Source organism: Monodelphis domestica, chromosome 6, assembly GCF_027887165.1.
Source record: "Monodelphis domestica isolate mMonDom1 chromosome 6, mMonDom1.pri, whole genome shotgun sequence".
Lineage (NCBI taxonomy): Eukaryota > Metazoa > Chordata > Mammalia > Didelphimorphia > Didelphidae > Monodelphis > Monodelphis domestica.
Window position 1 is genome coordinate 78,160,153 of NC_077232.1, and position 133,326 is coordinate 78,293,478.

Genomic DNA, 133,326 nt, shown 5'->3' on the forward strand with positions numbered 1-133,326 from the left:
TATTGGTGCTTAGACCAATATTAAAAGATAATTTCATTAGTTAGCTTTTAACATTTTATTGTATATCTATCAAAATCCATTTGTGGCAAGCAGGCATATATAAGGTATACTTGCTATGAAGATATAGATTCTCTAACAATAACATAGTAGTAGTAGTAGTAGTCTCTTGGTAACCGAGGATGACGATTGTCTTTGTGCTCTTTCATCTGTGATGTAGATGAGTGTGCACAAAAACACTTGTGTGTGAAGGAGATTTAAGTGGAAAAGTCGATGCACAGAGACAGTCCCACTCTCTCGGTGATGGAAGCCTGGGTCCAGTGGCATGAAAAGTCATTACACCTGGAGACTTCCTCAGCTGCATTGGATGGCCATGTTGTCTTTTGTGCTCCAACACGCCCTGAGCACTCCACAGTGCTTTGCTGCCTCGCCCTCTCAGCCGTTGAACCTTCTTATTGGTTTCTTCCGTCTGTTTGGTTGAAGCAGTCTTCACATGCTGGGTGAGCAAAGCCTTAGTTCACCAGGGATCTACTACCGGATGGCTACCCTCACAAGGTTTAGCCGGCCTGTGGAAGCCGTTGCCCGAGGTGTTGCCCAAGGTGTGGCCGCTGCTGCATGCTAGCAGCTACTGGGAGCCACAAGTGAGAGCTGGGTGTCAGGTGAGGGTCAGAGGCTGGAGAGCTGCCCTAACAAGGCACAACAAGCCCTCCATACCAGAGATAGTACTTGCATAGTTAAAGCAACATAAAAAGTAGATATACTAAATGATGCAAAAAAAATACAATACAGGTTTATTAAGGTTTGTAAACCTGGAAATGACCTCAATTGTCATTTATGGAAAAAATAAAAAGAAATACAAGTTAATACTAAGTAAAAATTCTATTTGAGTATACAAAAACAAGACAATTATTTAAAAAATTCCTGCTCAGACACATATCAGATCACCATTGGCCAGATTCAAATGCTAAAAGTACTCACATAACAATTTGAGTTTCATAACAATTTTTAAAATTAAATTCAAAATTAAACTAAAAAATTAAAAACCAAGTTCAAACTTCTCACTTCTCTTTTTAGAGAATGAGATACTAATTCAACATTCTCATTTTCTCCTGACAAATGAGATGCTGAAGATCTAAAAATAATATAATTCACCATACTGGTAAATCAAATGGATTGGACATTTCATTCACAATAACCATTATTTTTAAAACTTATTTCAGATCCCTTGAACTCGTGCACTTTTAGGCTACGTGCTCTCTCTCTCTATGTGAATTAATCCCAAATTAAAACACTACATCCAAGTGATTGGATATTTGTTTGAGGTAATAAGATCATGGGTCATTTCTTATTGATAATTAATTTAACTTAACCAAAATTTACCTCACTAGTCTCATTAAATAGATTTATTTATGCCTTGGTCTCACAAACTACTGCAATATTTCCCAATTATTCTAACTGCATTTTATGTTAGATCTTTATTACCATAAATACATCTTTCTCTGTCTTTGGACAATTAAAAAAATTAAAATAACAGTAAAACCTTAATTTTCAAAGGAACACTAACGGCATTCTCATACTCTATAACCCCAAAGAAACTAGGCTTAAAGGAATTATTTTAACTATGATTATCAAACAGTTTTGCTCACTGTTGTAAAAATAGTAATGGTGAGTTATAAAATTAGATGTGAAAAACTATGCCAATACAGGTTCAAAACTATTCGGATACTTTTGATAGATGTAATCAAAAGTATCTTCAGTGATAAAGTGAAATGAAGCTCAAATGTGAACTTCCCTTTAGGGCCAGGTGCAAGGACACTAAAGAGATTCTTATTATAAAAAATAAAATATTTATTGAAATATATAAGGATAAGCCCTCCAATTGGGGAATGGCTGAATAAATTGTGGAATCTATTGGGCTAAAAGGAGTAATGAACTGGAGGAATTCCATGTGAACTAGAATGACCTCCAGGAATTGATACAGAATGAAAGGAGCAGAACCAAGAGAACAATATACACAGAGACTGATATACTGTGGTACAATTGAATGTAATGGACTTCTCTACTAGCAGCAATGCAATGATCCAGGACATTTCTGAAGGACTTATGAGAAAGAACACTATCCACATTCAGAGGAAAATCTGCAGGAGTAGAAACACAGAATAAAAATAACTGCTTGATCACAAATGTCAATGGGGATATGATTGGGCTTATAAACCCTAAATGAACACCCTAGTGCAAATATCAATAATATGGAAATAGGTCTTGACCAAAGACACATGTAAAACCCAGTGGAATTGTGCATCAGATATGGGAGGGTTGGGAGGAGGAGAGGGAAAGAACATGATTTTTGTAATCCTGGAAAAATGCTCTAAATTAATCAATTAAATAAAAATAAATAAATATATAAGGATAACAAGGATTTCTAATGTGGCTTTCTTGGCCAGCAAGAAGCCGCAAGGTAGAAAGATAGAAAAAGGATAAAAGTTTCGGATACCCTGAGAGGCGTGGTGGAGCCAAGTTATAGATATGAGGTGGCATAAATGAGTCAGAAACCAGGCCTTATTGATTATAATGGGGCCACAGCAGAACCCTGATCTTAGGATGTCGCAGAGGCATGATCCATCCTGAGATCCACAATTAATACCACACAGGTCGGAGACATGATAGAGAAAAGAGAGTGCCTGGCCAAAAGCCAGGTCCCAGGTGGGAGAGGTAGATAAGGAAAGGAATTAAAAAGGAAAGACATCAGTGAGAGCTAAGATCCAAGAGAGGGCGGAGCTTGCTATGGCCCTGTATTTAATCTCTTTGATATGCAAATATACACAATACATAGGGATGATTATCATTGGTTAATGACAAGGTATAGGTGTGGTTTCTCTTAGCCAGGTGAACACAAAGAAACCTGTTTTCCTGCCTAACCTGGGGGAAGCTGGGGTCAAGGGTCAGAGGCTTTCCCAGCCATGTGCAAGACTGAGCATGCTCTCTTCTAAGACAATCTTTACATTCTGTTTCCCTTGTCCCTAGATAGGTGTGTACTGCTACATCTAATTCTAAGGGATTCTAAATCCACCCAAATAACCTCCCTGGTTCTGCAAGGAACCACTTCTCTTGTGTTTCACAGGCTACACTAATCCTCCCTGATCTGACTAACCCAAATTTATACTATTCTAAATAAAACTACCAATATTATCCTTATAATTCTTAACTTTACAGTTATAAAATAACAAATTCTAGCTGGTTGAGTCTCAACAAGAATCACCTTAGGACTCTGAGTCTTAACAGTCTCAGAGTCTAAACCAAAGACCAGATCTTTCTTTGGTCTTCTCAGATATAAACCAATTTACAAAGACAGAAATAGATAGTCAATAGTGTTTCCCAAGTTGGAAAAAGAAAACACTAAGCTCCTTCAGGTCTTTCTCTCAGAGAGAGAGACAAAGATGTTACCTCCTCCAGCCCTAAGAAAGTCTCTGAGTGTGTGTCTCTGCCAACTGCCAGAGACCAACTGCCAACTGCCAGAGAGAGAGAGTAACTGACATAGAAAAATGGTTATAACTATCAATATTTGAAATTGACATGCTCTCTCAGCTCTGCTTCAAACTCCAATTCTTTTTCAAGTCAGCCACTCTTCCTCTTATCTCTAAACTAATAAAATAATACTTATTTTCTAATATCATCCTTACATGGGAGAAATGAAAGGCTTTAAGACCATTTATTTTAGGGCTATCCCATAACTTTCAGTCATTCAGCGTTATTCTTTACAAAATCTAAATATCTCAAGCACTTTATAAGGACCTATAATTGTCAGTTCTTTTGAAGGGGCCTTCCCTGGCTTTTAGGCTCCAGTTTATCTTAATATTTATTATTGGTGGGACTTCTTTGAAATCATATTCTGCCATAAATTTAAGTCATTTTATCTGATTTAAAACGGTTTTGTTTTTACTTATTAATGTCACTGTCCAAAATCTCTTAAGTGTTCACTTAGCTGTTTGAAAACCTGAGTTTCCCAGAGTTTTTCTGTTTACCTTTGTAACTTTTAATCCTTCCCTTGTTTCCTCAAAGGGGACTCCCAACCCTTTTTCACAGCTGTCTATCTTTATTTTTTACCTTTTTACTCTACTCTTACCTGTACCTACAAGAAAAGATTGCATTTGCATCAGTCATGCCCCAAGCATCTCTTATTTGGTTTTAGGCCATATTTTCCATATTCTCCATGCCAAAAACTATAAGGAAAACTCTAAAATCTTGGGCCTTTCTTTTGGCTCCTGCTGGAGATCTGATACCCAGATCACAAGTTCTATATTCTCAGCTGTTAGGAAAGCAACAGTTAGTACAATCTCAAACATTATTGGCTAACATTTAGACTGCAAGCATTTAAGGTTTTTATCAGAGAAACCTCAGTTTGAGAAATACATTAGAATTTACAATATTGATAAAATCTTGAACTTCAGTTCTTAAACTTCTATAAGAAACTTAAAAAATAAACCACATGCTGACAAAAAAAAATCTTGTTACAGCATTTTATAGCACAAAGTTCCCTCCATTTTAATTGGTCCAAAGCAGTTACCCAAACTTAAACTGAACACTGGAGTTTAATAAAATTAGACACTCCAGCTCAATTTCCATTCAGCCAACCATCCAAATTGATTCTTTTGTACTGCTGTTTGCATCTCTCATCTGTTCCACATCATCCCCTCTCCTACTTCCAGTAGGGTTAAGGGTAGGGAGAGATACACAGGCTGAACTGAATCCCAATTTGGCTGGATATGCTTAAGATCAGATTCAGTTAACTTTTGCAAATTATCTAAACACCTATAGGCACCTGGTCTATAATTTGAGGACATATTTCCCACAGCCATTCCCTCTGTCCTGGGGACTTTCTGGGGCAGACATATATGTGAGATCGCCTGTAGTTTAATAAACTCCTCATTAAAAAGTAGTACAACAGTACAGTTTCCCCAAATACACCAGAGTTCATTGTTGAGAGTTCACTCACCCAGCCAACCTACCAGACTGGAATTCAAATAGTTCCTGTGCATTCCACACATCTGGGGCCACTTTAGCAGGGGGTTCAGGCAGCAAAAAGTGAGAAACTCTCTGGGGCCTTCAATATGTCAAACTGAAAAACAATAAAGGAATCATAATTACCAAAATAGTTATAATAGAATAAGTCTTTAATCAGGACAAAGGAGACAAATGCTCAGAGGTCAACACACAGAGCCACCACCCTGGGTATACTATCAGAGAAAAGATACCAATAATGGGAATTTCCTGTGAACTGTAGAATTCAGGGTCTTGTATATACTTTAGAGAGTATATGAAAAGAAGGACAACTGATTGGTTACATAGAGGTTAGGAAAAGAGTATATAGTCAGAGGCTACAATACCTGGGAGTGGCTTACATGCAATAAGAGAAACTAAGACAAAAAGGTAACTTAATATTTAATTATATTTACTAATTCTATCTTCAGTGATCAATGGGTGCTTAAGGGTTTCATAAAATCAAGTTCTCAGAATAGAAATGATTTATCCTGAGGTCTATGAATTTTGAAACTATACAATATTCCCTTTATGTGCTGTTAAGTTGTCAAAAAATCTGGCCTGAACTGTTTGTATTTGACCGGAAAAGAAAAAGGCAGCATGACATAGATGAGACCGGGACTAGAATTCAGGAGACCCATGAACAATCACAACCTGAACTCTAAATTGCTATGACCCTGGATCCCTCACTTTCCTTTTCTGGGTCCATCTTCCTCTTGGTTAAATGAGGATTCTGGGAAGTGTCTTAGAAAGAACTTAATGGATGAGTGCAGCTAGGGGGATCAGGGGATAGGGCTAAGCTTAAAGATGAGAAATCCTAGTTTTAGATTTGGCCTTGGGCTCTTTCTAACTATATAACCCTGGGCAAGTCACTTAACCCTGATGTTTAGTATTAATTCTAAGACTGAAGATAAGGGAAGTGCCAAGGCTCCAGATGGGGGCAATGAAATGTGAGTTTAGGTTTTAGGGGAAACGTATGTAAGTGCCTTAATTGGTTATACCCTTCTACTAGCAGATTGGCACCTGTTCTGTTAATTTTAGAGCACTAGAATGAGAATCAGTCTTCTTTTTTTCTTAAAACCCTTACTATCCTTCTTAGAATTGATACTGTATGTTGATTCCTAGGTAGTAGATTGTTAAGAGGTAGTTAATAGGGGTTAAATGACTTGCCCAGGTTTATTCAGCTAGGAAGGGTCTGAAGCCACATTTGACCTGCAGTCCCTAGGCTTAGCTTTCAATCCACTGAGTCACTTAGCTGCTCCATCAACTCTTCTTTTAAGCCAGGTATTTTAGAAAGTAGCAAAAGTAGGTAAAACAATGCATTCTTCCCACTATTTGGGGGAAGAAAGTTATTTTTCATTAAAAATGTTATTTTTGGTTACACAAATGGGTTTATTATTATCCTAAATGCATACATATTTTAAACGCTTTCTAGTTTTTAATTTCAAAAGTGAAAATTCAGTTTGAATTTTATATGTAAATTAAATGATAGCCATAACCCACCTAAAAAGGTCTTTGGGGTTCTCAATGATTTTTAAGTTGGTAAAGGGGTCCTGAGACCAAAAAAGTTTTTGAGAACAGTCGCTCTTTTAACGATGTCTCACTGCCTAACTATTATTATAATAAACATTATTACTTGTATACTCAGATGATGTAGTTTATACATGTTTGTTTTATATCATATAAATGACATAAAAAGGATTTGCTGTATACCATGTAAATATAGTTATGCATGTTTGTTGTATTTACATTTATGTTTTTAGCGTCTTTTTTTTTTTTTAAACCTTACCTTCTGTCTTGGAGTCAATACTGTGTATTGGCTCCAAGGCAGAAAAGTGGTATGGGCTAGGCAATGGGGGTCAAGTGACTTGCCCAGGGTCACACAGCTGGGAAGTGGCTGAGGCCAAATTTGAACCTAGGACCTCCCGTCTCTAGGACTGGCTCTCAATCCACTAAACTACCCAGCTGTCCCCTTTAGCGTCTTTTTAATGGCAAAAAAATCCCTCATTAGTCTGTTTTTGATCCATAGAGTGGCAATTCCCCAGGTTCAAACTTCATCTCCCAGCTTTAACCTCGCGACCGGAAACAGAAGTTTCGTAATCGCCAATTAGCTCCCAACACCACCATCTCCTCTCAGGAACTGTCAGGAACTGAGTACTACACGCTAAGCGGCAGAACGGAAGTAGGGGTCAGGGCTTGGAAGACGCATCCGGGGGAGGGACGGAGTCTGCGCGTGTCCTCTTCCGCGCACGCGCTTACTAGTCTGCTCCCTGATTGGTCCAGAGAGGCCGACCGTTCTTATTTGAATCTCGGCGGCACGGGGGCGGAGTCTTAGAAACGTAGTCGGCTCAGTTATTTGGGTGTCCCTTAAGTGCTGAGGCTCCGAGCCCCAGCGCTCCCTTGTCTCAGTCCGGGACCCCTTCTCTCTGTCCTCTGCGTTCGCGGCCTGCGAGCTGTAGCCCAACAGGTAGGAGCGTTGCGTCGCGTCTAACCCTTGTCCCTCTCTTTGCCTGTGCAGGGCAGACGGTTAACCGAGGGCGGCGACCCACTGGGGGGAGCGAGTCCGGGTCTCTGGGAGCTGCGGAGACCCTTGAGGGTGGAGAAGGGGGGAAAAGACCCTCGGACCCATGCAAGCCAGTCCGCGTATTTTACAGAGACAGCATGAACACAGAGAGAACAGTACGTGGGTGTCTGGAAGACCTGAATCCCACCTCTAGCTCTAAAGAGCTGTGTGAAATTGGGTACACGTCTTGATCTCTTTGAACTGCAGTTTCCCTCTTTAGAGGCAGTTTGGTGGCACAGCGCTGGGTCTGGAGCCAGGAAGGTTCAGTTTCAAATCCAGCTGCTGACACGAGCTCTGTGACCTTGGGCAAGTCACTTAACCTCTGCCTCAGTTTCCTCATTTGTAAAATAGGAGTAATAATAAAACCCATCTCTTTGGATTGTCGGGAAAGTCACCTGAGATAGTCATTATAGAACTCTTAGTACTGGGCACATAGGTGCTTAATAAAGGCTTATTAATTCCCCTCCTTCCTCAACTGTTAAAAGATATAATAGCACTTACTTATCGAAGGGTTTTTTTTTTTTGAGAGTCTCAAATGTGCGCTTGCAACTTTTTTTTTAAACCCATATCTTCCACCTTAGAATCAATACTATATATTGGTTCCAAGTCAGAGGAGTGGTAAGGAATAGGCAAATGGAGTTAAGTGACTTGCCCAGGATCATATAGCTAGGAAGCGGCTGAAGCCAGATTGGAACTCAGGATCTCCCTTCTCTAAGCCTGGCTCTCAATCCACTGAGCTACCCAGCCCCCCTGCCCCCTTTAATATTTTATTAAATTGATAGACTAACCAACATTCAAACTTTTTTTAAAGGGGTGGGGAAAAAACCCAAACCATTTTATTTGGCCCACAAAGGGAATGGAGAAGTAAGGGAAGAGGCTAAAAGAGAGGAAAATGGGTAGGAATAAACTAAATGGAATGGATTAAATGTTCAAATTTGGGAAAACACACCCAAGTTTGTAGCAAGGTCTTTCCCCAGGAATGGGAAATGGAAAACTGTTCTACCCAGAAGTATGAAAGAATTTTATTGAAAGAGGTTTTTAAGATAATATAATAGCCAAGGTTGGTGAAATGGCCCAGGGCAGTGATGGTGAACCTTTTAGAGACAGAATGCCAGGCCCCATCCCATTTCACCCTTCTCAGGTCAAGGACCACCCCCCACTCCCACCCCAAATGCCCTACCCTGAGGAAGAGCTCTCATTGGGCTGCTGGGCAGAGGGGCTGGCAAAGTGAAGAATGACCTGAACAACTATAGAGGCAGGGAGGGAAGCACTCCCCTCTCCTCCACCTCTGCTATCTGTGAGCCACCCACTTTACCCACTTTGAGCTTCCATTGGGCTGCTGGGCAGAGTGGTGAAGGATATGAAAAAACATCCAGGTACAGTGGAAAGGGGGAAGGGAGCAGCTCCACCCAAGTCCCTTTGCCTTTCTAATAACAGACTCTGGGGCAGTGGTTTGGGGGGCTCACAAAGAGCGCTCTAGGTGCCACTTTTGGCATCAGTACCTTAGATTCACTGGCCTAGGGGTAATAGAATTGTCCTGGGGCTGGTGGAGTAGCTTTGGGGCTGATGGAGTAGCTTTGGGGCTGATGGAGTAGCCTGAGGTGTGAATCAGGATTTACATAATTCTTATAGGTCTGGGGGCTTGTCATCTCCCATTCTAGGGAAATCACTCTTTCCCAGAATAGCCCACCCCAGGGTAGTCTGGGTCCTGGTAGAAAACCCTGGAAAATGGGCATTGAGAAGGTGGGTGCAAATCCTGATTGAGATGTGTTTTTTGGGTCTGACATGCCATAGATGAACTTAAGGACACCAAAAAAGATTAAGAGTCATGAGGTTTGAGGGATTCCTCCAGACTGCCAGAGCCCTTAAGTGCCCCTGTCCCAAGTTTCCTTCCTATTGTCCCACCTGCCATCATTTGTCACTTGATACCCTTCTGGAACATAGGGAGGGTATAGTACAATCCATTATAGGTTTATATAGGATTAATAATGTCCAATAGTACTGAATTAAGGTAAATACAGAACAATATAAGTGATCTGTAATACACAACAGCACAAAACTGGTGTACAGAACAGTGATTAATACAGATTTTTGCTGTTTATGCTTAACTAGTGCTAACTGGTGAAAATAACAAAATTTCAGAACATGAGAGTCTGACTTCTATCACTGCCCTCCTCCATCACAAAACCATTGGTAACCTCCACTGCAAGACTGAAGATAACTACATAGAAAAGAGAACACCAGTGTGGTGAACTGAATTTCCTTTCTGAGTTGATTCTAGATTGTAAGCTCTATCCTTAGTAAATCACCAGAAAAGAAAATCAGTATTTTCAGGGATTTACCAGTTTTATTTAGATTCGGCCCATATGACAAAAGCCTCATCTGCCTAATAACTTTAAAACAATTGTTGGGAAGTTATTACACTGTTCTTTAAGAAACATATAGGGGGCAGGTAGATAGCTTTGTGGATTGAGAGCCAGGTCCAGAGATGGGAGATCCTTGGTTCAAATTTGGCCCCACTTTCTGGTTGTGTGCCTCAGAGCAAGCCACTTAACCCCATTTACCTAACTCTTGCCCTTTTGTCTTTAGAATTTTTAAGGAAAAATAAAAAGAATTTTTATTAAGACAGAAACTAATGTTTAAAAAAAAAAAAACCTTTTAAAAATAACTCCCACCTATTAGAATCAAGTGGTTCCAAGGCAGAAGAGCAATATGGTTAACAGTCAGATTTGAACTCAGGTCCTCCCAACTCTTGGCCTGGCTTTCTATCCAATGAGTCAACTAGCTATCCCCGAAAGTAAGGATTTAAAAAAAAATATTGGGAAGGGCTTCTTGCAGAAGAAGAAGAGGGTGGTTAGGGAACCAGGGAGGTAGAGATGTGGAGGTGTAGAGCATTCTAGGCATGGGGACAGCTAGTAGTAGTCTGAGGAGATGTGTCAGAAATAGCAAGATGGTAGGTTTTTTTCTCCTTTAGTAAAATGCTTTTATTGGTTCTATGCTCTGTTTTGTCTTGGTTTCTATTAGTATGGTAATAGCTGCTGAATATCTAGACTAGAGCTATCTTTAAGAACCCAAGCTTCATACTGAGGTGTGGTGCTCTAGCAGAACAGAAGAGTGCCATTATGGGAGGAACCCACATCTGTGAGGGTCTAGGACTGATTGTGAGGGAGCCTTTATGTCAGTGATGGCAAACCTATGGTACAGGTGCCAAAGATGGCATACAGTGCTTTCTGTGGGCACTGGGTCACCCTCCCTGCCTCTTGTGTTCCTTTACTAGAAAGGCAGAGGAACTTGGATGGAGCTGCTCCTCTCCCCATCTCCACCACACCTGATGACATTTTTCACATCCCCCCCCCCCCCCCTGCCCAGCAGCCCAATGGGAGTGCTTCCTTCCCTGTGGGTAAAAGTGAAGGGCACTGCCCTTGGTCTGGGGTGTGTGGGTGGGGCCCAGCACTCTTATTTTATTGCTTTATGTAAAAGTATGCCCCTGGGCACATGCCTGAATCTCTCTGCTGTACTTTCCCACTTTAGAGGCAGTTATATATACAGTGCACAGAGTGCTTGGCCTGGAGTCACGAAGATTTGGGTTCAAGTCCTTCCTCAAGATACATCCTAGGTTGTGTGATATGGGCAAGTCACTTCCCTTCCCTAAGTTTCCTCATCTATAAAATGGGGATAATAACTACCAATCTCCAGGCTTACAAGGATCCAGTGAGATAATAATTGTAAAATGCTTAGTGTACAGGTCCTGACATGTAGTAAATTGTCAGTTATTGTTACATTCTACTGGGAGACATTTAACTGGCACACTAGATGAGTAAAGATAAGGTAATTTATGAAGAGCATAGCCCTGGGGCTATGCTCAAGGAAGGTTTCTGAGAGGAGGTAGCACTTAAAGATGAATCTGATCCTAAATCTCTAATACTTTAAAGTTTGCAGAATATTTTTCTCATAATAACCCTGTAAGTGAAGAAGTAGGACAAGAGTATATACCCATTTTACAGAGGAGGATATTGGTAGGGATAGGAGGGAGAAATGCGTAATTTGTCTTTTCACAAGAACCTGGAGAGTTAGGGTATCTTTATGACTTTCCAGAAGAATGGAGTAAATTGAGGTTTTGAGAGGTTGGGCTTGTCTGTGAGGATGTGCCTTTTCCAACCAAGACCCCTTTGCATGGCTGGAATAATATTCCTTCAACTTTGACTTATTGGAGTCCCTGGTTTCTGCTAAGACTCAGATCAAAAGTTACATTCTTTAGGAAGCTTCCTGGTCTCCCTGGCCCTTACCCTCCCCTTCCAAGGATCCTTTGTATCTGCCTTATAAACCTAATGTGTATATATTGCCTCCTCTGCTAGAATATAAGATACTTGAGGAGAGGAGCTCATTCATATTTTTTTTTGTTTATATTCTCATTACCTATCACAGTGCCTGGCACAGGGGACATATTTTATAAATGCATTATTGATTTTGACATTGTGATACAACTTAAAAATTTTTTATGGATCAGTGTGTAATATACAAGTGATTGTAGGCAGTAGTTTGGTTTGTGAAAAGGCCCTGGCTTCCAGCTAAGTTGATTTGTGGAGCCCTCAAGTTTCTTTTGAGGTCTTCAGTTGTAGTATGGGGATTTGTCATTTGCCAGACCATGAAAAGATTGTGAGATCATAATATGTAATTCAACCATCAGGTCATGTCTTGTTAAGCTTTTGGTGGAGGATAAATTTTTGTAGCGTAGAGTGTGCTGCATTGTATACTATCATGCCATCCTAGTACTCAGTAAATTCAATGGACTGGCCACATTGTTTGAATGCCAGATGTATGTTTGCCTAAGACTTTTGTGGAGAACTCAAACCAGGCAAGCACTCACCTGGAGATGAGAAGTGATACAAAGACCCTTTAGACCCAAAAGACTTTTAAGGTCTCTGAAGAGCTTTGATATCATTGTGAGACATGGGAGACCCTGGCACAGGAACATTCTGAGTGGTGTGCCTGCATCAAAGAAGGGACTGTGCTTTATGAGCAAAGGAGAGTTTCAGTAGCTCAATAGAAATATACGATGTACAAATTTAGAGACAACTCCATCCCAAATGTTCATACCAGGTTATTTGTAACTGACCTCTGGTAGAACCTTCTGAGTTGATATTGATCTGATCCATATAGCTGAACACAGTATACAATGATCCTGACATAGTGATGTCATTTTGGTCCTTGAAGGCACAAAGAACACCAACCAACCTACTAAATTCCTCCAAAAGCAAATACAAAATGTTCTGTTTGACATTCAAAGTCAGCCCTTCATGATATAGCCCCCTTCTACCTTTCTAGTCTTCTTAGTTATACCTTACTCTTTGACATATATTCTTCAGTCCAGTGAATTTGGCTTCCTTATTGACACACTCTTCTGAGCTCGGGGCATTTTCTTGTTCTTATTATTGGAACATTCTCCTTCCATTCTAACTACTGACCTCCCTGGCTTCTTTGAAGTCCCAACTAAAATCCCATCTTTTTAATGGAAGTCTTCCCAACTCCTCTTAATTCTAGTACCTTTCCTCTATTAATATTTCTTATTTATCCTGTATATAGCTTTCTTTGTAACTATTTTATTTGCATGTCTTTTCTGTTAAGATTATAAGCTCCTTAAGGGGCAGGGATTTTTCTTTGCCTCTTTATTGTATCTTCAGTATTTAACACAGTGCTTGGCATGTAGTAGTTGTTTAATAAATGTTGATTGACTGATTGATGTATTAATTTTCATTTATCCCTAAATTTAATTTCCTTAATGATAACTCTTTTGCAATTTCTGTAATTTTCTGGGCCCATCTGGCATTTGGTCCTGAATTGCCATTATAAGCCACTAGTTTCCATAATCTAACCTTCCAGTTTTTGAAACTTCTTTGATGGCAAAGTTCAAGAGATTGATCAAAGACCTTTTATTTCTACTCTTATTGTGTTGGAGTCTCCATCTAGAGGTAAACTGCTATATTTGACAAACTGGATAGCATGTATCTGTTATAAGTCTTTACTATTATAAGGTAAAGTGATGTCTATTCCAAAAACTTTTCTATACTCTTTTTACCTACACTATTATGTGCTATGAGAATGCCAATCCTTATCCTTCTTTTTGAAAAGGAATTGTTAAATATTTTTAAAGTTGCTTTACCATGATGACTATTTTGTTAATATTATACAATTATACAATAATATTTATACAGGTTTCTGTTATGATATTTTCTAAATAGTATGGTCCATTTCAAAGTTTTCAAAGTATGTTATTTCCAATATGTATTTTTTTTAAACCATTACCTTCCGTCTTGGAGTCGATATTGTATATTGGCTCCAAGGCAGAAGAGCGGTAAGGGCTAGGCAATGGGGGTCAAGTGACTTGCCCAGGGTCACACAGCTGGGAAGTGTCTGAGGCCAGATTTGAACCTAGGACTTCCCATCTCTAGGTCTAACTCTTAATCCACTGAGCCACCCAGCTTATTTCCAATATTTTTTTTTAAATAAGTATATTACTTCTGATATGGTATAGGTGTTGATTGCTTTGAACATATTCCCATTGAGCTTTGATTTCTGAATGCCAGTAAGTTTCCTAAGACATTCAGACATAGCTTTTCCATAATTACCTTATGTCATGTGTGGCTTGCTTGGAGGAGGACCAGAGAAATTATAATGATTGGTTAAATTTCATCTTCATGTTCAAACTCAGAGGCTTCAGTTTCTACCTTTTCTTGCCATATATTAGAAGTTTTACACTTACCAAGTTCAAATTACATTTTATATGATTAGTGAAAAAATGGCACAAGCTAAAGGAGGCATTTAATGTGTTTTTTTTTAGGGGAATTATGTAGTTTGGTATCATCTATGTTAAGTCAAATGATTGTGAAGATGTTTTGGTTTGATACTCCTTTAATTTGGAGAAATAATAATGGATTTAAAGCTAATCCTCTAGAGTGGACTCAAACTGAACAATTCCACACTTATATCAATGAACATCATAGAGTTGGTGGTGTGTTCTAAGTAGAAAACCTCTTTCCACATGGATGTCAGATAGGCTAGCATCTCCTTTCACTTAGATCTGTTTTACGTACTGTGTTTCTAGTACATATGTGGAACTGAATCACAGTTCCATGATAAAGGTAGTCAACGTAAATGCAACTGGTTTAATGATGACTATCTTGGTATAAATTTCTGTAAATGCTCCTAGAGCTTTTTGGCCTGTTCTCTTTGTTCCTTGGTCAATGTGTTGTGTGTTTTTTTTTGGGGGGGGGGTAAGCATTTAAACATTATATATAGATCAGTAATTCAGACCACGATGCTTGGAGTACTGTAATTAAACATAGAATTGGCTTCTATTTGAGAGAATGACTCATCTTTTGGTAGTAGATAAGGAATCCCTTATAGAAAAAGCAGGACCAGGTGTAGGTCTAAAAGAAATGTTTTCCTCTGCAATTGTGAAGCAACTAAGCCTGTTTTATAAAGTTCATAATTTATTTCTCTTGATATAAGAAGTAAGCAGCCCAATGGGAGCTCTTTCTCCCTCCCCTGTGTGGGGTCAGAGGAGGACAGGCATGGCATTTGTTCTGGGGGTGAGTTGGGAACAGGGCTTGGCACTCTTAAAAGGTTCACCATCACTGTCTTAGACTATTCTTATTCTTAACTGACCATCTATGTCATGTCCTTTAACTAGGTGTAGACTCCCTTTTTTATCTTTTTTATTTGATGACCTCGTCTACTTTATGGATATTTTGAACTGCATGTTTCTTTTCTTTTTTTTAATTTTTATTTGGTCATTTCCAAACATTATTCATTGGAAACCAAGATAATTTTCTTTTTTCCCTCCCCCCCCCACCTCTCCCATAGCCCATGCGGGATTCCACTGGGTATCACATGTGTTCTTGATTCAAACCCATTTCCATGTTGTTGGTATTTGCATTAGAGTGTTCATTTAGAGTCTCTCCTCAGTCATATCCCCTCCACCCCTGTAGTCAAGCAGTTGCTTTTCATCGTGTTTTTACTCCCATAGTTTATCCTCTGCTTGTGGATAGTGTTTTTTAGATCCCTGCAGATTGTTCAGGGACATTGCATTGCCAATAATGGAGAAGTCCATCACCTTTGATTGTACCACAATGTATCAGTCTCTGTGTACAATATTCTCCTGGTTCTGCTCCTTTCACTCTGCATCACTTCCTGGAGGTTGTTCCAGTCTCCATGGAATTCCTCCACTTTATTATTCCTTTTAGCACAATAGTATTCCATCACCAACATATACCACAATTTGTTCAGCCATTCCCCAATTGATGGGCATCCCCTTGTTTTCCAATTTTTGGCCACCACAAAGAGTGCAGCTATGAATATTCTTGTACAAGTCTTTTTCCTTATTATCTCTTTGGGGTACAAGCCCAGCAGTGCTATGGCTGGATCAAAGGGTAGGCAGTATTTTATCGCCCTTTGGGCATAGTTCCAAATTGCCCTCCAGAATGGTTGGATCAATTCACAACTCCACCAGCAATGAATTAGTGTCCCTACTTTGCCACATCCCCTCCAGCATTCATTACTTTCCATTGCTGTTATGTTAGCCAATCTGCTAAGTGTGAGTTGATACCTCAGAGTTGTTTTGATTTGCATCTCTCTGATTATAAGAGATGTAGAACACTTTTTCATGTGCTTATTAATAGTTTTGATTTCTTTGGCTGAGAACTGCCTGTTCATGTCCCTTGCCCATTTATCAATTGGAGAATGGCTTGATTTTTTGTACAATTGATTTAGCTCTTTGTAAATTTGAGTAATTAAACCTTTGTCAGAGGTTTTTATGAAGATTGTTTCCCAATTTGTTGCTACCCTTCTGATTTTAGTTACATTGGTTTTGTTTGTACAAAACCTTTTTAATTTGATGTAATCAAAATTATTTATTTTACATTTTGTGACTCTTTCTAAGTCTTGCTTGGTTTTAAAATCTTTCCCTTCCCAAAGGTCTAACAGGTATACTATTCTGTGTTCACCTAATTTACTTATAGTTTCCTTCTTTATGTTCAAGTCATTCACCCATTCTGAATTTATCTTGGGGTAGGGTGTGAGGTGTTGATCCAAACCTAATCTCTCCCACACTGTCTTCCAATTTTCCCAGCAGTTTTTATCAAATAATGGATTTTTGTCCCAAAAGCTGGGGTCTTTTGGTTTGTCATAAACTGTCTTGCTGAGATAATTTACGCCAAGTCTATTCCACTGATCCTCCTTTCTGTTTCTTAGCCAGTACCAAATTGTTTTGATAACCACTGCTTTATAGTATAGTTTGAGATCTGGGACTGCAAGTCCTCCTTCCTTTGCATTTTTTTTCATGATTTCCCTGGATATCCTTGATCTTTTGTTCTTCCAAATGAACTTAGTTATGTTTTTTTCTAATTCAGTAAAGAAGTTTTTTGGTAGTTCAATGGGTATGGCACTAAATAAGTAAATTAATTTGGGTAGGATTGTCATTTTTATTATGTTAGCTCGTCCCACCCATGAGCAATCAATGTTTTTCCAATTGTTTAGATCTAGTTTTAGCTGTGTGGAAAGTGTTTTGTAGTTGTGTTCATATAGTTCCTGTGTTTGTCTCGGCAGATAGATTTCTAAGTATTTTATATTGTCTAGGGTGATTTTGAATGGTATTTCTCTTTCTAATTCTTGCTGCTGAAATGGGTTAGAGATATATAGAAATGCTGATGACTTATGTGGGTTTATTTTGTATCCTGCAACTTTGCTAAAGTTGTTGATTATTTTGAGTAACTTTTTGGTTGATTCTCTAGGATTCCTTAAGTAAACCATCATATCATCTGCAAAGAGTGATAGCTTGGTCTCCTCATTGCCAATTTTAATACCTTCAATTTCTTTTTCTTCTCTAATTGCTACTGCTAGTGTTTCTAGTACAATGTTAAATAATAGAGGTGATAATGGGCATCCTTGTTTTACTCCTGATCTTATTGGAAAGGCTTCTAGTTTATCCCCATTGCAGATGCTGTTTGCTGATGGTTTTAGATATATACTGTTTATTATTTTTAGGAAAGGCCCTTCTATTCCTATACTTTCTAGTGTTTTCAATAGGAATGGGTGTTGTATTTTATCAAAGGTTTTTTCTGCATCTATTGAGATAATCAAGTGATCTTTGTCAGTTTGCTTGTTAATATGGTCAATTATGTGGATGGTTTTCCTAATATTGAACCATCCTTGCATTCCTGGTATGAATCCTGCCTGGTCATAGTGGATGACCCTTGTGATGACTTGCTGGAGTCTTTTTGCTAGTATCCTATTTAGGATTTTTGCATCTATATTCATTAGGGAGATTGGTCTATAGTTTTCTTTCTCTGTTTTTGACCTACCTGGCTATGGGATCAGTACCATGTTTGTGTCGTAGAATGAATTTGGTAGAACTCCTTCTTGGCCTATTCTGTCAAATAGTTTGTTTAATATTGGGATTAGTTGTTCTTTGAATGTTTGATAGAATTCATTTGTGAATCCATCTGGACCTGGGGATTTTTTCTTAGGGAGTTCTTTGATGGCTTGTTCAATTTCTTTTTCTGAAATGGGGTTGTTAAGGTAATTTATTTCTTCCTCTTTTAGTCTAGGCAATTTATATTTTTGTAAGTATTCATCCATATCACCTAGATTGCCATATTTGTTGCCATATAATTGGGCATAGTAGTTTTTAATGATTGCCTTAATTTCCTCTTCATTAGAGGTGAGGTCTCCTTTTTCATCTTGGATACTGTCAATTTGGTTTATTTCTTTCCTTTTTTTTTTAATTAGACTGACTAGTACTTTGTCTATTTTATTTGTTTTTTCAAAGTACCAGCTTCTAGTCTTATTTTTTAAATCAATAGTTCTTTGACTTTCAATTTTATTAATTTCTCCTTTGAATTTTAGGATCTCTAATATAGTCTTCATCTGAGGATTTTTAATTTGTTCACTTTCTAATTTTTTAATTTGCATGCCCAATTCATTGACCTCTGTCCTTCTTAATTTGTTAATATATGAACTCAAGGATATAAATTTCCCCCTGAGTACTGCTTTGGCTACATCCCATAGGTTTTGAAAGGATGTCTCATCATTGTCATTTTCTTCAATGAAGTTATTAATTGTTTCTATGATTTGTTCTTTAACTAACTGGTTTTGGAGAATCTTATTGTTTAGTTTCCAATTAATTTTCGATTTACCTCTCCATGTTCCCTTACTAATTATTATTTTCATTGCATTGGGATCTGAGAAAGTTGCATTTATTATTTCTGCTCTTTTGCACTTGTTTGCAATGTTTTTATGCCCTAATACATGGTCAATTTTTGTAAATGTACCATGTGCTGCAGAAAAGAAGGTATATTCCTTTTTGTCCCTATTTATTTTTCTCCACATGTCTACTAACTAATTTTTCTAAGATTTCATTCACTTCTCTTACCTCTTTCTTATTTATTTTTTGGTTTGATTTATCTAGTTTGGATAGAGGAAGGTTCAGGTCTCCCACTAGTATAGTTTTTCTATCTATTTCATCCTTGAGTTCCTCTAGTTTCTCCTTTAGAAATTTGGATGCTATGCCATTTGGTGCATACATGTTGAGTACAGATATTTCCTCACTGTCTATACTGCCTTTTATCAGGATGTAATTACCTTCCCTATCTCTTTTAACTAGATTTATTTTTACTTTGGCTTTGTCGGATTTCATGATTGCGACTCCTGCCTTCTTTTTGTCAGTTGATGCCCAATAGATTTGGCTCCACCCTCTTACTTTCACCCTATGTGTATCTACCTTTCTCATATGTGTTTCTTGTAGACAGCATATGGTAGGGTTTTGGACTCTAATCCACTCTGCTATTCGCTTGCATTTTATGGGTGAGTTCATTCCATTCACATTCAGAGTTATGATTACTAGCTGTGTATTTCCCAGCATTTTGATTTCTGCTCCTTTTCCTGCCTTTTCTTCTTTCACTATTTCCTTCTATACCAAAGTTTGCTTTTGAACAGTCCCCCTTGTTCCCATCCTTATTTTACTTCCCTTTCTACCCCCTCCCTATTTATCCCTCCCTTATTTTCCCTGTAGTCTTTCTAAAATTACCCCCCCCCCATTCCCTCCCTCTCTTGTACTGCTTCCCTCCCCACCAGACCGTTTGTTACCCTTCTACTCCCCTATAGGGTGCAAATCTATTCTCTGCCCCCAATGGATTGGATTGCTTTTCCCTCTTTGAGTCACTTTCAAAGCACGTAAAAGTTGAGTATTTCATGTTTCTGACCTCTTTACCCTTCCAGTGTATTGATGTTCTCCCCTCTCCCACCAGGAGCTTCTTTATGACATATAAATTTACCCCCATTTGTTTCTTTTCCCATTTCTTTTAATATTAACCTATTTTAAGCTTTATATATATATGCATGCACATACTCATGCGTATGTATTTTTGCATGCATATATCTATATACCTATTTATGTCTTGTCCTTTCCTCCTATACAGTTTGTTGCTGTTCTCTCTAAGTATACTTCTTTTTGCTGCCCAGCTAATAACAACAGTTTTTAAGAGTTACCAATGACCTCTTTTCTTATAGGGAGACATATCATTTTAACTTATTGAGTCTCTTAAATTTTTTTTTGTTTTTCTTTTTTCCCCTCTTTTTTAATTAGCTTTTGATGATTCTCTTGAGTTCTGTGCTTGGACATCACATTTTCTGTTCAGGTCTGGTCTTTTCTTTACGAATTCTTGAAATTCTTCTATTTTGTTGAATGACGACCATACTTTCCCCTGTAAGAATATAGTCAGTTTTGCTGGGTAGTTGATTCTTGGTTGTAGACCTAGTTCCCTTGCTTTCTGGAATATCGTATTCCATGCCTTTCTTTTTTTCAGTGTGGATGCAGCCAGATCCTGAGTTCTCCTCACTGTGGTTCCTTGGTATCTGAATGACTTCTTCTTGGCAGCTTGTAATATCTTTTCTTTGGTCTGATAGTTCTTGAATTTGGCTATAACATTCCTGGGTGTTGTCAGTTGGGGATTAAGTACAGGAGGTGATCTGTAGATTCTATCAATCTCTACTTTTCCGTCTTGTTCAAGGATTTCGGGGCAGTTTTCTTTAATAATTTCCTGTAATATAATGTCCAGGCTTTTTCTTTTGTCGTGGTCTTCTGGTAGCCAATAATTCTTAAATTGTCTCTCCTTGAACGATTTTCTAAATCCTCTGTTTTGTGAATGAGATGCTTCATATTTTCCTCAATTTTTTCATTCTTTTGGTTTTGTTTTATAGTGTCCTGCTGCCTTGTGAGGTCACTTGATTCTAGTTGTTGTATTCTGGTTCTTAAAGACTGGATTTCATCCTTAGTTTTTTGGTCGTCCTTTTCCTTTAGGTCGGGTTTTCTTTGGAGGTCATCTTTCATCTGCTTTGCCTCATCTTTCATCTCCTTTGCCTCATTTTCCAGCTGGTTGATTTTGGCTTTCAAGACACTATTTTCTGTTTCCAGATGACTTAGTTTTTAAGTTCTTTTCCCAATTGTCTTCAGCCTCTCTTAATTGTGTTTTGAATTTCATTTTGAGTTCTTCCAAAGCCTGTATCCAATTCGCTGGGATTTCTGATTTTTCCTTTGCTGGGTCTTCCCCCTCTGTTTCATTCGCTCTTTGCTCATTACCTGTGCAGAAGCTGTCTATTGTAATTTCTTTCTTCTTTTTCTCTTGTTTGCTTGAGTTTATCCCTTGTTTGCTCCCCGTATTTGGCTGTGCTCTTGCTCCTCTCATTTTGTGTTGGTTTTGGGGCTGTCAGTCTTCCCTCTTGGAGCTTTGTCAGATCTCTTGGTACAGTCTCTAGGGGAAGAATGTTAGCTTCCCTGTCCTCTGGAGGTTTTTTATTGGATTGAGTTCAATTGGGTTGGGCTGTATGTGGTATGAAGCACTGAGGCTCTGAAGACTCCTGGAAGGCTGGACTGCCCAGGCTCTCTCCAGTTCTCTCCAGCTGCTTCTCTGGTGTCAACAAGTGCCTTTGCCCTCCTCCCTAAACTCTGAGGAGTTCTGATGGGATTAGTTCAACTGGATTGGGCTGGATGTGCCCGCGGCAAGGGTGAGACTGAAGCCTGATGGAGGGACCCAGCCATGGCCCATCTCTCCCTGGCTTCCTCCCCGCTGTCCAAGCTGGATGCTCTGAGCCCGGGGCCCCACTGCTCACAAGGTAGACCCTGCAAACCAGCACCTTTGCCCGCTCAGAGGTTCCCGCTGCTGCTGGGGGCTCAGCCCTCTGGGTTGTGGGGAAGGGGTCCTGGGACCTTTGCTCTGCCTTCCCCTTAGCCCTGAGTATTCTCGGATTCCGGCTTTTGGGGGCGTACCTTTTGATTTGAGTCCAGAAGGAGGGTTCCCCGCTCCTGTCCTGTTGTTCAGCTTGAATTTCGGTGCCCTAGAGCATTCAGTCTGTATCGGTAAGGAAGGGTCTTCCACCAGGTCTGAACTTTTGCTGCTTGCTAAGCTGCCATCTTGACTCCACTGAGCTGCATATTTCTGAGACATCTCAAACTGAAAATATCCAAAACACTTCAAACTTCACCTGTTTCTTTCTAGAGTATTTTCTTCCTTCTAGTTGTTTGTAACTTACATGTGTCATTCTCCCTTATACCCTTATTAGGAATATTGTTTAAGTAATTGATTCTCCAGACTTAGGTGCAATGCAAGACTATATGAAAGCACGTGCACATTCCAAATATTTATAAGTAGCTGGTGGGAACCCCCAAAAGATGGAAATCCAGAAGGGACAACATAGTGCATGAATATAAAAGGGAAGCAGATAGAGCTAATGGAACAGAAAATTTAGTAATGGGAAAAATGATTTAAAAGAAGTAAATGAATATATAGTGAATGAAGGACAGGAACAAGAGCTTAGTTTTTCTGATCTTACATTATTAGCACCAATTATTTCAGTGTATTCTCTTGAGAACAGTACTGAACCCCAGGTTACCCTGAAGGTGGGAGGCCATTTATACAATTGCCTACTTGACACTGACGCTACGAAATCTGTGTTGCACCCCCGCCCCCCCCCCCAAAAAAGAATGTGAACAATGGAAGTTGTAGGTGTGATGGGGAAACTCTTTAAGTAGTAAAGAAATTGCAACCAAGAATGGTATCCCTGGGACCTCTTAGTGTGGAATATTCCTTTTTGCTTATGCTGAACTCCCCATTGAATTTAGTGGGTGGGGACCTTTTGTGTAAGCTCAGGGCAACTAGTATGTACCCGTACTGCAGACATTTCACTACAACTCCCTGAGGAATCCCTAAATATTTTGCCAGTGTTGTTTCTATATGCAATAGATTCAGAAAGGGAAGAAAATCACATTTATCAAATACCAGAAGATATCTCTGAAGGCTTATGGACTACCAGTTCCACAGATGTAAGGTTATGGAAATCAGCAGACTGTAAGGGGTAAAAATTAGGGTTGTTGACTGAATATATTATACTAGTGGTTGCCAGGGATTAAAATTCTATCCCAATAAAATACTCAAGTCAGTTTGGAATTTTTATGGTGGTTTAATTACAATAGAGTGAAGAAATTAAGAAGAAGAGAGAGAGAGAAAAGGGAATTGGATTGGGCTGCTCTGGCAGTTCAGATAGGAATTCAGAGGCCTAGGCCAAGGGGCCTTCTAAATCTAGCTTGCCTTCCAGTCATGAGGCCTCCAACATGAGGGACCTCCTAGGAGGATAGTGCTTTAGGAGGTAAAGGAAAAGAAGAATCAGCCTAAATCATTGTGATGCGAAATATATAGACTCTTCTTTACATCACTTCTTGCGTCTGACATGTACCAATGGTAGCTTAAGCTTAATTTAGGACAGCCCAGGGGGGTCTGTTAGTTGTTCCTGATTTGTCATGTGCTAGCACATGTCGGTCATAGGTCATCCTTTTCAATACTTAATCCTTAAATAGGGGTGTATACATTCCTGGTTGCTAGAATTCTAAGACTAAGCAGGGTGGAGAAAATCTAAAATTCACAAATCCCAGTTAAAATAACAACTAAAGGAGGTCCAGCACCACCTATCCCACAATACCCACTAAGTAATAAGCAAAGAAGCAATTAAAGGGATAACCCCTACAATAGTGTTCTTACTTCAGCAAGAAATAATGCCTTGTATTTTTGAGTATAAAATACCCATTTTACCTGTTAAGCCCAAGTTAGATGCAAATGGCAAAGTGGGTCTACAGATTTGTGTAAGATGTGAGGACAGTCTATGACCATGTTATTAAAAAAACCACCCTACAGTACCAAGTCCTGCAACAGTAATTTCTGCAATCCCAGATCATGAAAAATGTTTCACAGTGGTTCACTTATGCTCTGCTTTCTTCTCTATCCTAATACACAAGGACTCCTAGCATATATTTGCATTAATGTGGAAAGGAATCCAGATGATCTGGTGCCAATTGCCCTGGGGATTCTGTGAAAGTCCCTCCCTCTTTTCCCAAATTTTGACTAAAGACCTTGCAAATATATATTTCAAAAACAGTAGGCTGATACACTTTGTACATGATCTACATCTTACGTCACTGTCAGCCAGAGTGTGTCAGCATGATAGTAAATATCTTTTGGTAGAGTTATATACAAGAGGGGACACAAAATATCGAAATCTAAAGTGCAATGATGCTTGCCTTGTGTAGACTATCTTGGGTTTGTGTTGTTTGAGGGGTCCAGAAACTTTTCCCAAAAGAGGATAGCAGATATTCAGAAACTCAGTGCCTCTAAGACCAAGAAATGGCTAAAGGTGAACTTAGGTACCATGGGATTTTGCAGGCAGTGGATCCCTGGGATGGAGAAATTACTAAACCACTGATAATAAGTGATAATAATTATATAATATATATAATATATATATAATATATAATATATATAAAATGATAATAATAAGGGATAGTGAAAATTAAATTTTCACTGAAATTAAAACCAGAGCATTTGCAAGCAATTGCAAAGCTAAACGAGGCCATTTTATCAGCCCCTACTCTAGGCATTCCTTATAATACCAAGCTGTCCATGCTTTATGTACATGAGTGTAAGGGTATAGCTTCAGGTGTATTGACAGAGTTTGGGACCAAATCACCAACCTATAGCCTGTTATTCTGGCCAATTAGATCCAGTTACGTAGCCGGTGCTCCACCTAAATACCTAAACACTGCCGGTGTTTAAGGGGTGTTGCTGCAACTGCATTTCTAGTTACCAAAGCTTGCATATATTGTTCTGGGGTGCCCACTCATGGTTTTTTGCCCATATGAAGTTGAAGCACTTATGTTTAGAAAGAGAACACAGGCGTTTTCAGATCAGTGCAATGAAGAATCTATCACACAATTGGTTCTTTATGGCTTCAGAGAGGTTTTTTGATATCTTCTGGAGGACAGTGGCCAGTGTTCAAATAATACATGAGTTACTGCAGGCTTTACAATTTCCAAAAGAGTTAGCAGTAATTCACTGTAAAGCCCATTCGCAAGGGGAGGATTTCATAGCCAAAGGCAATCACAGAGTAGATATCACAATCACAGTTGCAGCAGAATAGAGTTCTGCATTCATAGTGAATCTCTGTCATTGACAGTGTAGATCTGGAGAACACTTACTCAAACAAAGAGATTCAGAAATGGAAGCAGAATTTCAAAGCTACAAAAGAAAATGGCATTTGAATAGCGTCAGTGGGAAAACCAATTCTCCCTAGAGCATTGTACTTTCATATCTGTCAGGCAATTCATGTCAAGGGTCATTTTGGGACACAATATTGTTTTACTATACTTTAGTTACTATAAAAAGAATATGTGTAGCTCCTGGTATAACTATCTTTGCTAATAAAGTGTGCTCAGCTTGCTCTGTCAACAATTCAACCAACATATGTTCAAACAGAAAGCTTTTGGGGCTTGACCACTAGCATATACACCATTCAAACACCTACAAATTGACTGTATGCCCAATAAATATGCCCAAAGCAGGGAAGTTTAAGTTCTGTCTAGTGATTGTTGACTAGTTAACTTGGTGGCCCAAAGTTTTTCCATCTAGCAGGAATACAGGAAGCTTTGTAGCCAAGATATTGTTGGAGATCATACCAAGATTTGGCATACCAGTGAGAATAGATTCAGACAGTGGGAGTCATTTTACAGACTCCATTTTAAAACAGATCTATGAGAGTCTAGGGACCGTGCCAAAGTTGCATGTCCCATATCACCCACAAAGCTCAGGACAGGTTGAGAGGATGAACAGAGAAGTAAAATCAATGATAGGGAAATTGTGCACTTAGACCCATTTGAAATGGTCAGAAATCTTACCATTGGTTCTAGTCTATCTATGGACTCAACCAAGAGGGGACTTGCACATCTCAGCCTATGAATTGCTCTCTGGTCATCCACCAATGCAGGCAAAGAATTTCACAACAGTTTATGTATCTATGTTTGGGGGAGATCTGAAAATTTCTGAATATATAAGAGAACGCAGTATCAAAGAATTACATGAAATGGGTGTATTAGTACAGGGGGGACCATTAGATTTCACACTCCATAACATACAACCGGGAGACTTAGTATTCATCAAAAACTTTAACAGGACTAGTGCAATACAACCAGTGTGGATAGGACCTTTCCATACACTTATGACAACACCTTCTGCTATCAGGGTGCAAGAGAAAGAATCGTGGGTGCATTACTTCCATGTTAAAAAGATGATGGGAAGATTTGACATCAGACAACACCACTGCAGACAACAGGTCTGCAGGTAAAGAGGGTATTCTAGAAGAATGAGGAGAGAGAGATCAAGATCAAGACAACAGGAAGAGACTATGGAGTCAATAACACAGAGCATATAATGATGGAGACAATGGCAGCATGGTGACAACAAAGACATCAACAAAGAGAAGAGGAAAACAAACTGGTTTTGGATATGAACTGTGAGACTATTTGCTCCATTTTAACATTACACACTGTCACTGCATAGGTTGCAAACACTACACATTGATAGCACCGTAGGAGCACGAAGACAGAAGACGGAAGAATGAAGGGGTTGCGTTGAATATTTGGTAAGTATTTGGTTCAAAGAACATGAACATATAGGACACATTTCTCACATAATTTGTAACATCATAACTTGGTGATGAGTCTTCATGGCAATACATGAATATGAGCTAATCACCTTATTATGGGACTATGTCAATGACTGGGCACATTAGACTATAAGGTCTTAGGTCAGAGGAAGATTTCCTATATTCCTATGAGATGACATCAGGGAAACTTACATACTTTCCATAAAAGATAATCTTTAAGGTTTTCTATAACTAACTTAAGGGGAGGGGAATGTCTATCTTCCTAATAGATGATTTTAAAAGGTTATGTAAATAGTCTGTACATAGTATGTAAAATATGTACAAATACTTAGCATGTACATAATATGTAGATAATGTGTAGATTTTTACAGATTTGTATATGAGTACATAGGGTTTTTTTTACAAGGTTTTGATTTTCTTAGCATGGCAAGTTAATTTTGAGTTTTAGACAGTTTTGGTTTTCTGTATTAGTATAGTGATTTTAGCATAGTTAAAAAGTTTGGTTTGAATTTTTTCCATAGAATTTATAAGATGTAGTTTGCATGAGTTTTGCATAGTTATTGTTTTAGATTGGTTTTGTTTTCTGTAAAAGTATAGAATACAAATTTGTTTTTTTGTAACTTTTTTTTGCAAAAGTTTGCAAAAAAAAAAAAAGTTTTGCACTGTGAACTTTAGATTACTCCACCCTACTTAGTCTAACAAAATCAGAAATGTCTACACCCATACTTAAGAATTAAGTATCTAGGAGGATGGCCTGTGATAGACATGTGCTAGCAAATGACAAATCAGAAACAGCTGACAGACCCAGCTTAAGCTACCGCTGGTACAGATGAGATGCAGGAAAGTGATGTAAAACCATTTATACATTTCGCGTCACTTCCTCTCTCCGGCCTCTTGTGGTGGTGGAGAGGTGGCTAGCGGCAGCTTGTGGAGCGTACTAAGTGTTTTGGCATCTTGGCGTGGCAGCAGCTATTGTCCGGTTTGGAGGTGAGTTTTCCTTGATACTTTACTGGGAGAAGCTGAGTAGCCTAGTTCAGATGAGTCATCTTACTGAGCTCTATTGGAGTTTAGGCTGATTCTTTCTCCTTTACCTTCCAAACACTACCCTCTTAGAAAGCCACTAATCTTCAGAGACCTTGTGGCAGATGACTTTGAACTTTCCCTGGCACAGGCCAGGCAGGAGAAATTCTACACCCTTTCCCTCTCCCTTCTCCTTAATTTTTTTCCTCTATATTAATTAAACCACCATAACTGACTTGGGTATTTTATTTGGGATATTCCCTGGTGACCAAAATTCATTTAGATTAGTTCACAACCCTAAAATTATCCTTACAGCACTTTGGTTGCTTTCATATTATTTCTCCTGTATTGGGGAGAATAATAATTATAACAAGTCCATTAGTAAGGGAAGTTGGAGAGAGAGAAGTCTCAGAAGGGGGTTAGCAGGGAACTTTGTTCTGGGAGTGGGGGGGAGGCTGTCTTGCAGTTCCTGGCTTCCAACTGCGACTGTGTCAACCAGTTGGGGGGGGGTGTTGGCTCTCTGCAGTGGAGGTTGAAAAATTAACTGCCACAGAGAGCTCTGGGATTCTGAGCAGATTCTGACTGACTCATTTGCTCCTGGATCTTTTTTTTTTTTAAGCCCTTACCTTCCATTTTGTAATCAATACTGTATATTGGTTCCAAGGCAGAAGAGTGGTAAGGGCTAGGTAATGGGGGTCAAATGACTTGCCCAGGGTCACACAGCTGGGAAGTGTCTGAGGCCAGATTTGAACCTAGGACCTCCCATCTCTTAGCTTGGCTCTCAATCCACAGAGCTACTCTGCTGTCCCTATTGCTCCTGGATCTTAGCTGATCCAAGAAGCAAAGTCCTCTCTGAGCTCCTTGGTTTTCCCTGTGACATTTTGAGAATACCAGGTCTTGAAGTTTGTTGATCAATTGGCTATGGTTGGAGAGAAGTTACTGACAGAGAAGAAACCAGAAGATCTTGTTTTTCTCTGAGCTCTGTGGGAAACCCAGAGCCAAGGCTGGGCTTCGGTTAGGCCTCAACCTACTTGCTTTGGCTGGTCTTTTGATAATTTTGGAGACAGAGATTTAAGATAAATATATTATTTATAGGTTATTGGAAATAGGTTATTTAGATAGAAAATTTGGGTTTTATTTAGTAATAGGTAGAAATAGAGTAGCCTGGTTTTATGGAGAAGACTGTGAGGTCCAGTTGGGAGCAGATGGAAGCTTAGTATCCCTTAGTTTTATAGGGTTTTCTGTTTATCACCTTCTGAAATCCTCATAACTTTTAAGTTTTTTATCTGACTCTTATCCATTGAGCTAATCAACAAAAAGGCCCAATACTGTTACCTTGGTGCTATTATCTAGAGTATCTAGATGACTATCTTAACACCTTATATCCATTCAATTGCCAAATATTTTCCATATCTAGCTTCCTAACCTCTCTTTGTTTTGTCTCTTTTCCCTACTAACTCAGTCACTACCTTAGTGCAGGCTCTCATCACCTCTTTCCTGGACTATTGAACTTGCCTCCTTTTCCCCTGCCTTGAGGCTTACCTACTCTAATCCACCCTCTCTACCTCAGTATAACTTGAACCAGATTAATTGGAAAATAACACATTAAGTAAAAATATAGTATGACGTAGATAATGTTTATTTGTGGCTTCTAAGCCATTTGAGTTTGGCATCATTACTCTACACCAGTGTTCTATGAATCTTTTGATGATTTATTAGTTTTTAAAAAATATTGAGAATGTACTTACAATGTGTTGATTTTAAGATCACCTATGTGCTTTAATATTAATATGTACATTATAAAAAAGAAATTAAGGATGATAGGAAGATGAATTAAGCTATTACAAAACTTTAAAATTTTTATTAACAATACAAAAGCCATTAGGAGCAATGTAACTGAATATGCTTCATTACCTTTATATGCCTTGAAGGTCTAGAACTTGTAAAGAATAATTTTTTTTAAAAATAATTTATCAGTTAACTTTTGATTAATGTAGCTAGCCAAGGAAATGAATTTTATTTTATTTTTTAGTCAGGAATAAGGCAGGTATTTATTTCCTACGCACAAAAACAATGTTAAAAACAAAAAGGCTTTCAGGGGACGGTTGGGTAGCTCAGTGGATTGAGAGCCAGGCCTAGAGACTGGAGGTCCTAGGTTCAAATGTGGCCTCAGACACTTCCCAGCTGTGTGACTCTGGGCAAGTCACTTGACCCCCATTGCCTAGCCCTTACCACTCTTTTGCCTTGGATCCAATACATAGTATTGATTCCAAGACGGAAGGTAAGGGTTTTATTAAAAAAAAAAAGGCTTTCATAAACACTCATTGTCAGAAAAACCAAAAGTATAGAAGTAGCATTAATAACTATCACTGAGATTTAAAACTATCCTGAATAGAGGCATTTACTGAAGAGGTATTTTACATTTTACCTGTAGTTCATTTAGGATTTGCATGATTCCCTTCAAGAAAGATGTTTTCTGGCAAACCAAGCCAAGGGTCGTACTCATCCTCGGGTTGGTATGCTATCTCTTTTGTTTGTTTATTTAATTAATTAATTTAGAATATTTTTCCAGGGTTACATGATTCATGTTCTTTCCCTCCCCTCCACAAACCCCCCTCCCATAGCTGATGTCCAATTCCACTGGGTTTTACATGTGTCATTGATCAAGACCTAGTTAGGTATTATTAATATTTGCACTAGGGTGATCATTTAGAGTCTACATCCTGTATTAGAAATGATAATCTGTAGAACTATTTCTAGGTTGTATTAAATGAATATACTCTGGCTGTGACTAGAGAGCTACTAGGGGAAACCATGTGAGTGCCTAGTTATAATGGAGATAAAGATATGTCTTCAGAGATAGATACTACTAGAGAGAGATATTCAGGGGTTGCCTATTGATCACTATTGATGGCTAATAGATCAAGATATTTCCTACCCTTCTCCTTCCTTCACCTCCCAGTTTCCACCCACGCCCTCCTGCCTCCTTTTCCCCTCCCCTGGTCTTCTTAGTCAGCCACCTTCTAAGTAACTTGGGAACTATGAGATTTCAGAGAAATATTCTTTACTCTTCTATTCTCAGGTAAGGAGGTTTATTGGGAACAACAGGATGGGGATTGAGGTGAGAGAGATAGGGGTTATCTCTAGTCTATAATGAGGGATAGGAAGATTTTGGGAAAAGTCAATCCTGTCACAACTGTGACTCAGGGACAGTCAGAGAGATGGAGAACAACAGCCACCAACAAAAGTTACTTTCTTCTCAGCTTTAACTCCAGAAGCCCCCCCCAGGGTCCTTCAGCCTAGGACAGAAGCTAACAAGGGTCAGTTCTCAGCTTCCTCTCCCTTCAGCCAGAAGCCAAGGAAGATTCCCTCCAAAACCAAGAGAAATATTTCAAAGTTAGAAATCCCAGCTTCTTCTCCACCACTCTGTCAGAGCCACCCAGGTCACTCCCTTGGTCAGAAAACCCCAGAGAAGAAGTCTCTCAGTTTATCTCCTCTGGCCAGGCTCCAACTGCCTTTCCTGGGAACATTCTATTTTAGAATCTTCACTTTAATTGGCAGATCAGGTCCCTCACTTTGTTTGTAAGCATGAAGTTCTCTCTTTCTTCATGCCTCTTCCACAATCCCCAATCATATCCTCATCGATCCATGTGATCAAGCAGTTTTTCTTTTGTGTTTCTACACCCACAGTTCGTTCTCTGGATGTGGATAGCATTCTTTCTCCTAGGTCCCTTAGAATTGTCCCAGATTATTGCTTCACTGCTAGTAGAAAAGTCTATTACATTCGATTGTGCCATAGTGTATCCATCTCTGTATACAATATTCTCCTGGTTCTGCTCCTTTCACTCTGCATCAGTTTCTGGAGGTCATTCTAGTTCACATGGAATTCCTCCAGTTTATTATTCATTTGAGCACAATAGTATTCCATCACCAACAGATACCACAATTTGTTCAACCATTTCCCAATTGAAGGATATCCCCTCATTTTCCAATTTTTTGCCACCATATAGTCAGTTCTGCTGGGTAGTTGATTCTTGGTTGTAGACCCAGTTCCCTTGCTTTCCTGAATATCATATTCCATGCTTTCTGGTCCTTCAGTGTGAATGGAGCCAGGTCCTGTGCTATCTTAACTGTGGTTCCATGATATCTGAATGGTTTCTTCTTAGCAGTTTGTAGTATCTTAAAATTTCTCAGACTTGTGAATCTTAAAAAATTCTCAGACTCTACCTTAGAACATTTGGTTAAGGCTATTCCCCATTTTAAACAATGGAGGTACTTGATCAGGAATGTATTGGGAACTTTAAAATTACTCCACCCATACTTAGGCATACTTTAGGGGAAGATAAAGTTGTAAACTCCTTACTGAACAATGAAAAGTACTCAACCCATACTTAAAGTGAAGCAAGAACAGTTAAGCTAGGTCTGTTTTTAGATCTAATACAAAGGGGTGCTAAGTACCTATGAAGATCAAATTAATCAGGCAACTTGCAAAGGACAAGATTAATCTACTCAGGTGTGAATTACTCAAAAGTATTAGTCTACTCAGGTGTGAATTAAGAATGGTCAGTCCTTTGGAAAATGTCTACTGTGATTGGTAGATGTGAAAACTCAGGGGAGGTGACATAGGAGAAATTTTTCTTTAAAAGGAAGAGGTTTAGGCCTCCGAGTAAATTCAGCTTTGGAGCTGAATTGGAGGCTGGTCTCTCTCTCGGTGGCTGTACTTCCTGAGCTAAACTGGAGGGTCTCTCTGAACACTAGAATCTTGCTTGGGACAAATCTTGTGGTGAGTTGATAAAAGAATGATTAGTCTCTTAAGGCTCAGGTATTCTCTCCCCTTTTTCTTAATTCCTTTATTTGTATTAAAATCTCCATAAGACCCAGCTGAGTTGGGTATATTTCATATTTGGGAATTTTCCCATGGCGACCACTTCATTTTTAATATAAAATCAAGACACTAAAAATTCTTTACAGAATGCTTTCCAGGGTTTTCCTTTTGTCATGATTTTTTGGTAGTCTTATAATTCTTAAATTGTCTCTTCTGGATCTATTTTCCAGATCTGTAATTTTATCAATGAGGTTTTTCATATTTTCCTCAATTTTTTCATTCTTTTGATTTTGTTATAAACTTGCTGCCTTGTGAAGTCATTAGCTTTTAGTATTTGGGTTCTAATTTTTAAAGACTGAATTTCATCCCTGAATTTTTGGTCATCCTTCTTCTGGCCTGTTTTTATTTGTAGGTCATCTTTCACATTTTTTTGCCTCATTTTCAAGCTGGTCAATTTTGGCTTTCAAGACATTATTTTCTTGTTTTTGTTCATGTGCCTCTGTTTCTATATGACTTATTTTGCTTTTTAAGTTCTTTTCCCAGTTGTCTTCAGCTTCTCTTAATTGTTTTTTGAATTGTGTTTTGAATTCTTCCAAAGCCTGAATTCAATTTGCTGGAGTTTCTGTATTTTTGCTTGGTGTTCCTTGGTCCTTTTCTGTTCCAGTTGCTCTTTGTTCATTACCTGGATAGAAGCTGTTGATTGTAATTTCTTTTTTCTTTTTCTGTTGTTTACTCATATTTTTTCCTTCTTTCCCCTCTGTCATTGGCTGAAATCTTGCTCTTGATTATTTGCTGGATCTGTGGGTTTGGGCTATTTCTCTGCTCTGCTGATTGACTAGATTAGGCTGATGGAGTATTAATGAGCCCTGAGGTTATGTCTTCAGCAGCTGGCCTAGAAACTAAAGATGTAGATGTGGAGGCTGAAGGGAGCTGTACTTCCTGCCCTGTTATCAAGATATTCTGTTGCAGCCTTGCTCTGGGATTCCAGTCAGCTGGAATCTTAAGGAGGCTCTCAAAGCAGTCAGTGGGGAAGGGATGTTGGAGATTGAGCTTCTCTGCCCTTTGAAGACTTCTTATCTGCCCACTTGATAGACTAGATTAAGTGGGGAGAAATGGATCTACAGAGCTGGATGTGCCCTGAGGCCAAAACCTTGGGAAGCAGAGGCCCAAGATGGAGTGTAGGCTGCCCTCCCATCCGGTCTCTTCTCTAACTGCTTCCCTACCTGTTGTGGTTAGAGCCCTGAGCCTGGCACAGCTGTGGTAGCAAGGCATTCCCTCCCTCCTCCCAGAGATTCCAGCGATCACTGGAGACTCAGTACAGTAGGTGGGAGAGGGGACCTGGGACCTTCTTCCTTTTCCTTAAGCCCAAGAATTCAGCCTTCTCTGCATACCTTTTAAGTTGAATGGAGCAGGAGGGTCCCCTGGCTCTGTACTGTTTTTAGATTTGGTTTTCTGTCCCCTCAAAGCACTTTGTTTTTGATTGGTGTGGAAAGGTTTTCACAGAGGTCTGGACTTTTGCTGCTTCTAAGTGACCATTTTGATTCTGCCCCTCTGAATTTTATTTTAAAGAAAACAATTTGATTGAACTATTAAATACAACAGAGTTCATTGTAGTAAACAGCATCTTTTCAGTTGGAGTAGTTATGATAATAATAATTGAGTATAGATAATCATCATACACAGTGCAAACACAATAAGTAGAAGTGAATTGTGTTACAAGGGAATCACTTTAAAAGACTGATATATATTAATTTAAGGTCGCCAAGGAATCAGCTATGTAATTCCTAAATGAAAAACTCAAGTCAGCCGTCAGCCTTTTTTGGAGTTTAATTACAATAGGAGCAAGAAAGGAATTAGAGATATATATAGAGAGAGAAAGGGGAGAGAAGGGAATAGGGCTTAAATACCCCTTCTGTTTAGGCTGGGCCAAAAGGCCCAAGCCCTTAGATAGCTGGGGCAAAGAAAAGAGATCAGTCCCTTTCACTCACGTGTCCAAAATGGAGAAACAGTCTCAGAGGCCCCCACCTTCAGCTTCCTTCCGAGCAAGCTTCCTCAGAGCCCAGGAACCACCCGACCAAAAACTCCATCCTCCCTTCTCCAGACCCTCCTATCTTTAAGGACACCATCCAAGTTGCCTCCCCTCAGTCCTCACATCTACCAATCACTCTTCATCAATTTCCCTGTCAATGGAGGCTCTCGCTTAACCCAGGACCGCCCAGAGGTTTCTGGCTTTTGCACATGTCCGTTGAAGGTCATATTTTTCAAATGATTAAATCTTTACTCTTTTGTTACAGCCCTTTCTAAATCCTGTTAACTTGAGTATGGTAGAGATTGGAATAATTAAATTTTGATCTAGGCTGCAGCCCTTACTCAATCCTGTTAGGACTGAATAGGGTGGAGATTTATTCCAAGTATCTCCATTGTATCAATTCTAAAATCAATCAAGACTCAAAGAAATTCTTGTTCTATGCTTAAGCATAGGTCAAAGTCCTTTCCATTGTTCAGCAAAGGGTTTCTGTCCTAAAGTAATCTTAAGAAGGGAAGAGAAGGAACCTCCCATGCCAATGGAGTTCCCATTCCAATAGACTATCAGTAAGAAATTTTCCAAGTATGAAATATCCCAATGGTGAAATTTCCAACATTTATAAGTCTAAGGAATTTTGAGGTTTACAATTGTCTGTACTCTTTACCTTACCCAATAAAAACACAAATAGAAATAATGAATCACTTGTACTATAAAGTTGCAGAAAGCTTTCCATATATATCCATTTCTCTTACCTTATATATTTTACTGAATGGATGATTGTTTTTGTTCAGTTCTTTGAGTTGTGTCTGACACTTAGTGTCCTCATATCGGGTTTTTGTGGCCGAGATACCGAAATGGTTTGTCATTGCCTATTTCAGCTCATTTTAGAGATGAGGAAACTGAGGCAAATAGGGTTAAGTGACTTGTGGAGGGCCACACTGTAATTGGAGAATGAATATGGCATTTAGATTTCAAAGCAGCTTTGTTGCTCCCTGGAGCTCTGGTCCCCTATCCTCCCTATAGAGGTCATACTTGAAGTTGGAAGAACAAGTAGTACAGTTGAGGCACTGAAGTTGAGTTACATAGCTTTGTGGTTCACTTAGAAACCGGTTGAGTCCAAGTTTTGTGAAGGCAATAAATGCTAAAGACTTTAATTCCTGGACCATGTAACTATATTTGTGATGGCCTGTCACTCTGAATTATGTTAGCAATCAAGTTTGTAGAATGGTTAATTTGGGCCTTTCTATTCCTTGTTAAGATTATCTGAAAGACCAGCTGTTTCTGTGACGATTTCTTACATTGTTATGTGAATGGTTTGCCTTTCCAGAATGAGTCTGCAGATCTTAAATGACGAAAATGTTAGTGGTGATATAACTGCAGAAACTTGTGACTTCCTGTTTTTACTACCCGAGCTAACAGGAAGATCATCTGTATTTTGTACATCCCAGAAAGAAAATGTACCACCAAAAAATACAGCAAAAACGATGAAAGTAAGTGTTTTGTGTTTTGTCTTCCATGTTCCTTTGGGGGGAGGGGGGCTTTTTTTTTTCCTAATGAGTGAAACAGGAATAATACTGACACTATTGTTGAAGGCCTTGAATTATTTAAGAGTTTCTCTCCTTTTCCCTTCTATATAAATAGGTAACTTTTCAAACTCCTTTGCGAGATCCACAGACAAATAGAATTTTAAGCCCAAACATGACACGCCAACTTGAGAACTGTTTTACTCTGGATGATGGTACAGATGATTTAAAAAATTCTCAGCTGCCTACATCAAGATGTGAAAAGTAAGTTTTGGACAAGCCATTGTGATCTAATTTAAGATTCTCTTGACTGGATATAGAGATAATGGAGATGAAGTGACAACTTTTTCTTGATTCTAACATATTTCAATTGGTTATTAAAGTGACTGATATACTATGACCTATCACAGTTGACAATTCAAAGCTTATAACCCGGAAACTTTTCACTAGTAAAAAACAACCAGTATAACATATTTGGATGAAATGAAGAGAGACATCAGTTTCTCTCCAGAAACTATGCTCCTGAATTGTACTGCTAATAACTTCATAGTCTCATTTTAAGTTAGCTCTTCCCTCAGGGTATTTCCCTTGCTTTGCTTCCTCTACCTTGCCTCTGTCCCTGCCATGCTTACATGAATATACTCTCCTCCAAAATTTTGCTCTCTCTCTTATTTTTTTTGCTGAATCACCTGAGTCTTTTCTTTATCTTTAAGGAAATTTCAGAGGTAGACAGGGGGAGAAGTTTGGCCTTATTGGGAAGAGATGATTATATTTAGAACTAGTGAATATCTGACTCCAAAAATGAAGTCAGTCCCTAGCATCTGGTATACCTCATTATGTATACCAGCATATATGATATATATTTACCTATAAATATTATTTCTGAGTAGCATTATACTGTAGGATAAATTCTTAAAGTGGAGGTTAAGACAAATATATTCTATATGCTTGTGAATAATCTCAAATGAATTAAAAATTAATTTTGAAGGTCTGCTACTTTTAAAAAATTTCTTATAGAAATCAGCAGGTAACCAAGGAAGTTGACAGTAAAACTACGAGTGAAGAGCTTCAAAGACAAGAAACAAATCCTGCACCTTATCCAGATGATGTGCTACCGGTGAAAAGCAGTGACTCCTACAATATTGACTTGGATATTCTGGATGATTTTAATCCATTTGTAACCTCATCCCAAATTCCAAGGTCTTATGAAAGTTTATTAAAGTCTGAAATTGTCTTAGAAGAAGAAATTAACTGTTACTCATTGGATAATACTTTACCATTTATTTCTGAAGGCTTTAAAGAGTCTCCAGGAATAAAATCTTCTAAAAGCCCTGGAAAAACCTTGGAGAAAACCTGTGATAGTATAAGATCTGCTTCATTGGTTGACAAAAGCACTAATGAAATAAATAGAGATCCAGCATTAAAGGATGATTCAGATGGCAATGTGGTTATTCAGAATCTTATTGTGAATGAAATGGTGCCTAATAAAGAGCAGAAATCATCTTTGCACTCTGGACAACCTGAAGAACCACTTTCGAATACAGCGCAAGATCCTCAGTCTGCTAGTGTGTCAACACATTTGCCAGCTTGTAACCCTGATTTTGTCAACAATGATGAAAAAAAGGTTATTGATTCTGAATTACCAAATTTTCCCCTAGCAGAAGAAAAGCCTGTTCAAGCGGTTGGGCCTTTGAAATACCAGCCTATAAAACTAGAATTTGACTTTTCTGATAATATTACTCTCAAGCCACCACCAAGTAAACTAGGGAAGGGGCCTGCAGTTAAACCTCTTTCCAAGAAACCACCTGTAACTCAAGGGAATGTGACAAAAAACTTGGCAAAGGAAAACACATGTCAGGATAAAGAAAATATCGACCCTCTTCCAAAGGGATCTTATACTTTAGATTGGGACAAGCTTAATGATCCAAACTTTAACCCATTTGGAGAAAAGGCTAAGCCTTCTACTTTTGATCGCCAGAAATCTAGTAATGAAACCACTCAACATCAAGAAAATCACATAGCACAGAAAGACTGTCCTTCCACTGAGGAGCAGAATAGTGTGACTGTTATTGATGACATATCTAGAAATCAGTAAGTAAAAGTTCCTTAATGGGCAAGTTGTCTACTATATTATTAGAAGCTTGAGATTTCCTTATTTTTCTAAACCCATACCTTCTATTATAGAATCAATACTGAATATTATTTTCAAGGCAGAAGAGTGGTCAGGGCTAGGCAATGGAAGTTAAATGACTTGCCCAGGGTCATAATGCTAGACCTCCTTTCCCTAGGCCTAACTCTCAGTCCACTTAGTTGCCCCCAGATCTCAGAATTTCTTTAAGAATTCCATATTAATAATTATTAAAATTGTAGTTGTAATTTATAAATCCATTTATTATAATAATCAAATTCTAAACTTGTCTCTTCCAAAACAGCAAACTTAATTTCCCTTCAAACAAGAGATATCAAACTAAGTTTAACTATTAAGAGAACAAAATGACTATTGAAGAAGGAAAATGATTTGCCCAGTGTAGATCTGGCATTCTAATTATTCCACTTTAGAGATATAACTTTTAGAATCTGATGGTATATCTAAAAAGTGATTCTTTAATATTGATTTTTTTTAGAAGATTTGTTCAACTTCTTATTATCTCTTATGAATAAGTGTTGGCATTACTATATTTCTACTGTGGCTCATATTTCAGTGTGTTCAGGGTTGACATTACTAGTTTGTTCTTTTTTGATCACAGTAAGTTCATTTTCTTTGTTCTATTAAAAATATTCACTTAACAAAAGCCGAGCATGCAGGGTGACTTCACAGATTTTTATTATTGGCACACCTCTTAACTTTTATTGTATCAGTCCTATGGACTCTCCCTTTTTCCTTGAGTATCCAATTTAGATTGATACAAGTGTATCAATAGCATGTTCTAGGCTAATGTAAATTTTAATTAACTATTGGCTATTAATTTTAAACTTTTTGTATTGTCTTTAGGCAGGTTATTATCCCTGTTGCTGCTACTGCTGATAAATCTGTGCTCCCAGTAGTAGAAACTTTGATAGCAGTGGATCAGGTATGGTATACTTCATTATAGCAAGGTTATAGAATCTGAGGTAGGAGGGATCTCAAAGGATGTTCTATATACATTATGTATTATTAATTAAGGGTCTAGCTGATTATTTTTTTATTTTTGTTGACAGGCAGAGGCAGATGCTATCCAACACCAGGTATTATATAATGTAATTGTGTAGAGTTATTATATTTATATTATATATAATGGGATCTTTATGTTTAGATATTACGAGATATTTCTTACAGTTGCATATATATGGCATGTATTTGTGTTTACACACCTACATCCACCCACACACCCATACCCACACACAGAGGTATGTATATAAGTAGTGTTTAATACTGTGCTTCTATTGCCTTCTCTTTACTCTCACTCCCATTTAGCTATTGTTTATATATCTTGTTTGTAGAATTTCTGATTATCAAGAAGTTTATTCCTGCTTTTTAACCAAGCTGTTTTTCAGCAGTTAAAAAATACACTTTTTGTAAATAAAAGAACTTTTTAACAAATGTGTGAACAGGTAATAGAAATTGACTGAAATTATTGTTTTGTGAATCCTTAAGAGTAGAATTAGTGGATATTATGTAATATATATATATATAATTTTTATTTAATAACGTTTTTAGTTATTGTAGTCTCAGTATAAACCTTTCATTATCATAATTACAAATTAATAGCAGTCTAGAAAGACTTTTGAGTCTCAGCTTATGTATTTTAGTTTATTTAAAAATAACAAACACAAACTCTTACCTTCTGACTTAGAATCAATATTAAATATCAGTTCTGAGGCAGAAGAGTGGTAAGGACTAAGCAGTTAAAGTTGACCTGTCCTGGGTCATATGACTAGTGTTCTAAACCCTGGGAGACTATATCTCCCAGGACTCTCTACTTCAACTTCCTCAGACATATCCCACTTCCTTTGAATGCACACTAGGAAGTGTTAAAGGTCTGATTTGAAACCAGGACCTCCCATCTCTAGGCCTGGTGTTCTACCCATTGAGCAATCTAGGTTCATATGAGTATTTTTAAAAGTACTTTTAGTAGTTACCCAGCAAACTATGTTCCATCTGTGCTACTTTCCCTGATTCAGACAGCATGCACCTTTACTTAAATCTGAGATAGCTACAAATAAAAAGTGCATTTTGTTGCCCTCCTTACTGGTTAATAGTCTAATTTTATTTAAACACCCACTTTCCCCCCCAATGCATGGCTTAAAAACGTTATGTCCTCAGTTACTTTTCTTCTATGGAATACTCCATCTGCTTACTGCCAAGAAAGAAAATATTTTTGAGCCAGAATTAACTGGCTTAAATGAACTCTGTATGTGTGTGTGTGTGTGTGTGTGTGTGTGTGTGTGTGTGTGTGTGTGTGTGTGTGCGTGTGCGCGCGCACATGCATGCCTCAGGTAGAAAATACTTGAATTAAAAGTTGAAGGAAACTAGAGATTCAAAGAAACTGAGGTGTACTTTTGTGAAGGCATGAAAACAGTCTGTGTAGGGCATGAAAGGGAGAAGATGAAATTTAGCTTATAGGAGGAACATCAAACAGGCCAACTTGTCTGGATCACAGAATCCAATTTTGAATTAATTATAAGAACTGTTTCCTCTCCCAATTTTATCTATTTCAAGAGGATTTTTTTTTTTTGTAAAGTGAATCCTGTATGTATGGCATTTAGGGAGATTTTTTGTTTGGGAGAGAAAGGAGCCCCATCTTGGATCTTTCAGCACACAGGGCCTATGCAATCCTTTGACTACTTTTTGTGAATAGGAATCATTCCATTTTTTGTATTTGTATCTTCAGTACCTGGCACGTAGAAGGCATATGGTAAATGCTTGTTGAGGAATTGACCCTGTAAATTGTTACTAGAAAGTAAACATTATGGAAGACCTTTATTTAATGTTTAAGTTACTTTTAAATTCTTACCTTCTGTCTTAGAATCAATACTCTGTATTGGTTTTAAGACAGAAGAGTGGTAAGGGCTGGGCAATGGAGGTTAAGTGACTTGCTCTGGGTCACATAGCTAGGAAGGCCAAATCTGAACTCAGGATCGCCTACCTATCTTTGGGCCTGGCTCTCAATTGATTGAGCCTCCTAGTTGCCCTTGTTTAATTCTTTAAATTAAAAAAAAACCTTGATATTTGGTTCTGCCAGGACCAAGATTTAATTCTGAAATTATTTTTAGGAGAAAACAGAAAATTCTTCAGATACTTCAGTTGGCACAAGCATTCAAGTTAGTCCATTGTTGACCACTGACTCTGAACTCCACCAGAAGGAAGAATTGGATACAAGTGCCAAGATAAAAGCTGCCATCTCTGAAGAGGACTTCAAGTCTCCTTCACAAGGTAAATGACTTTCTAGGAAATAAACTTATTTACCTTGAAGATCCTTTAAAATTGAATGTTCTCTAGTGTTCTCTAATGCCTGCTTGCTTTCAAACTTGTTCATTTCAATCAACCAATAAGCATTTATTCAACACTTTTCTATGCCACATAGTAGGAAGGCAAAGACAAAAATTGTAGCTGCTCTCTGGCTTCAAGGAGCTTACTTTCTGCCTGGAGGAAATGTCATTTGTACAAAGATAAGTAACTTCTGGGTGCTTTCAGGAAGAAGAGAACACTAACTTTAACTTTCAGAATCATCTGGGAGTTATCAAAGAAAAAAGTAAAAGAGGGAAATGTATTCTTAATATAGGTGGAGGATTGGTTGGCCAGATACACACAAGTTCAAAATGGAACCAGCAGAGAATATAGCAACTAGCCAAATGTATAGTTTGACTGTGGTTAGAGCCACATTGCACAAGATCTTGAAGTGTCTTGGCTGAAGAATTGGGGGATTTTTCTAAAAAAAAAAATCATTCTGAATGTGAACACCCAGAAAAAACATTTTCACAGACATAGCAGAACATACCAAAATAGTATGGTGTGTGAAACCATGAGTCTCCATTTCATGATACTTGCTTTTTAAAAAATATGTAATTTCATGTTATTTTCAAAATTGTTTTCCTTCTCTAAACTTTCATTTGAATTTCCTTCTGCTTTCTCTGTTCAACTCGTTTTCAAATTCAATTTTATTTTCAGTCTGAATTATTTCCTCTATCTCTCCCAGTGAGAAAGTGAGAAAAATAAAACCTTTTAGAAACTTATATGGTTGAGGGCAATTGGGTGGCTCAGTAGATTGAGAGCAAGGCTCAGAAATAGGAGATCCTGAGTTCAAATTTGGCCTCAGACATATAACCCCTATTGCCTAGCCCTTACTGCTCTTTTGCCTTGGAACCAATATACAGTATTGATTCTAAGATGGAAGGCGAGGGCTTAAAAAAAAGCGAAAGAAACAAATGTTCAAGCAAAATAATTTCCTACACTGGTTGTATCCTTTTTCTCTCTAAATTCTTTTCTAGAGTGGCTAAACCAGTTCACATTTCCACCAAAACTGTTCCAAAGTTTTGCCACACTCCCTTCAGCATTTGTTATTTTCCTTTTTTGTCAACTCTGCCAGTAAATGTGAGGTGGAACCTCAGAGTTTTAATTTTAATTTTTCTAATTATAGCAATTTGGAGTATGACTTGTTCGCTTTGATTTCCACCTGTAACAGTTAAAATTTAGGGGAGATGGGGAGACTGAGGCATCTGAGGCAGGTAGAAATTAGTTTCTCTCTGCAAGAAGTATTATATTTTTTAGAGGTTTATTAAAGGCTAAAGATTAAAGAATATACAAGTAAGAAACATGTGCCTAGGCCAGAGGCCTAGACAAAATAACCTCACATCACGCAAGAGACGCGCCTGCTCCAAAACAGAAGTCCAAAAAGAGCCAAGAGAGAGACCTCTCAAAAGCCTTTGAATCAGCTTAAATACCTTCTCGATCTCGGCCCAGGTGAGATTACAAGGCATTCTGGGGAAGTGGAGCAAAGGCTCGTGGGGATTGTAGTCCTGTATTCGAGTCTATTTTTTATACACCTGAGAGTTTCCTGTTTATATCTTTGACCATGTTAGGGAGTGGCTGCCACTTCAGTTTTTTGTATAGGGAATTAAGAGGATCAGATATTTTATGAGGTATGTTCCTTGATATGGTTATTTTTGAAGCTATTTGATAGATCAGAAGAGGGAGACCAATCAGGAGACTATTACAGGAATACTGGAAAGAGATGATGAGTGTCTGAACTGAAATAGTGAGTATACTGAGGTGTCTGGATATTTCCTCAGTCCCCTTTTCGTACAGTAAAGCAGTCTGTGTCTTACTACTTTGGGCCAGCCGCAAGGAAGTCTTCCAAGTCAGTTATAAAACTTAACAGGTTTTTTGGTAAATAAGAGATAAGGAGGGAGGTTTTAGGATTGAGTATGGCCTAATCACTAAATTCTCTCACTTTTTTTTGCCTCTAAATCCTCCCACAAGGAGAATGCTTCTGTTGCTTGAGGCTCTCTACAAACACTTCCTGCTTCTGGCTAATAACCCCCAAAGCCCTCTCAATTCTTCCCTTCACTATAAATACTCCCTTTGTTGGTTTATCAGGATGTGACAGTTTCAGGATAAAAGGCTGAACTTTGGATGTTGGAGTTCAACCCAGTTGGGCTGGGTGTGTGGTTTGACCCTCAGCACTCACAGCAACAACTGCCTCTGGACCACAGTGTTCTTTAGTCAGGGTTTGAGAGTCTGTAGGATCTTCTTCAAGATGGTTCTTCTGGTGAGGAAAGGTACTCCCAAAGAAGTGGAAAGGTTTCCCTTCTCACTCACAGGCTGGTAAAAACAGGATCTGCAGAGATCTGCTCCTTCTTCTCTTAGCTTCAAGGCAGGAAGAGCTCCTCTGGTAGTTGCTCCTTCAAAATCTTTCCTTCCACATTTCAGAATCTCCTGTCTTAGAGTTCCTAGCATGAGGTCATGCTAGCCTCTTCAAACCAACTTTTACTTATACTTAAGTTCATTTATATTTCCATAATTTGTACTATAATAAAACAGGGTGGCAGCATATGTATAAAAGGAGAGAAAGGATTTAAAAAAAATTAATTTAGAATATTTTTCCTTGGTTACATGATTCATGTCCTGTCTCCCCCCCAACCCCTTAACCAATGAGCATTTCCATTGGGTTTTACATGTGTCATTGATCAAGACCTAGTTTCATATTATTAATATTTGGATTAGGGTGATTGCTTAGAGTCTACATCCCCAATCATATCCCCATTGACCCATGTGATCAAGCAGTTGTTTTTCTTCTGTGTTTCTACTATAGAAAGGATGGTTTTGAGAGATGATAATGGGTGGTATTGGTAGGACTTGACAAGTGATTGGATGTAGGGAGAGAAGAAAGAATAGAGTATTAATGAACCTGGATAACTTGAATCATTAATGTAGGGTGACTCTATGAGGAAACAAGGAAAACTAATTCAGTTTTTTGCTCCTGTCAAATTTATGATGTCTGCAGGACATTTAGGCAGCAAAATCTAGCAGGTAGTTGGTGATTCAAGCTTAGGGTTCAAGAGAAATTATCACTGTTTTGAAAGTCAACTGCCTGAAGGTGATTGAACCTGCCTGAGCTTGTCAATGGAAAATGTTGAAAGGGGCAGGGTTAGAGTTTGGCTGGGGAAGCTGTTTAGTGGACCAGCAAAAGCAATTTGGAAGGAGTTTTCAGACAAAAGGAAGAACCAGAGAACAGTGTCATGGAAGTTAAGAGAGTAGAGAATAACTATTAAGTAATATTAAAATATTCACTAAAGATGGATGCTTCTCTCCCTCCTCCTCTTTGAACTCTTCCTTATAACAAAAGAAAAATAAGTAGTAAAACTAATCTTCAAAGTGATGGTCTCTTTTAGTGTGTGACCTTCTGCACCTTAATCCTTGATCCTCTCTATCAAGAGGATACAACTATTTATTGTCTTTTTTTTTTCTGGAGCTAAGATTGACATTACAAATCATCTCAGTTAAGTTGGCCCTTTTTATTTTTCATTTATTTTTTATTTTTTAAAATCCCTTACCTTCCGTCTTGGAGTTAATACTGTGTATTGGCTCCAAGGCAGAAGAGTGGTAAGGGCTAGGCACTGGGGGTTAAGTGACTTGCCCAGGGTCACACAGTTGGGAAGTGTCTGAGGCCAGATTTGAACCCATGACTTCCCATCTCTAGGCCTGACTCAATCCACGGAGCCACCCAGCTGTCCCCAAGTTGGCCCTTTTAAAAAAAACATAATTTTAGTCATTTTATATATTATTCTTTTGGTTTTGCTTTCTGCTGATTACTTTGTATGATTTTGTGCAAGTCATTCTTTTATTTGTGGACTAATTTCATTTCTTCCACTGTAACATAATTTCTTTTATATATCATGATATGTTCTACAATTCCCTAGTTGATAGGTATCCATTTTTTTGCCCAGTTTTATTGCTGCCACAAAATATGATGCTCTTAATATTTTTGCTTTATGTCTATAGATGTTGTTATCCACTTATATATGTCCTTATAGATGCTAGAATATCTATTAAGTACTTAGCATATGCCAGTCACTATGGTAAGTGTTAGGAATACAAATACAAGCTAGTGAGAGAGACCCTGCTTTCAAGGATTACATTCTAATGGGAGAAGCTAGAATATAAAGGGGAACTAGAAAGAGCATCGTGGTGAAGTGTTGCCTGGAGTTGAGGGCACCATCATGTAGAGCTCCAGGACAGGAAGGGAAATAGCCCAGGTTCAGAGAATGCAAAAGCTGTCAGAGCCAAGGGGATTACAGGGGAATAGAGTGCAGGATTCTGGTGGGAAGATAGACTTGATAGTAGGTATGGTAATGGCTGAGTTTGTGGCTGGTGCCTGGGAATGCCGGGTATATGATGCGTTTTCTTTTTTTGACCCTTGGGATGTATATCCAGGAATTGCTGAGTTGAAGAGTTCTAAGTGGTTTTCCAGAATAATTGGATGGCAATTTATGACTACAAAGTATATTTATGTGCCCTCTATTCCATTTTTGGACTTTCTCTGATAGAATGGAAACTCTTTGAAGGCAGGGACTGATTCATTCTTATCTTTGTATTCCTAGAGCAATTAGTAGATGCTTTGATTGATTTTTAAGGTGTTAGGATTAAAATCTAACTTCTAGGGATTGAAGAGGAAATGGTGGAGTAGAGGTCATGTTATAGACAACTTTTCTTAAGAATTTGACAGCGAATTCTGGGATGGATAAGGCATTTTATTTAATGAGATTGAAAAGCCAGATTGTGGATTTTTTTTTTTTAAGGATATGAGAGACATGAAAATCTGTTTGTAGGGAGTACAGAAAGATCTTCCAGATAGGGAGAAGCAAGCTCTTGAAGAAGATTTCTTGAGGGGACAGGCACAAACAGGAGAGCTAGCCCAAACAGTGTGAAGGACCACCTCCTTATCAGAGATCATAACAAAGGTTCCCTTTCTATTCAATTATGGATTTAGTCCAATTTCTGTCTTGTGAGAAAACTATTCACTTGTGGGAATTGTGAGAAAACCATACTGTATTGTTTGAATATAGTTCTGGATCACCCCTTCTACCTGCTGTTTAGAAAACCCTAACTAAGGACCTAGATTATGCTAGCCAGATTCAAAGATTGATGCAAGGAGTTTTCTCATAATTGTACATCTGAAGCAACCCATATGTCTTATGAAAACAGGTCCCTTATTGGTCAATCATTTATTATTTCCATGTTTTTTGATTGTATAGAAACACTTGGGAGAAGTGGGACACTTTTTTTTTTTTAATTCCGAGAATTAGACCTGTTTACTCTCCTCCTCCCAGCTTGGAAAGTCCCTAATCTTTCCTCTAATTAGAACCTAATGCTGTCTTGTTTACTTTTTTTTAAACCCTTACCTTCTGTCTTAGAATTGATACTGAGTATTGGATGAATAACTTGCCCAACCAAGGTCATATGGCTAGGAAGTGGTTTAGATCAGATTTGGACTCCTGTCTCCTGGTCTAGTTTTCTTTCTGCTGAGCTACCTTGCTGTTCCTAATGCAGTTTCTAAGTGTTTACCTAAAGGTTTTGTAAAGGGGAAAAGGGGTTTAATTTTTAAAGGGTTGGACTTGATTATTTAAGAGTGTAGTCACCAGGAATTTAATTAATTCCAAAGAGATTTTATTTACAATTTATTTACAAAATGTAGAAAGAGTGAAGCAAGAAATCAGAGAGAGGATAAGGTAAGATATTTAGCCTGAGCACTAAGTAATTTACTCCCCCCCCCCCCCCCCTTTGGGCAGGGAGAATTAGTTTCAGCCAACCTCAGCAAAGCCTAGGAACTGGGCAGTTTCTCAAGAGGATAGGTCTTTCCTGAGGCCAATCTCTTTAGAGAAAAGCCAGCAGTTAAGAGTTAGCTTTTTCACTTACCATGTGTCAGTCCAGTCATCCGATCCTTCTGCCCCTCTTCACCAGCATCAACTCATGCATGAAGAATTGAATTCTCACAGGAAGTAACAACTCCTTTTAAAGATGCTTCTTTTGGGTCACTTCCTGTGTCTTCCCCTAATTTTACATCTACCAATCAGTTTACGCTTTGTTTTAGGACTGCCCAGAAGACAGTCAGTCGATTCTGATTTGTCATCTACTATTGCACACGTGGGTGATTAAGTGGGATATTTGCACTTTTGGTGATTAGATCTAAATGGGCAGATCTTCATACTTTTAAGTACTATATTCTAAAAATAGACAGGGGTTATAATTTAATCTTCACAATCAGGGGAGAGTTAAGTATTTTCATTGTTATAATCAGGGAAGAGTTAAATGTAATCTTCACAGTTTGAGTTGGGAGAATTTAATTGATAATCTATATATTCCTGGCATAATAGATTCTTGTCTATAAGTTTTCTTTTTAGCTGAGAATTAAATTTTGGGTGAAATTTATTTGATTTTATGAATATTGGTAGAGATTGAGGCAAAGAGCAGTCCTATAAGTTCGATGTCATTTGAAATACTTTACTGGTTAATTTTATTCTTCAGTTCTAGGCACGGACATAGAAATTGACTATTTGGAACAGTTTGGAACTTCTTTAGTAAGTATAAAACTGTTGAAAAAAATTAAAAACAGTATGGATAGAATTTTCTCCCCAGGACTCTCACCCAGCATCCCATTTGCGTGTTTACACTATGTGCTAACATAGGGAGGATATATTTTGGAGTGACCCCATGTCTGTCTGTCTGTCTCTCTCTTTCTCTCCTCTTTTCCCTGTCCTCCCTCCCCCTTCCCCCTCCATATGGCTGCTGAAACTGGCTTTCAGCCAGGCAGGAGAATTACACATGTGGTCTTACTTTAGTTAGAAAATTAGGCTTTTAACTTATATTTCTTTTTTTTTTTAATTTCTTCTACTTCAAGTTATTATTATTAAACTTTATAAAATTAATACTTGGAGTTATTGATACTAATTTAAATCTTACAAAACTGATATAAATTAAGCATGATTTGATGTAGGGATATTTCTACTTCTGATTATAAGTTCCAAACCAAAATCATCTTGGATACGATTGGATTTATATAACTCATTTAAAAAAAATCTTTTCTTTTTCTCCATAGTTTAAGGAATCTGCCTTGAGAAAACAGTCCTTATATCTTAAATTTGACCCACTACTGAAAGAGAGCCCCAATAAACTGGATCCTGTAACTACTGCAACAACTAATAGGTGAGTTGATTTTTGGGGGGCAGGATTTAATTTAGTTTATTTCATCAAACTCATGCTTGCTATGTTCAAGGTACTTGATCATTTATTGGGAATCACAACCAGAACTAGGAACTTTTTCCATTTGGGAAAACAATTTGGAGACTGTAGTGATACAGAATACTTTATGTGTGCAGGTATACCTGTGCCAGAGGAAAAGGGATGGCTTTCCTCCATAGCCTTGAGAGGCTTGTGTGATTGACTAGAGAGGAAGCCAACTGATAGTATCTCCTGTTAATTGGAGTTTTTCTGGAGTGATGATGGTGAAAATCATTCACTTGACTAGAAAATTCAGATAAACTGCAAGCATTTTATTATCTATTTGGTGCTCTATATCTTTCTTTAGAGTCTTACTCGAATACTGTGTTTTGGTATAGAGATGACTCTTGTTCTTGGCAGGCTTTTGAGCTCTGAGAGGTCCCCCTCCTTTGGTCTGTCTACCTCTCCTCATTAAGTTTACAGACATTTGCCATCAGGGTTACTATGGGTTTTGTTTTCTTTTAAACAGAGAAAGCAACTTTAGAAAACCCAATAAGTCATAGAGTTGTAGTCTACATTGGTGTAAGGAGTACTTGCTCAGATGACATCATTGATTTATCTGAGCACTGAAGTAGGTTTCTAAATGGAGTTATGGAAACCTGCACTGGAACTCTTATTAGATTTAATGAGAATGTGAAATAATTCCATATTTGTGAGCATTGGGATCCTAATTAGAAGTGAATTAAATCTAAAAAAAGTATATTCTCTTTTTCTAAAGCCTTCCTGACTTCATGACAAGCAAACAATCCCAGAAAAATAATCAAGATAATGCAAAACTTGATGAATTTGACTTCTTGGGAACACTTAATATTCCTGTGAGTAATTAATTATTATTTTTATAGACCCTCACCTTCTGCCTTAGAATAAATAAATAAACAAGTGAGAAATCATATGTTTTCATCTGCATTTCTACTCCAACAATTCTTTCTCTGAAAATGGATAGCATTCTTTTTCTTAAGTCCTCAGAATTGTTCTGGATCATTGTATTGCTGTTAGTAGCAAAGCCTATCACATTTGATCCACGACATTGTAGTTATTGTGTATAATGATCTCTTGTTTTGCTTATTTCACTTTGCGTCTGTTTTTTATCTCTTTGAGATACCTACTGATGGTATTGCTGGGTCAACGGGTATGTATTATAATAGCCCCTTGGGTATAGGTTTCACTACAGAATGATCGAATCCATTCATAACTCTCCCATCAGGGCATTAGTATCTCACCTTTTCCATATCCCCTCCAACTTCATTTTTCTTTTCTGTCATAACATCCAATCTGAAAGGTGTGGGGTGGTACCTCAGAGTTGTTTTAATTTGCATTTCTCTGATTAATAGTGATTTAGAGCATTTTTGCATGACCATAGAGAACTTTAATTACTTTTGTCTGAGAACTAACTGCCTGTGCATATATTTGTCAATTGGGCAATGACATATTTTCTTATTTATTCAACTAATTTCTTTGTCTTTGAGAAACGAGGCCTTTATGAGAAAGACTTAGAAAAACTTTTTGCAACATTATAATTGTATTAATTTTCCATCCTATTTACCCCCATTAAGGTCCCCCCCTCCACACTTTGTCTTCTTTCCTATCAGCTACCTCTCCTACTTTCCTGTAGAGCTTTCTATACCCAGTTCATTGTATATACTCTTCTCTCATTGAACTAATTTCAGTGAGAGTAAGGATCCTGTACTCCTTTCTCCACCTTCCCCATCTTTCCCTCCACTGTTGTAAAAGCTCTTTCATGTCCCTTTTATGTGCAGTAGTTGAGCCCATTCTATTTTTCCCTCTCCTGCATTCCAATGTATTCCTCTTTCTCATGCCTTAATTTAGTATCATCCCATTCCAACTCCTACCCTTGTCCTCTGTCTAGATATACTTCTTCTAACTGCTCGAAAAATGACAAAGTTCTTTGGTGTTGCAAGAATCAAGTTTAATCTTATTGAATCTTTTGATTTCTCTTTTCTATTTTACCATGAGACTTGTATTTGAGAGCCAGATTTTTCCATTTAGCTTTGGTCTTTTCCTCAGGAATGTTTAAAAGTCCTCTATTTCATTGAACACCCATTTTTACCCCTGAAGGATTATGTTCAGTTTTGATGACTAAGTGATTCTTGGTTGAAGTCCTAGCTCATTTGTCCTCTGGAATATCATAGTACAGATCTTCTGATCCTTTAATGTAGAAACTGCTGAATCTTGTGTTATCCTGACTATGGCTCCATGCTCTTTTAATTTCTTCTTTTTTTGCTTTTTGCAGTATTTTCTCCCTGACCTAGAAGTTCTGGAATTTGGCTATAATTTTCCTGGGATTTTTCCTTTTGGGGTCTCTTTTAGGAGGTTTTTGGTGGATTCTTTCCATCTTTATTTTGCCCTCTGGTTCTAGACTATCTTTCCTTGATAATTTCTTGAAAGATAATGTCTAGGCTCTCTTTTTTGATCATGGTTTTTAAGTAGACCATTAATTCTTAGATTATCTTTCCTAGATTTATTTTCCAGGTTGTTTTTCCAATGAGATATTTCACATTTTCTTCTAGTTTTTCATTCTTTTGACTTTATTTGATTGTTTCTTGATGTCTAGTGGACTCATTAGCTTTCATTTTCCCAATTCCGATTTTTAAGGAATGGTTTTCTTAAGTTTTTGTACCTCCTTTTTTATTTGACCAATTCTACTTTTTAAAAAAAGTTCTTTTCCTCAGTGAATTTTTGTACCTCTTTTTCCATTTGGCCAATTCTACTTTTTAAGGAGTTCCCTTCATTGGATTTTTGTGCCTCTTTTATGATTTGGCCTATTGTGTTTTTTAAGGTATTCTTCAGTATTTTTTTGTGCCTTCTTTACCAAGCTGTTGACTCTTTTCCCATGATTTTCCTATACCACTTATTTTTTCCTCCACTTTTTCTTCTATTTCTCTAATTTGATTTTTTAAATACTTTAAAAATTAAAATCCTAGGGGGCAGTTGGGTGGCTCAGTGGATTGAGAACCAAGTCTAGAGATGGGAGGTCCTGGGTTCAAATCTGGCCTCAGACACTTCCTCCCTGGGCAAGTCACTTAACCCCCATTGCCTAGCCCTTACGATTCTTCTGCCTTGGAACCAATACAGAGTATTATTTTAATTTTTAATTTTAATTTTTATTAAAAATTTTTTTAAAATAAAAAAATTAAAATCCTACATTAATTCTTTTTGTGCTTGAGAACAACTCCTGTTTTTCTTGGAGGCTGTGGATGCAGCAGTATTGTTTTTATTGTCTTCTTGTGCGTTTTTGTTTTGGTCTTTCCTGTCACCAAAATACCTTTCTATGTTAAGATTATTTTTCTGTTTACTCATTTTCCATACTTTTTCTTTTCTTTTAATTAAAAAAATTGTGAAAGTTGGGCTCTGTACTTGTGTGGCAAAGGGAGCACTGTTCCAAGCTTTAGGTTCTTTGTGCAGCTGCCTTCAGAGAGATTTCTAAAGATCTATCTGATTTCAGTTTTTCCAAGGTGGTATGATGTAAGGAGAAATGTGTTTAATAACTCTTCAGGTCTGTAAGTAACTCAGAGCACTCTTTTACCTCTTGGAGCTGTAACCAGGGTCTCCTGCTCTTCTGTGGCTATAAACACTGGTGCCTGTTAGTGTTCTTCCTCATCCTGAAATTGTGTCCCCAGACTATGAACTGGATCTACGTAAGGGCACTGCAATAAGAGTCTTGCACCCAGAGCAAAAGGACCCCTGCAGTCCTGAGTAATTTTCTGATCCCCTTCCCTCCTCTCTTTGCCTTGTTTAACTGAGAGCTCCAGAAACTTCTGCTGCTTCATCTACTTTCAAGGCCTGTGATGGGGCTTGCCCTGGCGTGCTACACTCCACCTCTACCTCAGTGCACTGGATCTGTCATTCTGGAAATCTAAGCCATTTTGTGCTGGAAAATTATTTTACCTTGTCTCTTGGTTGCTCCAGAATTCATTCATAGCTTTTTGGAGGGTAATTTGGTAAAAATCAGATGAGGACCTGTACTTTCTCTACCATCTTGACTCTGCCTCAACATTAATATTTTTAAAGGAGGAGAAAGATTATTGTGTGTTGCTTAGTGACTTTTAACATTAATTACTGAAAACACATAAGAAATGTTTGAATTAAGCATGTTAAGGTAGCTGGATTGGTTGATATCTAAGGACATATTTTCTACATCATTTTTAGGAATACTTTTCAAAAACAGCCCCTTAGCATTCCCTTTCACCATCATGAAGTACTAGTAAAGATTGAAATTGTTCTGCCCAGGCTTGCTGTGGCAGTCTGGTATTGTAGAGAGAACATGGATTTTTTTTCTTTTCTTTTTTTAATTTTTAAACATTATTTTATTTGGTCGTTTCCATACATTATTCACTGGAAACAAAGATCATTTTCTTTTCCTCCCCTCCCCCCCACCTTTCCCTCTCCCATAGCCGACGCACGATTCCACTGGTTATCACATGTGTTCTTGACTCGAACCCATTTCCCTGTTGTTGGAATTTGCATTATAGTGTTCATTTAGAGTCTCTCCTCAGTCTTATCCCCTCCAACCCTGTAGTCAAGCAGTTGCTTTTCATCGGTGTTTTTACTCCCACAGTTTATCCTCTGCTTGTGGGTAGTATTTTTTAGATCCCTGCAGATTGTTCAGGGACATTGCATTGCCACTAATGGAGAAGTCCATCACCTTCGATTGTGCCACAATGTATCAGTCTCTGTGTTCAATGTTTTCCTGGTTCTGTTCCTTTCGCTCTGCATCACTTCCTGGAGGTTGTTCCAGTCTCCATGGAATTCCTCCACTTTATTATTCCTTTTAGCACAATAGTATTCCATCACCAACATATACCACAATTTGTTCAGCCATTCCCCAATCGAAGGGCATCCCTTCGTTTTCCAATTTTTGGCCACCACAAAGAGCGCAGCTATAAATATTCTTGTACAAGTCTTTTTCCTTATTATCTCTTTGGGGTACAAGCCCAGCAGTGCAATGGCTGGATCAAAGGGCAAGACAGTCTTTTATCACCCTTTGGGCATAGTTCCAAATTGCCCTCCAGAATGGTTGGATCAATTCACAACTCCACCAGCAATGAATTAATGTCCCCACTTTGCCACATCCCCTCCAGCATTCATTACTTTCCATAGCTGTTATGTTAGCCAATCTGCTAGGTGTGAGGTGATACCTCAGAGTTGTTTTGATTTGCATCTCTCTGATTATAACAGATGTAGAGCACTTTTTCATGTGCTTATTAATAGTTTTGATTTCTTTGGCTGCGAACTGCCTGTTCATGTCCCTTGCCCATTTGTCAATTGGAGAATGGCTTGATTTTTTGTACAATTGATTTAGTTCTTTATAAATTTGAGTAATTAAACCTTTGTCAGAGGTTTTTATGAAGATTGTTTCCCAATTTGTTGCTACCCTTCTGATTTTGTTACATTGGTTTTGTTTGTACAAAAACTTTTTAATTTGATGTAATCCAGATTATTTATTTTGCATTTTGTAACTCTTTCTAATTCTTGCTTGGTTTTGAAGTCTTTCCCTTCCCAAAGGTCTGACATGTATACTATTCTGTGTTCACCTAATTTACTTATAGTTTCCTTCTTTATGTTCAAGTCATTCACCCATTTTGAGTTTATCTTGGTGTAGGGTGTGAGGTGTTGATCCAAACCTAATCTTTCCCACACTGTCCTCCAATTTTCCCAGCAGTTTTTATGAAATAGTGGATTTTTGTCCCAAAAGCTGGGATCTTTGGGTTTGTCATATACTGTCTTGCTGAGGTTGCTTGCCCCCAGTCTATTCCACTGATCCTCCTTTCTGTCTCTTAGCCAGTACCAAATTGTTTTGATGACCGCTGCTTTATAATATAGTCTGAGATTTGGGACTGCAAGACCCCCTTCCTTTGTATTTTTTTTCATTATTTCCCTGGATATCCTTGATCTTTTGTTCTTCCAAATGAACTTTGTTATGGTTTTTTCTAAATCAGTAAAAAAAATTTTTGGAAGTTCCATGGGTATGGCACTAAATAGATAGATGGGTTTGGGTAGGATGGTCATTTTTATTATATTGGCTCGTCCTACCCATGAGCAGTTAATGTTCTTCCAATTGTTCAAGTCTAGTTTTAGTTGTGTGGAAAGTGTTTTGTAGTTGTGTTCATATAGATCCTGTGTTTGTCTCGGGAGATAGATTCCTAAGTATTTTATTTTGTCTAAGGTAATTTTGAATGGGATTTCTCTTTCTAGTTCTTGCTGCTGAGCTGTGTTGGAGATATATAGAAATGCTGATGACTTATGTGGGTTTATTTTGTATCCTGCAACTTTGCTAAAGTTGTTGATTATTTCGATTAGCTTTTTGGTTGAATCTCTAGGATTCTTTAAGTAGACCATCATGTCATCTGCAAAGAGCGATAATTTGGTCTCCTCCTTTCCTATTTTAATGCCTTCAATTTCTTTTTCTTCTCTAATTGCTACTGCTAGTGTTTCTAATACAATGTTAAATAATAGAGGTGATAATGGGCATCCTTGTTTCACTCCTGATCTTAATGGGAATGGATTTAGTTTATCCCCATTGCAGATGATATTAGTTGGTGGTTTTAGATATATACTGTTTATTATTTTTAGGAATGACCCTTCTATTCCTGTGCTTTCTAGTGTTTTTAATAGGAATGGGTGTTGTATTTTATCAAAGGCTTTTTCTGCATCTATTGAGATAATCATGTGGTTCTTGTTGGTTTGCTTGTTGATGTGGTCAATTATGTGGATAGTTTTCCTAATGTTGAACCAGCCCTGCATCCCTGGTATAAATCCTACTTGATCATGGTGGATGACCCTTCTGATCACTTGCTGGAGTCTTTTTGCTAGTATCCTATTTAAGATTTTTGCATCTATATTCATTAGGGAGATTGGTCTATAATTTTCTTTCTCTGTTTTTGGCCTGCCTGGCTTTGGAATTAGTACCATGTTTGTGTCATAAAAGGAGTTTGGTAGAACTCCCTCTTTGCTTATTATGTCAAATAGTTTGTATAGTATTGGGATTAACTGTTCTCTGAATGTTTGATAGAATTCACTGGTGAATCCATCAGGCCCTGGGGATTTTTTCTTAGGAAGTTCTTTGATGGCCTGTTGGATTTCTTTTTCTGATATAGGATTATTTAGAAAGAACATGAATTTGGAACCAGAATATTAGTTTTAGATCTCAGGTCTGCTTCTTAATAATTTTGAACCTTGGAAAAATAATTTAATTTCTCCTGATTTCTGGTTGATTGCATGTAAAATGAGGATGCTTTCCTTACTTCTTAAGGTTCCTTCTAGCTCCACAACCTGGGATTCCTAATCTAGGGAAGTAATAGAGAGCCTGTAATAGATGCTCCTTATCCTATTGAATTTATCTTGAATGGAGGGGCTTGAGGATCTGGACAAGTCAGTTATTTTATTCCTGTATTGAGTAAGATTAAAGACCTACCAAGGATTCCAACTCTGGTCTTTTCTGATCCTGTATTTCTTAGCACTTTTACTGGAGAGTGGTGGGATAAGGAAATAAACCATTTTTGTCTCTTTTAGTAATTGATAAAATATAGAGATACTTACAAGAGCAGAGGAAGAAAAGGATATAGTTCAAATTAGGCTTAGGGTTTTGTTTGCTAAGGATAACAGTGTCCTCTTGTGGGTGAATAAATGAGATCTGTGCTGCACTTTTATATCAGCCCTTCTTTTGCTTTGAACTAAAAAGTTGGAAGGATTTTTCTTCCTATGAAAAGTTTCTAAAGTACAAATTTTAGGTCAAAGCAAATAGAATTGAGTTTTCAAAAGTGACAGTAGTGTGGAAAGCTGTTTTTAAAAGGTAGTCCAAATTGTGAAAGACTTTTAAGATGGAAAATGTTATCCACTTTCAGAGAAGGAACTGACAGTTTGCAGATCAAAGTATGCTGTTTTTCACTTTTTTTCTTTGTGTTTTGGTTTTTTTGGGGTGACATGTTTCTTCTTGGCATAACATGACCAATATGGAAATATGTTTTACATGACATTACATGTATAACCTATATATCAAATTATCCTTTCAGAGAGGGGTGAAGAAGGGGGTGGAGAATTCAGAACTTAAAATGTTAAAAATTGTTTTTACATGCAATTGGAAAAAACAAAAGATTAAAAAAAGTCCTGATAGATGAGTAAATATGTGTCTCTTTTGAATTAATTTCGCATCCCTGACAGTTTATGTTACTCCTCATTATTTTCCCACAGGTAATAGGACCTCCTCCCCTTGATGGACCAGAATGTCTGGATATTCTGGATATTCCTGTGCCAGTCCCGGGTTTGCCTGTTTCAGTTGATTCGATTATAGATGTGTTGAAATATAGCCAGAAAGACATGGATGTGGCTGTAGAAAAAGTTAAACAAGAAGTAAGAGAAATTATTTCACAACTTTGAAGATGCTAAGATTTCTATGCAAGATAGTTTTAACTATAGCTGACTTTTGGTTGAATGACTAAGGAATTAAGTGCTTAACAAATATGTTGGAATCTATGGATTTTTATTACTTAGTAGTTTCACATTTTTAATTTAAATTTTCTGATATTTCTTCTCGTTAACTTTTTCTGAGTTGCATGAATTTTTCTGATCCTTGTCCAAGGACCAAGATATTTTTATGAATCACATTATGAAATGTATTTATTTAGGGAGAGGGTGAAGGTTAGGGAAGAACTTGCTTATGCAATTGCAGATATTCAGAACAATGAAAATCGTTATTAAAAAAAGTTTCCTAGTCTTGGACCTATTTTATAGACAAGTCAGATCAACTAAGCACTTGTTATAAAACCAGTACTTGTCAAAATGACTTGTTTTTCTAACTGTAAAGTACTTGGTTTTATCAGAGCTTCTGAATGGAATGAATGAAAAGGCATTAAAATTTTTTTTCAAAGTTTGCTCTTTTTCGATTTTATTAACTAATGACCTTTAGACTTGCTTTTCTCTGCTCTTAAAAATATAATGGGCGAAAGGATGAAGTAATCAATTCTTCCACTTAACTTCATTTACCCATCACTGCTGTAAAGGCTTCAGCTTAGTTTAAATTAGTTTTTGTTAAACAACATCTTTGAATTTCAGAAAAGGTGATAGTACAGAATAGTGAAAAGATTTTGTAATTTACTTCACCAGATCTCATTGTCACTTAGTGAACATTTTATCTGAATTTATATAAAGAAATCCATATAAAGCACTATGTACACCCAATTCCATGTTCTAAAAGAGCATAACCTGGAAATTATCTTTGATATCTCTTCATTATCTCTTCTGAGTTTTCATACCTACTTTTACTACTCCCTGCCTCACTAATTATAATATCTTCCTTACAATACTTCCTTTTTCTGCTATTTCTCCTTCTAATTTGTCTTTTATGCTGCTTCAAGAATGTTTCCTATATTTAAATTTGGTCATAATATTGCTTTGTTCAAAAAACTCCACATTGGCAGTCCATCACTTGTTTTTTTAAACTCTTATCTTCTGTCTTAGAATTGATACTATTGGTTAAAAAAAAGCAGAAGAGCAGTAAGGGATAGACAATTGGGATTAAATGACTTGCCCAGGGTCACACAACTAGAAAGTGTTTGAGGGCAAATTTGAACCCAGGACATCCCATCTCCAGGCCTGACTCTATCCCCTGAGGTACCTGGATGCTTTGCAGTTTGTCAATTTTACATCCACTTCCTATAGCTCTTCATTTGAAAAAAAAAACCAAACAAACATATGCCTTTGATTTAAGTTATTTCTAGGAAAAACTCTTCCATGTTGAACCATTCTTTATAACAGGAAAATAAATCCATCTAATAAAATGGCTACATCTCACAATATATACAATATTTAGTCCTAGTGTTACTGTATTTCTTCTCCTTGAGGAGAGACATGTTGCATTATCTGTTCTTTGGAACTAATACTGTTTACCATTTAATTCAAAGTTTAGATTTTTTAAATTAAATGTTTTTCAGTTGATCAGATTTTAAATTTACATTATTTATAGTCTTGTGTATATTATTTTTCCTTCATAATTGATGTTCTCTGCCTATAGTAAGACCTATACTATCTAAATTTTATATTTATAATCTTTGTATATATAGGTTAAAGAAAAAGAAATGCAAATTCAAGAATTGGAAGACAAACACAAAAAATTCTATGTGAAATATTTAGAGATGGGGTATGTATCTATCAAGACTCTACTTTTTTTTATTTAGAATATTTTTTCCATGGTTACATGATTCATGATCCCCCTCCACCCTCGTCCTAGAGTTGACAAGCAATTTCACTGGATTATGTATGTATCATTGTTCAAAGCCTATTTCCATGTCATTCATATTTGCAGTAGAGTGATCTTTTAACACAAAATCCCTAATCATATCCATATTGATCTACATGATTGATCATATGTTTTTCTTCTGCGTTTCTACTCCCACAGTTCTTTCTCTGGATGTGGATAGCATTCTTTCTCATAAGTTCCTCTGGATTGTCCTGGGTCATTGCATCACTGCTAGTAGAAAAGTGTATTACATTAGATTGTGCCACAATGTGTCAGTCTCTGGGTACAATGTTCTCCTGGTTCTGCTCCTCTCACTCTGCATCAATTCCTGGAGGTCATTCCAGTTCACGTGGAATTACTTCAGTTCTTTATTCCTTTCAGCACAATAATATTCTATCACCATCAGATACCACAATTTGTTCAGCCATTCCTCAATTGATGGTTAAGACTCTACTTTTAAACTCTTTTAACAGTGTTCTCTCATTGTCTCTCATTCATCTTTTATCATCCTATAGGAAAATTGTGGAAGAATATGAAGGGATGATAACTCAGATGATAGGTAAGTCAATGTAGCATAAACTTTGAAATAATCAATTTGGGGATTTAAAGCTTGATAGAACCTTATCTTTTGTCCATTTTCCTCATGGGTAGTAGAAGGAATCTGAGACTTAGAGAAGTCCAGGAACACACAGGGAGATCCTTCAGAATGGGTATCAAGCAACTAGAATGTTCTCCTGATGAAATCCAGGAGTAAAACCAGTCTGATATGAACCAAACCTACCAGGACATTAATATTTCCTTTTATATTAATAATGTAAATATAAATGGCAATACAGTATAGTGGATAGAGCTGACTGTTCAAGTGTTCCTACCATGTACTGGCTATGGGACTCTGGGCAAGTCAGTTAGCATCAAGGCTTCAGACACTGCTCTTAGGGATTTTTGCAGGAACTTACTTCATGTACTGCTCAGGAGGGTGGAGGGGGGTTGTGGCCTCCCCATAAAAGAACGGCCTTGCCTTCTCTATCCTGATCCAACCCTTCCTTCAGACTCCGTTACCTTCTTTGTTAGGTAATAATTGCTATCATTGCCCTCTACATTTCCTTAACTTGGGAAAATTTTCCATCAGGGGCAAAACTCCAGTCAGCCTATCCTGCTTATGAACTTAAAATGCTGACACTTAGATACTTTGAGAGCTCCTTTCTAATTTTGAGTGATTCATTGGCATCCAGATAGAGAACAGGATGGGCAAAAGCAGGTGAATGCAGGATGGTGGAGTTTGTAAAGGACAGAAAATTCTCCATTTTCCTGGGAAAATAGTGTGAATGGGGAGGAATAATAAGGATACTTAAAAGTGAGTTTGGAACCAGATTGTATAGGTCCTAGACCAGTAAAAACAGGAGATTGAACTTTGTCTGGGGACAAAAAGGAGCCAGGGAAGATGAAGTCCAAGAATTAGATGTGTTAGATATCTGGATAAGTTCTTTTCAAATAGAGCTGAGTGTTATGTTATGGTCACATGAGCTTTAAGGAGGAAGACTCTTGTAACCTGAGATTATTACCCCTTGGACTAACCTAATGTGAATGCTGTTGGGTGGGAAAGGAGAGTAGAGATGGAAGGCCATTGGGCACTCATTTCTTTTCTTTTTCTTTTTTAATAAATCTTTACCTTCTGTCTTAGAATCAATATTGTGTGTATTAGTTCCAAGGCAGAAGAACAAAGTGCTAGGCAATGGGGGTTAAATGACTTGCCTTGGGTCACAGCTAGCGAGTGCCTTGAGGCTAGATTTGAACCCAGGACCTCCAGTCTTTGAACCTTGCTCACAATCCACTGAGCCACCTAGCTTCCCTGGCCCCTCTAGCTTTAAGTTAAATATCAAAGATATTAAACACTTTAAAACCATTTCATTGAAAAGAATTAAAACTCCTATTATTCACTGCAAGGACAAATCAAGTTTATTGTTCTATTTGACTTTTCTTGAACTATGAAAAGAGCCAAAAATCTTGCAAGTTTTATATTTTTGAACCTAGCTTCTATAAGTTCATTGTCATTATCTTTAAAAAAATTTATATACATGTATGTATTTGAAAGTTTGCTTTCAAAACCCCAAATTACACCTGTAAAAAGCTGCTTCCCCCTTCTATACTTTTTTACAAAGGCCTACTACTACTACTCTACAACTGCTGCTGCTGTTCTAGGGGAAGTGAATTATGTTTTCGTTTGCTGTGGATAAGGACTTAAATATAAAAAGAAATATTCCTTCAACAAAAAGGCATGCTTCTCTTTGTTTTCTCTAGAAGATACAATTGTCTTCTCTAGGTAGATGCTGAACGAGAGAATAGAGAAACAGAATGTGGTGACCTCATCCTGTTCTCCTTGGATGTCTTTGGATTCTTTTTTTGTTTTTGTGCCATCTGTCCTCCAACACCTTCTTCCCTCTTGGTCTTGTCTTTTATATAACTAAAAAACCTTTTGTAGACCCATTTTAGTTAAAAAACATCTATAAAGATTTATTTTTATCCTTTAGTAGTTTGAACCCAGATCCTTTGAGAAGATTAGACAGAATGAAACAGGTTGTGTTTTATACCAGTTGCTAGACCATCCATAAGAACCTGTTTCCATTGAAGATCAAATTTTATTTGTTTGGGAACATGCCCTTTATTTACATTATGGTTGCTAGAGAACTGACTGCTCCTATGGTTTCCACATGATGGTATTTTTTGTAGTGTTAAGTGGTGTGCCTGTATTCAGGCCTTAATGAAAGATTGTAAATAGTGCCAGCTCTCCTTGGCTATCATTGGGGAGTTGTTTTCAAAAACAAACTTGAATCTACATTTTAGGTAGCAATTCATTTATTTTTGTTTTGGTTTGAAACGATTGTATACCTTAATCTATATATTTTAAATCTTAACTATGTAATGGTAATTATAATAGTATAATTAGCATAATTGAAGAATAGAGTATAGTCAGATATAGGATTTATAATAGGCATCTGAAACTTTCTAGGCTTCTTTAAGAAATTTTCATGGAACTTTGACAATGTCAGAGGAAGAGGAATTTTGCAGTGTACCTTAGGAGTATTGCTTGAAAAATGGACAACCACTTCTGGGAGAGAGACTTGGAGGTTGGTTGCTTTTGCTTTTGCTGCTGATCAGTCTTGGAAGACTTGGGAAGGAGTTGGACATCTTGCTTGGAAAAGTGGAAGGAGTCTGATCAATTAAGCAGGAGAGTTATTTGAGCAGTTCTGTGGAATCCATCTAGTGGCACCAGACGGCAGCTGCTGAGTGAACACCTTGTCTCTCTGACAGACACAGTGAAATCGTTGGCTAAGAGAAGGAAAGTGGCAGATCAGTATAATTTTTGTGCATACTTTTTTGGTTAGATTATAAATTTAGTAAGTGTAGTGTCTGCCCTGGTAGACAAAGAAGGCATCTTTTACAGGACAGGGGGTTTGGTTGGGTTAGTTAGAAAACTTATTAGCTTTAGGAAATATTTTCTTTTCACCAATTATCTTCTTTTTACTTTCCCTTTCCTAAATTTCAATAATTACAATAAGTTTTTTTAATAACTGGCCTGAGAAGAGTTTTTCTATAACTGCCTGGTGGCCATATTATTCAACTTTCAAACTTGAGAATCTGTCCACACCAAAGACAATTATTGGTATTATTAATATACCAATAACCAATAAGGGTTAATACCTGTTATAACAACTAAAAGGCTTGAGGACAGCTAGGTGGCTCTGGGGATAGAGAGCCAGGCCTAGAGACCAGAGGTCCTGGGTTCAAATATGACCTCAGCACTTTCTAGCTGTGTGATCTTGGGCAAATCACTTAAACCCAATTGCCCAGCCCTTACTGTTCTTCTGCCTTGGAATTGATACTTAGTAACAATTATAAGACAGAAAGTAAGGGTTATTTAAAAAAATACTAGACTTTTTTAGTCTTAGTATTTTTCATTGTTCTCATTCTCATTCAGAGAATTTGGATTTTTTTTCTGTTGTTTAAAAAGATGGCTCTCATGTGGACTTTTGTTGATATATTCTTCCAGATCATATATTTTATTTTTCAAAGAGAGAATGTGATTTTGAGATCCAGTATTATTTTTCTAAAGACTATGTCTTTTGTTCAACTATGATAGTTTTTGTTCCAATTTTGAAAAGTGTCATGCTACCTTAACATTAATTTAAGAACTTAAAAAACATCTTATAGTTTTTACTATTATATATGTGTTGTTGAAAGAAAGTTATCACTTCTATTCCCAGTGGCCTTTGTAGTATCTGTAAACTATTGCCTTGCCTTTTCTGCTCTAAGGTCTATTTACATTCTCAAATAATATCTAACAATTTCTTTTTCAGTGTCTTCTGGGTTATCATTTAATCTCCTTATACTCCTAAATCTGCATAACCATTTGTTGCTTTTCTACGACTATTACTTCATTGCTTCTTTCAGTTATTCTTTAATTTAATTTCTTTTGTGTATTGATCTGAGTTTGGTTTTGTTGAATTGCTATGTGCAGCTTCCCCAGGTTTTCAGACCTTGGATATAGTTGAAGCATCTGCCTGGTTTTTACTTGATTTCTTCTTCTTTGAGTCTTTCATCTTCACTGGATCATAAATTTAGAGGTCATTGATTCCAACCTGTCATTTTACTGAAAAGAAATTTGAGGTCCAGGCCCTAAATTATTTGAGGTCATGTTCAAACCCAAATTTCTATGAATCCAAGTCTAGTGGAACTAGATAAATAAATAAATAAATAAATAAAATAGATAAATAAATAACATTTGTTATTTCCATGGCCAATGCTTTCTGACTTGCTTATTAAAGAAAGTTTTCATCGTCTTCATGAAGCTGTTGTGTGAGCCCTAAATCTTTGGACTCTTGCATTCTTTGATTCCAGACCTCATTTTTTCAACGTTTTCCACCATTCACTCCTGTACTCACCTTTACATTGAAGTTACAGAGTATCAAGTGATATGTTGCCTTGGTTTGGAGGATCTCCTGAAATGCTCTGGGCTTGGAGTCAGGAAGACACATTTTCCTGAGTTCAAAGTTAGCCTCAGACACCAGTTGTGTGATCCTGGGCAAGTCACTTAACCTGTTTGTCTCAGTTATAATAACAATATATACTTGCCAGGGTTGTTGTGAGGTAATAAGGTAGTATTTGTGAAGTGCTTAGCACGGTGCCTGCCACGTAGTAGGTGCTATAGAAGTACTGTTATTACTCTGTAGAATCTCTACTTCACTTGTTGAATAGAGGTTGGCGCATAACATGATCTTTTCTGCTTATTGATGGTAATATGAACACTGCAAGGCATGATGACAAAGTAGACAAAGTAGCTCCTCAAATGATATTTCTTGTTGCTTTTGGGTATGTGGTGCAGTCAACTCCTTTACTCTCCTCTCAAAGGAAAATCTGTAAGCATCTTTCCACTCAGGCACATTTTTTTCCTGCCTTCTGGTTTGCAAGAAAATTAATATGGTTAGTTTTTTCGGTAGTTACCAAACTCACTGGATAAAGAACTCAGATGTAAAGTTTCAATAATTAAGAGTTTGTGGATGGTCTAAAGCATTTGGGAAGTGGAAAGGGTGCTGGGCTGCATTGGGAACTGAATATCATTTTGGGTTTTTCTTTGTTTTGTGAGCAGCCATGTGCCCAGCCTGTTTGGGATCAGCTCCACCATTGGCTGGGTCTGTGCTCAGAGCAGGAGCCTGGCACTTGGACTGTACTGGGAGGCTTGATCCCTTGGCAGAACCTCCCAGAGCTTGTGGTCTGATGGCATAACTTGGGAACCTAGTGTCACCTCCACATTGTAATGAGGCATCAGAGAGAAGAGATACGTTGTCACGACTTTTATGTTTTAAACTATTTTTAATGTGATTTGTGTTTCTGTTGATTAACTTTTCATATTTATGATGAAATAGCCACAGTGAACTTTTCAATGAAATCACTTACTTGACTGCAGATTAGGTGATCAATGTTTGTATTCCTTAGCGGATTCTCAGAAGGAGAAAGAAGTTACAAAGGCAGAAATCCAGAAGATTTCAGAAGAAAAACAACAAATTACAGCAGACCTCAACTCCATGGAAAAATCTTTCTCAGACCTCTTCAAACGACTAGAAAAACAGAGGGAGGCATTAGAAGGATATCAAAAGGTGTGGCTAGCCTAAAATATTATAAATGTGAAATGTTATGCTTATCAGTCATCAGAAAGCTAGGAGATTCTATGTATTGATCCCTCTCATTTATCCTATTTTCATATTAGTAATTCTCATTTTCTTTAAAATGATAGTACAGTCCTAGAATTGACGTCTGGGCTAGCATAATCCTGAAATGAAGGAGATTGATGAGACTGGTAGAAACATCTCCCTAAGTTCCTGATCAGTGACTCCAGGCTTTTCCCCTTAGTAAAGCTATACTACCTTTCATGACATAGATGTTTCAATATTTAATTTAGCTAAAAACATTATTTTGCATATTGCTTCCATTTATAAGATTTTTTTTTAAACTAGAAAATTGACTTGTTTTCTTTGTGCCCATCCTTGTTTTGATGGGAGGTAGAGAAGATATGTTAATAGGGCTTAGAAACATAGAACTGGGAAGAGACTGTACCCATATTTCCCTTTTGCTTTTTATGCCTTTTATGTCTGCTTTTTTTTTTGATAGGTTGGGGCCAGAAGTCAGTAGCTTCTGAAACTTGTGCCTCCCTTGGTTCTCCAGGCTTTGAGATGAGCACTCCCTAGTCAGTGATGTTTGCTTTTTCCCCTCTTCCCATCAAGTTACAGGAATACTTTTAGGTGGTTGTTCTTCACTTTGTATAACTTGACCTGTAAATTTTTCTGTTTCTTACAGAATGAAGAAGCACTGAAGAAATGTGCTCAAGATTATCTACTAAGAATTGAAAAGGGAGAGCAGCGGTACCAAGCATTAAAGGCTCACGCAGAAGAGAAATTAAATTCGTAAGTGCTGGATCATTAAGAGACTGGGGGGAAGAAGGTGGCAGGTTGTTTGAAGATATCTCCATGCAGCTCACCTTGTTTGAGGTTTGTGGTAAAGAGCCTAGAAACTACGGGGTCCTCTCGGAAGTAAACTTTCTTTTATTTCCAATAGAGCAAATGAAGAAATTGCCCAGGTTCGGAGCAAAGCAAAAGCTGAGACTCTGGCTTTACAAGCAAATTTACGAAAGGAACAGATGAGAGTCCAGTCACTAGAGAAAACTCTGGAACAAAAAGTAAGCTTATTCTCAGAAATCCCCTGCCCTTAAGAAGCATGTGCTTATGAAGAGTTGAAATCTTGGCAGGTAGAGTCAGGCTGAATAATGTAGCTTCCTCAGGAATGGCTGGGGTTGGGGTGGGGGGTGCTCCACAGGGTTTGGGGAGGGCAGGGACTGTTGGACTTTGTCTCTCTGTCTCAGACAGAGCCTGCCACACAGCACCCAGTAAATATGTGTTGAATTGGAGAGAAGGGTTGGGCAGAGCTTGGGAGATGCCAGAAAAGAGTCTTGAGGTCTTGAATCCAGTTCATCAAGCATTTGTTAAGATATTTGGTCTACTGGGCTAAGTGTCTAGGATATAGAAACCAAAAATGAAAAACGTTTCTTGTCCTCAAGGACAATTAGCCCTTTGCATCCTTAGGCAGAACTCCTTTTCAGACTGGTAGTCTCTTTTTTCTGAATCAAGTCTCACAAACTGAAGACACAGTTGTGAGTAAGAGGAGAATCCTTGAGCTTTTGAAGGGCTGTCTTAGAGCAGGGAATGTGGTTCATTTTGTCTCACCTGAGGTGGAGTGGAGAGAATTTAGGGAGCAGCAGTGGCAGGCAGAATTTAGGCTTAACAGTATGAAAAGTTCTTGATTACACAAAAGGAAAATCATCCACAGAGATTTGTGAGACTAGCTGGCCATGCGTTGGGTTGCTGGGTTGACCAAAGCACAGTGTAAGAAGATAACATTACAGCTGACTCTGTCTTAGGGATTTAGTTCCATCGTCCGTCTTTGATGAGATTGAATTTTGAGAACAATGTGAGTTCCATTTCTTATAGGGGATTTATTCCTGATTTGCTATAATTGAAGTATTTGTGACTGAAATCTGTTTTTGATGGGATTAGATGACTCAGGTGGAAGGACTATTGCTACACTCCTATAACTATATCCAAATCATAAAACACAGTAAATACTGCTGTAATTTTAATTCACTTTCCCCTCTTCCTTTCTAGACTAAAGAAAATGATGAATTGACCAAAATCTGCGATGACTTGATTTCAAAGATGGAAAAGATCTGACTTAGGAATTTGAATCATTTGACTTTTTGTTCACTCTAACCTGGTCCTTGTTTCAGTGTTGTCAATTATGTATATGTAATGTTTGGTAGTCACTTGCACTTTCTTAACCTCTGTTTTTCCATGTTGCAGATATCTTAATGTGTGTTTTTTTTTAATTTAGTAAATTGAACTGTTTTTTAAAATGTGCTTGAATAAAAAATTGATAATCCTTCATGCTGTCTTTTATTAAAAATAACTAGAAATTTAGGGTTCATTAACTTCATTCTGCAATTTATAGGGCTTATATAAAGAGCTAAATCTACCCTTAGGAGTTTGTGAGCTTTCCAAGTAACTTTATTTCTTGGTTGAACTAGAACAGATTTCATCTAATCCTAACAGGGACATCTAGAGGGTAATTAGAAGAATTATAATTACTTGTTCACTCTTTTCCTTAAAATTTTTTTTACTATCAAGTACTTTTAAAATTGTTTAAAATTATTTAAATTAAATTGTAAATTATTATTTATATCATATATTAATGTAATTAATCAAATAAACTAAATTATAAATATGATAAATATATTCAATAAATATAAAAATATAAATAACAAATAAAATTTAAAGAATAACAAAAATATAAAGTTATATAAACAATAGAAATAAATTAATATATAAGAATATATAAAATTATATATCTTATGTAAAATCATGTAAAATTAAATTTTAATTAAATTTTCTTTTGTTTCAAAATCACCATTTCCGAATATACCATTTCCTACCAGACAAACTTTTTTTTTGTTTAAAAAATTTTTTTAAGGAGAATTGGGGATTTTAAGGAGAATTGATCATTAGTAAAACCAGATTACTTTTTTTCTAGCCTCTTTCTAGAGCAAAGTTTAATCATTTTGATGTAATAACATTTTATTTTTATATATAAAATATTTTTTTACTCTCACAAAATAACAAATTTCCACCTAAGTTTTCCAAAGTTATATGATCCAAATTATCTCTCCCTCCTTTCCCTTCCCTATCCCTAAGCTGGCAAGCAATTTGATTTGGGTTATACATGTATTATGTAAAACATTTCCGTACTATTATTAATTTTTGTAAGAATAATCATATATATTGTAATAACCTCTTAACTAATCTTCTTGCCACCAGGGTGACTGCTCTCTCTACCCCTTGATTTATCTTATTAGAGTAGATCTGATTCTCCTGTTTACACTTTCAGGAGTATTCTGTTGTCTGCAGTAATAAAGTATACATTCTAATTTATTGGTGTTTTGAGGCTCTACAATTTGGCTCCAATATACCTTCCCAGCCCTTCTTCCCTCTGCTCTAGTTTCAGCACACTTCTCCACCTCTGTGCCTGTGTTCTTGCTATTTCTTGGGCCTGGAATGTGGAGTGTCTTCCTTACATAGAGAAATGAGAGATTTTCATGAAGGTCAGTTAGTGAGCAAAAGACCCAAGAGTCGCACCAGACCCATTGACCAGCCGATACAGAACTCCCATCATACCATGCTGCCAACTTTATTAATATTTTGGAGAGAGAAAGAGGCCTTGTAAGAAGATCCTTCAGAAAGAAAGATGGGAAGTGTGGGTAAAATCTGTAAAAAGAATGGTAAAGCCATTAGGAAGAGCAGTCCTTAAAAAGGATTTCCATTCGTTCCTGAGGCATCAGTGACTGTCTCGTGGCCTTCAATGAATGTATTCAGCTAGCCACACAAAGCTGCAAAGCTTACCCGTCTCAGCCTGGACAGGGCTGTTCTCCACAGAGCAGTCAGCCCTGTGGCCCACAGATCAGCTGATACCCCAGGCTATGGTCAGTAGCTGAGGATCCTCAATGGACAAACCCAGAACTCAGCCAGTGGTACTTCGTGGGCTTCCTAGATAGAATTCTGCCAGTAGCTATGCCTGCAGCCTATCTCGGGCTGCCTTCTGGTCAGCAGTCATCCTTGCCTGACTAGCCAGCACCCCCAAAACAGGGGCTATGGTCAGCAGCAACAGAGCTCCAGCCCCCTCAAAGATATGGCGCAGTGGAGGCGGTAGCAGCCTAGCAGCCATAGCTGGGGGAAGGGCGGTGGGACCCTTGGGGCACAAGTAGGGAGGTGGCTATGGAGCCAGAGGCTGTGACTGGAAGTAACTGGGGGCTCCAGTAACTTTGGTGGGCCCTGGGACCAAGGAGCACGCCATGAATCTGAATGGGGAAATTTACAATTCCGTCTTCATCCAAGGCATGGTGAGATTGTTACCACTGAGTGTGTCAGATTGGTTCAAACAAATTGTCATCGAGACACGGCAGCCTGTGACCACCTTGTATACAGATGGAGACATGAGAGCTGGAAGGAGGAGCTACAGTGGCATTTGAGGATCCCCTCTGCCAAGGCAACCATCGATTGGTTTGAGAATAAAGAATTTTCTGGAAACCCTATTCAAGTCTCCTTTGCTACTTGAGCCAGTTTCCACAGAAGAGGTGGTGATGGCCTTCAAGGCTTGTGAGCCATGGAGGCTTTGAAGGCAGTGGTGGTGGCAGCCAAGGAGGATTCCTCAGTGGAGGGGGTGGTGGTGGAGGGCAGCAGTGAGCTGGAAACTGAAAGGGTCCTAATCCCACCTGTGAGCATGAGCTGTTCCTAGAGGAACAAACAAACAAGTGTAACCAAGACGAAGCACCTAAACCTGATGGGAGGGGAGGTTCTCCTCTGGGGTTAATTTTGGAGAGGATCAGAGGGGGCAGCGGTGGCTATGACTGCAAAGGGCACCAAAGCACAGGTGGTGGGGACTGGGAGATCCTAAGAGGTGGTAGAGGGGACAGAAATGTCTTTGGACCTGGCAAGATGGACTCAAGGGGTGAACACAGACAAAGCAGATGGAGTGAGGCAGTTCTGGACAATCTTTCCTTCCAGACCCCTTTTATTTTGTAGCCTTCCTGCCCCCTGCCTGCTTCCCGCTTCCCTATCCTTGTTTTGTGTTGGACTTTGTGATTGTAATCATGGCTCCCCCCCCCCCCCCCATTAAATGCCATTGTTTTAGTTTAAAAAAGGGGGGATTCCCACATTTAAATGAGAGCAATTGGGGTTGGGCAGAGAGAATTCTAAGCTGAAATCAGCTGGAAGAAGGGAATGTTTTTAGTGAATAAAAATCTTAAAAGTATAGGAGGAGGGGTTGAGGTTGCAGGAGATAGATTAGGTTAGACAAGAGCAATATGCTGATTTAAAAGAGAAAATAAAAAAATAAAAGAATCTAATGGATTCCTATTATAATCCTATACATGCTGTCTGCATTAAGTCCTAAAGCCAAAGAGAAGAGTCTTTGTGAGGAATTTATTGCATCTAAGAAACATGAAGACACAGTGAAAAATGAACAATTAGAATAAAATAGTTGAAATCATGATTTCTGATAAGGTGACAAGTTGAAAATGTCAACCAATAAATGGTGAAACCATAAACAATGAAGCAAACCACAGTAATGGAGAAAACTCAGTATTCAGAACTTGTAGTCTGTTGAAAGGAAGGTACATTTTGTCATCTCTGGAGCCAATATTAATCGATGAAATGAATCTGAGTTCATCCGACTTTCAATGCTTACGTTTGTCATTATCACTGTCACGGTTCTGCTTTTCCCCCTTCTCTATAATTCGTAAACATTTCCCCATGTTCCTCTGAAATCCTTCCATTCATTGTGTCTTATGGTGGATTAATAATCCTGATAGACCACAATGTGCTCAAGTCATTTTCCCATTGATGAGGACATACTTTGGCTCCAGTACTATGACCATCTTTCTATCTGCCAATTTAATTGATCTCTTCTAAGAAGCGAGGAGTGACATCTTCCTACTCCAAATCAGTAGTGCTTTGGGAATCATTGTCTGCTTTGTATTTCTCATAGAGTTCACTAGAATCTAAGCTCCTCCAATATGGAGGTGGTTTCATCTTCATCTGTGACTTCCTCAGCACTTAGCATAGTTATCTTGAAGCAGATGCTCTTGAGCTGACAGAATCCTGGAATGTCTAGCTGGAGAGGTCTGTGAGTATCAAACAAGCCTTAGGCAACAGTCTCAAGAGAAGGAACTAGAATGTCTGTAATTAATAAATAATAAAAACAACAGAACACAGATAATGTTAGTATGTGGGTTTCTAAGTCAACCTGTAGCCACTGGATCTTTATCTACATTTTAGTGCCTCTCATTTCTGTTTGAGTTTGACACCACTGATGTAGGCAACCTGGGTGGGGAGAAGTGTCCACTGACTCCCAGGGGAAGGACTTGGGTAGACTTCAAGGAGACTAGAAATATTTTTACTGCCCTCTAACTTTAGTATTTCTTAAATCTATAAATGTAGGCAACAAACCAGAGTCATATGCTTCACATGCATATCAAAGAGGTTCAATTTAGGGAAGATTAAGAAGCAGCTGGGGGGCTCAGTGGATAGTCAAGTCTGGAGACCCTGGGTTCAAATCTGCCCTCAGGACAGTTCCTAGCTGTGTGACCCTGTGTAAGTCATTTGACTCCAATTGCCTAGCCTTTTTTGCTCTTCCATCTTGGAACTGATACTTAGTTCTAAGGCAGAAGGTAAGGGTTAAAACAAAAAATCCTATCTTTTTATAAATGATGACAACACAGCCTAGAGAAGTAGATTTGCCAAAATAACCCAGGTAATATAATAGGAGCAGACTTGTGTCTCAAACTCAGATTCACTAACTCCAAAGTCGGTGTTCTTTGGGTATTTAGTAATGACTGATGAATGAATAAAAACAGAACCAGCTTCCTCCCTGATGCCACAGTATCTTCTGACACCAAGCCCGACTTAAAGGAAAACTTCCCTTGAGAGAATCTGTTGATTCAAGATAGAGTTATCTCTCTGTAATAATTAAAGGAAAGACATTTAAAAGATATGTATTCCAGATTTTAGGGTAAATAGAGGACAAGCCAGTGGTTTGGTCCATGTGAGAAAGGATAGGAAAGAGTTCCTGGAGCCCAAGCGTTAGTTTGTCAGGCAATAATGCCAGAGTGGGAGACAGTCAAGAATCTTGTTTTATCTTTGTATCCATGGTGTCTTGTATGCAGTAGGTGCTAAATCCATGCCTAATTAGGTAGATTTCTAAAGTGTAGATGGTTCTCTGAGTCCCTAAAGAGACCTAAGACACCCAAGCCAGAGGTGTAAGTTGCCCTGGGCACACAAGATTGCCTCACTCACTCAGTGTCGCCCACTAGGTTTCTGTATGTTTGCTCCTGTTCTTTTCTCTATGGACACTGGGTAGATGGAAGGAGAGTGTGACACGGGTTTGCAGATAGGCCCATGCTGGTTATTTTTGCCTTTTTGCTTAGTAAATGTTTTATAATGAAGAGTTAGTGGTATCCGGGAGTGATCAGCCATCTGACAACTGCCCATTAGCTGATGCTGAGGGCTCTCATGTCTAGCGAATGGTTAAATGCTTAAATAACACCCTAATGGGGGCTTATGAGCTATAGCAGTGAATAATATCCATAGTTAGTAGCATAGCTGTGCTTCTTCCTTCTGAGGGACCTGTTAGGAGAGATGCAGGCCTAGTTGAATGCACTGACAGTTTATGGGTGAGAGAACTATTTCTCTATATTCCTTGATGAGCCTCATTGCCCCCTTGGTTTATTAAAAGGTGCCCCCATGCTTCTTTCAAAGAGTCAAAAATAAAATACCATGTGGGTGAGCCACTTTGAGGAGAAAGCTGCCTTGTCCCAGCATGGCCACCAGATGTCAGGGTTGCCTATCTTTTTTTTTTGTTGTTTCTTTTGATGTAGCTATTTTATTTGGCCAATTCCATGTAATAACAATTTTCCACATACTTTCCTGAAGTTATATGATCCTATTTGTCTCTCTACCTTCATTTTCTCCTCCTTACAGGAAATGATAAGCTATTTGATCTGGGTTATCCATATTGTACATTTTTGTAAGAAAATAATCATATAAAACTAAAACTAAAATAAAACCCAAATAAACTAAAGTGAAAAATTGTATGGTTTGTCTGCATTCCAACTCACTCCAACAGTCCTTTCAGTGGCAGTGAAGAGCATTCCTTATCATCAGTCCTTCATAATTGTCATGGATCATTGCTGCAAAGATTAAAATTAATATTCAATAAATAATTTTTTATTTTAAAAGTTTTATTAATAATAACTAAAGTAAAAGAACTACCTAAACCACCCAATCTGCTTGTGAAAGAAGAGAGCTATAGGGAGGAGCTACAGAACTTATAAACAATTACATGAAGACACAAACATGTACAAAGGGAAAAGCATTCTGGGTAATGTACTTTGAGGGGGGTTCAAGATTTTCTGACTATACATTGCATTGCTGAGAGTAGCTAAGTCTTTCACAGTTGATCATCCCACAGTATTGCTGTTACTGTGCACAATGTTTTCCTGGTTCTGCTTATTTCACTCTGCATCAGTTCATGAAGGTCTTTCCAGCTCTTTCTATAATCATCCTGTTCATCATTCCTTACAGTCCAATAGTATTCCATTACCATCATATACCAGTTTGTTCAGCCATTCCCAAACTGAAGGGCATCCCCTCATTTTCCAATTTTTTGCCAAAACAAAAAGAGCAGCTATGAATATTTTTGTATAAGAAGATCCTTCCCCTCCTTTTTAAGGGCTCTCTTTAGGATACAGGATTAAAAGGGCATGCATTGTTTCATAGGTCCAAATTGCCTTCTAGAATGGTTGTTTCTGTTCACAACTCCACCAGCAATGTATTAGGGTCCCGATTTTGCCACATCCCCCCCAACATTTATCATTCCCTTATTATCTTAGTAGCCAATCTGCTAGGTGTGAGGTGTTTTAATTTGCATTTCTCTAATCTAGTGATTTCAAACATTTTTTTTCCCTACAGTTATTGATAGCTTTGATTTCTTCATCTGAAAACTTTTTGTTCATATCCTTTGACCATTTGTCTATTGGGGAATGGTGTTGCTTATCTTTTTAAGGCCATGTGTAGTGAGTGTTGCAAACCAGAACAGAAAGGAATGAAATGTGGCCAGTGTCTGAGTTATGGTTTCCCATCAGCCTGTGGCTAAACAGTTTTTTTCTTTCAGTTTTTAAAATTGCTTTTAATGTAAACATTTAGACAAACAGAACATAATTCCCAATAATCTCCTTTCTGAAAAAAAAAATCTCCAAGCACAAAACAATCTTAAAAAAAACCAACAACACACAAGCAAAGCATGTGCCCATTTTATGAGAAGGGTCATGGAGGCAGCTGGGGAGGATAGAATACTGGTCTTAATCTGGTTGCCAGGCCATCTCTTCCCTTACTAGCTGTCTGACTTTGAATAAGCCACTTCCTCCCTCTCTCAGTCTCCATTTCTTTTTTATTTTTTAAAATTTAATTAATTAATTAAATAAGAATATTTTTCCATGATTACATGATTCACATTCTTTCCCTCCCCACTTCCTATAGCCAATGAGCAATTCCACTGGGTTTTATAGGTATCATTGTTCAAAACCTCGAGCCTCCATTTCTTAATCTGTAAATTAGGGATGATATGTATACTACCTTCCTTACAGAGTTGTATGGAAAAGAGAAATTGGGAAAGCATGCAAAAAGTCAGGAAAAGCTGAGACTGATGACCTGTCATTCAAATGAGAGTGTTCTTTTTGGAACGTTACTGGGAGATGCATTTGAAGAAAGGAACAGACCAAATGAAGGGTTATGTCTTTAACCTTGAAGACAGAAAGGAGAGGTTGTCTCTGAGCTTTGAAGACAGAGGGAAGAAGGACAAACTCCAGCTCTCTCTGATTTGCTCTGTTGTGATAATGACTGAACTTCCAGATCTATCAGCCATTTCTCTCAATTGAACTATATTTCACCATCCTCCAACCTAAGACTCATTGTAGTGTTAGGGAAATCCCCAACCCTCTTACCTCCATTTCTTATCCTTTCCTGTCTTCCCCAAATAGACCCCTTACTTAAGATAAAGAAGAGAAAGAGTATTTCATTTGAGACCCCATAAACTCATCCTGAGTTGATTGAGAAGAAGAAGGAAGGGGGAGGGGAGGAAAAGGGAAGCTGAAGGGAGGGGAGGAAAAGGGAGGAAAGAAGAAAGTAGGTAACAGCCTGATCTTTTAGTTATCAATTACTAATCAAATAGTCCCTTATTACAATTTGGCACCCAGATTGACTGAATTCACAATTCCTGAAGGCAAAGATGTTTAAGCAAGTGATCTGTGAGGTAGTTGTGCTGACAGCTATTATAGGCTATTGGATTTATAATATCTTATATAGCAAAATGACATATATGATTGTAGATTCTGTAGAAAATATAAGCAACACAACAATGTTTATACTTAACATGCCAATTCAAAAAGAAACTATTCTCTGGCAAATTCTGACACAGATCTACATCATTTCCATGACTGCAATACAAACTGTGACCTACCTTAAGAACATTTACAGATGTGTGATTCCTAAAAATGACAGCACAGATCATGTTGGTAGATAGAAACTTGGGAGACACTAGTTAAGAACATGTTGGAAGAATTCCTGAAGGCAAAAGGGTTAGATCAGATAAAGGATAAGGGTAATGGTCAGGCAGACAATGCACCCAAGGAAAAAGAAAGGCCAAGAAAGCAAAGTCTAGTGCACAGGGCAATGACAGTGACAAGGACACTAAGGCAAATAGTGAAGCTGAGAAAATTTTTCCATTCAAAGACATTTCCAAGATTTCTAACACAGCTGTGTGTTGCATTCAAAGGTTCATAGGCAATTTACTACCCAGGAATTTGATTCCCTGAAGAAAAGGTTCCCAAAGTTTATCGATGAGCCCTATAAAACTCATAAAGAGCTGAAACGTGCTTTCTGAATTTTTGAACCCTGTTTTCAAGGCGTGGAATTTCTTTTGGCAGAACTTTTTAGCCTCCATGAGCATCTCCAGTTCATTGATAGGACTAGGTCAGAAAGTGCCCTAACAAGTTGGCCTACAGAGGATCAAAGAGAAGACTTTGATTTCTCTAATCCCATCAGCATGACCTATCTAAGGAAATGTAGGGAGGACTTGCTCCAAACCATAAAAATGTGTTGCTCAAAACCAAATGCTTGGGGAAAATTTGACAGGTTGGTGCACAATAAAGGAGAACATCCAGCTTCCCTTATTGATCACTTGTCTGAGATGGCTGAAGCTATAATGGGCATAGAAACAAACACAGAAGAGTCTGCATCTCATGTAAGGAGACAATTTCTGAAAGGATGCACACCACAATTAAATTTTTTTTTCAAACATTATTTTCCTAAATATGATACCATGAGTTTGATTGAATTAAGAGATGTTGCATCATATATATTTGACAGTCACACAGATCAAAGTAAACAGTTGGCAGATTTACAGCAAAAATTGGAAAAATCACAGAAAAATTTAAGAGAAAAGGAGATTGAAGAAAAGAATTTGAATACTGTTAGAACAAACCCCCAATCTGTTTATAAACCAAGAAATATGCAGAGAGAGACTAGACAATGTTTTTTCTGCCATAAGACAGGACACCTGATCAAAGGTTGTTTTCCAAAAAAAGAAGTATGAAGTTAATAACCACAAAAGCACACAAGTAAAATACAATAAACAAAAGCCTACTTGTTTTGATCACTGTACGTTAAAATCCACTCAACATGCAATAGATTTGCAGGGAATGAGAGAAGCTATAAAATCAGGGACAAAGCTCAAGTATGCAGACATGGTTAGGAGAGAATTATGAAGCCAGGATTGTAATGTATTTAGTTTGGTACATGGAGATAGAGAAAATAGTGAAAGACAGACTGCTGTTAAACTTAGGAGAAAACAGATAAGAAACAATGAAAAAGTGGTGCAAGAAATTAAATCTGTGAGTGTTGAGAAATGCAAACCAAGCAAAAGATCAAATGATAGGCAGAGACATGTAGTAGAGCTTGATGAAGAAGTTAAAACCATAATTTTTCAAATAACAACAGAGATAGGAGACTTAAAGAAAAACTGTATAGTAACCTCACATGAAAAAAGTAGAAATCAAGTCAAAATATACTTGGAAAACTTTTTTCAGTGCGGATTGGGCACAGGGATTGAATTTTGTAAAAGAAAAAGTCAGAAAAAGTCACATAAACTCAAATAGAAGTTAGTGAGAGATAAAGAGAAACAAAATTTCAATTCCTTGCAGCAAAATGACTAACAGAAAATCAAAGCACAAGTTTATTGTTACCAATGAGGTTACTGTTAATGGAGATGTAAATGATTTGGAAAAATTCACAGATTTGCACAAGGAACCACAAAACACAGTTAATTCTTCAAATAACTATATGGGACAGATATCCTTAGAAAAAACATATCATTTGAATCCTGAAGCTGAAAGTTACCATCCTGCAATGATTGATTTAGACAATACAAAATTTAATGAAAATGAAGCTGATATTACATTTGAAAATAATAATCATATTCAAAGTAATGGAGGTGAAATAACAGTTAAATTTGAAGAGAGGAATGGAATGAAAAACTTAGTAACTGTTAGAATAACCAAGAATTCAAATGGCAAACTTGAAACCAACATTTCAAGTGGAGGAGGGGGATCTGGCCAAGTAAAGTTATATGAGATAAACAATAGCTATAATTTAAATTCATTTTCCAATGAAGTAGAGTATATAGTACAATCAACCTCAGGTGAATATTTCAGAGGAAATGATTTAAATCAAGAAGATTTAACTGATTCAACAACAATAAACATCTTAGCTACACAGAAGCCAGAACCATATGTATGGAGTACTGTGGGGAAGAATGAAGGCACACATACTAGTGATGCAGGGGAAAATGTAGATGTACTAAACTTATTCCCAGAAGATAACATCATAGAGGGAAAAGTTTCTATCTCTACACAGTCAAATGAGAGTGAAGATGAACAAAAACTACAGGCTGATGATAGAGTAGAACCTATGAATTTTAGCAACAGCATTGCATATCTTCAAGAAACAGCTAACCCCATGACATCAAGTTTACCACTTCAAAACACGAATCTAAAGTTAACAATGAGAATCAACCAGAAACAGATTTGGGAAATATGAAAGCCAGTGACATAGGGTTAGATCAGCACAGAAAGCCAGTTAACAACATCTGCCATAAGTTTACTGAACAAAATCCAATGAATAATATAAGGATTCAGAATTCAGTGACCCAGAATCAGAAACAGAGTCAGAAGGAATACCAGATGGTGTAATAATAATGGACCCAAATGATTTAGAACAAGAACTGCATCGATTTTACAAGCTTTATGAGGAAGTGGACAAAGATTGGGATGTGTGTGACACAAATGAGAAAAATGAATACCTGAAACCAGAACAATGATAAGGTTATCTTTGGGCACATAACTAGTTGTATACCTTTGGAGGAACTCTTTGCAAGATTAGGAGTTGATAATGAAGAAGACTTTATAGAGAAATTGAATTACATGGCTTATACAGACACTGATTATGAATGGGAAGGAACATACGAAAGAACAAACTGAAGGGAGATAGATATACAATTTCACATCTATTCTTTAACTTAAAAAACACGACAAATACCATTCATGCAGTAAGAGCGAAACCAAGATTAGTTTGAGTTTCATAGGGTAACATACAACACAAAATCTTGTGAGAATAAAGATTAGTCTTAGGTATAAAAAGAAAAAAAATTCTGGCAAAAGAACAACTAAGTAATTCATTCACAACAAGAAAAAAAAACTCCTAAGCTTTTAGTAGAAAACTCTAACTTCATAATAAATAGAAACACCTAGAATGCTATTGAAGCATAGATTCACATTGGATGAATTTGTTATCAAAGACTTCAATACCAACTTATAGATGAGAACTGAAACAGGTTACCCATATCTCTCAATCTTCATCCTAAAACAATCTCTACCAGAGGAAGGAATAGAGGGAGGCTATACCATGAAGATATTACCTCATAGTTTCAGATATCTTACAAGAAACGACAATGTGGTTATGCCATCATTCAAGATACATGCAAATGACATCTGATAAAAAATCAATAACAGTCATTAATAATGGAAACCTATGAATGGAAAGTTATGAAAGGAAAGCACATGAGAGTAAGAATCAACAGAAAAATCACTTCTAAAATAAAATAAAACAGCTCCAGAAAAGAATATAGCCAGCAAAACAGACAGAAAGAAAAATATGCATTTTAAAAATTAACTCCAAAGAAAAGTCTCTATATAATCTATACAAAGTCTCTACCAACAATAGTAACAGCAAAGAAAGTAACAAAGTTATTTAACATGAAAACATATCCATGACCAAACATTATATCCAAATTCTATATCCAAGATATATCTAAGACGGTACACAATAAATCCCCTTGTGAAAATGCAAACATCAAAAGATAAGAAAACTTCAAATTCATATTCTTAACATAAATCTAAGAACTTACACATACTGCATACACCCACTCATGAATATGATCATATGTAAAACTTACTTCCACACATGAAGAACAACTAATGAATACAAGCAAGCACTCATGAAGAATTCATACCTTACTTCCATGCACAATGAAAAATTTCAATTTTACATACATGCACATGTGAAAACCTTACATGCATGCATGTTCCTGAATGTTATAGTATGTTCCTGAATATTAAAGAACACAGGACCACAATCAAGAGCGACAACAGACAAAATGTGGCAGGGAGGAAGCTGGCTCTGTTTTTATTCATTCGTCAGTCATTACTTCCAGATCTATCAGCCATTTCTTTCAATTGAACTATATTTCACCATCCTCCAACCCAAGACTCATTGTAGCATTAGGGAAATCCCCAACCCTCTTGCCTCCATTTCTTATCCTTTTCTGTCTTCCCCAACTAAACCCCTTATTTAAGATAAAGAAGAGAAAGAGTATTTCATTTGAGACCCCGTAAACTCACCCTGAGTTGATTTAAAAGAAGAGAGAAGAAAAAAGAAGGGGGAGGGGAGGAAAAGGGAGGAAAGAAGAAAGTAGGTAACAGCCTGATCTTTTAGTTATCCATTACCAATCAAAATAGTCCCTTATTACAGTTGTTGTGAGTGAAGAACTTCAAAAACCTTAAAATCTATGGAAATATTAATTATTATTATCCATGCAAAGTCTTAATTTATAGTTTACTTTTTCATAAAATCAGATGAACTCTGGAAGGGAACTTGGAGACCATCTCTGCAATTGGACTGCCAATCTAATGGTATATAACCAATCTGGACAATAGACCTTTTATAGTTTTGGTTTTCTAATGTACATATTGTTCAAACAACCCCCTCATTTTATTTATTTATTTATTCATTTATTCATTCATTCATTCATTCATTTTTTTATTTGTTTATTTTTTTATTTATTTATTTCAATTTTTATTTGGTCATTTCCAAACATTATTCATTGGAAACAAAGATAATTTTCTTTTTTCCCTCCCCCCCCCACCTCTCCCATAGCCCAAGCGCAATTCCACTGGGTATCAATGTGTTCTTGATTCAAACCCATTTCCATGTTGTTGGTATTTGCATTAGAGTGTTCATTTAGAGTCTCTCCTCAGTCATATCCCCTCAACCCCTGTAGTCAAGCAGTTGCTTTTCATCAGTGTTTTTACTCCCACAGTTTATCTTCTGCTTGAGGATAGTGTTTTTTAGATCCCTGCAAATTGTTCAGGGACATTGCATTGCCAATAATGGAGAAGTCCATCACCTTCGATTGTACCACAATGTATCAGTCTCTGTGTACAATGTTTTCCTGGTTCTGCTCCTTTCGCTCTGCATCACTTCCTGAAGGTTGTTCCAGTCTCCATGGAATTCCTCCACTTTATTATTCCTTTTAGCACAATAGTATTCCATCACCAACATATACCACAATTTGTTCAGCCATTCCCCAATTGAAGGGCATCCCCTTGTTTTCCAATTTTTGGCCACCACAAAGAGTGCAGCTATGAATATTCTTGTACAAGTCTTTTTCCTTATTATCTCTTTGGGGTACAAGCCCAGCAGTGCTATAGCTGGATCAAAGGGTAGCCAGTCTTTTATCGCCCTTTGGGCATAGTTCCAAATTGCCCTCCAGAATGGTTGGATCAATTCACAACTCCACCAGCAATGAATTAGTGTCCCTACTTTGTCACATCCCCTCCAGCATTCATTACTTTCCACAGCTGTTATGTTAGCCAATCTGCTAGGTGTGAGGTGATACCTCAGAGTTGTTTTGATTTTCATCTCTCTGATTATAAGAGATGTAGAACACTTTTTCATGTGCTTATTAATAGTTTTGATTTCTTTGGCTGAGAACTGCCTGTTCATGTCCCTTACCCATTTATCAATTGGAGAATGGCTTGATTTTTTTGTACAATTGATTTAGCTCTTTGTAAATTTGAGTAATTAAACCTTTGTCAGAGGTTTTTATGAAGATTGTTTCCCAATTTGTTGCCACCCTTTTGATTTTAGTTATATTGGTTTTGTTTGTACAAAACTTTTAATTTGATGTAGTCAAAATTATTTATTTTACATTTTGTGACTCTTTCTAAGTTGCTTGGTTTTAAAATCTTTCCCCTCCCAAAGGTCCGACATGTATACTATTCTGTGTTCACCTAATTTACTTATAGTTTTCTTCTTTATGTTCAAGTCATTCACCCATTCTGAATTTATCTTGGTGTAGGGTGTGAGGTGTTGATCCAAACCTAATCTCTCCCACACTGTCTTTCAATTTTCCCAGCAGTTTTTATCAAATAATGGATTTTTGTCCCAAAAGCTGGGGTCTTTGGGTTTGTCATAAACTGTCTTGTTGAGATAATTTACGCCAAGTCTATTCCACTGATCCTCCTTTCTGTCTCTTAGCCAGTACCAAATTGTTTTGATAACCACTGCTTTATAGTATAGTTTGAGATCTGGGACTGCAAGTCCTCCTTCCTTTGCATTTTTTTCCATGATTTCCCTGGATATCCTTGATCTTTTGTTCTTCCAAATGAACTTAGTTATGTTTTTTTCTAATCCAGTAAAGAAGTTTTTTGGTAGTTCAATGGGTATGGCACTAAATAAGTAAACTAATTTGGGTAGGATTGTCATTTTTATTATGTTAGCTCATCCCACCCATGAGCAATCAATGTTTTTCCAATTGTTTAGATCTAGTTTTAGCTGTGTGGAAAGTGTTTTGTAGTTGTGTTCATATAGTTCCTGTGTTTGTCTCAGCAGATAGATTCCTAAGTATTTTATATTGTCTAGGGTGATTTTAAATGATATTTTGCTTTCTAATTCTTGCTGCGGAAATGCGTTAGAGATATATAGAAATGCTGATGACTTATGTGGGTTTATTTTGTATCCTGCAACTTTGCTAAGTTGTTGATTATTTCGAGTAACTTTTTGGTTGATTCTCTAGGATTCCTTAAGTAAACCATCATATCGTCTGCAAAGAGTGATAGCTTGGTCTCCTCATTGCCAATTTTAATACCTTCAATTTCTTTTTCTTCTCTAATTGCTACTGCTAGTGTTTCTAGTACAATGTTAAATAATAGAGGTGATAATGGGCATCCTTGTTTTACTCCTGATCTTATTGGAAAGGCTTCTAGTTTATCCCCATTGCAGATGATGTTTGCTGATGCTTTTAGATATATACTGTTTATTATTTTTAGGAAAGGCCCTTCTATTCCTATACTTTCTAGTGTTTTCAATAGGAATGGGTGTTGTATTTTATCAAAGGCTTTTTCTTCATCTATTGAGATAATCAAGTGATCTTTGTCAGTTTGCTTATTAATATGGTCAATTATGTGAATGGTTTTCCTAATATTGAACCATCCTTGCATTCCTGGTATGAATCCTGCCTGGTCATAGTGGATGACCCTTGTGATGACTTGCTGGAGTCTTTTTGCTAGAATCCTATTTAGGATTTTTGCATCTATATTCATTAGGGAGATTGGTCTATAGTTTTCTTTCTCTGTTTTTGACCTGCCTGGCTTTGGGATCAGTACCATGTTTGTGTCATAGAATGAATTTGGTAGAACTCCTTCTTGGCCTATTCTGTCAAATAGTTTGTTTAATATTGGGATTAGTTGTTCTTTGAATGTTTGATAGAATTCATTTGTGAATCCATCTGGACCTGGGGATTTTTTCTTAGGGAGTTCTTTGATGGCTTGTTCAATTTCTTTTTCTGAAATGGGGTTGTTAAGGTAATTTATTTCTTCCTCTTTTAGTCTAGGCAATTTATATTTTTGTAAGTATTCATCCATATCACCTAGATTGCCATATTTGTTGCCATATAATTGGGTATAGTAGTTTTTAATGATTGCCTTAATTTCCTCTTCATTAGAGGTGAGGTCTCCTTTTTCATCTTGGATACTGTCAATTTGGTTTATTTCTTTCCTTTTTTTTTAATTAGACTGACTAGTACTTTGTCTATTTTATTTGTTTTTTCAAAGTACCAGCTTCTAGTCTTATTTTTTAAATCAATAGTTCTTTGACTTTCAATTTTATTAATTTCTCCTTTGAATTTTAGGATCTCTAATTTAGTCTTCATCTGAGGATTTTTAATTTGTTCACTTTCTAACTTTTTAATTTGCATGCCCAATTCATTGACCTCTGTCCTTCTTAATTTGTTAATATATGAACTCAAGGATGTAAATTTCCCCCTGAGTACTGCTTTGGCTGTATCCCATAAGTGTTGAAAGGATGTCTCATCATTGTCATTTTCTTCAATGAAGTTATTAATTGTTTCTATGATTTGTTCTTTAACTAACTGGTTTTGGAGAATCTTATTGTTTAGTTTCCAATTAATTTTCGATTTACCTCTCCATGTTCCCTTACTAATTATTATTTTCATTGCATTGGGATCTGAGAAAGTTGCATTTATTATTTCTGCTCTTTTGCACTTGTTTGCAATGTTTTTATGCCCTAATACATGGTCAATTTTTGTAAATGTACCATGTGCTGCAGAAAAGAAGGTATATTCCTTTTTGTCCCTATTTATTTTTCTCCACATGTCTACTAACTCTAATTTTTCTAAGATTTCATTCACTTCTCTTACCTCTTTCTTATTTATTTTTTGGTTTGATTTATCTAGTTCGGATAGAGGAAGGTTCAGGTCTCCCACTAGTATAGTCTTTCTATCTATTTCATCCTTGAGTTCCTCTAGTTTCTCGTTTAGAAATTTGGATGCTATGCCATTTGGTGCATACATGTTGAGTATAGATATTTCTTCACTGTCTATACTGCCTTTTATCAGGATGTAATTACCTTTCCTAACTCTTTTAACTAGATTTATCTTTACTTTGGCTTTGTCGGATATCATGATTGCGACTCCTGCCTTCTTTTTGTCAGTTGATGCCCAATAGATTTGGCTCCACCCTCTTACTTTCACCCTATGTATATCTACCTTTCTCATATGTGTTTCTTGTAGACAGCATATGGTAGGGTTTTGGATTCTAATCCACTCTGCTATTTGCTTGAGTTTTATGGGTGAGTTCATTCCATTCACATTCAGAGTTATGATTACTAGCTGTGTATTTCCCAGCATTTTGATTTCTGCTCCTTTTCCTGCCTTTTCTTCTTTCACTATTTCCTTCTATACCAATGTTTGCTTTTGAACAGTCCCCCTTGTTCCCACCCTTATTTTACTTCCCTTTCTACCCCCTCCCTATTTATCCCTCCCTTATTTTCCCTGTAGTCTTTCTAAAATTACCCCCCCACTCCTTCCCTCTCTTGTACTGCTTCCCTCCCCACCAGACCGTTTGTTACCCTTCTACTCCCCTATAGGGTGCAAATCTATTCTCTGCCCCCAATGGATTGGATTGTTTTTCCCTCTTTGAGTCACTTTCAAAGCACGTAAAAGTTGAGTATTTCATGTTTCTGACCTCTTTACCCTTCCAGTGTATTGATGTTCTCCCCCCTCCCACCATGAGCTTCTTTATGACATATAAATTTACCCCCATTTGTTTCTTTTCCCATTTCTTTTAATATTAACCTATTTTAAGCTCTAGTTATATATATATATGCATACTCATGCGTATGTATTTTTGCATGCATATATCTATATACCTATTTATGTCTTGTCCTTTCCTCCTATACAGTTTGTTGCTGTTCTCTCTAAGTATACTTCTTTTTGCTACCCAGATAATAAGAACAGTTTTTAAGAGTTACCAATGACCTCTTTTCTTATAGGGAGACATATCATTTTAACTTATTGAGTCTCTTAAAATTTTTTTTTGTTTTTCTTTTTTCCCCTCTTTGTTAATTACCTTTTGATGATTCTCTTGAGTTCTGTGCTTGGACATCACATTTTCTGTTCAGGTCTGGTCTTTTCTTTACGAATTCTTGAAATTCTTCTATTTTGTTGAATGACGACCATACTTTCCCCTGTAAGAATATAGTCAGTTTTGCTGGGTAGTTGATTCTTGGTTGTAGACCTAGTTCCCTTGCTTTCTGGAATATCGTATTCCATGCCTTTCTTTTTTTCAGTGTGGATGCAGCCAGATCCTGAGTTCTCCTCACTGTGGTTCCTTGGTATCTGAATGACTTCTTCTTGGCAGCTTGTAATATCTTTTCTTTGGTCTGATAGTTCTTGAATTTGGCTATAACATTCCTGGGTGTTGTCAGTTGGGGATTAAGTACAGGAGGTGATCTGTGGATTCTATCAATCTCTACTTTTCCATCTTGTTCAAGGATTTTGGGGCAGTTTTCTTTAATAATTTCCTGTAATATAATGTCCAGGCTTTTTCTTTTGTCGTGGTCTTCTGGTAGCCAATAATTCTTAAATTGTCTCTCCTTGAATGATTTTCTAAATCCTCTGTTTTGTGAATGAGATGCTTCATATTTTTCTCAATTTTTTCATTCTTTTGGTTTTGTTTTATAGTGTCCTGCTGCCTTGTGAGGTCACTTGATTCTAGTTGTTGTATTCTGGTTCTTAAAGACTGGATTTCATCCTTAGTTTTTTGGTCGTCCTTTTCCTTTAGGTCGGATTTTCTTTGGAGGTCATCTTTCATCTTCTTCATCTCATCTTTCATCTGCTTTGCCTCATCTTTCATCTCCTTTGCCTCATTTTCCAGCTGGTTGATTTTGGCTTTCAAGACACTATTTTCTGTTTCCAGATGACTTATCTTAGTTTTTAAGTTCTTTTCCCAATTGTCTTCAGCCTCTCTTAATTGTGTTTTGAATTTCATTTTGAGTTCTTCCAAAGCCTGTATCCAATTCGCTGGGATTTCTGATTTTTCCTTTGCTGGGTCCTCCCCCTCTGTTTCATTCGCTCTTTGCTCATTACCTGTGCAGAAGCTGTCTATTGTAATTTCTTTCTTCTTTTTCTGTTGTTTGCTCGAGTTTACCCCTTCTTTGCTCCCTGTATTTGGCTGTGCTCTTGCTCCTCTCATTTTGTTTTGTTTTTTGGGCTGTCAGTCTTCCCTCTTGGAGCTTTGTCAGATCTCTTGGTACAGTCTCTAGGGGAGGAATGTTAGCTTCCCTGTGTTAGATTTAAAATAGTTTTGAGCATTAAATAGTTGTAGATAAGAGAGTGGGAGCCATAAACTGTGATAATTAAAATGTTTGGGAGCAAGGGAAATATATAACAATTATGACCACTGAAATATATTTTCTACTGTGTCTTGGTTTTATATAAATATAAGATGGTTGCCAGGGAATATATTCCCAATTTATGAATATGCCCATATTTTTATATAGAGGTTTTATAGAGAAATTTAATTAATAATATACTGATTAATCAATAGAAAAAGAGAGAAAGTAAGAAGAGAATAAGAATGAAGGGCTTTAAGCCAATAAGGCCTAGACCTCAGTCCTATGAGATAAATCAGTCAGTTGGTTTTATCACTCACCCAAGATCTCTCTAGGTAAGGCTTCTCATGCCAACCTCAGGCTCCACCTTCAAGAGAGCCTCCTTTCAAGAAATGTTTCCAGAGAATTCTCCTCCTGACTCCTCCTGAGTTCTCCTTCCACAGCCTCCTTCAAGACCTCTCCAGGAGCTCTCCCTCCAGGACCTCTCTCCTCTCAGACCTCCTTCAGAGCAAAACCTCCCTCAGTCCTCCTTCAGAGCAACCTCCTGAGTTCTCCTTCAGAGCCACCTCCTCAGATCTCACATCTACCAATTACTGTCGATATCTCCCCTGTGCCAATGGTGGCTTTAGCTTAACCCAGGACCACCCAGAGGTCTTCCCCCTTTGCACATGTCTGTTGAAGGTCATATTCTCAAATAATTAAATCTTGATCTTTGCTGAAGCCCTTCCTAAATCCTGTTACTCTGAGTAGGGTGGAGATTGTAGTTTCCAAAACCTGGTTCTGTCATTCCAAGTATCTCTATTGTATCAATTCTAAAATCAATCATGACTCAAAGAACTTCCTGTTCTATGCTTAAGCATAGGTCAAAGCCCTTTCCATTGTTTAGCAAAAGGTTTCTGTCCTAAAGTAATCTTAAGTAGGGAGGAGAAGGATCCTCCCATGCCAAGGAGTTTCATATTCCAATAGAGTTCTTACTATCAGTAGGAAATTTTTTCAAGTATGAAATTTCCTAATGGGGAAATTTCCAACATTCATAAGTCTAAGAAATTTTAAGGTTTACACTGTCCTCTGGAGGCTTTTGATTGGATTGAGTTCAACTGGGTTGGGCTGTATGTGGTATGAAGCTCTGAGGCTCTGAAGACTCCTGGAAGGCTGGGCTGCCCAGGCTCTCTCCAGTTCTCTCCAGCTGCTTCTCCACTGTCCGCAAGTGCCTTTGCCTGCCTCCCTAAACTCTGAGGAGTTCTGATGGGATTAGGTTCAACTGGATTGGTCTGGATGTGCCCCGAGGCAAGGGTGAGACTGGAGCCCGATGGAGGGACCCAGCCACGGCCCCGTCTCTCCCTGGCTTCCTCCCCGCTGTCCAAGCTGGATGCTCCGAGCCTGGCGCCCTGCTGCTCACAAGGTAGACCCTTGAAACCAGCACCTTTGCCCACTCGGAGGTTCCCGCTGCTGCTGGGGGCTCTGCCCTCTGGGTTGTGGGGGAGGGGTCCTGGGACCTTTGCTCTGCCTTCCCCTTAGCCTTGAGTATTCTCGGATTCAGGCTTTTAGGGGGTGTACCTTTTGATTTGAGTCCAGAAGGAGGGTTCCCCACTTCTGTCCTGTTGTTCAGATTGAATTTCGGTGCCCTAGGAGCATTCAGTCTGTATTGGTAAGGAAGGGTCTGAACTTTTGCTGCTTGCTAAGCCACCATCTTGACTCCGCCCCAACCCTCTCATTTTAAGAGGTCTCAGAGAGGTGAATGAACTTGCCCCAAATCACATGGATAACAAATGGCATCACTGGGATTTGAACCCTAATCTTCTATCTCAAAATTCAACACATTCTCCATAACCATTTGTCCCTTCACAATCATAGTTCATACTCTCAATCACCTCTCATCAAAATGACTGCAATAGCTCATTACTGATCCCTAGTTTCAGTCTCTCCCTCTATAATCCATCCTTTAAGTAGGTAGAACAGTGGAGAAAGCACTAGGCTCTGAATCGGAAAGACCTGAGTTCAAATGTGACTTCAGAGATTGACCAGCTTTGTGACCCTGGGCAATCCACTTAAGTCCTATCTGCCTCAGTTTCCTCATCTGTAAAATGAGGGTAATAACCCTCCCTATCAGGGTTGTTGTGAACATGAAATGAGATAACAATTGTAAATCATTGAGCATAGTACCTGGCACACTGGAAGCATAATTTAGATTTTGCTATCATTAACTATTATACACACTGTCAGATTAGTCTTGAACCAGAGGTCAAGGACAGACCCATTTTGCTAAGAGGCCCTTAAGGGAACCCATTGTTCCTGGAATTTCACAGTGCTAAACTCCATTTTTCTTTTCTATAAACTGAGCAAGTTGAACTAATAGGTGATTCTTTAAAATCCCTTTCCACTCGAGCATTTTGCCTTTTTTTGTATCCCTAACACATAATAAGAGGTTACTATTGACTGACGTTTACTATTTTTGTAAATGAGATTCAGACTTTCCAACCTGACATTAAAGGCCCTCATGTTTGGCCCCAATGTTTCTCCTCTCTCTCTCGCTCTCCCTGTCTCTTTCTCTTTCTCCCTCCCTCCCCCTTCCCTTTCTGTCGTTCCCCTCTCCATCTCTCTCCCCCTCTTTCTTTCATTCTCTCTCCTCTCTTTTATTCTCTTCTCCTTTCTTCTGTTCCTGTCTCTCCCTGTCTTTCTTTCATTCTCTCTTTCCCCCCCATATCTCTTTCTTTCATTTTCTGTCTCTCTTATTCCCTCTCTCTCCCTCTTTCTTTAATTCTCTCTCTCTTTATATCTCTGTCTTTATCTCTGTTTCTCCATCTTTATCTTTCATTCATTCTCTCTCTAATTCTCTTCCCATCTCTCTCTCTAATTCTCTCTCTCTCTCTCTCTCTCTCTCTCTCTCTCTCTCTCTCTCTCTCTCCCTCCCTCCTTCCCTCTCTCTCTCTAATTCTCTCTCTCTCTCTCTCTCTCTCTCTCTCTCTCTCTCTCTCTCTCTCTCTCTCTCTCCCTACTCCCTCACTTCCATAGTTTCTTCCCTCAGCTATGTAGAGACAAGATGGCAAAGCTGAATTTCTGTCATGCCATTTTCATTTCCTCTCGAAGCACCCTGGGGACTGATATTACAGTACAAAAGTGGTTTTGCTGTTATTGACGGAAAAAAAAGCAGTTGGTTGTAGGAAACATTAGCAAATCTTTCCCATTTTTCTTTTATTATTGTTTTAGTTTTTAAAGCAAGTTATTGGAGGAGATCTGGTTTGAAAATAGGTCTCATGGGAGTAATCTTTCTGCAAGCATATTTTTCATTTCATCTCTTCTTACAGTCCTAAGAGAAGGTACTGCTTACTATTCTCCTCTATAAGGTTTTGCTAAATTAGTTTATATTCGAAACTGGTTTTGTCCTTAGTTGTCATGTCTTTCTGCTTGATGAAGAAAGTAAGTGTTTGCTGGCTGAGATAGCTGCAGGTTCCTTTGGACTCCTTTTGGTACTTGCTTCGAATCAGAGTTCCACAGGAAAAAAAAAAAACAAAAAAACCCAGAACAGTCAGCAATGTACCGGTAAATGTTTAAAAATCAATTTTCTTTAAATGAAAATGTACAGCGCCATAAAAGGGACAGACAGAGTCTGAATGCGGATTGAAGTTTGCCATTCTTTGCTTTCTTTCCACCATGAATTTTTCTCTAGACACAATCAATATGTGTCTTGTTTCACAACATGACAAATGGGGAAATGTGTATTGTATGTGCATATACCCTGTATCATATTTCCTGCCTTTTTGAGGAGGGGGAGAGGAAGAAAAAAGAATGATACATAGATTTTTAGACTTAGCTAATGTGAGAATTTGTTTCTCTTAGATAAACATATTTATTATAATAAATCATATGTATTATATTACTGTTATGTTACATATTATGTGATAAATAATAAATATATTATATATCACATAATAAATACAATATATTATATATAAAATATATTACATGTTATATAATAAATACAATAAATTATATAAAAATAAATGTAGCAAAAAAGAAATTATAGATGATACACATTTAAGTTTAACTTGCATTATTAAAATTTTTTCTACATCATGTTATAAAGTCTAGACAATCAACGACACCAAACAATAAATCAAGCCCTGATAGCCATTATAGATTTCTAGGATGTAAATACTCACTCCCAAAATTTAACAACCAACTCCTGTTAACTAGTATGTCTTGACTCCAGTTCATTCTACTCTCTTAATGTTCCATTATCCCCTTTCCTATTTTTAAGTACCAATATTTTGCTTGAGCAGGTCTGGTTGGAACCGTCTTAACTGAGCCACACATCTTCCCCTCAGTTTTATCTGTTCTCCCAATTTGGTGTTGATTTGTTTTTTGCCTTATCAAGTTGGGACCATATAGCTTATTGAGAAATTCCTTTTTACTCCGTAACGACTCATTTCTAGTCAATGAGGTAATAGCACTTTCATTCTTTCTGCTATTGTGTGCTACATTCAATACTGTCCAACTGTCCTTAAAGAAAGTTTCCATGCTATTTATAAGTGTGAGGACTTCATGGGAATCTAAAGGACTTTGGTCCCAATAGATTCCACACTCTCTTATGCCTATGCCTATTCTAAATGGCAAACAAAACACCTAGAGTTAATAAGGTGTATGCTGGGGGGTTGCTAGTTGGTTCAGTGACTTGAGAACCAGGTTTAGAGATGGGAGGTTCTAGGTTCAGATCTTATCTCAGACACTTTGTAGCTGTGTGACCCTGGGCAAGTCACTTGACCCCCATTGCCTAGCCCTTACCACTCTTCTGCCTTGGAACCAATATACAGTATTAATTAGAAGACGGAAGGTAAGGGTTTTTTTTTTTTAAGCATAAGTTAACTGATTTTGGATGGTCTCTTCAAAGTTCTTCATGAGCTTTTTGCCTCCTTACCCTCTGTAACACATGTTGGCATGTGAGCTGAAATGATCTTCATCATGGTCTTTTTGTCCATGTCGATTATAAACATGGCTTGGTAAGGCCATCAAGTGCCTCCTGAAATGTTGTGTTTGGATGCACAATAAAGCAAACAGCTCCTCAATTTGTCTCTCTCAGAAGAATTTCTGAGTTGTCTTTTCATTTAACTACAATTTTCCTATATCTTCTGGTTTCATTTATAGGAAGACGCAATATGAAGATGATTCAGTTTTTCCAGTGGTACGTTGACTTGTTGCTTGTTGGGCAAAGGGTCTTACTTTTAGAGTAACAAAAATTGAATTCATATTTACAGACAGTTTAGAAACGGGTGATTCCCGTTCCTGCCCCTTGGCTATTGTCACCCCAGAAACAGAAAGAGAAGGAGGCCACAAAGGATGGAGCGTCATTTTGAACTCCCAGATCCCTCAGCCTTTACTACAATCCAAGCTTGTATTCCTATTGATCTCCCTTCTTGATGGGGAGCTCCCTACAGGCAGGGCTCAGGCGTCTCCACTGTTTCCTCAGGGCTCAGCATAGCATTTATTAGATGCTTGCTTACGATACAGAATGACAAATGTGGGAATTCTAGACCCTCGTTATAATAATCATCTTTCACAGCTAGACAGCCCATCTGGAGATGCGAGAGATGGACCCAGCTGCTGCTTCTCTCAGGGAGGCCACAGTCTAGGGGCAACTGGATCAGGATGTTAAATTCTTTTATGGAAAATACTTGTCCTGGAAAGAAGGGAGCTGGATGTTTGGCAGACTTTTCTAGGAGGGTTCCATGAGGGAGATGGGGGCTTGAGCTGTGGGACTACGGGAAGGTCACTTCATCTTGCTCAGCCTGTTTATTGTACAGTGGATGTGATAATTTTGCCTACCTCCCAGGTGTTTTGAGAAACAAGTGAGATATGGTGTGTGGAACCCTTCCTGGGGCCCATTCCTCTATGGAACACTCAGATAAGAACTCCAGAGGCCAGTCACTACTGTTTGTCTCTGGGTAACCATGAAGGACTGACTGGGTTTTGAGTGTTTTTGCTTATCTCCTAAGCCCCCACCAGTGTGCAGCCCATTAACAATAATTCATACTTCTATCTATGATCTCTATTCCTACACTATCTGGTTTTAACTTTTCAGGGAAGGAATTTACTAAGGATGGCAGAGCAAGAGGAGTAGTTTCAAAAACATTCCCCCATACATCCTGGGGCTACACTCACAAATAGTCACAGGATTCACAGGGAGAGTGGGCACAAACTTAAAGACATGAAGTGATGAAGCTCATCTGGAGAGAACACAGGGGGCAAAGGGTTACTGGAAGACCATTCCTCCCTCTGGACTCTTGAGCTGTGCCTTGGCAGAGTTCAGAACTCTGGTTCTCAAAGGGATTAAGTTCTATGAAGCTTTCTTTCCTTTAAGTGACGGTCACTCCTGGATTGGCTGGAAACTTCCCCTCACTGGGCTCTTTCTGAATTTTCATTTTGACTTCCAGCTCTGCTACTTACCAGTGGGGCCTTGGGCAAACTCATTTGACTCTATGGGACTATTTCTTTCACCTGCAAAATGAAGGAATTGGACTAAATCACCTCAACGGATCCTTCCACATCCAAAGCTATGCTTGCATCACTAAAAGTGAGAAGGATCTTCAGAAGATGCCCTGGAGGAAGAAATGGTGTGAAGCAGAGAATCTGGAATAAATTTCAAATGCATTTGGGTGGCCAGGAGAGTGGGGAGCAGTGAGAAGACTGGTCTTGCCCAAAGGGAGAAAGAAGATGAGAGATTTTGGGAGGGGGCACTCAATCTTCACACTGTGGAGGGCCTTGAATACCATGATGAGAAGTTCACGATGAGCCTTCATCATTTGGGATTTAGAGCTTGATTGAATTTAGAGTGATCACATTGAAATCCCTTGTTACTAGCACAAAGAGGCTTTCTCCTGCTTTTGAAAAGCAGCTCAAGGTGGGAACTCTTGCTTGGCTGTTAATTTTTTTTTTAAATATATTTTATTTGATCATTTCCAAGCATTATTCTTGGCTGTTAATTTAAAGAAGGTAGGACCATTTCCCGTTCCTGAAATGCTTTCTTCATTAGGACCCACTTTTCCTCATCTTTTACAAGTCCATCTTCTCACTGACTACAGCCTACCAGCCTGCAGAGAAACTGGCTCCCTGGATGTTCCTGAGAGGCCATGGGAGGACACCTTTGAGCCTGGCAGCCTGAGCTGCAGTCATGGGATCCAGATTCCTAACCCAGCTTTGCAGTTTTCTCTTCTGGGTTATCTTGTTTATTTCCTTTTCTCAGTCTCAGTTTCTCCATGTACAGCCTCTCTCCCTAACCGGGTGGCTGAGAGACTGAAATGAGAAAGTATTTTTGAAAGGATTATTATTAGTCATTCACATTTAAGTATGAATTAGCTGGTTGACTCCTTTCTCCTCTTTTCCCCTCTTTCTCCCTTTTTTAACATGATAATTCTGGTCCTTGAACATGGTGTGCAACACATTGGGGCTTAGCAAGTGGTGGGCAGCACATAGTAGGTACTTAGTAAGTAGAGCTCAGCACACAGTGGGTGCTTAGCAAGTGGTGCTCAGCACATAGTAGATAATTATTAGAGCTCAGTACACAGTGGGCACTTAGTAAATAGAACTCAACACATAGTGGGTGCTTGTTAACTAGAACCCAGTACATAGTAGGTGCTTTGTAAATGGTGTTCAGTCAAATTAACCTGCTCCATGCTTCCTGTGTCATTATCTCCTTGCATAATGTCTGCTCAGACTACCTCTCATTCCCTTCTTGCCTCACCTTTTTAGAAACTCTTATTTCCTTAAAAACTCAGCCCATGAAACACCTATTAGGGGCCTTTCCTGATTCCTCTTATCTCTTAGTGTTTTCTCCCCTTCAAATAATCATGTATATTCTTATATATTCATGTGTAGAATCCACCCCCCCCCCCAATATAAACTCTGAGATTGTTTTTCGTTTTGTATTTGTATCTCCGGCATTCATGTAGTTGACATTTAACAAAATGACTCCCGGATCTGAGGGATAGGATTGGCTGATCTCTAAGGTCCTTTCCAGACATTTGATGAGCCTGTGATTCAGGGTGGTATTTTCCACTGGATTTGGAATCAGAAGGCCTGAATTCAAGACCCGACCCTTCCATGAACTGCATGACAACCACATTGGACAAATCATTTCCTCCCTCTGGGCCATGATCTCTGGATTTCCAAAATAAGGGTGATCTTTAAAATTCCTTCCAGTTCTGACATCTTCTGTTCCAAAGTCTTTCCCAGTTAAAATCAGTCAACAATCATTTATTAAACACTGACTATAGGCCAGGCACTGCTAAGCTCTGGGAATACAAAGAAAAAGAAGATGGCTCTTGCTTTTAAGGAGCTGACAGCCTAATGGGAGAGAAGATGAACAAATGACTATGTACAAACAGAAAAACATCTCTGACAGTCTGTGTTCTATGTTCTAAAGTCCCTTTCATCTCTCAAAGCCCATGTTCTGATATTCGATGTTCTAAGGTCAGTCCTAGTAGAAATGTTTTGTGTTGTATATACCAAAGACCTTTTTACCTCTGACATCCTGTGTTCCAAGATTTATCTTAATCTGACATTCTCTGTCCTATGTTCTAAGCTTCCTCCTAGCTCTGACATTCTATGTTCTATATTCTAAAGTTCCTTTCATCTCTGACATCCTATGTTCTAAGCTTCCTCCTAGCTCTGACATTCAATGTTCTATGTTCTAAAGTTCCTTTTATCTCTGACATCCCATGTTCTAAGCTTCCTCCTAGCTCTGACATTCTATGTTCTATGTTCTAAAGTTCCTTTTATCTCTGACATCCTATGTTCTAAGCTTCCTCCTAGCTCTGACATTCTATGTTCTATATTCTAAAGTTCCTTTCATCTCTGACATCCTATGTTCTAAGCTTCCTCCTAGCTCTGACATTCAATGTTCTTTGTTCTAAAGTTCCTTTTATCTCTGACATCCCATGTTCTAAGCTTCCTCCTAGCTCTGACATTCTATGTTCTATATTCTAAAGTTCCTTTCATCTCTGACATCCTATGTTCTAAGCTTCCTCCTAGCTCTGACATTCTATGTTCTATATTCTAAAGTTCCTTTCATCTCTGACATCCTATGTTCTAAGCTTCCTCCTAGCTCTGACATTCAATGTTCTATGTTCTAAAGTTCCTTTTATCTCTGACATCCCATGTTCTAAGCTTCCTCCTAGCTCTGACATTCTATGTTCTATATTCTAAAGTTCCTTTCATCTCTGACATCCGATGTTCTAAGGTCCCTCTCAGCTCCCTTTTGCTTTAAGGCTTCTCCCAGCTATGATGTACAATCTTCTGTATTTTAAAGCCCTTCCAAGCTTTAATATTCTACAATTTGCTTTTATATCTGGGTAATTCTGTGCTCCCTCCTTCCTAAGTCCCCCCATCCAACACATACACACATACAGACACACACAGACACATAGGCATACAGACACACAAATAGACACAGACAGACAGACACACACACGTCTCCTTTTTTTTTAACTGAATGTCAGGGGCCGGACCTCTAGTGGGAGAGAAGGGGAGGCGAATTGATGTGAACAACAAAGCAGAGCAAATGTTCCTAATAGTTCCCAAAGCAGCTTCTCCTCTGAACTCTTCCCCATCCAAGCCCTTCTCCCAGGGAACGCTGCGTCTCCCAGTAATTGTGAATCTCCTTCTCTGGGGCCAATGGGACTGCCACAGCTTTGCTCTGTTTGGTTTTCACCCCAAGCCCAGAGCAAGTGTCCATTTCTGTACAAAGGCCCCACACACCCCAGCCTCTGTGTGCAAGAGAAAGGAGGTTTTGGAACTCAGGGGTCCATTTCAAAACAAAGTGAGGGAGCTGTCTCCGGCCCCTCCTCCCCAAGTAAACTCTGCTTTCTGAATTCAATCCATCCATTTTTCTCTGGCTCCCAGGACAGCCTCTCCCTTATACTCAGGAGGGAAGCCTGAGCCAACAGGGCTAAGAAGGAGGGATTCCAACCTCAGTAAGGGAGCAGATGACAAACACTCCCACTGGAGAAAAACAGGAGCAAAAGTCCTCCGTTTCCTCCCTTCAGATTTAGCTCAAAAAATCATTCTCCCCAACGCCATGACATTTAGAGTGAGACCTGATCAGGTCCAGTCTTCTCATTTTACAGACAGAGAGACTGAGGCCAAGAGAAGAGAATGATGTGTCTGAGACATTCTTCTGACTGATTCTTATCTATACCACACTCCCTTTGGCTTATAACTTGTTTTTGAATTTAAAAAATTTTAATGACTACATCATTTTGGCTCATAAGTTGTTGTCAAGTCTTGTTGATTCTGCCCACACAACATCTCTCAGCCATCCTTCTTCCCCTTTGGTTCCACCATTTTCATTATCATCGCTGTAGACTCTTCTAATTAAGCCTCTGGGCCAGTCTCCCTGCCCCTCGGCCCCAACCTCTAAGTCCATCTCTCCCATGCTGCTGGAGTAATTTTCCTAACGAACTATTCTAATCACATCACTCCTCTGCTGAAAAGTGAATGCTAAAAGTAGAGATGCCAATCCTAGCATTCAAAGCCTACTACCATCTTGACTCTCCATAGCAAGGGTTTTTTTTTTTTTCCTCATTAGACAGATAAAGAAACTGGGGTCTAGAAAAAGTAAATGATCTGCCCAAGGTCAGACGGGTAGTAAAGAAAAAGAAACAGTGCCATAGAGTAGAAAATATGATTAGTTCTAGAGTCAGAGGGCCTGGGTTCCAATCCAGCCTTTGATGCTATATTTGTGTGACTTTCTTGGGTAGGTCACTTAACTCTCCCTACCCAGGCCCCAGTTTCCTCCTCTGTAAAATGAAGTACATAGGAGGTGCCTAATAAATGCTTGTTTCCTTCTTTCCTTAATAACTATTTGCAGAATGAAAGCATCATCCAATCTAATTACCTAATTTTTCTAATGGAAGTAACAATAACAACCTTAAATATTGAGAAAGAGATTTTCAGTTTATAAAACTTTCAGCACCCTTTATCATGTGAACTCAAGACCTGTGATGGTAGTACTAAGATTTAAGAAAAAAAATGATGCCCACATTCACTGGGGAGTCAGGTATCCTCCTTATTCTAGGGTTCTTGGGCTTCACAGCCTGTCTTATATTCTTACCTAACTTTTCTCTTGTAGATTCAGTCTTATTTTTTCAATTGAAAACAGTACTCCAAATGTGGTTTGACCAGGCAAGGGGATAGCACAAACTCTCTTCTCCTGGATGCTGTTTCTCTTAATGTGACCTTAGGTTAAATTAGCCATTTGGACCCTTGTTCTGGTGACCATATTTAGTTTGCTGTAGCCTAAACTGCCAGGGTGGTGAGCTTGGTTTGGGTTTCTGGCAAAAAATCTTGAAAATATCATTAAAGGAATGACTTGTAAGCTTTGAGAAAAGGAAGTAGTGATCACCAAAAACCAGCATGGGTTTATCCCAAACTGATTACAATAGACTAACCTCATTTCCTTATTCATTCATTATCTATCTATCCATCCCCCCCTCCATATCAGTCTGTCTCTATTCACCTCCCTCCTTCCCTCCCTCCCTCCTTCCCTCCCTCCTTCCCTCCCTCCTTCCTTTCTTTCTTTCTTTCTTTCTTTCTTTCTTTCTTTCTTTCTTTCTTTCTTTCTTTCTTTCTTTCTTTCTTTCTTTCTTTCTTTCTTTCTTTCTTTCTTTCTTTCTTTCTTTCTTTCTTTCTTTCTTTCTTTCTTTCTTTCTTTCTTTCTTTCTTTCTTTCTTTCTTTCTTTCTTTCTTTCTTTCTTTCTTTCTTTCTTTCTTTCTTTCTTTCTTCCCTCCTCCCTTCTTCCATCCATCCATCCATTCATTCATCCTCTCTCTCTCTCTTTCTCTCTCTCTCTCTCTCTCTCTCTCTCTCTCTCTCTCTCTCTCTCTCTCTCATATTTTTCAATTCCTTTTTTAAAAAACTCTTACCTTCCATTTTAGAATCAATACTGTGTATTGGATCCAAGGCAGCAGAAGTATCCAAGGTAAGGAACAGGCAATGAGGATTAAGTGTCTTGCACAGCGTCACACAGCTAGGAAATGGTTGAAGCCAGATTTAAACCTATGATCTTCCATCTCTAGACTTGACTCTCTTTCCACTGAGCCACCTAGCTGCCCCTTCAATTCCTTTTTAGTTAGACTTCCCAGACTAGTATTACATGAGTGGAATGCCATAGCCGCCATTTGTCTCCCAAGATATCCTTGTGGGCAAGATGGAAGGATGTGGCTATTCAATAGATTCTGGATTGGTTCAGTGACTGGACCCTAGTTTTCCCAGACAACACTCCATGTCCCATGATTGTGCTTTTGCTCTGGCCATCTCACAAGTTTGGAATGCTGTCCCTCCTCACTTCTACCTCTTAGAAACCCCAACTTCCTTCAAGACTTGGCTCAAGTGCCATCTTCTGCAGGAGGCCTTTCCCATATCCAATATTCCCTTCCCCCTGCTATCAGAGTTTTCCTCTTTAAGAGGTCACATTAGACCTAATCTTTAGGCACTTATTTCTTCCATTTTATCTCCTCTATGAGAACACAAGCTCTTTGAGGACAAGATGTTTTCTTTATGTGTTGTATGTCAGCTCTGAAGTCAGGACAGTTTCTGTCTCTTTGTATCCCCAGAATTTTGCACTGTGCGTGGCACATAGAAAATCTGCAATAAATGCTTATTGACCAACTGACGTAAAGTGGAGTTGATGCCGGAGCAGTGTCACCTTGGAGGGAGTCCCTGAGGCCCTTCCTCAGTCCTTGTGTGAGGTGCTATTTTCACAAGGACAGACATAGGCATATGATATGTGGTGTGCTTACTGACTGATGCAAAGCTGGGAGGGACAGCTAATGAGCTGGGCAAACTGAGGCACAGTGCATGGGCACATGTACATACTCGTGCCTGTTTGTGTGCAAGAAATTTGCCAGTGGCCACCCACTCAGCAGACTAGCCAGAGGCAGAGCTGGGACTCATTAGGGTTCCGAGCTCAGAGAGTTCCTGGAATGCCTCCATGTGCACAGGCAGACACATTGTTTGCGAGACCCCAGGAGTTTTTCATTATTCTTTCCTGTGAATTTGAAAAATTAGATTATAGCATGTTGCATCACAGGTTAGGGGCAAAGCAGACGAGGTCCCCTAGCCAGGGCTGGTCGGGGCACAGCTGTGTCTTCCCCTCGCATCTTGGATTCAGGCCCTACTCTTCTGGCTTCCTTCTCCTCCTCCCCAGACTTCTTCTACATTGTCTCCCTGATGATGAGAGTAGCCATCGAGGAGACACTGGACAGTCTGGACCCCGGGGCTCTGCTTATTCACCCTGGCCTGCCCACCTCAGAAAGGGCCTTCTTTGGGGAGCACAGGACTCAGTGGTGGGAGACACTGACCCTCTTTCCCTGTAGCATTGGGAGGGACCCCAGGGGTTAGCCTGAGCAGGTGGCCCTTCTGTTACAGCGTCCCTGGTAAAGTGCTCTGCCTCTGCCTGAACATTTCTGGGACAGGGAAACCCATTCCTTTCTGATATAACCCCATATTCCTGTGTTTGGACAGCTTTCATTGTGAGCAAGTTCTTTCTGACACATGAAACCTGACCCTCCGTCACTTCCCTCAGATTGGGAAGAAAAAATGGTAAATTATTATCCATAGGACAGTAGTTCAGAGCAGCAGTCTTCTCTTCTCTAGGATGCTTGGTGATCACATTCCATTTCACTTCTCTGAACCTCACTTTCTTCATCTGTAAAATGGGGATAATAAAATGTATTCTTCTTGCCTTCCAGGACTTGTGTGAGGAAAGTGAGTTTTGTTTTTATTAATTATTATTATTAATCTATTACTTTATTCCTATCTCTTTGATCTAACCACTGAATGACAAAATTACAGATTATCAGAGCTCAAAGATGCGGTAATCAAAAGTTCACCTTTCTGGGACAGCTGGGTAGCTCAGTGGATTGAGAGCCAGGCCTAGAAATGGGAGGTCTTGGGTTCAAATCTGACCTCAAACACTTCCCAGCTGTGTGACCCTGGGCAAGTCACTTGACCCCCATTGTCTAACCCTTACCACTCTTCTGCCTTGGACCCAATACACAGTATTGACTCCAAGACGGAAGGTAAGGGTTTAAAAAAGAAAAAGTTCACCTTTCTGTGAGACTTTAAATAATAAAATAGTTTTAGAAAAATAATTTATTTATATGGTGTTCAAAGCTTTGTCAAGTGCTTTTTAGATGTTAATTCATTTGATTTTCATAACAACCTTGCTAGGGAGGGGATCAAAATTTTAAGTGTCTTGCCCGGAGTCACAAAGCTAATAAGTGTCTGAGGATGGTTTTGAATTCTGATTTATCCTCACTGCAGGTCTGGCACTCATGCCACAATAGCTGCCTTTACTCTTTGAGTCAGGAAGTAAAAATATTATCACCCCCATCTAGTAGACATGAAAATGGAGACTCAGAAAGCTGAACCATCTTTTTTTTTATTTTAAATTTATTTATTTATTTATTTATTTAATTTAGGATATTTTTCCATGGTTACATGATTCCTGTTCTTTCCCTCCCCTCCTCCTACACCCCCTCTTGTAGCTCACTGGGTTTTACACATGTCATTGATCAAGACCTATTTCCTTATTATTAATATTAGCACTAGGGTGATCTTTTAGAGTCTACATCTCTAATCATATCCCCATCGACCCATGTGATCAAGCAGTTGTTTTTCTTCTGTGTTTCTACTCCCACAGTTCTTCCTCTGGATGTGGATAACGAGAAACCTGAACCATCTTGAAGATCACATAACTGATCAGTGACAGAGTTAGGATTAGAATTCCATTGTTTCACTCAAGTCATTTCACTCCATCTAAGCCAATCCTAAAGCTGAAGTTCAAATCCTTTGGTCACATAATGAAGACAGGACTCTTTGGAAAAGAGCCTGATGTTGGGAAAGACTGAAGCGGAAGAAGAAGGGGACGATAGAGGACAAGCTAGAGAGACGGCGTCATGGAAACATCAAACTTGAGCTTGGACAGCCTTTGGGAGAAAGTGTAGGAAAGAAGGTCCATGTGGTCACAAAGAGTAAGACAAGAGAGAACATCAACAAAACCAACATTAATTCCTCAACACCTCCTTGGACCAAGAAGATGGTGCCTCGAGGACTAGAATTCAGTGTGTTAGAGCCAAGAAGTTCCTTAGAGTCCAGAACGTTAGAGCTAGAAGAGACCCTAGGGATCATCCTAGTCCAATGCTCTCATCTCAGAGATAAGGAAGCTGAGACTTACAGCTTGGCAGTAGGGTCTTAATAAGTGCTTGTGGATGGGGAGCTGGGTGGCTCAGTGGATAGAGAGCCAAGCCTGGAGTCAGAACCTCTTGAGTTAAAATCTGACTTTCAGATGCTTTCTAACTGTGTGACCTTGGGAAAGTCAATTAACCCAGCTTGCCTAGTCATTGCCTTCTGTTTTAGAGTTGTTACTAGGACAGAAAGTAAGAATTTTTAAAAAAATGCTTATTGATTAGTCAACATTTCTTTTTTTTATACCTAATCTTTTATTTTTTTTATCTTATTTGGTCAATTTCACAAGGTATCTCAGTGCCTTTGCAGGCCAGAAGCAGGCCAGAAGTGGGCCAGAAGAGCCTGCACTCTGAGGGGGGAGGGGCCGCAGCTTCCCAGAGCTCAGAGGGCTCCTGATAGGATTAACTTCAGCTGGGTTGGGCTGAGTATGCCCTGAAGCAGGGACCTTCTGTGAGACTCAGATGGTAGGATCCAGCCAGGCTATTTGGTCAATTTCAAACATTATTCCTTGGTTACAAAAATCATATTCTATTCCTCCCTCCCCTCTGATTAGTCAACATTTTTAACCCAGATTCACATAGGACAGAGCTCGAAGCAGAATCCACTTTACCCATTCCTCAGTCTGCAGTTTTTATAGGTAACAAGGCAGTTCAGTAGATAAAGCATGAAGTCTGAAGTCAGGAAGATCCGAGTTCAAATCCAGATCAGATACTTCCTAGATATGTGACTCTGAGCAAGTTGATTAACTACTCCTCAATTTCCTCAACTGTACATTGAGGATAATTACAGTACCTACCTTTTAGGATTATTATAGAATTAAATGATATATGTGTAAAGCACTTAGTACTATTTCTGGCATATAGTAGGCATTATTTAAATCTTTATTCCTTTCCTCTTCTTGACTTTTTTTTGAGGGGTGGGGATAAATATTCACCATTTCACTTAGATTTTTTATTCTTTATTTTCATTTTATTTCACTTAGTTTTACTGGCATATAATTGTACAAAATAATTCCTAAAATTGCTTTAATTTCATCTTCATTGACTTTGCATTCATTCATTTTTATTTTGGATGCTAGTAATTTGATTTTCTTTTTTCTTTTGAGAATTTTATTTTAATTTTATTACTTGGTTACATTAACATTCCCAGATATCTCCCTCTATCTTCTTTCTTTTTTTTAAAGTCCAATTAAACAATGGTCTTATCTATTTTATTGATTTTTCATGAAATCAGTTTCTACTTTTATTTATTAGCTCAATGGCTTTTTAACTTTTGCTTTTACTAATATCTCCTTTGATTTTCAGGATTTCTACTTAGAGATTTTGAATATGTTCTTTTTCTATTTTTTATTTGCCTGACCAATTCATTGATGTATTCTTTCTCTCTTTTATTGAAGTAAGCATTTAGAGATAGAAATTTTCCTTCAAATCCTGCTTTGTCTGTATCCCACTCTCCTTTGTCTTTGTTTCTACAGTGATGCTCCTCTCTTTCTTACATTGTATTGTTGTTTTTTTAACCCTTACCTTCTGTCTTGGAATCAATACTCTGTATTGGTTCCAAGGCAGAAGAGTGATAAGGGCTAGGCTATAGGGGTCAAGTGACTTGCCCAGGGTCACACAATTAGGAAGTATCTGAGTCCAGATTTGAACCTAAGATCTCCCATCTCTATGCCTGGCTCTCAATCCACTAAGCTTCCCAGCTGCCCACATAACGTCTTTTCAATGTGCATTGGCCAACAAGTTTTTAAAAAGTTTAATTAATGTGCTTATTATTAGTAGTGCCATTATTATTCAGTACTGTTCAGTTACAGTTATTTTTAACTTTACATTAGTTTTACAGATTAGTTACTTCATGAGAAGTCTTTTTTAACTAAGTAAAACAATTAAGTAAACTAATAATAAAGTGACTTCATCCATTAGGTATTTCCTAAGCACTTCCTGCTGAAGTAGGATGTTTCCTCCTGATTATGTTTGATAGCTACTTCTTGGTATTGGCCAGACTTCTAGATATCTGTTCACACTGGCTGATGAGGTTTGGAGGATGAAGGTACAATAACGATGCTTCTTGACCCTATTGCCCAAGCTATTTGACTTTTCCCATAGGTTTATTCAGGCCCAGAATCCCAGTACCTAGGATACAAAATGAATTAAAAAAAACAACACAGTGCCTGCCTTCAGGGAGCTTACCATCTGTTGAAGGAAGACAATACAGAAAACAAAGCTGACAGGTAAGGAATATGATAGGGGGAATATCTGGTATAAGACTTTGTTGGAGATTTATAGAGAAGTCTAGCTGGTGGGAAACAAAAGAAAATCTCAACTAGCATTTCTTTCTTTCTTTTTAAAAAAAATATAATTTATTTCTAAGTGTTTCAGTTCTCTCCCCTATCCACATCATAGAAGGCATCATCTGGGAGACTGATCTATATAAATAAGTTATGTCTTTGGTGTTTGTATTTTTCAGTTCATTCTCTGGAGATAACATTCCCGAGTTATTCTTTACATTTTAAATCTGTAGCTGTGTATAATATTCTCTTGGTTCCACGCATTTTGCTGTTCATTACCCCATAGAATTCTTCCTAAGTTTTAAAAAAAATTAACCTGCTCATCTTTTTTTATGGCACACTAGTATTCCATCACAATCATATACCACAATTTGTTCAGCCATTCCCCAGGTGATGGGTATCCCCTCAGTTTCCAGTTTTTTGCCACCACAGAGAGTTGCTATAAATATTTTGGAACATACAGGTTCTTTTCCTTTTCCCTAATCTCCTTGGGAAACAGACACAGCAAAGCTATTGCTGGGCCTAAAGGTATATACAGTTTTATAACTCTTTGGGTATAATTCCAAATTGCTCTCCACAATGGCTGGATCAGGTCCACCAGCAGTGTATTAGTGTCTCCATTTTTTCACATGCTCTTCAGCTTTTGTCATTTTAGCCCGTCTGATGGATCTGTCCCTCCTCTCTTCCCACCATCCTAGGAGAACTTTGAGGCCAGGCCCCTTCATCTACCCTTCCTGTCTCCCCCAGACTGAGAGCTCCCCCAGTCTGTTCCTCTTTTGTTTCCCCCAAACTAGGAGCTTCTTGGGAGCAGGCCGCCAATTTGTTCTTCTTCCTCCCTCCTCCTCTAGATATAGTCCATCACAGAGCTGGTCACACATAAAGGCTTAATAGAGACATTAGGTTAAAATGCTGAAAGTGACTTTAGATACTCTCTCATCCAACCTTTTCCTTTGAGAGCAGAGGAAAGAAGGGGAGGAACAAAGATAGGATGAGACTTGCTGAGACTCAAACCAAGACCTCAAACAGATTTTATTGACTAGAAAAAACAATTTCCCCAGAATCCCCAAAAGGACTCGGCAATCATCTGGTCCAGCCTGCCCTTGAGTTTGAATTTCAGGCCAGCTTCCAGTGAGTCTCTTCTAGACCTCCTCCAGACTTGGCTCTGTGTCATCAGCTCAGGGAGAGGCCAGAGGGCTCCGGGTGTCCTCAGGGCTTTGCACCTAGTAGGTGCTTAGTAGATGATGACTGAATTTGAACTTTAGACATAGAAGGGTTCTCAACCTTGGACCCCTGGCAGTCTGGAGAGGCCTTCTCCTAGGAATTCTGTTTTTAAAGGCGTAAAAGAACATCCAGAGGTTAATAAAAATAAAGATGGTCTTTCTTCCCCAGACAAGTTTCCAGCCTCTCGGAGATCTCTGTCCCCGACCAGGAATCCCGGGTTAAGAACTGCTGCTTTATAGTTTCTTCGGGGAAGGGGGGGTTCCCAGCTTCCAGCAGTCAGCTCCCCAGCCCGCACCCCCTGGGCCTTGGCTCTTGGCCCCAGGATGCCAGGCTCCCTGACCCCCTGGCTGGCTGGGGGCTTGCCGGCTCCATTCGTCAGCCTCCTGCTAATCACCACCATCTGTCCCTGGTTCAGTATGACTGAACTGGGCTCGGGAACCTCCAGGCCCCTTATTCCCAGGAGCTCGGAGCTCACAGGAACAGCCGGGCCTGGTTCTGTTTATAAACCCTCCCAGGCTGGACTTTGGGCCATACTCCTCCCCCCAGCGCCACGGGCACGGGCCTGCCGGGATGCTGGCCAGGCGATTGTGATTCGTCCCCACCGTGGGACTCGACGGCCGATTGTTCCATCCCAGAGAGCTGGAGCAGGAACAGGAACAATGAGGCCTTTGAGTGGGGAAGCAAACCGGCCTCCACCCCAGAGCCAGCCTGGCCCGGCCCAGTCTGGCCAGGCCCAGCTTGCTGGGGGGTGGGTCCAGGGCAGAGCAAAGGGACTGGATGGAGCTCAACTTCTGGGTGCCAGGCCAGGGGGAGGCAGGGAGCCCTCTGGGAAAGGAGTGGGTGGGCTAGACTGGACCATGGACTTCTGGCCAGCAATGTTAATGTACCTTTTGGGGGAGGTGGGGGGAGAGAAGGGATAGTGAGGACAGGGACAGAGTCTGTTTCCAACCCTCGGAGGGTGCCAGGTTAGCATGACCTAGGCACACGGCCAGGAGCCGTTGGTCCTTGCTCCAGGAATGCCCTTACCCGCCTCCCATCTTCCTACAAGGCCTAGACTCTCCCTCCTGAAAGTGATGCTCCTCTGGGAGCCTGGGTTCCTTTTGGACGAGTTCCTTTTGGACAGAAGTCAGAGAAATAACCTGAAAAAAGAAAAAAAGGAAGGTCTAGAACTAGAACTGCTTGGAACTCAGTTTCCCAATCTAATTTTAATTCCTAATCTAATCCTAAAACCAAATCCTAATCTAATTCCAAGTCAAATGGGGATGATGGAGCTTTCAGAACTGGACAGGACCATCTCCCTCCTCTTCCCCGGCTATGTGTATCTTCCTGGTTCTACCTCTACATCTCTTGCAGTTCCCCCCTTCTCATTGCTTACGCCACCACCTCACCCTCTCTGGTCTAAAGTACTGCAATAAGGCTCCTAAGGGGTCTCTGCACCTCAAGTCTCCCTCATTTCCAGGACGTCCGCCACACCGTTCTGACAGCACAGACCTGACCATCTCAGAGCCCTTAGGAGAAGCTCCAGGGACTCCCTGTGTCTTCCAGGATCCAATTCGAACCCTCTGCTTGCTGCTGAAAGTCCCTGCCCACCAATTCCAAAATCTGCCTTTCCAGCCTAATTATACCCTTCTTCCTGCGGCAAAGTGGTCACACGCATTCCCGTGGGCACTGTTTGGAGTTCGAATGGTGGACAATGGAGTCATGGGTTCCTGGAGTGTGAACTGAAGTAATGCCTCTACTTCAGGGGATTCCTTATTTGTGCAAACAAATGGAAAAGAGCAGAAATCATAAATGCAACCTTTTCAGATCATAATGCAATAAAATAATCATGAGTAAGGGTCCATGGAGAGGCCAATCAAAACTCCCTGGGACCTAGCTGGACCTCAGAGACGATTCATGGAGTCCTCCTCCATCCACCCCAATCCCAAAGCTTTCAGGCTGGATTGGACGCTTTTACCATCCGCTGGAGCTCCCCTCACTCTCACTAGCTGAGCTCTGGAGACCCCAGCGTGCCCGGAGGATGGAGACTCCAGAGTTTGGCTTCAGATGCTGAGAACAGTTAGGTTGGAAAGAAAGCCTTTGGGTTGTGGGGGGTGAGTTTTGCTCTTTCATAAGAAGACACACCGCCGCTGTGTGCGCCTGACCCTGGGTCATGGGCTCTCTGGGGCCTGGCCAGCTCTGGGAATCAACAAGAGCCCTGGGCGCTTGGACATTTGTTTGGCCGGAGGTTCTGCTGGCTGATGCCCTCTGAGGGGGTTTAGATTTTGCCAGGGAATGGCGTGTTTCGTTTTTATTTTGTTTCTCCCTTTTTTTTTTGCTCATTCAAAGAAACTGTGCCTGATTTTGACAAAAGGGACTAACTCGGGGCCAACTGGAAAGAGAAACCAAGGGAAATGGGGCTGTTCTGCCTGTCCATCACCTTCTTTCTGCCCCTCCGCACTTCTTATTTGTCTCCTTTTGTCTTTCTTGTACTCTTTTCTATTTTGGCCTTATTTCTGGGGTCAAGGCCTAGGTGAGGCCCAGAAATGGGGATCATTCTAGAACTGGTGAATCCCAAGGTTCAGGCCAGGCCCAAGGTCTGGGCTCAGTCTGGAGTCAAGGCCGTCCATCACTGAGGTCATGACCAAAGTTAGGACTCGGTCTGCGCCAGGGTTGTGGCTCAGTCTAGGACAAAAGTCATCCTTTAGGCCAGTCTGGAGTCCATGTCATCCATTGCCCAGGCCATGACCAATGTGAGGCATCGATCTGGAGCCAGGGACACATTCAAGTTTAAGAGGAAGAGCAGGGCACATTTAAGATCCACAATATGGCTTCAGCCTGTGGTAAGAGTTAGAGCTCAGTTTAGAGTTTAATCAAGGCTAAGTCCAGAATCAGGATCAGGGTTTCATTGATAATCAAAGACATGAATTAATCATCATGGTGTGATTGGAGTCAGAAAGAACTGATTTCAAATCCTGCTTCAGATGCTCTATCTGTGGCCCTAGGACAAATTCCATAACTTCTCTCAGCCCCAATTTTGTCATCTGTAAAATGGGGATAATACCACTTGTCTAAAGAGATAATGGAGGAGCCATCCTGGACTTTTCACTATCTTTCACCTCCCTTCAACCCCCATATCTAATCTGATTACTGCTGTAGCCCACCTCAAGTCCCTCCTTTCCATTCAGCCACTAAAATGATTTCCCAAGAGGTCTGGTCCATGTCACCCCTATTTATTAAACTCTAGTGGCTCCCTATTGCCTCAAGGAGCAAATACAAAATGCTCTGGTGGCCAGCAACACTGGGCTCCAGGCTGTTCTACATGCAAGATGTAGCAGTCCAGCCCATAGGCATTATGGAGAGACAAGGATTGTGAGTGAGCCCATGGCCACCCTGCGCATGGCAATGAGCTCTATTCCCAGCGTGGCTGAAGTTTAGGCGCGAAACCTTGCTTTCCTTTGTCTCACTCGCCTGAGGATAATAACCCCACCTTCACCTTGTCATAAGTTGCAATTATCCAATGGCAATAGGCCAGGTAACTCATCCCTATGTATTGAGGTATCATGTAACTGATCAATATGTATTGAGCTCATTTGTATATCAAAGAGAATAAATTGACGAGACACAGCCAGCCCGCCCACTAGGGGGACACCAACAGGTTTGCAATGGAGCAACTTCTCCCCTTGCTCTCTCCTCTCTATCTTTCTCCCTGAGGCCTGGTCTTTAGGCCAGGCCTTCCTCTCTCTCCCTCTCTCTTTTAATGCGAATACCTAGCATTATCTACCTCCTTTAGTTTCTGATCTCCTTTCCTTCTGAGCTAGCATTATCCTCTGACCAGTGCAGTGTTAAATTGAGATCATTGGATGGGAATAGCCTGAATTAGTAACCACCAGTGGTCGGAGCAGGCTGTGGCTCCTGAAAATTAATAATTGATTACTGACTCGATTATTTACATCTCTAAAACTGGCTCGTTCATGCCCTTCGCGGAATCCAAAACTTCTATCCTGTTTCTATCTTCTCTCCTGGTAACCTCTTGTGGGCCGGGAGGTTGCACAAGACTCCCAATTTCTTGGCTCTGAGCATTTGTTTTTCAATTCAATATTTGAGGCAGCTGGGTATGTCAGGGAATTGAGAGCCAGGCCTAGAGAGAGGAGGTCCTGGGTTCAAATCTGACATCAGACACTTCCTAGCTGTGTGACCCTGGGCAAGTGACTTAACCCCTCTTGCCTAGAGCCCTTACCACTCTTCTGCCTTGGAACCATTACATGGTATTGATCCTAAGGTGGAAGTTAAGGGTTAAAAAAAAGGTAGTGTATTTCATCAATTTATCAATATTCATTTATTAAATGACTTCTATGTTTCAGGCACTAGAATTTATTTATATTTATATACTATTTATATTTATACCCCATTATTTAATAATTATTTCTTACACAAACATATTGAGGTGCTTTATGACTCTTCTTCAGTTTATCAGTGACCAGCATCCTCTGGGCATTTTTTCCGGCTGTCCCTCATGCCTGAAATGCTCTCTATCCTTTGATCTGGTGACTGACCACCCTGGCTTCCCTTCCAACTAAAATGTCAACTTCTATAAGAAGCCTTCTTCACCCCCTCTCAATTATAGAGCCTCCACTCGGTTAATTATTTCCCATTTATCTCATCCAGGCATACCTCAAAGATATCATAGGTTTGGTTCTAGACAACCATAATAAAGCAAGTCACACAAATTTTGGGGTTTCTCAGTGAGTATAAAAGTCATGTTTACACCATTTCATAGTCTATTAAATGTGCAACAATATTACATCTAAAAAGACAGTGTACATGTCTTAATTAGAAAATACTTTATTGCTAAAAATGCCAACCATACATAGCCTGAGCCTTCAGCGATTTCCAGTCCCTTTGCTAGAGAAGGAAGGGTTCTGTCTTCATGATGATGACTGCTAACTGGCCAGGGTGGCAGCTTAGCCTTTGAGCTGTCTCAGCTCTTGCCATACCTTCCTCAATAAGCATCATCTTTTGTAGCTTTTGATTTAAAGCTAGAGACGTGGAACTCTTTCTTTCACTTGAACACTTAGAAATCGTGGTAAAGTTATTCGTTGGCCTCATTTCAATATTATCGTGTCTCAGGGAATAGGGAGGCCTGAGGAGAGGGAGAGAGATGGACGAATGGCCAGTTGGTAGAGCACAATACAACATGGATACATGAAATTCCCTGTCTTATACGGGTGCGACTCGTGGCACTCCAAAACAATGACAGTCACATCAAAGATCACTGATCACCAGACAGAATACCATTGACAGAGTTTGAAATAATGGGAGAATTACCAAAATGTGGCACAGAGACACAATGTGAGCACATGTTGCTAGAAAAATGACAGCCATATACTTGCTTGATGCAGGGCTGCCACACACCTTCAGTTTGTAAAAATAATGCAATATCTGTAAAGCACAGCAAAACAAAGGATGCCTCTGCATAGCTTGTTTTTTGTATGTTTGTATTGGAAGCAACTTTCTCTCTCCATTATGTTGCTTTTTCTAACGTCATCTCTCAGTGACCACTGAGTAAATTCAAGAATAGATAAACCCTCAGAGAATGGAAGTTAAAGAACCAAGGAACCAACGAGAGGGAAAACTGATTCCACAGGCACTGGGCAAATTAAGAAACTATGATTGGTTCCTAAGATGTGACATGTAAGAGCTAGTGGATGGAGAAAAGGGCTTATAAGGGGTGACCAGGTGGTTTTTGGGGTCTTTTGGCTGAAACATGGAGAGCTGAAGGAACTCTTGTCGGAATTTAGCCACAGGAGCATCATGGCGGCCAATAGATTAGAAAGCTAAGTATCTCTCTACCTCTCTCCTATCTTTCCCTCTCTTTACTACTACTACTACTACTACTACTACTACTACTACTACTACTACTACTACTACTACTACTTTGATTTAATAAAATTATTAAGCTTCTATCAGGCTCATAATTTAAATTATTACATTTGTTTGCATGTGGTCTTCCCTATAGATTGTAAACTCCTTGAGGACAGGGACTATCTTTTCCCTCCTTTTATATCTTCAGAGCTTAGTACAAAGTAGATGTTTATTGTTTATTGAATAATTGAGCTCTCTGGGTGGCATAATGAGTAGAGTGCTGGACCTGGATTCAGAAAGACCTGATTTCAAATCCAGCCTCAAATACTTATTATCTGTATAACTTTCAGTAAGTCTATCTACCTCCATTTTTCCAGCTTTAAAATGAGAATAATAATAGCATCCTATTAGATATTATTTATCTAAATTATATCATATTTATAAATTATTTTGCAAACTTTAAAGCACTACATAAATGCTAGCTATTTTAATGCATTTTGCAAGCTTTAAAGAATTGTGTAAATATTAACTATTATCTTAATCTTTCTTTTTTCATTTGTAAAATGAGGATAATTGCATAAGCTTTATTTTTTTATTTTTAGTTTTTTAATTTTAAAATACTTTCCCATGGTTACATGATTCATTTTCTCTTCCTTCCCTCTTCCCTCCCACCTTCTGGAGCTAACAAGCAGTTGGAGTTCCACTGGGTTATACATATATTATCTCTCAAAACCCATTTCCATATTATTCATTTTTGAAATAGAATCATCTTTTAAAACCCAACCCCCCAAATTCTATACCCTTATGAACAAGTGGTAAGTCATATGCTCTCTTCTCTGTTTCTACTCCCACAGTTCTTTCTCTGGATGTGGATAGTGTTCTTTCTCATAAGTCCCTCAAGGATGTCCTCGATCATAATTGCATGAACTTTAAAGGGATGCAGTGAGGACCAAATGAAATCATATTAGTAAAGACTTGCAGATACATATTTAAAAAACACCACCACCTTACCTTCTGTCTTAGAATAAATATTGTGTATTGATTCTAAAGCAGAAGAGCAGTAAGGGGTAGGCAATAGGAGTTAAGTGACTTGTCCAGGGTCACACAGCTAGGAAGTGTCTGAGGTCATATTTAAACTTGCCATCTTCAGGCCTGGCTCTCTGTCCATTTGTAAATACACATTTTGAATGGCGATTGTGACCAGAGCCACTGATCAGCCTGGAACCAAGGTGAGGGTTAGGGCTCAGGGTACAGTTTAGTCTGGGATGGTCAGGGCTTGGCCTAGCCAAGAAGAAGCACCCTCCCTTCCTGGTACGGTTGGGATCACCTCTGCCTCATTCCAGCTCCTGAGAGAGCTGCCTCCGAATGGGTCCCTCCTGCTCCCAATCTGGGCCTCCATGTGGTTTTTGTCTGCTCTGCTTTTTAATTTTTTCATTCCTTTTGGTGTCTCCTTGAGAGAAGATTCATCTCTTTATGGAGCTGGAATTCTCTCTTGATAGAATTATAATCCCAAAGTCAATAAAAGACAAAAGCGATTCAGCTGGAGGCAAGGCCCCCTTTGTGGATGGGGGCTGTGATAGAGAAGCTTGATACAATCAGAGAGAGATGCCTGTAGGTCCTGGGTAGCTGTGGGGAATGTGGAGGGGTTCTTTCCATGTTTTATGTTCACTCTGGCCTTGGTGGCAACAATGGGGACTGGGCTCTCCTCCACTGGTGTATTTTTTCCTCTTCCTAATCCAATCCCTGACCCTGGAAGCATGTTATTTTTTTTTAAAGCCCTTACTTTCTATCCTAGTAACTTTCTTTTTTTTTAACTTGATCAGATTTTAATAATTTCATTTTTCAATTTATTTATTTAATTAATTAATTTAGAACATTTTTCCATGGTTACATGATTCTTGTTCTTTCCCTCCCCTCCTCCCACCCCCTTCCTGTAGCCAACGAGCAATTCCACTGGGTTTTACATGTGTCATTGATCAAGAACTATTTCTATCCTCATTCATTTTTCATTTTAAAATTCTGTTTATTTAATTAATTAATTTAGAATATTTTTCCATGGTTACATGATTCATGTTCTTTCCCTCTCCTCCTCACCCCTTCCATAGCCAACAAGCAATTCCACTGGGTTTTATGTGTATTATTGATCAAAACCCATTTCCATATTATTGATATTTGCAATAGAGTGATCATTCTACTTCCCTAATCATATCTCCATTGAACCATGTGATCAAGCAAATGTTTTTCTCCTGCATTTCTGCTCCCACAATTCTTTCTCTGGATGTGGATAGTGTTCTTTATCATAAGTCTCCAGAATCGTCCTGGGTCACTGCATTGCCACTAATGGAGAAGTCCATTACATTTGATTGTGCCACAGTGTATCAGTCTCTGTGTACAATGTTTTCCTGGTTCTGCTCTTTTCGCTCTGCATCACTTCCTGGAGGTTGTTCCAGTCTCCATGGAATTTCTCCACTTTATTATTCCTTTTAGCACAATAGTATTCCATCACCAACAGATACCATAATTTGTTCAGCCATTCCCCAATTTTCCAATTTTTTTGCCACCACAATGAGAGCAGCTATGAATATTCTTGTACATGTCTTTTTCCTTATTATCTCTTTGGGGTATGAACCGAGCAGTGCTATGGCTGGATCAAAGGGCAGACAGTCTTTTAGCACCCTTTGGGCATAGTTCCAAATTGCCCTCCAGAATGGTTGGATCGGTTCACAACTCCTCCAGCAATGCATTCTAGTAATTTTCTTACTTTCTATCCTAATAATAAGCCTAAGACAGAAGGGCAAGGGTTAAGCAAACTGGGTTAAATGACTTGCCCACGGTCACACAGTTAGGAAGTGTCTGAGGCCAGATTTGAAGCCAGGTCCTCTCCATTCTAGGCCTGGCGTTCTACCCATTGGGCCACCTAGTTATCTCTGTGTTGGGGGTTTCTTAAAGCAAGATCCATCTGTACAGAGATCCCTGCAGTTGTTCCATTGCCTGCTGATCCTATATAGAGTTCTATAGCTCCACAGCTGCTCCTGAGCCTGTTAGACTAAAGTTTCCAGGAAGAAATGCTCTTCAAAAAGCAAGCAACAAAATATTCAAGCTTTCTAGCCTCCATCCAGCAAGACCACTGGAACTGTCTTTCCCCCTTTCCCCCCACTTCAATAACTTGGAACAAGAAACATTTCCTTGGAGGCAAGGGGACAATCTTACACTCTCCTAACCCCTATCTCAATACCACCACTCTTTTCCTGGAAACTTTCATTCTAAAGAAGGGAGTGTCTCTGCCTCTGCTGGTTGTGTTGCAATATGTGGATTCAGGAGCATCCAAGCACTGACCCAGAGGGGGAGGCTCCCCCACCCTCCCCAGCTCCCCAGCTCCCTAGCTGGAGGGGGGAGTTGTTCATTCTGGGGCACTCAATAGGGAGCCTTTTAGGCATTGCTGGAACTTGTATGCTTAATTCTTAGAGAAAATACACTTTCAAATACCACCTTTGGTCTGAGCCTCCACAATGACCATCCTAGATGTTTGTCTATCAGTACAGGGTGTGGATATAACTTTTGGAGTTGTTTTTTAACTTCCTGTGAGGAAGGCAGGGTAGAACGTTAGACTTGAAAAGGTCCTTGGAACAAAGAATGTCATACCTTGAAGGGACCTTGGGATATAGACTGTCAGAGCTGGAGGTGATGGGGAGAGAGGGGGTTATGTTAGAACCCAGAATGCCAGAGGTGGGAGCAACCTTAGAACAGAATCTAGGATGCCAGAGTTGGAAGGACATTGAGGATGTCGAATGTTGGATTAGCTTTAGAAGAGAAAGAAGGGGATCTTAGAACCTAGAATGTCAGACCTGGATGCCCTTATAGACCTTTAGACCTGGAAAGAATCTAAGAACACAGAAAATAAAATGTCAGAGGAGTAGACTCTTAGCGTATTGCTATAGAAATCCTAGTCAGAAGAGACTTTGTTTTTAATAAATTTATGTAATTAATTGATTTAGAATATTTTTCCATGGTAACATGAGTCATGTTCTTTCCCTCCCCCCTGCTTCCCCCCCCCCCCCCATAGCCAACGAGGAATTCCACTGGGTTTTACATGTGTCATTGATCAAGACCGATTTCCATATTATTAGTATTTGCACTAGGGTGATCATTTAGAGTCTTCATCCCTAGTTATATCCCCATTGAACCACATGATCAAGGAAATGTTTTCCAGATGGGACTTTAGAACAGGGATCTTAGAACACAGAACAGAGAATGTCAGAACTGGAAAAATCTCTATATAGAGATGCAATTAGGTAGTAGACATTCTGTGGAAAGTTGCTACTTGGGGCAGCTAGGTCGCTTAGTGGATAGAGAGCCATGCTTGGAGCTGAAAGCTCCTGGGTTCAAATCTGGACTCAGATGATTCTTAGTTGTGTGACCCTGGGCAAATCACTTAACCCCAATTGCCTAGCCCTTACCATTCTTTTCCCTGGGCATTGATGCTTAGTATTGATTCTGTTTTTGTTTTTTTTTTAAAGAAAGTTGCTACTTGCTAATTATGAAAATAGTTATGGGTTCTAAGAACATTGATCAGGTTTAGGACAGGTCATTTGTTCCCACAGAGAAAAGGAAATATGAAGCAATAAAGAATCTAACTTACTAGAAAAGAATCCAGTAACTTATCACTACTTATGCAATAGGTTGGAAGACAGGTGGAAGAGATGCAGTCCCTGCCCTGAAGGATCTCAGAATCTGAGGAAATAGAGAAGGAATATATGTGTTTATTATATCTTGCTTGGCAAATAATTAGTGGATTGGTGAACAGAATTGACTCCATGGTTGAATTTATCAAGGACTATTGTATAATTTTAAAATTTGCATGAAAGATGTTTTGTAGGGCAAGCTTTTAAGAATTCATTTTGTTCTATTGAGTCAAAATGCATTTTTTGTAGAAAATGATAAATGTATTTTCTGTACAGTCAATCATGTCTTTATAGTTAGTTTTCTCTAGACATTTTTGGAATGTTCTCTTCCCTTTTATGTGATTAAATGAGATAGCATATAACATTTTAAATACATTTCAAAGTGCTACACAAATGTATTATTTATACAAGTATGCATATGCATGAAAGTATTTTAAAATAATATTTATGAAACACAAATTCATGAATATGCATGTATAAATGTCTTCATCAAGGAAACCTTTGCTGAAGAACATTCCTATTTAAGTAAAATCAGTCTCATGAAGATCATACAAAGCTTAGAAACTAGGAGTCTAGGTTGGTAGCTTTGAGTATTCCCTCTTTTATTTTTATCACTTTTTTGGAATAATAGCAGCATCATTCTTGACTTTTCCATTCTTTATGGTATCATTTCCTCCCTGAGATATCTCATGAAATGATTTTGTGCTGTTTTCTAGATTGTGGTGTTGGCAATCTGGATCTCTTCCTTGTCTACCATGTCTTGGGGCCAACAGTTTTTCCAGTTTTGCCTCTTTAAGTGATATTTTTACTTCTTTTTATAGCACATTGAGGACTCAAATGTTGGAGTCCAAATTGGGTAGTTCCATTCTCATTGATGATCAATCAATCAGTCAGAAGGTATTTCCTGAGTGGCTACTATGTTCCAGGTACTGGCGATAGAAGTACAAAGAAAGAAACAATCCTGACTCACAATGAGCTGACATTCTAATGGGGGAGACAATAAGTATATAAAAAACCTACATAGCACAAATATGAAGTCAATAAATACCAACATGTATAAAGTAGTTAAATATAAGGTATATTGGGAGAGAGGATATTTAGTAGCTGAGGTCATTAAAAAAGACCATGCAAAAGATGATGCTTGGGGGACAGCTGGGGGGCTCAGTGGATTGAGAACCATGTCTAAAGACAGGAGATCCTGAGTTCCAATCTGGCCTCAGACACTTCTTAGCTGTGTGACCCTGGGCAAGTCACTTTACCCCCAATTGGCTAGCCCTTACCACTCTTCTATTTTGGAACCAAAACTTATGATCAATTCTAAGACTGAAGGTAAGGGTTAACAAATAAAAGATGAGGCAGAGGTAAGGAGGGACTGCATTCCAGAATCAAGAGTTCAAGTCAGTTCAAGAGCATGGAGATTGGGGTTTGAGTGTTGTGTGTGAAATAAGTGTTGAAGAAAGCATGTGAAATAAGATAATGATAAGTTGGGGCCAGGTTGTGGTGGGCTTTAAAAGCTAAGCAAAAAAGTTTATTTTTTGTCCTAGAGGCAATAGGAAGCCCCTGGAGTTGGCTGAGCAGGGGTGTCACATGGTCATATCTTCCCTCAAGGAAAATTACTTTGGCAGCAGTGTGTAGAATGGAGTGGTGAAAGGCTTGAGGAAAGTAGAACACAATTAGGAGGTTGTTGCAATAATCTAGGTGAGGGGTGATGAGAGCCTGAAGGAACATGGTAGCTGCTGAATAGAGAGAAGGAATCAGATTCAAGATTCATTGCATGGGCAGAAATGGCAAGACTTGGCACCTGATTGGATGTGTGAAGGGAGAGTAAGGCATCTAGGACAATGCTACGAGGATGAACTTGGAGGACTGGAAGGGCAGAAAAGGGAAGTTTGGAAGAGAGTTGGATTTTATAGTTTATGTATTGAGTTTTAGATTCTGGGTGTCTGGATATCTGGGTGCCTAGGACCAACAGTATGAAAGGTCCAATAAGTCATTGGCGATGCTGAATGGAACTCAGAAGAGAGTTCTACTTGATCACATGGGCTGATGGGGATATGATTGGGGATGTAGGCTCTAAGTGATCACCGTGGTGCAAATATTAATAATATGGAAATAGGTCTTGAACAATGACACATGTAAAACCCAGTGGAACTGCTCGGTGGCTATGGAGGGGAGGGGAGGGAAAGAACATGAGTCTTGTAACCATGGAAAAATATTCTAAATCATCTAATTAAATAAAATTTTCAAAAAAAAAAAAGGAACTCAGAAGAGAGAGGGACTGGACACGTAGCTCTTGGAGTCAATGCATAGCGATGGTTCATGAGATCCAATGAGGTTACCGAGAGACAGAGCTAAGAGGGAGAAGAGGAAAAAGTACTTGGAGAGAGGGAACTTCTACAGTTAGGAGGTGTGAGATGGATCATGAGTTAGTGAAGGAGTAGAAAAGGACATAACAGATAGGAAGAAGGCAAAGCAGGAGAGAATAGTGTTATGAAATCCAAGAGAAAGGAGAGTCTCTAGGAGGGAAGAGTGGTTGAGTGTCAAATGCAGCAGATGGGTCAAGAAGGATGAGATTTTAGAAAAGACTTTCACATATGGCAGTAAAGAGAATACTGGTAACTTAGGAGAGAGTATTTTTTTTAAACCCTTACCTTCCGTCTCGGATTGGTTCCAAGGTAGAAGAGTGAGTGGTAAGGGCTAGGCAAGGTAAGGGCTAAGGACAGCTAGAGGGTACAGTGGATAGAGCACTCCACCCGGAGTAAAGAAGATTCTTTTTCCTGAATTTAAATTCAGCCTCAGACACTAGTTATGTGATTCTGGACAAGTCATTTTACTCTTTTTGACTCAGTTTTTCATCTGTAAAATGAGCCGGAGAAGGAAATGGCAAACCAATTCAGTATCTTTTCCAAGAAAACCCCAAATAGGACCATGAAGAGTCAGACCCAATGAAAAACAACTGAACAACAATAATGCAAAAGGCTCCTGAGTAGTCTGTAAAATGTTGGCTTCTTTCATTTCTAAGACACAAATTCTATTTTCCAGAATATTTTCCACTGTCCTCCCATATATCCACCTTCTTGTTGAAGTCAACAAGGTTCAAAGCCAATGCTGACTTGGTTGGAGGATCTCATTATTAAGTTTTTTTTCTCCTCCAGCTTCTCTGTTTCTTTGTTCTCTGTAACAGATGTTGGTCCATTAACTGCAAATATCTTCATGGTGGTCAAGCTTCATCATTTGCTAATCACAAACACTACAATATTAGATGACCAAGTGTCCCATGAAATGATGTGCCTCATTGTCTCTGGGCACACAATGAAAACAACTCTGCCAACTTCTTTATTTTTCTCTCCTACAAGAGAACCTGTTAGTCATCCTTCCATTTAGTTACAACTCCCTTTGGTCTTCTGGTTTCATTTATTATAAAACTATCAATACTGATGTGGTTTAGTTCTTCTAACGATCTGTCAACTTGGTCATTGAACCAAGATGCTACATTAAGAGTCCCTGCAGCTAAATTAATGTTAATAAACATTCTAAAACTGCATGCCTTGTAGTACCCTGTGCTACTCTTCTTCTAAAACTACCCATATCACAGCAGAAGCAAAAAGAAGCTGCAATAATAAGATCCAGGGACATTTTGTAATTTTCTTTGCTCCATAGGTTGCCCAACTAAAGAATCCATCACTTGGTGCCTAGTTTAATGATAATGATGTTCTTGGTACTGAGCTAGGCTAGTCTGGACAGTGGCCACTCTCTTAATGGGATAGTACTAGAGATTTTCCAGCAATGGAAGAACTGTGGTCCACCAGCATGGCTTTCAAGAACTTAGCACCATCTTTGTGCCATGATGAGGCATATAGGGTTTTGGTGAGTTCCAGGAACCATCATCTTTCTCTGTCTCTCTTTCTATCTCCAAGTAACTATAATAGACTACTGTATATATATATATATATATATATATATATATATATATATATATATATAATCTTTTAAACTTTATTATATTTTATTGGGTATCACCTTTATTTCCAAATATAGCCTTCCCTTTCCCCTCCTCAGAGTGCAGCCCTTACAGTAAAGGATTAGTTACAATGAATAAATGAGAGAAAGAGAGAGAGAGAGAGAGAGAGAGAGAGAGAGAGAGAGAGAGAGAGAGAGAAAGCCAGAGACAAAGAGAGACAAAGGCAATATAACAAAACTAAACAATACAAAAACCAAGTCTGAGAGCATATTCAATGTTTAGGTCCCCACTTCTGGGAAGAAGGAATGAAGGTACATTTTTCTCATCTTTTCTTCAGGGACAAATTGGGCCTTTATGAATATACAACCTTCAAAGAATCTCTGAATTTTGAATTTTTTTAGGCCTAAAAATGAATGCTTCTGTAAAATGAGGCAGTTGGATTAGATTAGATGACATTCTATGGCTCGGCATTTTGGGTATCTCATGTCCTACTAAGTAGGCAGTGGTTTTTTCTCCCATGATTATGATCAAGGTTGACTCTGGTTAACAGCTTTCCCCGAGGAGCCATGGAGTATCATTGAGCTGTCTGGGGTGGGTAGCATTCACCATGCATGGATGCATTGTCTTGCCTTCTCTGAGTCCTGGGCTCCTCACCAGCTAGATCTTCCCATCCCTTTCTGAGCTCTGTGAACAGATAATGGAGTTCTCTTAGCCTAGTGAGAAAGGAGAAGAAGGAAGGATTCAGGGAGGGATCACTGGGAAATGGGGATCGCTACAGAGCTAATTGCTAGTCCAGGGAGAGAGATTTTATGAATTGCTTGAAAAATCATTAACTATTACAGAGGTTCTGGGAGTGGTGGTTCATTCCTGTAATCCTCAGCAGACTTAATGGGGCACTGATATGATGAGTCTCCAGGTTTAGGGCACTATCAGGTTGCCATGGAGAGGTGAAATGGATCAGACCATGGTTTCCCTGGTGATTAGTGGTATTGGTCCTTTGAGTGGCTGCTGCAATTCCAGTTGAGGTGAGATTGGGAGATTCAGCATTAAAAGTAAATAAGTGTGGACTTCTAGGTAGCTCAGTGGATTGAGTCAAGCCTAGAGACAGAAGGTCTTGAGTTTAAATGTGACCTCAGATAATTCCTAGCTGTGTGAACCTGGGCAAGTCATCTTTATTGCCTAGCCCTTACTTTTCTTTTGACTTTGAATATGAAGACCCAGTATTGATTTTAAGATGGAAAGTAAGGCTTAAGAAAATTAAATAAGCAAATAAAAGTAAAAATAAAAAAGATAAATAGATAAATTAACAAATAAACTAATGAGTGAATAGATCCAGAGGCAACATTAAGCAGTGGACAGAAACCCAGAGTTACAATTCCAACTTTACACTCCGAGGTACCACCTCACACCCATCAGATTGCCTAAAATGACAGTAAAGGAAAGTGATCAATGTTGGAGGGGTGAAATGGTCCCTATTTGCAAGGTTGAAAGTCAGTCGGGAAAAATGGAAAATGTGGGAATCAAAACAGTTCAAAGAAAATACATGAACACAGATATTAATTTTTATAAAGTGTCTATACTCTGAAGCACATCGTTGTCTGCTATGTGATGATGAACTCTAATTGCTAACAAGGGGCCTCCAAATCTAGTCTAATTCGACTTTCTTTAATGAGTAGATAAGGAACATTTTAAATAACTACATGGCTTCCTTGCAAATGGAGTTTGTCAAAGCAATACTTCTGTTCTTTTGTTGATACTTCTTTCTCCTTTTTTTCACTCTTTTTTCTTTCTTTCTCTTTCTCTTTTTTCTTTCCCACCAACATATTTATTGATCACTTTCTGTATGCAGGGAGAATAAAAAGATGAAAAGGATCCTGCTCTCAAGGAGCTCAAGGTCTAGTGGAGCAAAATAAGGCAAGACAAATTACTACATGAAAAATAGACCAGAGGCATCTTTGAGAATGAACAATTCCTTTTCTTCTTCCCTTTCACCTGATAATTTGTGGTAGGCAATTGTGTTATTTCAGAAAGGCCAGGATTCTTCCCCTTTGCCTTGGGGAAGGGGTGAAGGGCTCCATTTTCCATCCCTACTTTAGAAAGTTAAGTATTCTGGGCTTTGGAGTGGGTTTAGTTAAGTCAAGTCTCCAGGGGGCTCTGGAAGAAGGGAAGAAGAGAAATGGGGATGTCTGCCTTTGACTCTCTGGCCTGGCTGAAGGTTAATTTGGATCCAGGCTCAAATACTGCCTTGTTGCTTTGTGGGATCATTTCCTCCCTTTTCAAGAGAAGGATGGGGCAATTGAGTTGGACTGAGCCGGCAATGGGCTTGGCCTCCAGCCGAGGCAGCAGGGACACCAGCCTTGGGGAGTGAATGACAAGGGCAGCTCCTTCTGTCCCCTCTAGCCCTCTCTTCAAGGACAAAGGGGCCTTATTTAGGCTGAATGGATGTTTATCCTGGAGTGAAAGTTAATTTAGTAAGGCATGGGCTATGTGTGTGTGAGTGTGTGCTGGGGATGGAGATGGGACAGAGAAACAGGTCATTGGCATTGACCTCTTTCACAGTGTAAATATCACAGGTCAAAACCACCCCCTGTATTGACTTTAGCTGCACTCTGGGTATTTACTGCATAGCTACCAAATGAAATCATTTTGTAGGAGAATGGAAGAGGTCTTCTCTGATGAGTCTTCCCCAGTCAGCACAGGATAAGGGCTTGGAGACTGTCCCCCACTCTCCAATCCAGGGGCAATGAGGTTCTCCTTCCTGTTTAGACTCTTACGTCCAATTCAGTGAGCTAAAAGGAATATACATGGTACCCACTTGCTCTAGGGTCAGAGGATCTGGGTTCAGATCTTAACTCAGAAATGTAGTACCTTTGTGACCTTAGGTCAGTCAGTCTCTCTGGGCCTCAATTTTCTTATCTGTCTAATAAAAAATTGGATTAGATGGCCCTTTGAGGTCCCTTCTGGCTCTAGAACTATGACTTTAAATTCTTATGGAGCCAGAGGAATGGTGAGTGGATGAGAGTCTGCTATGCAAGAATTGGAAGGGAGGATGTTTAACCTGGAGAAGAGAAAATTTGGGGGGATGCTGTCACAACCTCTAAGTGTTCAAATGATTACCATAGAGAGGAGGGATAAAACTTACTCTGCTTGGCTCCGGAAAGTAATTGCAAAGTAGATAAGAGACAGATTTAGGATGGATATAAAAAACAAAAACAACCCCCCCCCCAGACCTTCTTAACATTTAGAGTCTTCTCAAATTCAAAGGAAAACAGATTGCTTCATGACAGAGTGAGTATCCCATCACTGCAGGCCCTCAAGGCAGACCAATTGTTGGGGATCATTGATCACTGGCCTTTACTAACCTATGCCCCCTGGCATAAAGATCTCTGCTCTCCTTTATATGTTGTCTTTCCTTATTAGGAAGTAAGCTCCTCAAGGGTGGTGGATGTCTTATACCCCTCCTCCATCTATCCATCCATCTATCCATCCATTTATCCATCTATCCATTCATTTATCCATCTATTCATCTCTCTCTCTCCATCTATCTATCTATCCATCTATCTATCTATCTATCTATCTATCCATCCATTTATCCATCTATCCATTCATTTATCCATCTATTCATCTCTCTCTCTCCATCTATCTATCTATCTACCCATCTATCTATCTATCTATCTATCTATCTATCTATCTATCTATCTATCTATCTATCTATCCATCCATCTATCTATCCATCCATTTATCCATCTATCCATTCATTTATCCATCTATTCATCTCTCTCTCTATCCATCTATTTATCTATCCATTCATCCATCTCTCTCTATATTTCTATCTATCCATCTATTGATTTATCTGTCTATGTATCTATCTTTCTGTCTGTCTATCTATATGTTTGTGTATGTAAGTATCTATGTATCTGTTTGTGTATCTATCTACCTGTCTATCTATCTGTTTGGCTGTCAACGTGTCTTTCTGAATTTCTATATTTCTATCTATCTGTCTATCTATCTATCTATCTATCTATCTATCTATCTATCTATCTATCTATCTATCTATCTAATCTGTCTGTCTGTCCTTGTTATAAAGGGGATGTCTCTTCAGATCTGGGTTGGAGCAGATAGGCTCAAGGTCCCCTCCAGTTCTGGTTTTATATGTTTCTCTATAAGAAGTAACTTTCTAGTAGTAAAACTAAAAAGTGGTCTTGGAAGATGAGTGCCATATTTGGTCAATGCTAAATGGCCCACTTCAGAGTTGTAGCTGCCTTGGGAGGGAAATTGAATGAGATGTTCTTCCTTGTCTGAGAAATAGCTTGGTAAATTGGACCCATCTATGGACACAGAGTCAGATAACCTGGGTTTGATTCCTTTCTGCCAGTTATTGACTGTGCAAACTCAGGTACAGCTATGACTCTGTCTAGCTGTGTGACAATGAGTAAATAATTTCTTTTCTGTAACATGGGGATAATAATCATTGTGCCATCTATCCCACGATACTCTTGTAACAAAAGCCCTTTGTAAGGCCATCTATAGAAATAGGTACTATTATTATTATTATTATTATTATTATTTTATACTTATTTACCTTCTTGCCCTGAGTTCTCTGGCAGCCCACAGAGCCTGTGTTTTGCCCAAATTCTACCCACTATGATTCAGATTCAATATACCTCATGTACTAGCTCCAGCCCTTCCTTCTCTTCTGAGTGGAGAAGGGGTCCTGAATGAGAACATTCTTGCTTCTGGCCTCACTCCGATTTTCAGTCTACACAGCTGTTAGATTGATATCCTTAAAGCAAAGGTTTGACCATATTGCTTCCTAGCTCCAGAAACCTCAGTAGCTCCTTATTTCCTTTAGGATAAAATACAAACCCCTCCCGAAATCATCCTCTACACAGTTTAATATTCTTTTTCCCTCAAATATATTTTATCTTCCCAATTATATGTAATAATTTTTCAATGTACATTTTCTGAAATTATAAGATCCCAATTATTTCCCTCCCACCCTTCTCTCCCCGCTCTGGGAGATGGTAAGCAATTTGACCAGATTATTACGCTTAAAGGACAGGCCTGATTATGTCACTCCCCATCCCCAGAAGCCTCAGTGGCTCTCTATTTCCCTTAGAATAAAACAGAAACTTCTTCATTTGGCATTTAGAGGTCTCCGTAGTTTGGTTCCATCCTATCTTTTGAGATTATTTAGACATTGCTATCCTTCATGAACTCTTTATTCCAGTCAGGTGGATCTATTTGCTGGTCCCATCATGGAACGTTCCATCTCTTGTCTCCATGCCTTTGCCCGGGTTGTCCTCTCATGCCTAGAACATTCTTCTTCCTAAACTCCACCTCTTAGAATCCTTAACTCTCTTCAAGGTTTAGTTCAAATGCCACCTCCTAAAAGCCCCCTTCTTATGTACCTACATTATCTAGTGGATAGTTAGGAAGACCTGACTTTGAATTTGTCCTTAGATACTTACTGACTTTGTGACCCTGGGCAAGTCATTTGACATTTGTCTGCTTCATTTTCATCTGTAAAAAAGGAATAGTAACAGCTTCAACTTCCCAGGGCTATTGGGAAGATGAAATGAGTTAATGTTTGTAAAGCACTTTGCAAAACCTTAAAGTACTATACATAGATGCTAGCTATTGTTATTTATCCTGACCCCTTCCCTAAGTGTTAGCACACCACCTCCAGTTATTTTGTATGGATTTACCAGTGTGCAGGTTGCTTTTCTCCAGTGGAATAGAATCTCCTTGAAAGCAAGAACCATTTGTTCTTGTTCTTGTATATTTGGAGGATACCATGGTGCTTTACAAAGAGTAGAGACAATAAATGGTCGTTAAATTGAATATTCCACAGCTCTGGGGGCCTGTATCCATGGAGGCTTGTAGAAATAAGATTTCTACATCCATGTAGATCTTGTTGGGTAAAATATTGCTTACAGACCACAGATGAAATTGAGTCTATCTGAAGTCAAGGTTAGGGCACAACTTTTGTTCCCATTGGAACTCACTAGTATTATCTTCCAGAGCCAAAATGCCTGAGGAAATATTAGAATATTAGAGAAGGAAAGGTCCTTAGACATTGTCTAGTTCAACTCTCATTTTACAGCTGGGCTAGAAGCCCTCAGGTCCAATGAAGGGAAGGGACTTGTCCAAGGTAACCCAGCACTAGTCAATGACAAAGAGAATCGAAGTCTTTTGACTTCCAGGACTGACTCTAGCTCTGTTTGCTTCTGGAGTTCATTTGAAAACCTGTCCATAGGGGATGGAATAATGTGGTAGAAGGGGCAGTGAGCTAGAAAACCTAGCTTCCTTCTCTAGTAAAAACTCATTGTGCCAGTCTTGAGAGGATACCTCTCTGAGACTTAGATTCATTATTTGTAAAATAAAGAAAGTAAAATCTGCCTCACAGGCTGGGAGTAAGGATCAGATAGGATAATGGATACAGAAGAGCCTCAGTATTATAAATGCGAGTAATTATTATTGAGTTTGCTTATGGATCAACAGGACCTGGAGATGGCACAGTGATAGTGTTGGATCTGGAGTTAGGAAAACTCATCTTCCTGAGTTCAAATTTGGCCCCAGATACTTATTAGCTATGTGATCTTGGGCAAGTCACTTCATGCTATTTGTTTCAGTTTCCTGATCTGCAAAATGGGGATAATAATAGTACATATTTCCCCAGGTTGTAGTGAGGCTCATATATATATATATATGTATATATATATATAAATAGCATATAAAGCACATATTAAAACACAATATAATCGCTGATGATTGCTAATAATTATAAGTATGAAATCTATTCTTTCAATGAATGTATTTCTTTATTGATACTAAGAATTAATTAAGTTATTAATAACAATAGTTAGTATTTAAAGTTTAGAAATCTCTTTGCTCATGTTATTTCATTCATGTGGATTCTCCTTCCACTGATCACAGGTTGGGGAGTTGTGGTCAACAAAATGGCAGCCAGACCTCTATTAATGATCTCTTTTCCACTTATCAAGGCTCTTCTTTGGACAGCAGACATAGTCCATCCCTGAACCTTTACCTGAACCCTTTTCCATGTGACCCAAACTGCTAACCATTTTCCTCTGCTGTCCTACTTTCAGGAGCCCAGGGATACCTCTAAGTCAAGAGGAAGGCTCTGACCAATAAACAGCTTCTCTGGACAGTACCAGACCTTCTAAGGTTCTTTACAAGCCCTCCAGGTAAGCTTTGATGTTCTTTTACTAAGACCCACTGAGGCAACTTTATAGTTCATGAATAATTTTATTGGCTGCAAGGAGTGGAGGGATTGTGCTTAGATTGGTGCTGGTCATGTGACTCCCATGTCCTAGTGGTTCCCAGAAATATTTAGGTCTGTGTTTATAAAAACACCCCTAAACCATAGGAAATTTTTATCTTAATTCATATCTTTTACAAGAATATTCATTAATCTAATCAAGACTGGATAGCCCCATTAGGAGGCTCTGGAAAAGTCCTAGGATGATAATGATAATGATAATGATAATGATAATAATAATAATAATAATAATAATAGTGGCTGCCATTGCTGAAGTGCTTCATTGTTTACGAAGCACTTCATTTGTAAAAGCCCGGGGGTAGTTTGGACAAGGATACTGCTACAGAGGGGGAAACTGAGGGCTGGAGCAATGAAATGATTCACCCAGTGCCACAGAGTGAGTAGGTGGACTCCAGGGACTGGATTTAGGCTTCTGGATTCCAAGTCAAGAGCTGTCTAGAAGCACAATGTCAAGAAAATTTGGGTGTCAGACTCCAACCTAGCAAATAGGTTTTGAAAACCTTAACCAAAGAGAGACTTTCAGAAGCCAAAAATTCAGGACCCAAACTTTGTATGGATTTAAATCTGATCAGCCATATGTCTAGAAAGGAATTCAGTTGATAGAAAGGGCATATGGTTTAAATAAAAAAGTGAATAAGTCATTTGTATCTTCCTCATCAGGAAGAATTATTATACAAATAATTGTACAAGAAGAATGTTTAAGGATGAATGATGGGATTTTCTAATCTCCTTGTGAGATCTAAAAAATTATTTATTTGTTTATTACATTAAATTTCTCAGATAGCCCCTTCCCTTTCCTGAACTAGAGTAGGAATCATTTGACCAAAAAATATAAAAATAAAACTGTCTTGCATGTTTCTATTTATTGGTTCTTTCTCAGGAGGTAGACATTCATAGTTATTCTTCAAACAAATTTTCTGTTGCTGCATATAATGTCTCTTGGTTCTGCTCATTTTACTCTTAATAATTTCATGTAGGTCTTTTGTGTGTGTGTGTGTGTATTTTAATTAACCTACTTAAGAGGCAGTAGGGTGACTCTGTAGATAGAGAGCCAATACTGAGACGGGAGGTACTGAGTTCAAACTTAATCTTAGATACTTCCTAGCTATGTGAGCCTGGTCAAGTCACTTAACTTCCACTGCCTAGCCATTACTACTCTTCTGCTACATTGTATTGATTATAATTAATTCTATATTGATTCTAACTCAAAAGGTTAGGGCTTAAAAAATTAACCTACTCTTTATTTATTTTTTAAAAATTAATTAATTAATTCAGAATATTGCCCCATGGTTATATGTTTCATGTTCTCTCCCTCACCTCTTCATTCCCCTCTCCTGGAGTTGACAAGCAATTCCACTGGGTTATACATGCATTATTGCTCAAAACCTATTTCCATATTATTCATATTTGTAATAGAATGATCTTTTAAAACTCCAAACCCCCAATCATATCCCCATCCAACTCATTATTTCTTACTATGCAGTAGTATTCCATCACAATCGTGTGCCATTGTTTAGTCATTCTCCAGTTGATGGGCATCCCCTCAATTTCCAAATCTTTGCCACCACAAAGAGAGCTGCTAGAAATATTTTAGATGATGTAGGTTCTTTTCCTTTTTCCTTTATCCTTTTCCTTTATTCTTCCTTTTTCCTTTATCACCTTGGAAAACAAACTTAATAGTGATATTGCTGGGTTGAAGAATATGTAGTTTTATAACTCTTTGGGGCATCCTTGTAAGTTTTTCATAAAAGCCATTTTCTTTTTTTTTTTTTAATATATTTTATTTGGTCATTTCCAAGCATTATTCGTTAAAGACATAGATCATTTTCTTTTCCTCCCCCCCCCCAACCCCCCATAGCCGACGCGTAAGTCCACTGGGCATTAGATGTTTTCTTGATTTGAACCCATTGCTTTGTTGATAGTATTTGCATTAGAGTGTTCATTTAGAGTCTATCCTCTGTCATGTCCCCTCAATCTTTGTATTCAGGCAGTTGCTTTTTCTCGGTGTTTCCACTCCCATAGTTTATCCTTTGCTTATGAATGGTGTTTTTTTCTCCTGGGTCCCTGCAAGTTGTTCAGGGACATTACACCACCACTAATGGAGAAGTCCATTACGTTCGATGATACCACAGTGTGATAAAAGCCATTTTCTTTGAAAAATTATTGGCATCTTTTTTTTTTTCATCACATTCATTCATTCCCAGATGTCAGATAGGCAGGAGGAGAACCAAGAGAGAAGAATGGTATCATGAAAATCTAGAGCAGTGGTTCTTAACCTGTGGGTCACGACCCCAGTGGGGGTTGAATGACCAAAACACAGAGGTTGCCTAAAACCATCGGAAAATGCATATTTCTGATGGCTTTAGCCACTGAGAAATCAAGCTACTTTACAGCAAGATCTCGGAAAGAACGGGGACCCTGCTGCCCGCACATTGTACTAATATTAGTTACCTATCAGCAGCCCTCCCCCTCTGAGGGGCGATGGATTTACCCTGTTGCCTGGACACCGGACTCAAACAGAGACCCAGAGAGAGCACCCGGGCGCTGGCTCTGGAGGGGTTAAGAATGAGTCCTGGAGCAGATAACTCCTGGAGCAGATAACAGAGCCGAGTAACCCCAGCAAAGTGAAGCCTTAGCTCGAGCTGGAAGGAGACAACAGGAAGAAGAAGGCAGCATCTACGGACCCCCTCCCCAGGCAGGACTTACCTCCTGCCCCAGTGCTCAGGCTGCCTCCTGCTGGATTAATATTTCTCAACATATAATTAAATATTGTTTTGTGATTAATCAATATGTTTAAATTATATTTGATTTGTAGCAATGAGAATACATAATGCATATCAGGTATTTATATTCCAAATCATAACTGTAGCAAAATTACAGTTTTGAAGTAACTATCAAAATAATTTTTTGGTTTGGGGTCACCACAACATGAGGAACTGTATTGTGGGGTCAGGGCATTAGAAAGGTTGAGAACCACTGATCTAGAGAGAAGAGAGTATTGAGGAGAAGAGAATGATTAGCAGTGTCCAAGGCTGCAGAGAGGCAAGGGAGGATGAGGACTGGGTAAAGGCCATTAGATTTGGCAATTAATCTTCTGTGAAGTTGGTATTTTGAACCTAAATAGAGGATTTTACACTTATTTCTATTAAATTTCATCTTACTGACTTGTGCTGGACTGAGACAAAGATGAGTAAAAGATCTCTTTTTTCATCAACCAATCAATCAATAGTGATTTATTAAATACCTACCATATGCAAGGCACTATACCAGGCACTTAGGAAAGCAGAGGCAAAGAGAATTTGCTTTCGTCTAAATTCTAGTGGGCTATAAGAAAAGTGTCATCAAAAGACACTTGGACTTAGAGGCAAGGAATTTGGTTCCAATACAAAGTTTGCTACCTATTATGGTCAGTATGACTTTGGGCGAGGATGCCCCTTCTCCTCCTTGGGTGTCAGTTTTCTCTGTGGGAAATGGAAGGGTGAGATGAAATGACCTCAAAGGTCTTTGCCAATGGTCGTTTCTCTGATCTGTTAAGTTGCTAAGAGAGAAGAATACCAGACCATGAATCAGGATACCTGTATTCATTTGTCAATGACTCTGTGACCCTGGATGATTTTCCTTTCTCTATGTGTTGGGTTTTTCATGTGTCAGAACAGAAATGGAAAAAATGATCTCAAAGGTCCTAAAAGAATACTAGATTTGGAATCAGAGGACTTGGGTTTGAACCTTGACTTAGTCTACTGTGTAGTAAAAAAGTCCGACAACATTTATTAAGCCTACATGCTAGGCATAATGGGCAACTAGGTGGCTCAGTGGATAGAACCTGGAAGACCTAAGTTCAAATCCAGCCTCAGAGACTTATTAGTTGTGAGTCTTTGGGCAAACCACTCAACCCCTGCTTAAAAGACAGCTAGATGGCTCAGTGGATAGTGCTGGATCTGGATTTAGGAAGGCCTGAGTTCAAATTAGGCAGCAGACACCAACTAGCTCTGTGCCCCTGGGTAAGTTACTTCATCTGTTTGCCTTAATCTACTGGAGAAGGAAATGGCAAAACACTCCAGTATCTTTGCCAAGAAAACACTCTGGACAGGATGATCCACAAGGTCATAAAGAGCAGGACAGGACTGAATGATTGAACTACAAATGTGCCAGGCATTGTGCTAAGATCTGGGGGGGGGGGGAAGCAAAGAAAGCCAAAAGTATAGTGCCTGTCCTCAAGGAACTCACAGGCTAATGAGACACAACATGGAAAAAAATGTACATCTGAGTTCTTTCCAGTGTGGATAGAACATAACCGCAAAGGGAAGGTCCTAGCAGCAGAGGGAGGGGAGCCCCAGAAAAGATCTCATCTCTGGCTGAGGGCAAGATGTTTGACCCTCATTTTCCTTAGCTGCAAAAAACGCTACAAATCTCTGACTTAGCTCTGACATTCCAGGGTGCTAAATCATCTCCCCAAAGGAGAAAGGCGGTAGCAAAAAGAGACGGGAGGGTATTTGTTTAGAGGCACTCATTACCCGTCTCTTTGTTGACTTTTCCCAGGTAATTTTTCCAACTTTTGCTGGAGACAATGAAGAAGTGGAGAGTTAGTCCCATGACAAGGCTGTCCCCCACTATCCCTCCCCAAAGGAGAACCCCAAAGGGCTCCTCTTCCTCTCTTCTATCTCACCCTTCTTTCCTCTCTTAGAAAGGAGCTGATGACACTCAAGCTAGTGAGTTGGAAATTCTTGATAAAGTTTAACTTATTTCTTGGTCCCTGGGGTATTTATTTGTTAACAGAGGAGAAAGAAACTCCCTGGTCAAGAACAAAATCACTAGTATTTGGTGACATACAGGTTGTTGGGGGAGATGTTTTGGAGATCTTGGGTGACTGAGGCAGGGTGGTCAATTGCAGAGAACCTTTTATTTTTTCTTTCTGAGTTACATATGTATTACCATGCAAAGCATATTTCTACATTATTCATTTTTGTGAGTTTTTGTTTTTTACTAAATAATGCTTTAGTGCTATAACAATTAAATTACCAAGGGAATACTCTAAGAAGCTTGCTCAAATAACAAAATTAATTTGGAAAAATAAAAGATTTAGAATAGCAAAGGAAATTACAAAAAGAAAGCCAAAGGGAGAATAGCACCAATTATAGGAGAAATCAGTAGTTGTCACAACTATCTGGTATTGTTTATAGAGAGCTAGAGCAATGGAACAGATTACAGAAGAGAGATTGAGAAACAGCAGAATTCAATCATGCAGTGTTTGATAAAGCGCAAAACACTTTACTTAGGGGAAAATTTCCTCTGATAAAAACTGATAGGAACATTAGAAAGCAGCTAGCAGGAAATAGACTTAGACCAACATCTTACCCCACAATACATTCTAAATAGGTACATGACCTTAATTTTAAAGATCATATTCTTAAAAAAAACAACAACAACTAGAAAAGAAACAGACTACATACCTCTCTCAGGCATAGGTAAGACTAGTTTTTTTTTTTAATTAAACAAGGACAAATAATTTGAATTACTTGAAGTTTGAAAAGTTTTTCCACATACAACATTACTGTATCTAGAATAAGGAGGGAAGTAGTCTAATGGGGGAAAAAATCTTTGCATTGTTTGCTTGTGAATTGATTTCTAGAAATGAGGCACAGGAGAAGGCTTTGTTCAAGAAAAATACAAAAAGGAAAAAAGGGAAAGGAGTAAAGTTTATAATTTACTGTAAATGAAATGAAATAGCAGAGGCAGTTCAAATTTGGTTCTCACTTACCTCTCAAAACCCCAAATCCTATATCCAAATAAACAAGCAATAAATCATATGTTTTTATCTGCATTTCTACTCCAACAGTTCTTTCTCTGGAGGTGGATAGCATTCTTTTTCATAAATCCCTCTGAATTGTCCTTGATCATTGTTTAAATGCAGAGAATCCTGACGTGGGTTCCAGTCCTGGATTACTAATTTTGAGACCTATATAAATTCATTTTACTCTTTGGGCCTCAGTTTCCTCCTGTGTAAAATGAGGATAT

At 38.8% G+C, this 133,326-nt stretch overlaps 1 protein-coding gene and 1 pseudogene across 3 annotated transcripts; both read left to right on the forward strand.

Moving 5' to 3' along the window:
- The first annotated feature begins 7,337 nt into the window (after window positions 1-7,337).
- Window positions 7,338-67,525, forward strand: TACC3 (transforming acidic coiled-coil containing protein 3). 3 transcript variants are annotated; one of them, XM_007496861.3, is made up of 18 exons: window positions 7,338-7,501; window positions 26,530-26,611; window positions 35,834-35,996; window positions 36,148-36,293; window positions 37,047-38,120; window positions 39,022-39,100; window positions 39,228-39,254; window positions 41,283-41,442; window positions 48,034-48,086; window positions 48,605-48,711; window positions 49,505-49,601; window positions 56,995-57,153; window positions 58,863-58,939; window positions 59,554-59,597; window positions 65,030-65,190; window positions 65,888-65,994; window positions 66,146-66,266; window positions 67,249-67,525. In XM_007496861.3, the coding sequence occupies exons 3-18, from the start codon at window positions 35,835-35,837 to the stop codon at window positions 67,312-67,314; spliced, it is 2,640 nt and encodes an 879-aa protein (XP_007496923.1). In that variant the 5' UTR covers window positions 7,338-7,501; window positions 26,530-26,611; window position 35,834; the 3' UTR covers window positions 67,315-67,525. The 3 variants fall into 3 exon arrangements, with proteins under 3 accessions (XP_007496923.1, XP_007496922.1, XP_007496924.1); XM_007496860.3 differs by lacking the exon at window positions 26,530-26,611; XM_007496862.3 differs by lacking the exons at window positions 26,530-26,611; window positions 39,228-39,254.
- Window positions 67,526-69,284: 1,759 nt separating this feature from the next.
- LOC130455222 (RNA-binding protein FUS-like) lies at window positions 69,285-70,215 on the forward strand (annotated as a pseudogene).
- Window positions 70,216-133,326: the final 63,111 nt, after the last annotated feature.

What these genes read in the sequence shown, in the direction of transcription:
- TACC3 (XM_007496861.3), top strand. Translation starts at nt 35,835, where the DNA reads ATGAGTCTGCAGATCTTAAATGACGAAAATGTTAGTGGTGATATAACT. An exon ending in CAGATGCTATCCAACACCAG is followed by an intron (nt 39,255 to 41,282) that starts GTATTATATAAT and finishes AATTATTTTTAG; the next exon opens with GAGAAAACAGAAAATTCTTC. An exon ending in ACTACTGCAACAACTAATAG is followed by an intron (nt 48,712 to 49,504) that starts GTGAGTTGATTT and finishes CTTTTTCTAAAG; the next exon opens with CCTTCCTGACTTCATGACAA.